General features: G+C 43.0%; 2 protein-coding genes and 1 long non-coding RNA gene across 8 annotated transcripts; 1 reads left to right on the top strand and 2 right to left on the bottom strand.

Annotated features, from left to right (window-relative positions):
- Nucleotides 1-24,612: 24,612 nt before the first annotated feature.
- On the bottom strand, nucleotides 24,613-25,170 carry LOC115206311 (uncharacterized). The gene is made up of 3 exons (XR_003880773.1): nucleotides 24,922-25,170; nucleotides 24,735-24,823; nucleotides 24,613-24,642 (listed from the first exon to the last, which is right to left on the bottom strand). It is a non-coding gene; the product is annotated as an uncharacterized LOC115206311 (long non-coding RNA).
- Nucleotides 25,171-31,584: 6,414 nt separating this feature from the next.
- On the top strand, nucleotides 31,585-43,531 carry LOC115206310 (polypeptide N-acetylgalactosaminyltransferase 17). 5 transcript variants are annotated; one of them, XM_029773102.1, is made up of 12 exons: nucleotides 31,585-32,926; nucleotides 33,276-33,459; nucleotides 35,691-35,857; nucleotides 37,897-38,092; nucleotides 38,589-38,786; nucleotides 38,963-39,080; nucleotides 39,440-39,625; nucleotides 41,453-41,590; nucleotides 41,788-41,883; nucleotides 42,632-42,793; nucleotides 42,916-42,997; nucleotides 43,244-43,362. In XM_029773102.1, coding segments are annotated over exons 1-12 (1,767 nt in total). In that variant the 5' UTR covers nucleotides 31,585-32,688; the 3' UTR covers nucleotides 43,246-43,362. The 5 variants fall into 5 exon arrangements, with proteins under 5 accessions (XP_029628962.1, XP_029628961.1, XP_029628959.1 ...); XM_029773099.1 differs by lacking the exon at nucleotides 42,916-42,997 and having other exon boundaries at nucleotides 31,587-31,740; nucleotides 32,517-32,926; nucleotides 43,244-43,531; XM_029773098.1 differs by lacking the exon at nucleotides 42,916-42,997 and having other exon boundaries at nucleotides 31,587-32,319; nucleotides 32,517-32,926; nucleotides 43,244-43,531.
- Nucleotides 43,532-51,920: 8,389 nt separating this feature from the next.
- Nucleotides 51,921-110,336, bottom strand: LOC115206309 (calcium-binding protein 8). 2 transcript variants are annotated; one of them, XM_029773097.1, is made up of 6 exons: nucleotides 109,656-110,336; nucleotides 95,185-95,309; nucleotides 90,996-91,139; nucleotides 86,556-86,668; nucleotides 54,641-54,797; nucleotides 51,921-52,381 (listed from the first exon to the last, which is right to left on the bottom strand). In XM_029773097.1, exons 2-6 carry the CDS (start codon nucleotides 95,300-95,302, stop codon nucleotides 52,254-52,256), a joined length of 660 nt encoding a protein of 219 aa, XP_029628957.1. In that variant the 5' UTR covers nucleotides 95,303-95,309; nucleotides 109,656-110,336; the 3' UTR covers nucleotides 51,921-52,253. The 2 variants fall into 2 exon arrangements, with proteins under 2 accessions (XP_029628957.1, XP_029628956.1); XM_029773096.1 differs by lacking the exon at nucleotides 109,656-110,336 and adding an exon at nucleotides 108,212-108,786.
- Nucleotides 110,337-144,179: the final 33,843 nt, after the last annotated feature.

Below are 144,179 nucleotides of genomic sequence, written 5' to 3'. Positions count from 1 at the left end.
TACATTACCATTCAAAAGTTTGGGGTCACTTAGAAATGTCCTTGTTTTTGAAAGAAAATGAAAAAATGTGTCCATTAAAATAACATCAAATTGATCTGAAATATAGTGTAGACATTGTTAATGTTGTAACTTACTTTTGTAGCTGGAAACGGCAGATTTTTTATGGAATATCTACATAAGCGTACAGAGGCCCATTATCAGCAACCATCACTCCTGTGTTCCAATGGCATGTTGTGTTAGCTAATCCAAGTTTATCATTTTAAAAGGCTAATCGATCATTAGAAAACCCTTTCGCAATTATGTTAGCACAGCTGAAAACTGTTGTTCTGATAAAAGAAGCAATAAAACTGGCCTTCTTTAGACTAGTTGAGTATCTGGAGCATCAGCATTTGTGGGTTCGATTACAGGCTCAAAATGAAGAACTTTCTTCTGAAACTCGTCAGTCTATTCTTGTTCTGAGAAATGAAGGCTATTCCATGCGAGAAATTGCCAAGAAACTGAAGATCTCGTACAACACTGTATACTACTCCCTTCACAGAACAGCGCAAACTGGCTCTATCCAGAATAGAAAGAGGAGTGGGAGGCCCCGGTGCACAACTGAGCAAGAGGACAAGTACATTAGAGTGTCTAGTTTGAGAAACAGACGCCTCACAAGTCCTTAACTTGCAGCTTCATTAAATAGTACCCGCAAAACACCAGTTTCAACGTCAACAATGAAGTGGCGACTCAGGGATGCTGGCCTTCTATGCAGAGATGCAAAGACAAAGCCATATCTCAGACTGGCCAATACAAATAAAATATTAAGATGGGAAAAGAACACAGACACTGGAAAGAGGAACTCTGCCTAGAAGGCCAGCATCCCGGAGTCGCCTCTTCACTGTTGACGTTGAGACTGATGTTTTGAGGGTACTATTTAATGCCAGTAGATTGTCAACTTGATTAATGATGATGACTGCTAGCTTGCTAGCTAAGATTTTGAAAGTATGATGTTGACATGACCAGTCCAATCAAAGCTACTGTAGATACAACCTGATTTAACATAATTTTATCTGTGGCCAATGACCTTGAGCCTTTTTGGATGGGCACTTCTAATGAAACTCTATGGCAGCAACCAAGGGGCTTGAATTTTTCAAGCTCTACCTGTAGATTTTTAACATAGTGTCCCCATGAGTGACAGAACACTGAGCCAACCACGGCACAACTAGAGAACATTACCAACCCTTATGCTCAACATTTTATGATGGCTGCCTCAATACCACAGATAGTTCTGAGCTAGGCTGAAACACCTGCATTTTGGAGCTGCATTACTCAAGAAAGCGAAAAAGCGACCAAGTTTGTATGCGGCTTTATTAACTCAATTATTTAAAAAAAATGTTTTTTTACATTGTTTGCAAAATGATATGTGACACGTATTAATGCTAACATAACATGAAAAACAGGCAATAAATTATACCAGTCAAAAGTTTAGACACACCTACTCATTCAAGCTTTTTTCTTTATTTTTACTATTTTCTACATTGTAGAATAATCGTGAAGGCATCAAAAATATGAAATAACACATATGGAGTCATGTAGTAACCAAAAAAAAAGTGTTAAACAAATTCTACAAAGTAGCCACTTTGCCTTGATGACAGCTTTGCACACTCTTGGCATTCTCTCAACCAGCTTCACCTGGAATGCTTTTCCAACAGTCTTGAAGGAGTTCCCACATATAAGCACCCCTTATCGCTCTGCTGTCCATCTCATCCCAAACCATCTCAACTTGGTTGAGGTCAGGTGATTGTGGAGGCCAGGTCATCTGATGCAGCACTCCATCACTCCCCTTCTTGATCAAATAGCCCTTAGACAGCCTGGAGGTGTGTTGGGTCATTGTCCTGTTGAAAAACAAATGATAGTCCCACAAAACGCAAACCAGATTGGATGGCGTATCCCTGCAGAATGCTGTGGTAGCCATGCTGGTTAAGTGTACCTTGAATTCTAAATAAATCACCAACAGTGTCACCAGCAAAGCACCCCCACACCATCACACCTCCTCCTTCATGCTTCACGGTGGGAACCACACGTTATCCGTTCCGGAGATCATCCGTTCACCTACTCTGCGTCTCACAAAGCGACAGCGGTTGGAACCAAACATTTCAAAGACAGATTTCCGGTCTAATGTCCATTGCTTGTGTTTCTTGGCCCAAGCAAGTCTCTTCTTCTTATTAGTGTCCTTTAGTAGTGTTTTCTTTGCAGCAATTCGACCATGAAGGCCTGATTCACGCAGTGTCCTCTGAACAGTTGATGTTGAGATGTGTCTGTTACTTGAACTCTGTGAAGCATTTATTTGGGCTGCAATTTCTGAGGCTGGTAACTCTAATGAACGTATCCTCTGCAGCAGAGGTAACTCTGGTTCTTCCTTTCCTGTGGCGGTCCTCATGAGAGCCTGTTTCATCATAGCGCTTGATGGGCCCCCCCTCTCCTTCTCCGTGGCCGAAATGAGTAGGACATTTAAACGAGTTAACCCTTGCAAGGCTGCCGGCTCAGACGACATTCCTAGCCACGTCCTCAGAGCATGCGCAGACCAGCTGGCTGGTGTATTTACAGACATATTCAATCTCTCCCTCAATCTCTCCCTACATATTCAATCTCTCCCACCGCCTCTAGGTGGTGAATGTAGGAAACAACATCTCCACTTCGCTGATCCTCAACACTGGGGACCCACAAGGGTGCGTGCTCAACCCCCACCTGTACTCCCTGTTCACCCATGACTGAGTGGCCATGCACGCCTCCAACTCGATCATCAAGTTGGCAGACAACACAACAATAGTAGGCTTGATCACCAACAATGATGAGACAGCCTATAGGTAGGAGGTGAGGGCACTTGGAGTGTGGTGTCAGGAAAATAACCTCTCACTCAACGTCAACAAAACAAAGAAAATGATCGTGGACTTCAGGAAACAGCAAAGGGAGCACCCCCCTATCCACATCGATGGGACAGCAGTGGAGAAGCTGAAAAGTTTCAAGTTCCTCAGCGTACACATGACGGACAAACTGAAATGGACCACCCACACAGACAGTGTGATGAAGAAGGCGCAACAGTGCCTCTTCAACCTCAGGAGGCTAAAGAAATGTGTGTTGTCACCTTAAACCCTCACAAACTTCTCCAGATGCACAATTGAGAGCATCCTGTCGGGCTGTATCACCGCCTTGTACGGGAACTGCACCACCCACAACCTCAGGGCTCTCCAGAGGGGGTGCGGTCTGCACAACGCATCACCAGGGGCAAACTACCTGCCCTCCAGGACACCTACAGCACCCGATGTCACAGGAAGGCCAAAAGGATCATCAAGGACAACAACCACCCGAGCCACTGCCTGTTCACCCTGTTACCATCCAGAAGGCAAGGTCAGTACAGGTGCATCAAAGCTGGGACCTAGAGACTTAAAAATAGTTTCTATCTCAAGGCCATCAGACTGTTAAACAGCCATCACTAACACAGAGAGGCTGCTGTCTACATACAGACTTGAAATCATTGGCAACTCTAACAAATGGATCACTAGTCACTTTATTAATGCTACTTTAATAATGATGTTTACAAATCTTGCACTATCCCAGATGTATATAATGTATTTTATGCCATCTATTGCATCTTGTCTATGCTGGTCAGTCATGGCCCATCCATATACAGTTGAAGTCGGAAGTTTACATACACCTTAGCCAAATACATTTAAACCCAGTTTTTCACAATTCCTGACATTTAATCCTAGTAAAAATTCCCAGTTTTAGGACAGTTAGGATCACCACTTTATTTTATGAATGTGAAATGTCAGAATAATAGTATAATTCTCTCGAATGATTTATTTCAGCTTTTATTTCTTTCATCACATTCCCAGTGGGTCAGAAATTTACATACACTCAATTAGTATTTGGTAGCATTGCCTTTAAATTGTTTAACTTGGGTCAAACGTTTCGGGTAGCCTTCCATAAGCTTCCCACAATAAGTTGTGTGAATTTTGGCCCATTCCTCCTGACAGAGCTGGTGTAACTGAGTCAGGTTTGTAGGCCTCCTTGCTCGCACACACTTTTTCAGTTCTGCCCACAAATATTCTATAGGATTGAAGTCAGGGCTTTGTGATGGCCACTCCAATACCTTGACTTTGCCACAACTTTGGAAGTATGCTTGGGGCCATTGTCCATTTGGAAGACCCATTTGCGACCAAGCTTTAACTTCCTGACTGATGTCTTGAGATGTTGCTTCAATATATCCACACAATTTTCCATCCTCATGATGCCATCTATTTTGTGAAGTGCACCAGTCCCTCCTGCAGCAAAGCACCCCCACAACATGATGCTGCCACCCCCGTGCTTCACGGTTTGGATGGTGTTCTTTGGCTTGCAAGCCTCCTCATTTTTACTCCAAACATAACGATGGTCATTATGGCAAAACAGTTCTATTTTTGTTTCTTCAGACCTGAGGACATTTCTCCAAAAAGTCTGATTTTTGTCCCCATGTGCAGTTGCAAACCATAGTCTGGCTTTTTTATGGCGGTTTGGAGCAGTGGCTTCTTCCTTGCTGAGTGGCCTTTCAAGTTATGTCAATATAGGACTCATTTTACTGTGGATATAGATACTTTTGTACCTGTTTCATCCAGCATCTTCACAAGGTCCTTTGCTGTTGTTCTGGGATTGATTTGCACTTTTCGGACCAAAGTACATTCATCTCTAGGAGACAGAACGCGTCTCCTTCCTGAGCGGTATGATGGCTGCGTGGTCCCATGGTGTTTATACTTGCATACTATTGTTTCTACAGATTATTGTGGTACCTTCAGGTGTTTGGAATTGCTCCCAAGGATGAACCAGACTTGTGGAGGTCTACAATGTTTTTTCTGAGGTCTTGGCTGATTTCTTTTGATTTTCCCATGATGTCAAGCAAAGAGGCACTGAGTTTGAAGGTAGGCCTTGAAATGCATCAACAGGTACACCTCCAATTGACTCAAATAATGTCAATTAGCCTATCAGAAGCTTCTAAAGCCATGACATCATTTTCTGGAATTTTCCAAGCTGTTTAAAGACACAGTCAACTTAGTGTATGTAAACTTCTGAACCACTGGAATTGTGATACAGTGAACTATAAGTGAAATAATCTGTTTGGAAACAATTACTTGTGTCATGCACAAAGTAGATGTCCTAACCGACTTGGAAAACTATAGTTTGTTAACAAGAAATTTGTGGAGTGGTTGAAAAATGTGTTTTAATGACTCCAACCTAAGTGTATGTAAACTTCTGACTTCAACCTTATTTCTATGTACATATTCTTATTCCAACCCTTTGCTTAGATTTTTGTGTATTAGGTAGTTGTTGAGGACCTGTTAGATTATTTGTTAGATATCGCTGCACTGTCAAAACTAGAAGCAAAAGCATTTTGCTACACTCGCAATAACATCTGCTAACCATGTGTATGTGACCAATAAAATTTGATTTGATTTGCTTTGTTTTTTTGCGACTGCACTTGAAGAAACTTTCAACGTTTTTGAAATGTTCTGGATTGACTGACCTTTATGTCTTGAAGTGATGATGGACTGTCGTTTCTCTTTGCTTATTTGAGCTGTTCTTGCCATAATATGGACTTGGTCTTTTACCAAATAGGGCTATCTTCTGTATACCAACCCTACCTTGTCACAACACAATTGGTTGGCTCAAACGCAGTAAGACGGAAAGACATTCCAAAAATCTACTTTTAACAAGGCACACCTGTTAATTGAAATACTTTCCAGGTGTCTACCTCATAAAGCTGGTTGAGAGAATGCCAAGATTGTGCAAAGCTGTCATCAAGGCAAAGGGTGGCTACTTTTAAGAATCTTGAATTCAAAATTTTTGGTTAATACATGATTCCATATTTGTTACATATATACACACCTGTCTAGATAAGGTCCCACAGTTGACAGGATTGTGTCAAAGCACAGATCTGGGGAAGGGTACCAAAACATTTCTGCAGCATTAAAGGTCCCCAAGAACACAGTGGCCTCCATCATTCTTAAATGGAGGAAATTTGAACAACCAAGACTCTTCGTAGAGCTGGCCGCCTGGCCAAACTGAGCAATCGGGGATATATATAGTGCCTTCAGAAAGTATTCAGACCCCTTGACTTTTTCACAAAAAATGTATGTTACAGCCTTATTCTAAAATGGATTGAATAAAAAAAACATTAAGCAATCTACACACAATACCCCATAATGACAAAGTGAAAACAGTGTTTTTGTCACAGGGGTCGTGAAATGGTGACCAAGACGCAGCGTGGATAGTGCTCATTTTCAATGCTTTTAATCACGACACTTGACAAAACAAGAAAACGACCAACAACAGTCCCGTCAGGTACTAAGACTAAAACGGAAAACAACTACCCTCAACCCCAAAGGAAAAACAGGCTGCCAAAGTATGGCTTCCAATCAGAGACAACAAAAGACACCTGCCTCTAATTGGAAACCATACCCGGCCAAAACATGGAAAACAAAACATTGAAATAGTATACTAGAAAAACCCCACATATAAACAGAAAACCCAAAACCACCCAACACAACCACATGTCACGCCCTGACCACTCTACTATGGCAAATGACCTCTTACAAGGGTCAGGACGTGACAGTTTTAGACAGTTTTGCTAATTTATTAAAACTAAAAACAGAAATACCTTATTTACAATTATTCAGACCCTTTGCTATGAGTCTTGAAATTGAGCTCAGTTGCATCCTGTTTCCATTTATTATCCTTGAGATATTTCAACAACTTGATTGGAGTCAACCTGTGGTAAATTCAATTGATTGGACATGATTTGGAAAGGCAAACACCTGTCTATATAAGGTCCCACAGTTGACAGGATTGTTTCGAAGCACAGATCTGGGGAAGGGTACCAAAACATTTCTGCAGCATTAAAGGTCCCCAAGAACACAGTGGCCTCCATCATTCTTAAATGGAGGAAATTTGAACCACCAAGACTCTTCCTAGAGGTGGCCGCCTGGCCAAACTGAGCAATCGGGGGAGAAGGGCCTTGGTCAGGGAGGTGACCAAGAACCCGATGATCACTCTGACAGAGCTCTAAAGTTCCTCTGTCGAGATGGGAGAACCTTCCAGAAGGCCAACCATCTCTGCAGCACTCCATCAATCAGACCTTTATGGTAGAATTTCCTGACGGAAGCCATTCCTCAGCACATGACAGCCCAGTAGGAGTTTGCCAAATGGCACCTAAAGACTCAGACCATGAGAAACAAGATTCTCTGATCTGATGAAACCAATATTGAACTATTTGGCCTGAATGCCAAGCGTCACGTCTGGAGGAAACCTTGTACCTTGGCAGAATCATGCTGTAGGGATGTTTTTCAGCGGCAGGGACTGGGAAACTAGTCAGGATCGAGGCAAAGATGAACGGAGCAAAGAATAGAGAGATCCTTGATGAAAACCTTCTCCAGAGCTCTCAGGACCTCAGACTGGGGCGAAGGTTCACCTTACAACAGGACAACGACCCAAAGCACACAGCCAAGACAACGTAGGAGTGGCTTCGGGATAAGTCTCTGAATGTCCTTGAGTGGCCCAGCCAGAGCCCAGACTTAAACCTGATCGAACATCTCCGGAGAGACCTGAAATAACTGTGCAGCAATGCTCCCCATCCAACCTCACAGAGCTTGAGTGGATCTGCAGAGAAGAATGGGAGAAACTCCCCAAATACAGGTGTGCTAATCTTGTAGCATCATACCCATGAAGACTCGAGGCTGTAATCTCTGCCAAAGTACTGCAATAAAGTACTGAGTAAAGGGTCTGAATTTTATTTTTCAGGTATTTATTTAACCTTTATTTAACTAGGCAAAAAGGCCTCCTTCGGGGACGGGGGCTGGGATTAAAAATACAAATAAATGAAATAAAAATATAGGACTAAGCACACATCACGACAAGAGAGACAACACTACATAAAGAGAGACCTAAGACAACAACATAGCATAGCAGCAACACAACATAACAGCAACATGATAGCAACACAACATGGCAGCAGCACAACATGGTAGCAGCACAAAACATGGTACAAACATTATTGGGTCAGAGACAACAGCACAAAGTGCAAGAAAGTAGAGGCAATACATCACGCAAAGCAGCCACAACTGTCAGTAAGAGTGTCCATGATTGAGTCTTTGAATGAAGAGATAAACTGTCCAGTTTGGGTGTTTGGTGCAGCTCGTTCCAATCGCTAGCTGCAGCGAACTGAAAAGACGAGCAACCCAGGGATTTGTGTGCTTTGGGGACCTTTAACAGAATGTGACTGGCAGAGCGGGTGTTGTATGTGGAGGATGAAGGCTGCACTAGATATCTCAGATTGGGGGGAGTGAGGCCTTAACACTTACCTTAACCATTCTGAGTTAATACCTAACCTTAAGAATTCCCTAACCTGAATCCTAACCTGAATACTTATGACCTGAATGACTGGTTGCCACTGTGTGTGTATGTAATCCACTTTCACTGCGATTCAGTTCCCTGACCAATAATGTAACTTCCTGTTATATCATTTAGAAGCTTGTTGTTCAGGCAGGTCACCCATAATACAAGTCAGTATTCGACGTCCATCCATGTCTGAGGACGTCGGGAGATTACACGGAAAACCGGCCACTAGGGGCAACAGTGAGCGCTGTTACCTTCAATTAGGTTTCAGTTTTGCTAGGGAGTTGTGGATTTTTGTTTTTAGCCTATCCTAAACGTTAACACTTACCTTAACCATTCTGAGTTAGTAGCTAACCTTATGAATTCGGAGTTAATGCCTAAACTTAATCTTAAACATCACGAAATTTGACGTTTGGAACAACTTCGAAATTTGAAGTTTGAGAAACACGAATGATCGTCTAATTCTGATGTGAGACTGTGAGCGCTTGTCGCATTGTTTGGCTTTTGGGCGTTGGTGATAGAAAAATCATCCTGTTCTCAGATCCTGCCTGTGAGATCATTGTGTATTGTAAAGGTGGTCAATTTGTTTTCCATCTAAGCTAAAGTAAACCAGTTAGCCTTTTATACCCTTGACAAAGGCTTCAGGCTAAGTCGTTGGGTTACTAATGCATGAAGTGTGAAAATATAATAATATTTCATGTGTAAATATGTACAAGTATTCCCATACGTTTAGACATATTTACTGTACACAATCCTTTGTGTGTCTTCATACAACATTGACTGTTTGGATTTCGCATCAATAATCTTTTAGTGGATGTTCTATAATGGTCAACAAATCTGTCATCAGAGGATACGTAGTACCTTTAGATGTCTAACAACCGACAAAACATTATCTCTTGCTGAAAGATGCTGTAGAATAGATTATCATCAAGCACTAAAATAACCTCAGCCTGAATTGTAACGACCAGCAAAGGGCCTGAAGTCAGGAAGAACTAAGATAAATTAGATTGTGTCCAGAGGATAAGAGAATAAGATGCCTTTAAGATGAACAAGTCATTGTGATCAATTCGTTTTTCTCCAGTATCTTGGGTTGACAGGGTGTGACAAGAGTGCTTGAGATTAGGTTACGTCAACCCACTCAGTAAATATCGAGTAGCCTCTCATTCGCCCTTTCTCCCTCAATCTATGCTGTCCCTTTCTTTCGGTCGCGTAGTTCTCTGTGCTTCAGGATCTCTTCTCTCTCTCAGACCCTTCTCTCTGCATCTCCTCTCTTATGTCCTTTCTCTGCCTTTATGAATTTCTTTCTATCCTCTCTTTTCATTCTCCCATTCTCCTACCACTATCCCTGACTCTCTGCCCCTCCCTCTCTCTCCCTTCCCCATCTCCCCTCGTCTCTCCTTCTTCTCTCTCTCCTACCTCTATCCCCCCCTCTCTCCCTTTCTCCCTCTCATTCCTTCTTCGCTGAGTGCCTGTGTAGATAGAGATGGCATGTTTCCGTTAGCTGGTCAGTTACTAGACTCCTTGATTCTTCCAGCTATCTCAGTGACCTATGTCTGTTCATACTCATGGATTGTAATACCTTGATATTAAGTAAAGCATATTTCAACAGTAACTCAACCATCCACAGTCTAGAGGGGGATAATAGCTCCCACACTATCTTTAAAGTCTTGTCTTTCAGTCAAGTTGCTGTCTTTTTATGGAGTGGCTGCGGATCCGACTTTTCTGGACCCCTCTTCCCGACAGGTCCCGAAGGTTCTGTTCATGGAGGATTCTCTTCTCTACTTCATCCACGGTGTTTGCTCTACTCATAGAGAACAGGCTACTCTGGTGAATGGTGCTCATTTAATAAAGTTACATCAAAGCTGAATCAATGTCTGCAAAAACACATAGTGATAGTTTTCTACATAACATAACTGAATATAATAGCATAGTATAACGTTACTGTAAGACAAAAAATACCACCTCATTTCTTCTGAGATTTTAGGATGATTGTGTGAATAGTCAATTTTTTTCTCTCACTTCTGACGAATATAACATGAATCCTGTTCGATCACCATGCACTGCAAAATCATTCTGGCTATGGATGTAACGATCGTCGTGCAGGAAGGAAGAAGTGGACCAAGGCGCAGCTGGGAGCGAACACATGTTATTTATTACAGACTGAAATAACACGGTCAAAACAGAGAATAAACATATCGTTACTGCTCCAACAAAAAGAGACAACACCCCACAAACATCGTGGGGGAAAAAGGAACTTAAATGTGATTCCCCAATCAGAGGCAACTAGCGACAGCTGTCTCTGATTGGGAATCGACAGAACCCAACATAGAAATAAGCCCCAAAGCAAGGCTATACCAAAAACATAGAAAATAAACTATAGAAATGCCACACCCTGACCAAAATAGAAGAGTTCACCTGGTCAGGGCGTGACAATGGATACGGAGAACATCAACATGCCAGAGGATATATCCATTAAACTTGGGGCTCTGCTGGGAGTTTACTTCATATTTCAATTTTTTTATTCTGCTTTGCCACTAAAATCATAGTAAACACTGACAACTAAAATATGGTGTTATTGTTATTGTTATGCTTATTAATAATAATGATGATAATAAGAGGGGAAGGGTAGGGGGGAAGTTCAAAAATTAACCAAAGGAGTTTGAAAGGGGTTCTTGAAAGGGGTTCTTAAAAGGGGTTCTTTGAATAACTCCTAAAGGATACTCCAGGAACCTTTTCTTTTTAGAGTGCATGTCAGAACATATTAATAATTATAAATAAATAAATAATAAATAAATAAACTAGACACTCTAATGTACTTGTCCTCTTGCTCAGTTGTGCACCTGGGCCTCCCACTCCTCTTTCTATTCTGGTTAGAGCCAGTTTGCGCTGTTCTGTGAAGGGAGTAGTACACAGCGTTGTACAAGATCTTCAGTTTCTTGGCAATTTCTTGCATGGACTCGCCTTCATTTCTCAGAACAAGAATAGACTGATGAGTTTCAGAAGAAAGTACTTTGTTTCTGGCCATTTTGAGCCTGTAATCGAACCCACAAATGCTGAAGCTCCAGATACTCAACTAGTATATAGAAGGCCAGTTTTATTGCTCCTTTAATCACAAACCAACACAAAACTGCGGCCCTTCAATTTGTATTATATATAGTTATTAAAAAATACATTTTAGCAAACAATTATTGTGATTCATTCTATATTGTTCATAACATCTTTACTCCCTAGCAACAGTTGTGGGATACATACACACAGACACAGACACACACAAACACTCATACACACTCAACCCCTTTCCCCAACAAACAACCATACTCTCAGATGCTCAACAGCTGTTTCATCCCAGAGCCTAACTCAAGAAATGCCTTGATTTACGAATGCATGTACAGTTGCAGCTGTATGAGAAGGCATGCAAAATTGAGCAAAAATTGGCAAAAATGGGGAGATTTGATTAACCATTGTCATGTCCTAGGTGATAGAGATCAGATATACAGTTGAAGTCGGAAGTTTACATACACCTTAGCCAAATACATTTAAACCCAGTTTTTCACAATTCCTGACATTTAATCGTAGAAAAAAATCCCTGTCTTAGGGCAATTAGGATCACCACTTTATTTTAAGAATGTGAAATGTCAGAATAATAGTAGAGAGAATGATGTATTTCAGCTTTTATTTCTTTCATCACATTCCCAGTGGGTCAGAAGTTTACATACACTCAATTAGTATTTGGTAGCATTGCCTTTAAATTGTTTAACTTGGGTCAAACATTTCGGGTAGCCTTCCATATGCTTCCCACAATAAGTTGTGTGAATTTTGGCCCATTCCTCCTGACAGAGCTGGTGTAACTGAGTCAGGTTTGTAGGCCTCCTTGCTCGCACACACTTTTTCAGTTCTGCCCACAAATATTCTATAGGATTGAAGTCAGGGCTTTGTGATGGCCACTCCAATACCTTGACTTTGCCACAACTTTGGAAGTATGCTTGGGGTTATTGTCCATTTGGAAGACCCATTTGCGACCAAGCTCTAACTTCCTGACTGATGTCTTGAGATGTTGCTTCAATATATCCACACAATTTTCCATCCTCATGATGCCATCTATTTTGTGAAGTGCACCAGTCCCTCCTGCAGCAAAGCACCCCCACAACATGATGCTGCCACCCCCGTGCTTCACGGTTTCGATGGTGTTCTTTGGCTTGCAAGCCTCCCCATTTTTACTCCAAACATAACGATGGTCATTATGGCCAAACAGTTCTATTTTTGTTTCATCAGACCAGAGGACATTTCTCCAAAAAGTCCAATCTTTGTCCCCATGTGAAGTTGCAAACCGTAGTCTGGCTTTTTTATGGCAGTTTGGAGCAGTGGCTTCTTCCTTGCTGAGCAGCCTTTCAGGTTATGTCAATATAGGACTCGTTTTACTGTGGATACTTTTGTACCTGTTTCATCCAGCATCTTCACAAGGTCCTTTGCTGTTGTTCTGGGATTGATTTGCACTTTTCGGACCAAAGTACATTCATCTCTAGGAGACAGAACGCGTCTCCTTCATGAGCGGTATGATGGCTGCGTGGTCCCATGGTGTTTATACTTGCATACTATTGTTTGTACAGATGAACGTGGTACCTTCAGGTGTTTGGAATTGCTCCCAAGGATGAATCAGACTTGTGGAGGTCTAAAATGTTTTTTCTGAGGTCTTGGATGATTTCTTTTGATTTTCCCATGATGTCAAGCAAAGAGGCACTGAGTGAAGGTAGACCTTGAAATACATCCACAGGTACACCGCCAATTGACTCAAATCATGTCAATTAGCCCATAAGAAGCTTCTAAAGCCATGACATAATTTTCTGGAATTTTCCAAGCTGTTTCAAGGCAAAGTCAACTTAGTGTATGTAAACTTCTGACCCACTGGAATTGTGATGCAGTGAATTATAAGTGAAATAATCTGTCTGTAAACAATTTTTGGAAAAATTACTTGTATCATGCACAAAGTAGATGTCCTAACCGACTTGCCAAAACTTTAGTTTGTTAACAATACATTTGTGGAGTGGTTGAAAAACGAATTTTAATGACTCCAGCATAAGTGTATTTAAACTTCCAACTTCAACTGTACTTCCTTCCCCTGAAACACCCACACATTGTGATCATATTCCCAAGCATCTCTGTGCAGTCAGACCTTTGATGATTTTGTGCAACCAGGGCCACAATAATATGACCCCTCTCTGAATGTCCGAGTGTGACCCCTTCTGCATGGGTTACTGCAGCTAGTGTTGCCAGCAATGCCACTGCCAGGGTGGGGGCATCCCACCGGAATCCCCACCAGTTAGTTACAAGGTTGACAAGGTTCTCATTAGCAGCTTTGAGAATTTCCTTGTATATTTTGCTCTCCCATCAAGATGCTTTGGCTTTGTAGGACCAACCCTGCCAGGCAGGCTCAGAATCTTGAGGGGGCGGTGCTGCTTTAGTAGGTCTCTGACCACATTCACATTTCTGATTTGGCTGTGTATAGGCTGCTTACAGTAGGCCTATACAACAGATAAGGACTTCTCCTTAGTGTATGGGTCTCTCAGGTGGGTATAGGGTTGGGGTCCATTCTATCATGATAGGACAGTAAATAAATACATATTAATAATTTATTTTAAAATGTATATCCCATATCTGCACAAAATTGAAAGCTCTCTCTCATAACCCTTGCTCATAAACACACATGGGCTCTGGGATTTGCAACCTGTATCCTTTTTCACTCACTTAACTCCACACTTTTCCAAATACAAAAACAAACTCCCCACCTTCCATCACAATACATGCACACACACCCACATACTGTGCCTTCTATGTCCTCTGTGTTTTACCATGTTGATTGAATACTTTTGAGTTCCAGTTCCTTATATTTTAAGATGTATTATTTTGCTAATTATCATTTCTTCTAATGCTGTCTTAACAATTTATGAAAGTCTAAAACGAATTATTTTTCCAACATTCCCCATCTAGAATGTTATAGTGTAGTTGTAGTTTATTTCTTTAACAATTGTTGTATTTTATTGCTTTTCTACATATTTGTCACGCCCTGACCATAGAGAGCCTTTTTTATTCTCTATTTTGGTTAGGTCGGTGTCACATCCTGACCAGCAGAGGGAGTAGTTGTGTAGTATTTTGGTCAGGACGTGGCAGAAGAAGTCTGTATGTGTTTTCTAGTATGTCTGTTTCTGTGTTAGTCTTGTGACTCCTGATCAGGAACAGCTGGGTATCGTTGTTCCTGATTGGGAGTCAAATATTAGGAGTGTGTTTTTCACCTGGGGTTTGTGGGTTGTTGGTTTAGCACTGCTTTATGTTAGCCTGCTAACTGTTCCTGGCGGTCTATTGTTTCTTGTTTTTTGTGTTCATTTATTCTAATTAAAAGGAAAGATGAGCATTCACATCCCGTCTGCGTTTTGGTCATCCATTCACCACGACAGCCGTTACAGTCGGGGTGTGACTAGGGGGGGTGTTCCTATCTAGGTTGGCCTGGTATGGTTCCCAATCAGAGGCAACTGTTTATCGTTGTCTCTGATTGGGGATCATATTTAGGCAGCCATTTCCCCACTGGTTTTTGTGGGATCTTGTTTATGTGTAGTGGCCTGTGAGCACTCCATAGCTTCACGTGTTCGTTGCTCTTTATTGTTTTTGTGAGTTTCATTTAATAAAGATGTGGAACTCTACGTACGCTGCGCCTTGGTCTGAGTATGATTACAACGACGTTCGTGACAATATTTTTTTTATTACAATCCCTGCCATGTCTAGTATTGTGTGTTCCATTATTTGATTCCTCTATGGGAACTTTGTAATATTTAGAATAGCCATGGAGTAGTCTTTGTATCTCTGAACATTTGGTTATCAATATACAGTTTATCGACTACGCAAGCTTCACGTTTCCCTTCAATCTATTTTCCTTGAAGATTGGATACAGAACTTTGCGCCGTTCTGCAATTTCCTTCGGAACTGGTTATTCATGCCTATTTTTGCCAGCAAGTCTTTTACCCAGGCTTTTAACCATTAATTTATCTTTAAAAAAAACAAATTTGGTAACAATTGGGCATTCATGTCTCTGCCCTCTCTGTCCATAACGGTGTACACATTCGAGTTGGATTTTGTCGACAGCTTTGCATGGGATCTGAAAAGCTGTAAGGAGGAACTCCCTAACTACACCCTCAGGAATCTCTCCTTCTTTCTCTTGGATACCATTAAGTACCAGATTTTCTCTCATGAATCTAGTCAGTATGTCAAGTAAGGCTTCTCTCAGAAAGATGTTCTCCATTTTAAGTTCATTAACATCGGTTTCAATTTTATTGACTGTCCCCTTTAGCTTGTTTGTATCTTTCTCCAATGTCACAGCTTTTTCGTTACTTGCCTTCAACTCCTTTATATCCTTGCTGACTAATTCAAGTATGCCCAGTTTGTAATTTATTGATTTTAACAGATCGGTTTCCACCTCTACCATTTCCGGTGGTGAAAAGATTAAATCATCTGTGTCTGTCGAAGAGTCACGTTTTCTTTTCGGGATTAGTTCCCCTGTTTTACTCTCCATCATGTTTGGCTGTTGCTTGTTTTTGTAATATTTGTCGATACATTTCTCTAGTCTTAAGGAAAAGATGGCTCCGAAGAACATGGCTGACGTTTTACATTCTCCCAACCAATTGTGCTATTTTGTTAGTTTTTTTGCATTTTGTGTAACTTATTTTTAAACTTATTGTGTGCATAACGTTTCTGCTACCATCTCTTATGACCGAAAATAACTTCTGGACATCAGAACAGCGATTACTCACCGCAGACTGGAAGAAGCTTTTTCCTTTAACAAGTCTGAAGAGAAGGATATTCTGCTTTCACTGGAACAGGCCCAGATCCCCACCTTTTGCGTGATGCAGGAAAAGGGGCCGCAGATCGGGAAGCCTTCTGAGAATCCGTAGGCGAGTGAATAAATGCCCACTGCCATCCGTTCTTCTTGTTAACGTGCAATCATTGGATAAGAAATTTGATGACCTACGATTAAGATTATCCTACCAATGAGACATCAAAAACTGTAACATCTTATGTTTCACCGAGATGTGGCTGAACGACGAAACGGACAATATAGAGCTAGCAGGATTTTCCATGCACCGGCTGAACAGAGACGCTACCTCTGGTAAGATGAGGGGTGGGGGTGTGTGTCTATTTGTCATTAACAGCTGTTGCGCGGTCTAATATTAAAGAAGGCTCGAAGTATTGCTTGCCTGAGGTAGAGTACCTTATGACAAGCTGTAGACCACACTATCTACCAAGAGATTTCTCATCTATATTATTCGTAACTGTCATTTTTGTTGTATGAAGGAGCGGACCAAAGCACAGCGTGTGTATCGTTCCACATCTTTATTTATCTGTGAAACTATGCAATACATACAATAAACTAATAAACAACAAACCGTGACGAAGAGGTGCAACATACACTAACTCAAAATAATCTCCCACAAAACCTAGTGGGAAAAACAACAACTTAAATATGATCCCCAATTAGAGACAACGATAACCAGCTGCCTCTAATTGGGAATCATAGAAAAAAGAAACTAGAACCAACATAGAAATACATAAACTAGACAAAACCCCCTCTCACGCCCTGACCTACTCTACCATGGAAAATAAAAGCTTTCTATGGTCAGGGCGTGACAGTACCTCCCCCCCAAAGGTGCGGACTCCGAACGCAAAACCTGAAACAAAAAAAAAAAACAGGGAGGGTGTCAGGGGAATTTTCAATCCCAATGATAATAACTAACAATCAATAAGCTTTGACTAATCCCCAAGGTTTGTAAGACACTGGGTTAAGAATAATTAGGCAAAGACTCAGCTTCTGCAAAAGGTTCGTACAGTTTATTCAGAGAACGTTCTGAAGTCCATTATACAAAGACATTCATTTTATAACTCACTCCCTACTTACGCACATACCTCCACACAAACAGTAGATATCCTACACACATACATACACACGAACAGTAGGTGAGTTGTATCCCTCCCCGGAGTTCTCACCACTGCTAATCACTACCCAGCGTTGTCCGTTCCATTCCCCCAAGATTAGAGGAACCTTGAGAAGTACTCTCTGTCCTATCATCTAGCCAGGTCAAGCCAAACACAGTCTTCATTGTTCTCGGTATTATCTTAGGCACACACATACACACATACATTTCTCTTCATCACAGGTCTCTACTAAACCTTATGGGACTTACATTTAGTACTTTAATCATTCATTATACATGCTACATAACTAATAATCACTATTAGTTAAGTTTCAGGGTAGAATTATTTAATCATTACATTTAAACATATAAATCCCTTATCAGAGGGTTAGGGTGGGTGTCTAATGTCGGTGGCGGCTCTCATGCAGGACAAAAAACCTTCTCATCCTGCAGATCCTCCTGCATCGGAGGCGGTTCTGGTGCGGGACGAAGAACCCTCTCATCCTGCTTATCCGCCAGCATAGGAGGCGGCTCCGGTTTGGGGCATAGCCCCCGCTCCACCAGCTGTTCCCTCCGCTTTTGTGTCACCGGACCGCGGATCATTGCCGGAGGCTCTGGACTACAGATCATCGCCGGAGGCTCTGGACTGCAGACCGGCGCCGGAGACTCCGAACTGCGGACCGCCGCCGGAGACTCCGGACTGTGGGCCGTCTCCGGAGGTTCCTGACTGTGTGCCGTCTCAGGAGGTTCCGGACTGTAAAACGTCACCGGAAGCTCTGGACTGGGAACTGTCGCCGGAAGCTCATGACTGGGAACTGTCGCCGGAAGTTCTGGACTGGGAAGGGGCACTGGAGGCCTGATGCGTGGGGCTGGCACAGGTTGCGTCAGACTGGTAACACGCACCTCAGGGCGAGTGCGGAGAGCAGGTGCAGGATATACTGGGCCGTGGAGGCACACTGGAGGCCTGATGCATGGGGCTGGCACAAGTGGCGTCAGACTGGTAACACGCACCTCAGGGCAAGTGTGAGGAGCAGGCACAGGGCGTACCAGGCTGGATAGACTCACTGGAAGCCGGGTGCGTGGGGCAGGTACAGGATACACTGGGCCGTGGAGGCGTACCGGAGGTCTTGAGCGTAGAGCTGGCACAACCGGTCCTGGCTGGATGCTTACTTACGCCCGGGAAATGCGGGGCGCTGGCACAGGACGCACTGGGCTGTGAATGCACACTGGCGACACAGTGCGAGGAGCCGGCGCAGGATATCCTGGACCGAGGAGGCGTACTGGAGACCAGGAGCACTGAGCTGGCACCACCCTTCCTGGCTGAATGCTCACTCTAGCCCGGCAAATGCAGGGCACTGGCAACGAGCGCACTGGGCTGTGAATGCGCACTGGAGATACAGTGCGCATCACCGCATAACACGGTGCCCAACTGGTCACATGCTCCCCACGGTAAGCAAGGGGAGTTGGCTCAACCCTGACTCTGCCAATCTCCCCATGTGCCCCCGCAAAAAAAGTTTTTTGGGGCTGCCTCTCGTGCTTGCCTTGATGGTATAATGCCTCGTAATATCGCTGTTCTGCTCTCGCTGCTTCAATCTCCTCCTTCGGACGGCGATACTCCCTGGGCCTTGTCCAGGGTCCTGCCCCATCCAGGATTTCCTCCCAGGTCCAGTCCTCCTGACCATGCTGCTTGGTCCGTTGTTGGTGGGAGATTCTGTCACGTTTGTCGTATGATGAAGGAGACCAAGGCGCAGCGTGTGTATCGTTCCACATCTTTATTTATCTGTGAAACTATGCAATACATACAATAAACTAATAAACAACAAACCGTGACGAAGAGGTGCAACATACACTAACTCAAAATAATCTCCCACAAATCCTAGTGGGAAAAACAACAACTTAAATATGATCCCCAATTAGAGACAATGATAACCAGCTGCATCTAATTGGGAATCATACAAAAACCCCAACATAGAAAAAAGAAACTAGAACCAACATAGAAATACATAAACTAGACAAAACCCCCAACATAGAAAAAATAAACTAGAATCAACATAGAAATAAATAAGCTAGACAAAACCCCCTGACCTACTCTACCATAGAAATAAAAGCTTTCTATGGTCAGGACGTGACAGTAGCCATCTATTTACCACCACAGAACGAAGCTGGCACAAAGGCCGCTCTCAACCAACTCTATAAGGCTATAAGCACAGAAGAAAATGCTCACCCAGAAGTGGCACTCCTAGTGGCCGTGGACTTTAATGCAGGCAAACTTAAATCAGTTTTACCAAATTTTTACCAGCATGTCACGTGCAACCAGAGAATAAAAAAATCCTAGACCACCATTACTCCACACATAGAGATGCATACAAAGCTCTCCCCCGCCCTCCATTTGGTAAATCTGACCATAATTATATCCTCTTGATTCCTGCTAACAAGCAAAAACTAAAGCAGGATGTACCAGTGACTCGCTCAATACGGAAGTGGTCAGATGACGCAGATGCTACACTACAGGACTATTTTGCTAGCACAGACTGGAATATGTTCCGGGATTCATCCAATGGCAATGAGGAGTACACCACCTCAGTCATTGGCTTCATCAATAAGTGCATCGACGACGTCGTCCCCACAGTGACTGTACGTACATATCCCAACCAGAAGCCATGGATTAAGGCAACATCCGCATCGAGCTAAAGGCTAGAGCTGCCGCTTTCAAGGAGCGGGAGACTAATCCAGACACTTATAAGAAATCCCGCTTTCCCCTCAGACGAAGCATCAAACAAGCAAAGCGTCAGTACAGGATTAAGATTGAATCATACTACACCGTCTCTGACGCTCATCGGATGTGGCACGGCTTGAAAACTATTACAGACCACAAAGGGAAACCCAGACGCAAGCTGCCCAGTGACGCGAGCCTACCAGATGAGCTAAATGCCTTTTATGCTCACTTCGAGGCAAGCATGCACGAGAGCACCAGCTGTTCTGTATGACTGTGTGATAACGCTCTCGGTTGCCGATGTGAACAAAACCTTTAAACAGGTCAACATTCACAAAGCCGCTGGGCCAGACGGATTACCAGGACGTGTACTCAAAGCTGCGCAGACCAACTGTCAAGTGTCTTCACTGACATTTTCAACCTCTCCCTGACCGAGTCTGTAATACCTACATGTTTCAAGCAGACCACCATAGTCACTGTGCCCAAGAAAGCGAAGGTAAGCTGCCTAAATGATTACCACTCCATGGCACTCACATCGGTAGCCATGAAGTGTTTTGAAAGGCTGATCATGGCTCACATCAATAGCATCCTCCTGGACACCCTAGACCCACTTCAATTCGCATACCACCCCAACAGATCCACAGATGACACAATCTCAATCGCACTCTACACTGCCCTTTCTCACCTGGACAAAAGGAACACCTATGTGAGAATACTGTAACGACCCTGGGTTTATAAGCGCGGAAATCGACTCTGCCGGACGAGCATGCTTTTGCGGCACAGTCGATAGCGCGCCGGACTTCGGGCTTGAAGGTCGAGGGTTCGAGACCTGCTCCCTGCTGTTTCATTACATTGGTGTCGGAAGTGATCGGACCTTGCATCCATGACAGTGCGTGTGCTTGGCGGGTGAGCGCGTTCCTGTAAGACGTAGAGTCGCAAGCTAGCGCGAGGACGCGCTCTTTGAAAGGAGGGAGTAGTGTAACGACCCTGGGTTTATAAGAGCGGAAATCGACTCTGCCGGACGAGCATGCTTTTGCGGCACAGTCGATAGCGCGCCGGACTTCGGGCTTGAAGGTCGAGGGTTCGAGACCTGCTCCCTGCTGTTTGATTACAATACTGTTGAATGACTACAGCTCAGTGTTCAACACCATGGTGCCCACAAAGCTCATCACTCAGCTAAGAACTCTGGGACTAAACACCTCCCTCTGCAACTGGATCCTGGACTTCCTGAAGGGCCGACCCCAGGTGGTAAGAGTAGGCAACAACACATCTGCCGCGCTGATCCTTAACACTGGGGCTCCTCAGGGGTGTGTACTTAGTCCCCTCCTGTATTCCCTGTTCACCCACGACTGCATGGCCAAACGCGACTCCGACACCATCATTAAGTTTCCTGACAACGCAACAGTGGTAGGCCTAATCACCAACAACGATGAGACGGCCTATAGGGAGGATGTCAGAGAACTGGCAGTGTGGTGCCAGGACAACAACCTCTCCCTCAATGTGAGCAAGACAAAGGAGCTGATCGTGGACTACAGGAAAGGGCGGGCCGAACAGGCCCCCATTAACATCGGCGGGGCTCTAGTGGAGCGGGTCGAGAGTTTCAAGTTCCTTGGTGTCCACATCACCAACAAACTATCATGGTCCAAACATACCAAGACAGTCGTGAAGAGGGCACGACAAAACATTTTCCCCCTCAGGAGACTGAAAAGATTTGGCATGGGTTCCCAGATCCTCAAAAGGTTCTACAGCTGCACCATCGAGAGCATCCTGACCGGTTGCATCACCGCCTGGTATGGCAACTTCTCGGCATCTGACCATAAGGCGCTACAGAGAGTAGTGCGAATGGCCCAGTACATCACTGGGCCAAGCTTCCTGCCATCCAGGACCTATATCATAGGCGGTGTCAGAGGAAAGCCCATAAAATTGTCAGAGACTCCAGTCTCTCCAGTGATAGACTGTTTTCTCTGCTACCGCACGGCAAGCGGTAACGGAGCTCCAAGCCTAGGACCAAAAGGCTCCTCAACAGCTTCTACCCCCAAGCCATAAGACTGCTAAACAATTGGTGGCAATTTTATCTTGAGGTGATCTACACTGCTGTGTTCAGTCCACCATCCGTAACTTAAGAACATAAGTATTTTTCTGACAGTTTTGGGACATTTTTACTGAAAATAAAAAATACAGTACTAGCAGAGCCCCAAGTCCCATGGAGATGTCCTTAACGGCGTGGATGTTCTCCCCATCAAAGGCCAGCTTGATTATTAGAATTTTGCACCTCGCCTTGCGCAGTTCTTAAATTATATTTTGATCTATATTCATTCCATGGACTTGATTCATTTCTGAGAAGATCTGAAAAGATACTTTGCACACATTGTATTTCTGGAGGTTTATCTTGATTCACATAGACTTTAAAAAATAGTAAATGTGTGACCTAACACACAATGCTGAAGTGACACAGTGCAGGAAACTCATTAAGGCTCTTTGTGGTGGGTGCCGATAAAATGGTCTGTCTCCACCAAGATCCTCTTCATTTTGTCCTGCAGGAGGCTAAGGTCAGGATGGTTTCTTTTGCATTCTGCCTTCATTCTTTCGATGTGCTTTGTCACACTGAAGGTGTTTTCTGCACTCTGTATCAGTGTCTAGTAGAGGTTAGTACAATACCAGCCAATTTTGTCAGAATAATGAGCATATGTTGACAATTATGACTGTTATCTTCTCTGGGCTAGGTGGGACGCTAGCATCCCACCTGCGGGACACAATATTCAACAGCCAGTGAAATAGCATGGCGTGAAATAGAAAACAGCAAAAATCTCATAATTTCATTTTCTCAAACAATCAACTATTTTACACCATTTTAAAGATAAACTTCTCGTTAATCTAACCACATTGTCCGATTTAAAAAAGGCGTTATGGCGAAAGCATAAAATTAGATTATGTTAGGACATAAACTTCACAAGAAAAACCACACAGCCATTTTCCAAGCAAGGACATGCATCACAAATAACAAAAATACAGCTAAAATATTCACTAAACTTTGATGATCTTCATCAGATGGCACTCATAGGACTTCATGTTACACAATACATGTATGTTTTGCTCGATAAAGTTCATATTTATATCCAAAAACCCCATTTTACATTGGCGCGTGAGGTTCAGAAAATGTATTCCCACCAAAACTTCCGGTGAATGAGCACATCAACTTACAAAAATACTCATCATAAACGTTGATAAAATTTACAACAGTTATTGAAAGAATTATAGATATACTTCTCCTTAATGCAACCGCTGTGTCAGATTTTAAAATAGCTTTACGAAGAAAGCACATTTTTCAATATTCTGAGTACATAGCTCAGCCATCAAAGCAAGCTATACAGATACCCACCAAGTTCTGGGGTCAACTAAACTCAGAATTAGTATTATAAATATTCTCTAACGTTTGCTGATCTTCGTCAGAATGCACTCCCAGGACTCCTACTTCCACAATATATTTTTTGTTCGAAATACTCCATATTTATGTCCAAATACCTCCTTTTGTTCGTGTGTTCAGATCATTATCCAAAGGCATAATGCGCGAGCGTAAATCCAGACACGAAAAGTCAAAATGTTCCATTACCGTTCGTAGAAACATGTCAAACATTGTTTACAATCAATCCTTAGGGTCTATTAAACATAAAAATGTGATAATATTCCAACCAGACAATAGCGTATTCATTCAAGAAGAAAAAGAAGGAACGGCGCGCTCGCGGGCTCATGCATAACCAAGTCCTTTGTCCTCCTCAGGCAGTCCACTCATTGACTGAGCTCCTATTCTCTGCCCAGTAACAGGAGAAGGATGAAACACATTTCTAAAGGCTGTTGACAGCCAATGGAAGCCTTATGAAGTGCAACATGACCCCACAGACACTGTAGTTTTGATAGGGATTCAAAAGAAGAACTACAATTCTCAGATTTCCCACTTCCTGGTTTGATTCTTCTCAGGTTTTTGCCTGCCATATGAGTTCTGTTATACACACAGACATCATTCAAACAGTTGTAGAAACGTCAGAGTGTTTTCTATCCAAATCTACTAATAATATGCATATCCTACGTTCTGAGCCCGAGTAATAGGCAGTTTAATTTGGGCACGTCATTCATCCGAATTTCCGAATACTGCCCCGTCACTAAAAAGTTATTTACTTGGTTTAAAAGTGGTGTAGCAGACAGGCCCCCAAGTAGCTCCACATCATGCGTGCCATTAATCACCTATGACACAAACACACATATGCACAGGTAAAGTCCTTGATTTTTAAAGAATGTTCACACTTCATCGGAGAGTCACATGTATGGTCCATATATTCTCAAAGTATACTCACAAACTATTAACTGCAACTTTGTTGACAAGCAAACACTTGCTGAAACTAAGGTTAGGTTTAGGTTTATGGACAGGGGTAAGGTTAGCCACAAACCTTGGCTGTCTTGGATGCTGGGCCTGCAATATCCATCAGAACTCCTTTTCTGTGTGAATTTAGCTCTGATAATTGTTTTTCAGACAAGAGGTTGCCTTAATGTATTTTTTATCATCCCATGCCATGATTCCTTAGTAAAGGAGAATGGAGATTTAGTTATTAGTAATGACCACACGTTACTGTGAAATGTGTAAAAAAAAATGTTATAAAAATATTACTCACGTATCCTTGTCCTGTACGGTCCCTTAGAAATGGGAGCTTGGAAAACCAATGATGTCCAGACGTTGGTATATTGTCTGCTTGTAGGGTATCTTTGAAGAGTAAATCAATGTAGTGTTCCATTATAGCATAACACATCACATGACTACACACACACAAACTCACATGATGTGCCAATAAAAAAAGTTACCAGGTATATGTGCACATGGTATCAAATAAAACTTAGATGATTTGGCTCCTCCACTTGGACCGATGAGTGGGAGAGTGGAAATCTTCACTCTGTTGGTTAGGTTTATACTGCAGAACTGTGGGGAACTCAGGGAGGGCGAATATTGTGGACCACAGTTTTGTGTTGGTTGGTGGATGGTGGTTGTTGGTTGTTGGCTGGTAGTTGGGGCTGGTAGCAAACTGTAGTGGGTTGGTCTTGTTGGAGAGATCTGAGTCATAGAAGCATATACGTTTACATGTTTAGTTCTGTCGTCACAAACACAAAGCAGGTTGTAAAATCTATACAGCAAGAAACAAGGTATGAATTATTGTTATGGTATTACAAGTTCAATAGCTTTGTCATACAAGGAACAATTATGTAGAGATAATTATATTGAAAAATAGCTGATAATTACCTCATAGTTACATCCTTTTTAAAATGTCCAATTAATTTAGCAAATCAAACTTGAGTTTTCATGACAGGAAGCAGCTGTTTGATCATACTATTGTTTAAGCCCATGAGTGTCTCACCATCGATGAGGTGGTCTGTTGAGTAAAGTTGAGAAAGTTGTATTAGATATGAGATATTCATATTTTACAGGACTATATATTGCATGGTAGTCAAGACTGGAGCCAAGTCTACAGACCAAAACCCATCCTCTTAAAACCAAGAACTAGGGTATCAAAAGCTATGATGCGATCACAACCAGTTTAATAGGCTGAAACACAAGATGCAAGACTCCATCAAAATCACCTGCAAATCCAGTGCCGGACAGGGATTGTGAGTCTACCCTCGGGATCAAGGTAGCTGTCCAGACCATGGGATGCCAGTTCCTCCCCAGGCACCACAGATGCCCACTGGAGATTGTCCTCAACCACATAGGCATGTGCATGGCTTTTGAAACTGGAGGGAGTCATGAGCTTTCCACACAAATACCAGCTGCCCAATATGCCGTATATGTGGTTTACTTTGAAGAACACTGGAATCTCCTCAGTGTGCGCCATCCCAATCATGAGACAATCACCAATCTTGTATGACACGCTGTCTACAGTGAGGCACTTCGTTTTGCTGACATGGTCTTGATTCAGATCCTCCCCAAATCTAGCCTGCAGAGCAAAAGTGACAATGGCACAAATTGGGATGTCTCTTGTGTCTGCGCAGAGTGGTACTGTGCTTCCTAAGCATGTGTTCTTTGACTGCTCCCAGCATTGCATCATCCAGTGTCTTTTGGCCAGTGTCTTTGCAATGTTTTTGTAGTTGCAGATGACATGCAATTATCTTGAAGTACTGATGTTTGGCTTCAAAGCGCATACACGACAGATGGATAAGTGGTCCATATGCCATCAGCAGTCGGGGGTAACGGATCTGAAAGTGCATCTTGGGTGTTTGATTGTTTGGGAAGACTTCTTGAAGAAGAGCATGACATTCCATTATTTCCTCTTGAAGGTATGATACCCAATACCTTTTGATGGTAGGTGCCATGATTATGTCCCCAATTTCTCTCAGTAACAGGTACACTTTCCATGCATCATAGCTGGATATTTGGGATGCAATCATTTGGGGAAGCAATCTAAAGACAGTGAATTTCTTAGATGCACTACCAGCCAGATACCCAGATATTCCTCAGGACATGCTCAGATAGTGGTGATGGTCTGGATGATCTGTCATAGTTGCCATAGGGGAAGTCATCAATCTCGTAATTTAGCTGGGCCACAGTGATCTGTTTTCTCTTCACAAGCTCCTGTAACACAAACCTCAATACAGCAGGTATGATGCCCTCAAGGATGTCATGAATCACATCAGGGGGAAATAAATACATAATGGCTAAATACATAAATACATATGTCATCTCAGAGAAGCAGCATGGACTGCCTGCAGGTGGTAGCTGTAATTTGTTGAGTCACGTATAGTGAACTCCCCTCTGTAAACTTAGAAGAAAAGTGACAGATCCTTCCTGAACTTAAGTTTTTTGATAAACCAGCAGCATCATTGGAAGAGAGGTTGTCGGCGGAGATTGTGGAAATGGTGGCATGAAATACCTTGCTTTCTCCGTTGCACTCCAAAGAAACACCTTGTGTCTCCAGTAGTATCATCAAGCAGAGGCTGGAAGAATTCATCCTAACTTGCTACTCCTTTCTGAATTAGCTTGTGTTGTATCAGGGTGGAGAGGTAAATGTTTTGCAGCTGAGATGTGTGTTTCTTGTCAAGATTGCCAATTTTGAAATACACAGCTGAAAGCTTGTTTTCCTTTTTTTGATCCAAGTGGATTGACAACCTCAAATTTCTCTATATAAAAATGAAGCTGCAGTTTGTTTTTGCGTGAGCAAGGGATTGTTCTTGAAAAAAATCCCCATCTGTGAAATCGCTCAAGATTTCATTGTTGGCAGTTTCTTCTTCTCTATTTAAGTTTGCCCAAACATCCCATACCTGACCTTCTTCCAAAGGTCAGGTATGGGATTTATGGAAAACTGCCCCTATCCTGTTCTTCACCACTCAGATGTCTCTCGTACTAACTATTCCCATTTCTTCACAGCAGTATTGCTCCAGCATCCACTCTGTGTTGATGCTTCTCATGCACTCTTCAAAAACCTTTGTCTGGTTTAAAAGCTCACACAAGTCATCGTCCTCATCTACATTGAAGTGAATGTTTCGAAGATGGAATTTCAAGGCAACGCTGTACATGAATCAAAAAAATAATGAAGATCCTCCACTATACTGTTCTGCACAGTCGCAGGAACACAATGCTTCTCTCTCTGATCTTCAACATAAAAAGGCAGAGGTTTCTCTTATGACTACTAACCAGGTCTTAAATTTTGAAGTTCACGGACTCCATAACATTAGTTGCAGGCGCCCACGCGAGATCAGAGTCATCATCGTTCACATTTTCCTCAATGTTGTCAGGCACAGGGATTACAGAACCATTATGCCTATCTGTCAGCAAATCTTTATGTTTTCTGTATATATGTGTCTTATATGATGCAAAGCATTTACCTGTTTTCATGCAATCTCCAATATGTTTACAGGAACCCTGGTTCACTCTGGTGATACAGACCAATGTGGCGAATCTGTTTTTATGAGCGGACAAAAATGCTTATTGCATATTGGGCAGTTATACAGTGCATTTGGAAAGTATTCAGACCCCTTGACTTTTTCCACATTTTGTTACATTGCAGCCTTATTCTAAAATTGATAAAAAAATATATTCTCATCAATCTACATACAAAACCCCATAACGAGAATGCAAAAACAGGTTTTTAAAAATGTTTACAAATATCGCATTTACATAAGTATTCAGACCATTCACTATGTACTTTGTTGAAGCACCTTTGGCAGCGATTACAGCCTCGAGTCTTCTTGGGTATGAGTTTTGGGGAGTTTCTCCAATTCTTCTCTGCAGATAGATCCTCTCAAACTTTTTCAGCTTGGATGGGGAGTGTGGCTGCACAGCTATTTTCAGGTCTCTCCAGAGATGTTTGATTGGGTTCAAGTCCGGGCTCTGGCTGGGCCACTCAAGGACATTCAGAGACTTATCCCAAAGCCAGTCCTGCGTTGTCTTGGCTGTGTGCGTAGGGTCGTCCTGTTGGAAGGTGAACCTTCGCCCCAGTATAAGGTCCTGAGCGCTCTGGAGCAGTTTTTCATCAAGGATCTCCTTGTACTTTGCTCCGTTCATCGTCTCCCAGTCCCTGCCACTGAAAAACATCCCCACAGCATGATGCTGCCACCACCATGCTTTACTGTAGGGATGGTGCCAGGTTTCCTTGGAGCTCTACGGACAATTCCTTCAACCTCATGGCTTGTTTTTTGCTCTGATATGCACTGTCAACTGTGGGAACCTTATATAGACAGGTGTGTGCATTTCCAAATCAAGGTCCAATCAATTGAATGTACCACAGGTGGACTCCAATCAAGTTGCAGAAACATCTCACGGATGATCAATGGAAACAGGATGCACCTCAGCTCAATTTTTAGTCTCATAGCAAAGGGTCTGACTACTTATGTAAATATGGTTTTCTCTTTTTTACTTTTTATAAATTAGCCAAAAAAATGTAAAACCTGTTTTCACTTAGTCATTCTGGGGTATTGTGTGTAGATTGATGAGGATTTGTATTTATTTAATACATTTTAGAATAAGGCTGTAATGTAACAAAATGTGGAAAAGGGTAAGGTGGTCTGAATACTTTCTGAATGCGCTGTACAAAGCAGGCATTTTGACTGGTGTTGACTGGCAGGTAGCCTAGCAGTTAAAGCTTTAGAATCGTCCAGCTGACAAGGTGAAAAAATCTGTTGTTTTGTCCTTGTGCAAGTCATTTATAACACCCCCACAACAAGAGCTACCCGGTAGTTGGGTTAAAAGCGGAAGTCGAGTTTTGGTTGGACCTTGCATGCAATTGACGGTAAAAAATGTATTTAAATTAAAAACCTTGGAAAGGAGGGGTGTAGTCCTCCAACTGACTTTGCTGAAGTCACTGGCAGACATTCTCCACTGACCATCCAGATACTTTAGAATTTCTGAAAAGAAACAACAGAATCAGGTTTCATGCCGAAGTCCAGTTAGGCTATGCAAATGCACCACATATCCTGTCCCTACGAGGAATAACCATGAAATTACCAAAACCAACTCACCAAAAACATTTGAAATCCATTTGTATGCTCATAGATTTCAGTTTGTATTGACTGCTATGTAGGTTAAATGTACACTTCAAGTGCAGCTGTCTTACAACGTAGCCATACCTTCTTCTTGATCCCAATTGCATTGTGTCCATGTTCTGTCCTAGGAAGAATTTTAAAGGCAGGGAAAATGTGTCAAATAATAGTCTTACAAGCATTTAAAAAAAATTGTATTGTAATAAATATTGAAAGAAAAATGCTATCGACATACAATTGAATGCAAAATAGACTAACATATTGGAGAAAGAACTCGTTAATACAGTACTGATATACAGTAAAAGCACTGCCATACAGGCCTAATATCAAATTTCAAGCTATCTTTGTACACAAAGTGTTCAATATTTTATCAGGCTTACTTGAAAGACTATAAACAACATTTTTCTGCTTGGCAATACTGTGTTTGGATTCTGAAGGGCATGCATATATAGAAAAGAGGTAGTCTAGTCACTGTATTAATAACATTATGCATTTGAATCCCATCTAGCTAGCTACCATCTTAAGCTATTAATTTCCCTCCACAAGGGGGGATACATGTAACGTTTCCAAAAGGGGATGGTATTTAACATGTAATATTATGCCCCCTTCTGAGTTCCTGATGGTATTGCATGCTGTAGCAGGCTATATAAAGAGGAAGCCCCCCATTGACAGATTTAGTTCATCGCAGTATTGCCAACTTAGCGACTTTGTCGCTATATTGAGCGAGTATTCACTCTAGCGACACATTTTCTAAACAGCATGTATATGTGCTTTCTTGAGCAGGGGGACCTTGCGGGCGCTGCAGGATTTCAGTCCTTCACGGCGTAGTGTGTTACCAATTGTTTTCTTGGTGACTATGGTCCCAGCTGCCTTAAGATCATTGACAAAATCCTCCCGTGTAGTTCTGGGCTGATTCCTCACCGTTCTCATGATCATTGCAACTCCACGAGGGGAGATCTTGCATGGAGCCCCAGGCCGAGGGAGATTGACAGTTCTTTTGTGTTTCTTCCATTTGCGAATAATTGCACCAACTGTTGTCACCTTCTCACCAAGCTGCATGGCGATGGTCTTGTAGTCCATTCCAGCCTTGTGTAGGTCTACAATCTTGTCCCTGACATCCTTGGAGAGCTCTTTGGTCTTGGCCATGGTGGAGAGTTTGGAATCTGATTGATTGATTGCTTCTGTGGACAGCTGTCTTTTATACAGGTAACAAGCTGAGATTAGGAGCACTCCCTTTAAGAGTGTGCTCCTAATCTCAGCTCGTTACCTGTATAAAAGACACCTGGGAGCCAGAAATCTTTCTGATTAAGAGGGGGTCAAATACTTTTTTCCCTCATTAAAATGCAAATCAATTTATAACATTTTTGACATGGGTTTTTCTGGATTTTTATGTTGTTATTCTGTCTCTCACTGTTCAAATAAACCTACCATTAAAATTATAGACCGATCATTTCTTTGTCAGTGGGCAAACGTACAAAATCAGCGGGGGATCAAATACTTTTTTCCCTCGCTGTAGCTATCTAACGTTTATGTTCATTCTTCTGAACAACAATTAGCTAGCTAACGTGACAGCTAACATTATGGAAGCTATTCATAGAAGATCACATGCACAGAAGCTTTGGGACCTTTAGCTGTCAGGAAGAGGGGTCCAGAAAAGTCAGATCCACAGCCTCTGCTCTTTTTTTAAGCTTGCAATAATTACATTTAAATAGCAGAATAAAAACGATTTCAGTATTCTGATAAGTTTTGTAATTCTTAAATAGGTAGGCCTATGTGTTCTTTGGAAGTTTTGGGAAGATAGAAGAAATGTTGTTCATTATATCATAGTTTTATGTTATTTCAAATGCATTATTTCGCTTGGGACATAGGCTTACAGTAGCTTACAATAATCATGGGAGGAAAGTTTCAGACAAAATATGATTTGAATGCACCATAATTGCAGATAATTGGTGCGAGTCAACTCAGCCCATCAGTCTGCATCAACGAACTGCTTTCTTCACTGTGTGACTGGCTGGCACACTAACCAGGCACGCTCAAAACAAATCTCTTCCTAGGAACTCCATTCCCTGTTTTCCTGCGTGCCGTTATTAAGCGCTATCTTGCTAGCACATTGGAATAATTCGGCAAAATTAGACAACACGACAAAATAAGAAAACGGTGAGAATACGGGTATAGGGGAAAAACGTTTTGCATTACTTTGAATAGACCGAATGTGAGACGACACCTCGTTTGGAATTATTTCATCCGCATTTATGTTCTGCATTTGAGGTGTCTTTCATCGGCGCTGCTGCATTCTGCGGACGGTTATATCTTAGGCTGGCTGGCTGGCTGTGTAGCAGTCTATTCGTGCAATGCACCGCTCAAAACGTCTCACAATTATTTTTCCTATACGTGGAGGATCAAAGCTGCACAGAGAATGCTTAAACATGGGATAGGCGTTTTATGTGGTCAGTATTTATCTGCTATGATTTTGAGGATCCGAGGTCAGAGTCATAGCCCACTTCTGCTGGATGCAAAGAAAGAAAGACAGACTTGAGATAGCCTTCTGACTCTTTAAATATTTAAGAAACAGGACTCTTCAAAACTGAAGATATGCTAGTCTCTGTCTAACATCTTCTACGCTCGATCTTCTAACAATACATTTTAAACAGAGAAGTCACGTATGAGAGCCCATGACCAGGCTCCAAAATTCCTCCGAACGAGGACGCAGCCTAAAAATTGATCCAATGCGAAATGGTAGGTGGTTAACGCTTGTTATTGAAACGTTGTAATTAGCCTAAATTATGTTAGAATATGAGCAATCGAAATCTGAAATAGAGCCTATGTTTCAGCTTTGTTTATCTGTTAAACGTCCGGCAGATAGTAGCCTAGCCTATCAATGCGCACACAGTTCAATTTGATCACTGTAGCAATTATCTACTGTTGATTTGCAGCACCAGCTTCTCCAGTTGCAATGTCGCCTACGGTATATACATACAAAAAATGCCTTCATCAACACAAATTTACATTGAACCTTATTGCACATCGCAACGAGGAGGACTCCTGAATTTGTCCTGAATCGCCCCCAAAATACTGCAATTTGGATACCGGACATCAACAACTTTAATGGCTTTTGTGTTAAGAAGATGGAGAGTGTTATTGGTGCTGAACGTGGTTGCGGTTGCGGGGTTCATGACACTTTGGACCAAGTGCACCCACACCCGAGTAGCAAAAACCATCGGTCAGGACGATGTGAAAAGACAATCACGATCTAACGGCACTGCTCAAGGTTTGAGCATCAGTCATGAAGTATTGCTAAAGAGACTCGGGTCGTTGGAGGACGTGGTTTACAGACAGCTTAATGGTAGGCTATGACTCTTTAGCACTCTAGGCTACCCACTTAAAAACAATGACTATGGCTCATTGGTTACTTTGTATGTCACTCAAAACCAACCATGATTGCTGTTATTTACATTGGCTGATGCTAAGGATCCTCCCAAATGGATCCTCCCAAATGGCATTCTATAATTAGTGTACTACTACTTTTGACCAGGGCCCACAGGTTAGTGCACTATATAGGGAATATGGTGCCATTTGGGACATATATAGTATACAGCTACTGTACCTCCTTTTGTTAAAAGTCAATGATTCTCAAAACAACGAGGCAAATGTGTTATAGCATAGTGAGCATTTCTTGACTGTGTGAACTTCAGGTCTGTCCAAGTCCCTGGGGCTGATCGAAGGTTTTGGGGGGCGAGGTAAAGGGGGTTTCCCTGCCACCCTAGCCTCAAAAGAAGAGGCTGACGCCAAAGTACTGAGGGAGAAATATGGATACAATGCTTACCTCAGCCAAAAGATATCACTGGACCGGTCCATACCAGACTTCCGGCCTAGCAAGTAAGTTTTCGGCACCCTATATTGCACTCTTTTTGGCCCATAACGGCACTCTATTCCTTATATAGTGCAGCATTACTTTTGACCAGGGCCACTCTTACTATAGCTCAGCTGACAACTGTGTTTCAGTACGATAGACCCGCTACAATTTTCATGTGCTTTTATGTTTTTCCAAAGACCAATCCAGGCTTTGACATAGGATTGTGTCAAAACACTATCTTTGGGTTTGTAAGCTGCAAGTTGCAAGCATTAGTCTGTGTGTGTGTGCACTTTGTTTTATTTGATACCCATCTCTGGATCTCAGCCATATCTTGGGCTCATGATCTAATCAGAAGTGATAAACATGGTAGTGTATACCTTGGTCTGTTAGTTGTTTCGCTGCTACTGGATTGTTGCCATGGTCAGAGAGTCATGATTAAAGCTATGACAGCAGATGTTATTGTTTTGGCACCACTTAGCTTTGTGGTTAAAAATACAATATTCTTAAAACCATCTAGTATTATCTCTGTAGCCTAATCCCTCTTTCTTTGTTGTTTTTTGCGGTCTTATTTGTGATGGAAGTTGCAGTCTAATGCGGCAATTGACACTTGGACGCACGTCGGAAGTGCGCGCACGCACACACACATTATGTTTGTGCGTGTACACAACCCATCAGCACACAGAAACAAATGTATGTTTGAACATTAGCAGTGCAGCTCTTTTAGACACTTTTCTAAAGAGACATTTCTATCTGTCCCCAATGCTGTGCTGGTTAGCAGGCAGACCCCATTTGAAAGCCCCTGATGAGAACTCCCTCGCCCCAGCTCTGCTCACCCACCAGCTGTGATACACACCCGCCGGCAGCCGCAGGGAATGGGAACACACCCACACTCACATCTACTAGCACACAGACACACGCATTTGGAATTTAGTTTCTCTATTTCGAGCTCTAAGAGGACCATGATGCATGTAGAGTGTGATTTCTCTTTGTATGGTAACACATTAGAATGGGAGCCTTCTCTTTCTGGTATATCTTTGCTTGGTAACAGAACAGTATCGTCTAGCAACCTCCTACAATGGAAGCCTTCTCTCTATTGGGTATCTCTCTCTATGCCCTGCAGCAGAAAGAGCTAGGAGTTAGAGCCATGAAATTGACTAACATCATCCAATCCTTTCCTTACTTACTTGGATGTACTGTATCGCAATTCTTCGGATGTATCTCAGCAGTCGAAAGTGACTGCTGACTTGCTCTCAACTGTCCAATTCTTTAAGACCGGCACAGTTGAGGGAAAGGCGATAAGAGGAAGGATAGATACCGACACATAGTCGAAGAGTAAAAACTTCAAAACAAAAGCCACTTTGAACTATTAGGACATAGCCAGCCACAGATTCCTCACTTCCTCTCATTAGGGCTGGCTCTCGTTATAACAAATGCTACAGTAAAAATAGACTTCCTATCGCTCACTCCCACAGTGTACTTGCTGTGAGGCTAGGGAGAGGGTGTGTGTTGAGACTTGTGAAAAACGTGATTGTGGGGAACAGGAAGAGGCACATGGTTCTCATTTTCAATTGCAAACCAAAATGTGTCAGCTCATCATCAACATGTACAGAAGAGACTTGGAGAAGAAGCAGCTTGCATGGTGGTGATAAACTTGGAAACCTACACTGGAATGTTGGGTAGTACTTTACATGAGCCCTCCACCATAAGGGCGGGCTACACTATATTTTAAACTGGGTGGTTAGAGCCCTGAATGCTGATTGGCTAACATCCATGGTATATCAGACCGTATACCACGGGTATGACAAAACATTTATTTCTACTGCTCTAATTACGTTGATAACCACTTTATAATAGCAATAAGGCACTTTGGGGGTTTGTGGTATATGGCCAATATACCACAACTAAGGGCTGTGTCCAGGCACTCTGCGATGCGTCGTGTATAAGAACAGCTCTTACCCGTGGTATATTGGCCATATACCACACCCCCCCATGCCTTATTGCTTAACTATACACATATTATTATTATATAGGGCTACTTAAGACATTAGCTTTACATAGGAGTGTTAAAGTACCATGTTCCTGAATATTGAATGATGGACTCACCGTTTGCCTTTATCTATAATATATAAGGATGTATTAATGTTTGATGTCATTAATGACAATAGCTAATGATGTGTGCGTGTATGTCTCTCTCTGTGTGTGTGCATGTGTGTCTGCATATGTCTTTGTGTGTGTGTGTGTGTGTGGTCTCCAGGTGTAAAAAGGCCAGCTTCCCCAGGGATCTTCCAAACATCTCCCTTATCTTCATCTTTGTCAATGAGGCGTTGTCAGTAATCCTCCGCTCCGTCCACTCAGCTGTCAATCACACACCGGCTCACCTCCTCAAAGAGATCATCTTGGTGGACGACTACAGCGATGACGGTGAGGAGAAATACACATGCACACACGCACGCATGCAGACACACACACACACTGCCATACGCACACACACACAGACACACACACACACACACACACACACACACACACACACACACACACACACACACACACACACACACACACACACACACACACACTCATACCTGAAAGTGCATGTTGGTGAAGAAATGGTATGAGAACACATACACACACATCCAATATACATTGATTCATATTCATACAATATATATTTGGTTTATGCATTTAATGAAATTATATTCTATGCTTTATAAAGACATCCTTGTCCAACATGCTGTTTTGCTGCACGGACAGGACAGTCAGATCAAGGCAAGAGAAGATGTCTGTTTGACAAAATCCATCCAAGGAGAGGGACAGTTGTGAAGAGAGTAAGCAGTGAGCAGAGAGAGAGGTGGTTAGAGAGAGGAAGAGAGACAATTATAGGCGCAGAAAGGTGGATATAGAACGGAAGAGGGAGAGATGTGGGTAGAGGGAGAGAGTGTAAGGATGGAGGAGTTTAGTAGAAAGTGAGGGACAGAGAGGGAAAGAGAAAAAGTAGAGAAAAATGGTTCAATTTCCCCTACGTTCCTGGCACGGCAGGGTGGCAGCAATCCATCATGGAGGGGGGGAAATAAGATATTGCAGTGGTTGAGATGGAGAGGCATGCAAACAAATAACACACACCCTCTTACTGTCTGCATAAGTCTTCTCTCAGCCACACATGCACTGCACATCCGCCAGCACATCGAGAAGGGCATTCCTGCATGTGGGTATACCTGCATCTGCAGGAATGTCTTTTTATACTATTTGTAAATGTTTAAGCTAGGACAGGCTGGAGGCAGGGGTGCTCCAGTATAGTAGGTAGCATTAATGCACAATAACGTTGGATCCCAGCCGCCGATAAACCCCACAGAAGGGGCAGGGGCGACAATGGTAGCTAGCTACCCGTACACCGGTAGACAGTGACCTTCAGCCCCGCCTGTCGGGCACTGTTTTTCCACAGTTCAGGTAACGACGGCGAGGGCAGGTGTTCGGCAGGCGGGAGCGAAGGACACTGTGTTGCTAGCTTAGCCAGCTAGTCCGGTACACGGGAGGCGGGGGCAACACCGTGTGCTAGCTAACTAGCAAGATAGCACACGGTGTCACTAACTAGCAAGCTAGCTAGTTAGCTACCACACAGTGTCAATCCATCCTCCCACCTGCTGTGCTAGCAGAAGGCGGGGGCGACTCTGATAGACAGTGTCCTTCGCCCCCCCCTGTCAGGCACGGTTTTCTCTGGCACACAGCAGGAGGGAGGTGGGGGCCACACCGTTTTCTTGCTAACTGGCAAGCTAGCACACGGTGTCGCTAACAAGCGAGCTAGTTAGCTCGCACATGGTGTTGCCCCAGCCTCCGGCCTGCTGGGGAGGCGGGGTCAATCGGTAGACAGTGTCCATCGGGCACTATTTCCTCGCAGTTCTGTTAATGACGGTGAGGGCATGTGTTCGGCAGGCGAGAGTGAATGACACTGTCTAAACTCGGATAATACTTTTATTTCCCTTTTGACCCACATTTAAAAATATCACAAGCATGAAGATGTCGTGCTCGTTCATGTAGGAGCCAATGGACTCCATTTGCATACTATTGAGCAGATCTGCCAGTGTGTGTTTGAGTGAGGGCTGTGGGGGTTCTGAGAGTGTGTCCAGGGGGAAAAAGCTCATAGCGCAGAAGCCATAGCTCAGGAAGCACCCAACTCCCCCTGGTGTTGTTGTGAGACTGTTAGAAAGCACTGCAACGCTGGGGCCCATGAAAACAGATACATCTCTTCTCTCTCTCTGTGTGTGTGTGTGTGTGTGTGTGTGTGTGTGTGTGTGTGTGTGTGTGTGTGTGTGTGTGTGTGTGTGTGTGTGTGTGTGTGTGTGTGTGTGTGTGTGTGTGTGTGTGTGTGTGTGCACATGCGCCTAAGTGTTTTTCTGAAAGTGTTTGTGGGTGTGCTTCTGTGTGTGTCTGCTTGCTTATGTTTGTCTGTGTGTGTTGCTTAGTTATATTTGGTTGTGTCCCAGAACAACTGAAAGGGCCGTTGGAGGATTATGTAAACAAGCGTTACCCAGGTATGGTGAAAATCGTGAGGAACCAGAAGCGAGAGGGACTGATCCGTGCTCGCATCGAGGGCTGGAAGGCAGCCAGTAGCGAGGTGACGGGTTTCTTCGATGCCCACGTTGAGTTCACACCCTCCTGGTGAGTGTATGTGTGGGTTTCAACTTGAACTTTCAGTTGTTGGGATCGATGGTTTAATAAACTTTGACTTAAAGGGGGGATCAGAAGGAATACTTCAGCAGTTGGTCAAGCAGCAATGTGAGATTTTCCAGATGAAAGAATTGCATACTACTTCTGTCCATCTAGAATATCTGCATGACCATATTTGTAATTATAGTCTAAAGAACTGAATTGCCGTAAACTTTTATCAACTGACAGTATTAAAAGTAGGCCTAGTATTCAAGTACAGTCACGGTGTTGGTATGTTCCTTATGTATACACTAGAGTTGGCCAGGGCCCACAAATACACAGAAAAACTACTCACTACACAGGGAGCTGCTTCTGACTCAACTCAACTTGACTCAACTCAGAAGAACTAGGGGGACTGACTTGGAGGCTTAGGGAGGCAGAGAGGGAGAGAAGGAGACAGTAAATCTTAAGAAACCTCCGGCCCCATCTTTCTGTCTCTCTATGTCAGGGCTGAGCCGGTTCTGACCAGAATCAAAGAAGACCACAAGAGGATCATCCTGCCCTCCATCGATAACATCAAGCACGAGACTTTTGAGCTGGAGCGCTACGAGAACTCTGGCCATGGCTACAATTGGGAGCTGTGGTGCATGTACATCAACCCCCCCAAACAGTGGTGGGATGACGGGGACACCTCCGCACCCATTAGGTAGGCTACACACACCGGTACGCATATACACACACGCACGGGCACGCGTACGCACGAGTACACACACACACATACACAGGGGCACGCAAACGCATACACACAACTAAATAAACACTTGAATTTAGAGAACCCAATTGCCAAAATAAGGGAAACAGAATCCCCACTTCCCCCCTCAGAACTCCTGCAATGATTGGTTGCTCCTTTGTGGTGAACCGGGACTACTTTGGGCACCTGGGGCTGCTGGACTCTGGCATGGACGTCTACGGAGGAGAGAACATCGAACTGGGGATCAAGGTTTGTGTGGCACCCATTTCTCTGTGAAGGCTGAGCATAATTGGGCTCTGGTCAAAAGTAGTGCACCATAAAGGGAACAGGGTGCCATTTTGGATGCAGTTATTGTATGTTACGGTGGCGAGAGGCAGGGTGACTAGTGTGTGAATAGTGCATTCTGTATCTTGTATTTGTTGTGTTTTGTCCTATTTCAGCAAGTATGTAATTGTGGTTCTTTGAGTAGAGCTAAGCATTGGGTTGTTTGTTCGTGTGTTTGTCTACTTGCTTTCTTAATTATTTGTGTTAGTCCTGCAGAACATTTGTTTTGTGTGAAGGTATGTGCTCTGTTCTCATACTATTTCTCCACCAACATGCACTACCAGGTGTGGCTGTGTGGGGGCAGTATGGAGGTGCTGCCCTGCTCCAGAGTGGCTCACATCGCCAGGATGAAGAAGCCTTACCACAGCAACATAGCCTCCAGCACGCGGCGTAATGCCCTGCGCGTGGCCGAGGTCTGGATGGACCAGTTTAAGTCCCATGTCTACCTGGCCTGGAACATCCCAATGGAGGTTAGTTGCTCCTACATACTGATTTGAGGTCGTTTTTGGGGGGGCATATGAACATGTATGTTCAGATAGAACTCCAGATCAGGGAGTCAGGTGAAGTTGAACCCTATACACTGATCTATGATCAGTTTTGCGGACATACATTACCATTCAAAAGATTTGGGTGACTTAGAAATGTCCTTGTTTTTTAAAGAAAAGCAACAAAAAAAAATTCCATTTAAATAACATTGAATTGGTGAAAAATACAGTGGAGACATTGTTAATGTTGTAAATGACTATTGTAGCTGGAAACGGCTGATTTTAATGGAATATCTATATAGGCATACAGAGGCCCATTGTCAGCAACCATCACTCCTGTGTTCCAATGGCACATTGTGTTAGCTAATCGAAGTTGATCATTTTAAAAGGCTAATTGATCATAAGAAAACCCTTTTGCAATTCTGTTAGTACAGCTGAAAACTGTTGTTCTGATTAAATAAGCCATAAACTGGTGTTCTTTAGACTAGTTGAGTATCTGGAGCATCAGCATTTGTGGGTTCGATTACAGACGCCTCACAAGTCCTCAACTGGCAGCTTCATTAAATAGTACCCGCAAAACACCAGTCTCAGCGTCAACAGTGAAGAGGCGATTCCGGGATGCTGGCCTTTTAGGCAGAGTTCCTCTGTCCAGTGTCTGTGTTCTTTTGCCCATCTTAATATTTTTTTTTTATTGGCCAGTCTGAGATATGGATTTTTCTTTGCAACTCTGCCTAGAAGGCCGGCATCCCGGAGTCGCCTCTTCACTGTTGACGTTGAGACTGGTGTTTTGTGTGTACTATTTAATGAAGTTGCCAGTTGAGGACTTGTGAGGCGTCTGTTTCTCAAAATAGACACTCTAATGTACTTGTCTTCTTGCTCAGTTGTGCACCGGGGCCTCCCACTCCTCTTTCTATTCTGGTTAGAGCCAGTTTGCGTTGTTCTGTGAAGGGAGTAATACACAGCGTTGTACGAGATCTTCAGTTTCTTGGCAATTCCTCGCATGGGATAGCCTTCATTTCTCAGAACAAGAATAGACTGACGAGTTTCAGAAGAAAGGTCGTTGTTTCTGGCCATTTTGAGCCTGTAATCGAACCCACAAATGCTGATGCTCCAGATACTCAACTAGTCTATAGAAGGCCAGTTTTATTGCTTCTTTAATTAGAACAACAGTTTTCAGCCGTGCTAACATAATTGCAAAAGGGTTTTCTAATGATCAATTAAAATTATAAACTTGGATTAGCTAACACAACATGCCATTGGAACACAGGACTGATGGTTGCTGATAATGGGCCTCCGTACGCATATGTAGATATTCCATAAAAAAATCTGCCGTTTCCAGCTACAATAGTCATTTAGAACATTAACAATGTCTACACTGTATTTCTGACCGATTTTGTTATCTTAATGGACAAAAAATGTACTTTTCTTTCAAAAACAAGGACATTTTTAATTGACACCAAACTTTTGAACGGTAGTGTATGTTCAGATAAAACGCCTATTCCCCTACCTAGATTTTCAGTAGTCTATTTCAATTCATCTCTTCATTATCCTACTACATTATGCAGTATATGTACACCATCCATTTCATTGCTAATGTTACATATTTGTAATTGTGTGTGCGTCTCAAATGGCACCCCATTCCCCATATAGTGCACTACTTTTGACCAGAGCCCTATGGTGTTAGCCTCGCGAGCCACCTGGAATTCCGTACAGCGAAACATTATTGTAAGCTTGCGAGATCAGGATGGCTCACTAGGCTACTTTGGGGTGCCATTTGGGACACATTCTGTAATCAACCACTCTCTGTTCCAGAACCATGGGATAGACTATGGGGACATTTCTCAGAGGGTAGCCTTGAGGAAGTCACTGCATTGTAAGAACTTTGAGTGGTACCTGGACAACGTCTATCCAGAGATGAGGAGGTACAACAACACTCTCTTTTATGGGGAGGTGAGTTTTACTGGCGACAGGGCCTATACACAAAATTTTACTAAACACTCATCAAACACTCATAAGATGCTTTTAGCAGCCAAGTAGCTTTTTCCCCTCATAAAAAGTTTCCCACCCTTTCTCTCTTTGTCTTTTTCTCTTTCTCTCTACCCCCTCCATCCCCCCCTCTCTCTCTCTTTCTCTCTCCCTCCCTGTAGATTCGTAGTAGCAAAGCGACCCATCTGTGTATGGACCAGGGAGAGAAGGTAAACCACACGGCCACCCTGCACCCCTGTCACGGAATGGGACCTCAGGTAACTGATTAAACTGGCACCTTATTCCCTACTTAGTGCACTACCTTTGACCAAAAGTATTGCACTATATTGGAAATAGGGTGCTATTTGGGACACATTCTAGGTTCACTAGAGAGGCACTGTGCCTGCAAGCTGTGAGAGAAAAATCTGCAGGGGAACTTTTTTATTTAACCAGAATGTAGTCCTTTGCCCCTGTGACATACAAATGTAGCGGATATCATGACAGGTTCTACAGTCAAAATAAAATATGCGGACAAAATGTCTCAATCATATCATGTTAATGCATTTTTTTAAGACCCACTTTGAATGAGAGCGGATATAATATCATATCACAAATCATTTCAATTGATTTAAAAAAATAGAAACAACTTGCTCTGCCGGAAACGCAATACAACAACTGCAGTCGAAACAATCTACCAGACTTCAGTGTCAGAAAATAATTTGTTAGCGTTTGTGAAATAAAAATATTTCATTACTTTTGACTTTTTAGCCATATACTACTGTAACTTGTCTCTCTGTGTGTTCCTCCCAGTTGAGTTGAGGAGGACACAGCTAGTTGTTGTTGATAGCCCTTTACCATTCACCACTTCATTTGGTCTCCCTGTGTCTCTCTCCTACCAGTTGTGTCAGTACATCAAAGAGGGACAGTTCTTCCTGGGTGCTCTGGCCAGTACAGGGGAGAACACATATAGTGTTGTTGATAACCCTTGACCAGCCAATCACAGTAGTGTATCCCTGTTCCTCCCAGTTGGGTCGGTACACCAAGGAGGGCCATTTTTTCCTCGGCGCTCTGGGCAGTACAGGGGACGAAACACGCTGTCTGATGGACGACCAGGTCTCCAATTTCCCTCAGCTCCTCAACTGTGACAAAGTCTCCAACACCAGGCTGACCACATGGCACTTCTCTCAGGTCAGACTCACTTTTACATAGTTTTTAATTGTTTTATTTTTTAATTCCTTTCATTTAAGTTTATCTTATACCGTGTTACTTACTTACTTACTTACTTATTTACTCCTCTTCGTTCCCTGTAGAGCATAGGGCCGCAGCGAGCCCCTGCCCTGCCAGACCTGCGCAGGTTAACCCTGTGTTGTAACACTGTAATAACACCACATTGTAAGGACCTGTGAAGTCGGAAATAAAAAATGATAGAAGCTGCCTGGAGGTGACTGTTGATCATAAAGCATCTAAGAGTAGGAGTGCTAATCTAGAATCAGATCCCCCACTGTCCATTCATTATAATGTAAAAGGCTAAACTGATCTTAGATCAGCACTTTTAATCTGAGAAGCTTTATGAATACTCTGAGGTCCCATGAAGGTAGCCTACTCAATTGAGAAAATTCTATTTCCTCTGTCCTTCAGAACGAGTCGATCATCAACAGAGCCACGGGTCGCTGTCTGGAGGTGATACAGGCTAACGTTTACTTCGGACACTCGCTGGTGCTTCAGACCTGCTCCGGACAGAGGTGGAACATCAAAAACACAATGAAGCAGTAGCCACAGCATGATGCAGAATTCTTCTTTGGCCAAGATAGTGTTATTGTACTGAATTGTATCAGATGTCATACTGTATTATTACAATTATTCACTTGGTGTTATCAGTTGGACTTTTCCAAGATTGTCTTCCAATAAACTGCTGGTCTGATGGTATTTTTTTAAAGTTGTGTATTGAAATACCATATGGGGTGATTAAGTTGACACAATATTAACCCATCACAGCCTACAACAGATTTATTCAACTTCAATGTTTGCATTTCTTGAAAGGGTTTTAGCCCTTCCTTTTCAGCAACCTATTAAGATATTTCCAAATTGAAAAGAAACAAATATCAAAAGTGCATTAAGACCAAACTGTTTTGTGACTGATTCAGGATTAAGCACAACTATCTCTGACACCATGCTTTATGTTCTTCATTTGTTTTTTTATTTCACCTTTATTTAACCAGGTAGGACCAGTTGAGAACAAGTTCTCATTTACAACTGTGACCTTTGTTAGTCCTCTATTTATTTACTGTTGTTAAAAAATATATATTTTCACTGTCAATGAGAGCATCCAAAATCATTTTTAATTGATTTCAAAAGAGACTGTCCCATTTTCCCATTCAGCTTTATCCCAGCTGGCTAGCATCAGCGGAGGATACTGCTAGCAGAGCCATTAGAATGCGGCTAAGGTATGAATAGAACAAACACATTCACTATGTAGTGTGTCTGTGGGAGTAAAGGAGGAGGCGAGGCCCGTATTCATCATTCTCAGAATCAGTTTAGTCTTATTTAGATCATAACGAAGAAGATTGCATGGACAGAGGGACTTGATCCCAGATCAGCACTTCTATTTTGAAACGCGTTATGAATACAGACCCAGGGCCTGTATTCATAAGGCCTCAGATTAGAAATGCTGATCTAGGATCAGTTCTAACTTTTAGATCATAAATAAAAATGAGGGAGCTAGCGAGCTGAAGGAAAGTGCTCTCGACTGCCTATTTTATTTTGTACATTTCGTTTGAAATGCCATGTTGTTTTTGTGTTATTTATTTCACACCAATTTAAACATCAACGACCCGCTTGTGCTGGCCTGACCACGGAGTCACGCCAGAGCTATCCCCGGTAAGCAAGCCCGCTGCCCTCCGGTACACACACATACTTCCATGTTAATGCACACACCTATTGAGGTTACAGAACAATTAGGCTTGCGCCTAGGGACCCTAGACTCCGCGAGTATAGTGCCACAGTAGGCTGTGTAATCAGTTTCATAACAGTTGTCTGACCTTGTAACTAGGATCAGTTTAGCCTTTTAGATTACATGGACAGGGATCGGAACATGGCTTCTAGATCGGCACTCCTACTCTGAGATACTTTGTAAATATGGGCGCTGATCTATAATTTACAACCAGGGTTACAGCATACTGATGTACTGGTTTATACCTCCATTTTGTGGTCTTCTAAACAACACTAGTCCTATCTGATGGAAGACAATGAGATACAGCAACATTTACCAAAAAAGAGATGCTTTATTGCATAAATGCTTTCCATTTACTTTTGTACCGATTTCAGTATTTACAGATATAATATTCAGGCTATTATTAATAATACAACTTAAATCTGGACTAAAAAGCACTATAAATGGAGATTTTCCATTGATCTTGCTATTTAGTCCAGCACAAGGCTTAATGTGTGTCCGGGAAACTGCCCCTACATGTTTTAATGGTGTGCATGCACAGTTTACATGTGTATGTGCATGTGTATATGTATGTACTGTATTCCAGTGCTACATTTGTAAATCGGGAGGTGCCGGAACAAAAAGTGAGCGTGAGAGGGGGTGACCTGGGGAGTTCTGAGGTACCGGAACGCATGAGAAAAGAAATCACCTTTATAATAAAGCATTACATGCATATCATCGCATTTGCGTAGTAGCATAGAGCAGTAGAGTAGAGGCACTTACAGAAGTTGCACACATGGGGAGCATTTTTAGGGTCCATGACTGGAGACCTTGCAGAATCCTTTTTAATACAGCACAAATGATCGAAATGGCAGGCTACTGACAAACTGAGAATCTGAGATCAATAAAAACGACATTGTCTTGAATCCATCAATAGCCTAGGCCTAGGTGTGTAGATGCATATTGTAGGCTACAATATGAGGAAGAAATTATAGTCCTAAAAATGCTTTCCAGTTTAACTGGCCTCTCTGCCTCCCGCTCTCTTTTGTAGAACAATATTTGGAAATCGATAAAATATTGTTGTAACCTACAGCATAGAGTCTTATCTTTTCTGTAGGAGCCATTTGCTTCCCAACCTGTGTTTTACCTCGATTGTATTTGACATATTACGAAAGGCCTGTTTGGTCTGCGTACTGTTTTTGTCACTGACATATTGGCGCGCGTTCCCGACTGTAGGCTGCTGCAGTTCCTTCAGAACCCTTCCCGCGGCTATGATTCAATAACGAAATACATGAAGTGCAACGGAGAGATGAGAGTTGCAGGCTCATGTCTATCAGAGCAGAGAGGGAGAGAGATCATACAAAGTGAATCTCATTCCAGTTATGTGAGAGATAATGGCGCGCTTTTCACACAGCCACCGCCAGGCGTTGGGCTCAAACATAGGTTACAATGTTGCGCAAACCATAAACCCGGGCCGGCCCAACCCAAATCAACACTTACAATATTAGGCCAGGGCTGAAAATCTACTTTTTCACATTACGTTTTTTTGCGAGGGTAGGAGAATTAAGGAAGAAGCAACTCAAATGAACTTTCATTCGAATTTTTACGTTGTACTTCTTGTACATTTTCATGCCACAAGAGGTACCGGATCGGGACAAATAGTTTCCTGAACAAAACAGTCCAAAATGGAGAGGTGTTCCGGCAGGATCCGGCTCAAATTAAGCACTGTGTATATCTATGTATTTTATGTAGTGTCCATACAGCACATACATGTGCAATTCAAACACCATGCTACTGAAGTGAGACTGTTAGTTTTCCAGTCTCATTCACCATCAGTTTTAATGATCAAGACATGCACTGATTCTGTGAGGGCAAGTACAGCTCCATCCCCTGTAACAGTATAGTATACCCAGGCCAGAGCCTTTTATGTGGGCTAACATGTATTTATTTATTCATCAACACAAGGTTCAGACTATACCCTGGTATTACAGTGTATTGTGGGGTTAGGGCAGGGTAGTGTCCCAAATGACACACTATTCCCTCTATAGTGCACTACTTTGACTAGAACCCCATGGACCCTGGTCAATAGGAGTGCACTACATATGTATTAGGGTGCCGTTAATGAAGCAGACAAGGGTGGCAGCTCAAAACAGCTAAATAAGGAACAAACTCCAGTTTGACAGAATACATTATATAATGAATGAGGTGAGAATTTGCACCTATTAAGCTTAAATTGGTGGTCTCCACAATATTAAATCCCGTGTAGCCTACTGTATTTGCAAGATGATATTGCACACAAATCAGTGCTTTTACTTTGACATCATAAAACAAACTTGGAAACCTCACAGAGGAGCTATCCGTCCAAACATGATGTTAAAATTAATGGGGACGTTCATTGATCATACTTTAATGCAAACCTCTTCAAGGTGATAAGAAAGGAGATTTTCTGCCATGGGCAAGACATACAGAATTCCAATAAAATACTACTATCTATGTCCCACAAACAGTGCAGTTAATCGAACCAACAATTATTTAGATAGAACATTCATAATTTCATAAAACCTTCAATACAGATAGAATAGAGAAGAATCATAATATTATATTTCAACATTTCATGTTCTGATGGTTAGGCATCTCAATACAAGGCATTGATTATTCTCCTGACATTTCCAAATACCTTTCATGTACTATAGCTTAATTCAACCATATCCCATTTACTGTAATATTGTCTGGGCCAGTACATACAGTGCATTTGGAAAGTATTCAGACCCCTTGACTTTTTCCACATTCGGTACGTTACAGCCTTTTCCTCATCAGTCTACACACAATACCCCATAATGACAAAGCGACAACAGGTTTTAATTTTTTGTGCAAAAAAAAACAAAAAAACAACAGAAATACCTTATTTACATAAGTATTCAGACCCTTTGCTATGAGACTCGAAACTGAGCTCAGGTGCATCCTGTTTCCATTGATCATCCTTGAGATGTTTCTACAACTTGATTGGATTCCACCTGTGGTAAATTCAATTGACTGGACATGATTTGGAACACAAGGTCCCACAGTTGACAGTGCATGTCAGAGCAAAAATCAAGCAATGAGCTAAAAGCAATTATCTGTTGAGCGCCAAGACAGGATTGTGTTGAAGCACAGATCTGGGGAAGGGTACCAAAACATTTCTGTAGCATTAATGGTCCCAAGAACACATTGGCCTCCATCATTCTTAAATGGAAGAAGTTTGGAACAACCAAGACTCTTCCTAGAGTTGGCCGCTTGGCTAAAAGGAGCAATCAGGGGAGAAGGGCCTTGGTCAGGAAGGTGACCAAGAACCCGATGGTGACTCTGACAGAGCTCCAGAGTTCCAGCTTAGAGTTTGCCAAAAGGCACCTAAAGGACTCTCAGACAATGAGAAACTGTCACAGCGGTCGATGAAAGGGGACCAAGGCGCAGCGTGTATAGTGCTCATTCTTCCTTTTAATGAAAACACTTCAATAACAAAATAACAAACGACCAACAGTTCCGTCAGGTAACAACAACTAAACGGAAAACAACCACCCACAAAACCCAAAGGAAAACAGGCTGCCTAAGTATGGCTTCCAATCAGAGACAACGAAAGACACCTGCCTCTGATTGGAAACCATACTTGGCCAAACCTGGAAAACGAAACATAGAAAATGAAAACTAGAACACATTCCCCTAGAAACCAACAAACCCCAAAACACACAAAACAACCCCCCTGCCACGCCCTGACCATTCTACTATGGCAAATGACCCTTTTACCTGGTCAGGACGTGACAGTACCCCCGCTGGAGGCTCTGGGCTGCAGACCGTTACCGGAGGCTCTGGGCTGCAGACCGTTACCGAAGGCTCTGGGCTGCAGACCGTTGCCGAAGGCTCTGGGCTGCAGACCGTCGCCGAAGACTCAGGACGTGACAGTACCCCCTGCTGGAGGCTCTGGGCTGCAGACCGTTACCGGAGGCTCTGGGCTGCAGACCGTTACCGGAGGCTCATCACTGGAGGCTCCGGGCCATGGGTTATCACTGGAGGCTTCGTGCCATGGATCATCCCTACAGGCTCCGGGCCATGGATCATCACTGGAGGCTTCGTGCCATGGATCATCCCTACAGGCTCCGGGCCATGGATCATCACTGGAGGCTTCATGCCCTGGATTATCGCTGGAGGCTTCGGACCATTGATCATTGCTGGAGGCTTCCTACGGGGAGCTGGAACCGGTCTCACCAGACTGGGGAGACGCACAGGAGACTGGATGCGCAGAGCAGGCACAGGGCATACTGGGCTGTGGAGGCGCACCGGAGGTCTGGAGCTCAGGGCTGGCACACTCCGTCCTGGCTGGATGGTCACTGTAGCCCGGCACGGGCAGAGCGCTGGCACAGGACGAACTGGGCTGTGCTGGGGAATGAGGGCTGCCGTGCGTAGAGCAGGCGCAGGATAAACTGGTCCGAGGAGACGCACTGGCGGCCAGATGCGCTGAGCAGGCACACTCCTTCCTGGCTGAGTGCCAACTCTAGCACGGCAACGCTGCGGAGCCCGTACCGACCACACTGGACTGTGTGTGCAGATGGGCGAGATAGTGCGCACTACCCCATAATGCATTTCTCGCCCCTCTGCACGCCCGCTCTGCAGTGCCCTTTCCGCCAGCACCATTTCCCGGAATCTTGCGTCGAACTCAGCGCTTGACTCCTTTCTTGGCTCCGGTTTGCTCCACGGCTCTCTCCTGTACGCCCGGGAAGTTAGGTCAGGGCTCCCCCTGACCTAGCCAAACTACCCGTATGCCCCCCCCAAAGTTTTTTTGGGGGGGCTGCCTCTCAGCCTCCTCCTGCCGTTCCAGCCGTTCCTCCCAGTAACACCGTTCCGCCTTCGCTGCCTCTATCTCCTCCGGCGGGCGGTGATACTCTCCCGGCCCTGTCCACGGTCCTGCCCCATCCACCTTCCAACAGGACAATGACCCTAAGAACACAGCCAAGACAACGCAGGAGTGGCTTGGGGACGAGTCATTGAATGTCTTTGAGTGGCCCAGCCAGAGCCCGGACTTGAACCCGATCGAACATCTCTGGAGAGACCTGAAAATAGCTGTGCAGCGACATTCCCCATCCAACCTGACAGAGCTTGAGAGGATCTGCAGAGAAGAATGGGAGAAACTCTCCAAATACGGGTGTGCCAAGCTTTTAGCGTCAAACCCAAGAAGACTCGTGGCTGTAATCGCTGCTAAAGGTGCTTCAACAAAGTACTAATTAAAGGGTCTGAATACTTATGTAAATGTTTTTAATACATTTGCAAAAATAAAAAAATACATGTTTTTGCTTTGTCATTATGGGGTCTTGTGTGTATATTGATGAGGAAAAAACTAAACAATTTAATCCATTTTAGAATAAGGCTGTAACGTAACAAAATGTGAAAAAAGTCAAAGGGTCTGAATACTTTCCGAATGCACTGTATGCCTCCTACCTACACAAATTACTCATTATACAAATAGATTTTGTAAGACTAGCCACATCCTCTAAATATCTGGCTCCATCTGCACCTTTGTTTAAGAAACTCAATATCTTGTCTATTTATAACATTAATGTATTCCAATTATGCACTTTCATCTACAAATACTTATACCGCCCAGAAAGTTTACCTAAACCCTTCAATGGATTCTTCCAGGTAATTCTGAAATCCATCTATTTAACACAAGCCACTGCAATAACCTTCACCCTCCCCACTGCCGCACCTCATAGTCAATTCTCTATCAGATACAGAGGTACCATACTCTGGAATTCTTATCTTCACATTGCCAAAACCTCATCAACTTCAAGCGAAGACTGGGGGTCAGCCGGATGAACCAAACTACCCAAACACACACACACACACACACACACACACACACACACACACACACACACACACACACACACACACACACACACACACACACACACACACAATCAAACATGGCTTTTCTTGTATACTGAGTTGATCATGTACAATTCTAATTAATATGCTTTGTTAACTAATTGAACAAACTTATATTTTTGTACTTATATTTGTGGTGTTGTTTTCATATAAGCCCTTTTGGGCTTCCAACCTCACCTGCACACTGTTTTTACCAAGGTTTGCAGGCTGCATTTGGACCAGAGCCAGGAGAGCACATTGTGTTACAAAAAATATCAGCATTTTTGAGCCAACCTCTAGATGGGGCTCTTACACCAGTCTGTAATTCTACTCTCCGTTCTGCTCATGGGGATAGATGGAAATGATTGTACAGCGCAAAAGGGTGGGTGAAGGAACCCAACAGCATGCACAAAGGATGGACTGTTCCTACTGAAAATACACATTTGTAACGGAAAACAACAACAACCATGTAGTGTTCTTCAGTCAGTACATCTCTATTGAGTTCTATGGCTTTGGCCAGAGGGTGAGGGGAACATAGAGAGCTTTGTGTCTGTCTGTCTGCCCGCCTGCCTGCCTGTGTATTGTGATTTGGAAGGCAGCAGCCTCTAGTTTCACAGTACTCTCTCCTTCCCTCCACCTCTAAATCTGCAGGAGTAGAGTCTACCAACAATCATGCACATACAGAGTAGAACACCGTCACCCTATACACGTAGACAACAACAACATGGGTTACATACATATTTACATATCGACGTAGACTTGATCACATGCAGTACTGTAGCTATTACAAGCAGTCTTCAGCAAAACTGTAGGTGGTTTAAATATTACCATGAGAGTCAATACAATACAGGAGTTCAGACCTACCTACCTCAAGAGGAATTAGATCATAGGTACAGTACAGCCCAGACTTTTCACAGCTATGGTCTTTCAAACACTGTTCTGTTTAGCACTGGGAATGTACACAGATACAGTAACAGTGAGGAATTTGGGCACAGGAATACCCACCGATTTCACTCCGGAACTCTGGATGAAAGCTTCTAGAAGAGCTTAAACAACAGCCTTACAGCAGACGGCACCATCATGCCTGTCGCATCCAGAGCCTTACTGTATGCTCCAGTGGTGAGCTGGCTTCCACCCGCCCTCAGGAAACTAGAATAACAGGCCAATTATTGTGTGTGTGTGTGTTTGTGTGTGTGGAAGTACATGCGTAGATGCGTGCGTAAGAGCGTGTGTGCGTAGCCAGACTGCAGCGGTGCGTCCTGTAGCTAATCAGGCTCTCTGCACTGCAGGAGGCACAGCTCAATTCTCTCTCACACAGATCCAATTGAGGGTATGTCTCAATCCCCAAGGATGCTGCCTTGTACAAATACACTGAGGGCATGTCTCAATCCACCATGATTCTGCGTTCTGAGGCAAGAAGTTCAAATTGAATTCCAAGGTACCTTCATATGAAGACTCTGGGTAGGGAAGAGAGGAAGAGTACTGAACTCCTGTACTTGTGTCTTTATTGCATTAGGGAACAGAGACAGCAGAGTAAGCGAAAGTCAGCCCTTGAATGTCCCTGCCAGAGTAATGGGGTAATGAGGGGTCTCGCTGGACTCCTCATGCTGGCTTCTCAGTGTCGATGGACGTCGGACTGTCATCCACTCAGAAAAATCTGATGGTTTATCAGTCAGTGTTTTTTGTTTTTTTTGTCACCATCAGTGAGGCATTTTTGAAGTCGTTTTTTTTTCTTTCTAAAGAAACAGGAAATGACCTCACCCACTTTCATCATGCACATGCAGGTTAGTTTTTCCCGCTCACAGTGGGCGTGGCTGGGTGTGGCTACTCCAGGCCGTTCCGCAGCATCTGATTGGCCGCGATGAGCATGACGCTGATGATGAAGGCCATGGCGAAGGCGCAGATCAGACTCTTCCTCACACACGTCTGCCGGTTCTTATTTTTAGAATGGACTAATAGAAGAGAGAAAAGGGGGAAGGGAGAAAGAAAGATAAAGGTGCATAGAGGTTTATTACCAAAATCCATTTCAAGCTGGCACATCACATTCTTGCCATTTGCCGTTCACTGTTGTAAGAAAAGAAAAAAGAGAAAGCCTAATACTAAGTCATTTTCTGCAGTGTTGATGGGGAGAAATTACTATTAAACAAATTGCACCAGCCTCTCTTCTGAATCACCTGATTTAGGTGGGATCTGATTTAGGTTGGCGAAATTAGTTATTTGTATTGGAAAGTGAATGAGGGAGGGATGGAAGAAAGGAAAGGAGGGAGTGAGTGGTAGGGGGAGTGTGACTCTGGCAGAGAGAATGCAGAGGTGAGATTAATCCTATGCAGCAGCTGAGGCTCTGCTCTTTGTCACATGATGTGTTTGTGTTTGTATCCGAAGCGCAGTGGGACCCGAGATGAAAATAGAACTGACACAAATATATAGTACATATGGACAGATATGCACGCACACACACTTGAAAGCCAAGCCAACTTTAGGCTGTGATATCATTATCCGGTTCAGTTTCCCACCGGCATAGAATGGTAAGTCAGCAAGTTTCCCTCCCCCTGGCCAATCAGTGACCTGGTAACAGCGGAGCTGGGTTATGGGGCCGTGGTAACCGTGGTAATTAGGTGGGCTGGGCCAATGACCTGCAGGTACAGAGTCCTGTGTAGCCCGTCCCCGACTCCTTTACATCTCACTCTCTCACTCTCACAAGCTATTTATAACTCTGATGTCATAAAGCACTGAAATCATCACTACTGACACAAAAGTAAACTTGGGTAATCTAAATGAGCTAAAATGTATAGATTTGCACCTAATAAAGCTCCTTACAAACCATATCCAGCCCTGCTATCTGTTGCCACTCCTACAGCAGTAAATCTACCATGAGAGGCCATTTTGTTTCTGCAGCATCACACAGTCTTTCCAGTTTCACAAGGAGCAGTGTGTCTCAGACTGCCACAGAAGGAGATTAAAAAGAGAATGACCTCAGAGTGGCTCTAACCTGAAAGGCTACAGAACCAACAGCTTACTGGGGAAGGTGTGAGTAGTTATACTCAAAGAACATCAGGGGAAATGCTTAAATGTTTGTTTTGTTACTCATCTGAACTCTGGTCTCCTGCTCCTGACATTCAACTGTTGTATTATCTTCACTACAGACATAATAGGGTCGTTCCACGGTGCCTTTTGAAAAGGGTCGTTCCAGGGTTGTTCTACAGTGCCTTTTGAAAAGTGTAACTTAGTCCAAAAATACTTTTGATTTCACCTAATTTTAACATTCTGTCAAAAAGAGCACATGTTCGACTTCATAAAAAACATGTTTTCCCCTCAAGAGATTAAATTTAAAACTAGACTTTACAAGCATTTCGCTACACCACAAGTATTTTGCTACACCCACAATAACATCTGCTAAATATGTGTACGTGACCAATAAAATGTTATTTGATTATAGTAAGTGCCTATTAAATGCCAAATAAAGTCACAAAGTTGACCGTAACAGGTTGACGATTGCATCCTAAATCAGCCATAAATCCCATTGTGATTGGGGGAATGGAAGTTTGTGTGCAACAGGGAGTGGTAATTGAATGCAAGCTGAACCAAAACAATTAAATTGCTAAAACATTTCCAGCTTGTCTATCTATGGGTAACAGGGTTGATGTGTTTTGCTCTTCCTAGAAGATTTTGGCACTTTAGCAAGCCTTTATTCATATAGAAAATCTGATTTATTGAATATTCCATGTTGTCTATATTAAATGGCACTTCAATTAATATAGCAGGCTTTTAAAATTCAATATTGGTACAAAATGTCTACTTAAAATATCAAAGGGACACAAAAGTCACTCTTTTTGTGGAACAACATAATAACAAACAAAAAATAAAGATTCATATCAACCTAAACACCCTTCTCTGCTGCTGCGGTATTCATAACTTCCTGAAGACACATTTTTGCAGAGCCAGGCTATGCATATTTAATCACTGCTAGCCATAGCCCAGGGGACCACATGACTTCCTACACCATAAACACCTTCAATCAATAAATCAGCAGGTGGAGTCTATGACAGTAATGGAGTCAGATCCGTCCTGACAGGAGGATGGGTGTGCAGCACGCTCTGCTCCGCCAATGACAGCTAGCATTTCTCTCTCTCTCTCTCTTTCTCTCTCTCTCTAACAGACACACCACCCTCCCTCCTTCTTTCTCCATAGACTACAGAATCTACTCTACTCACTTCCTTCAAAGTCTGCCTGACAGTGTCCCGAGTTCTCATTGAGGCTCTCCTCCTCGTTGATGATGATGTTCTCGATGTCCTTCATGGTCAGATGGTCTCTGAAGGCATGGAACAGGATGTGTTTCAGCTCCTCAAGGGTGATGCGCTGCATGTCAAACTGTAGGGGGGAGGAAAGGGGAGGAAAGGGCAGGAAAAGAGTAGTGAGGTAAATGTTTTGAAGAGAGGGAAAGCTAACAACAAACTTTCCTTTGCTACATAGACACTGGGGTACTGGAATGTAGGTTCCCAAATCAATTGTACATTTGTTATTATTATTTTCAGTTTTACAAAAGGTATAAAACAGTATTGATTACTCTACAGGGATACCTTTTGTCTGATGGATGCAAATCATGCAACTATTTCTGTAACCATTTTCATACTTCAATACAGTGCCGTTTAAGATGATGGAGGATGGAGGATGATTCTTTTTTTTTATGAGCATGGCCTTATTTCTATTAAAGCATATTGAATGACTGTCATTCATAGGTTTAGGCTACTACATGATACTCTAATTTCCCCTATATCCATAATGAGGTTGCTACAACCTAGACTATGAATAAAAGTTTACAACGTAAGTGCACACAGGTCGATAGAAAAATTTGAGGCGAAAGACAGTGACATATGGACAGACAGTGACACATTCAATACTGCCTTGCACACTCTTGCCTGCATCTAGCTGAAATCATTAGTCCAACAGTTGCAAACAAGAGTTTCTATTGCACAAATTCAGGTATGTTTATCCCCGTTTCGTTCTGTTTGCTTCCGTTTAAGAAACGTTTTTCAACAGTGTTGGCGGAATGAACATACCCCTGATCACACGTAAACACTGTTCACTTTCATAGCAACCACGTTGTATTCTTTCTCACATCTATACGCATTCCTCCTCTCACCTTTTCTCTTCGCTTGTGGACTTCAATGCACAATACATCTTCTGTCTGTGACCAGGCAAAAAAATCTTTCCAAGCCAAACCATATCATAATCTCTGACCGCTACACACGGCCTATATCGTTGTCACTATATTAGCTAAAGTAACGTCATAGTTAATATAGCTAATAGAACTAAGGCATCAGTAAACCCTTGTCATGACTGGCCTGTCAGGGTCAGATTACCATGGACCACACCCCTACAAGAGACATCTCTCACACCCGCCAGAGGGAGAGAGATCGAGAGGTATGGAGGTGGGGGGTTTTATGACACCTCACGCCCATTGTAAATCTTAAAGCAGCAGACAAAATCCCTTTGTCCTCTCACTGTGGAGGAATGGAATGTATGATGGGCCTATGGAGATCCTACCTCAGAACAGTAAAATGCAATAAATGGACTTTGGGACAATATGTTTTGTCAGCCAAAATGGTAGTAATGACGATAGACGGAATATGAAAATGAATTTCATTTTTGTTATGTTATTAAAAGTTAAATGATGACGTTATAACGAAAATGTTGTAACTTGAAGAGTTTTCATAATATGTACCTGTTGTTTGCATACTGTACTGTACATTGTGTGGAAAACGTCCAGATCAAAGCTAAGGTTTTTGTAAAGATGAAATGTGAAGTTAGTTGTCTAAATTGGATCTGAGTAAAATCCAGAACTTGCCTTGTAACTAGTTACACCCAGAGAACTTGTCCTAAAGGCAGAAACGCCCATTTCTGACCCAAGAATTAACATCAAGGTCTGAGTAGTCAGCAACCCCAAAATGCAACACGAGGTTGAAGAAGACAAAGGAACCTTTTAGCAATCTATGCTACGGATAAGTAGCTGTGTCTAAGAGGGTGAATTCAAGCTGGACCACCCGGTTATTCTCTCCAAGAAATCGTGTGTCTACACTGCTTTCATTCCCACGCTGGAACCACCTACAGTTGAAGTCTGAAGTTTACATACACTTAGGTGGGATCATTAAAGCTTGTTTTTCAACCACTCCAAAATTTCTTGTTAACAAACTATAGTTTTGGCAAGTCGGTTAGGACATCTACTCTGTGCATGACACAAGTAATTTTTCCAACAATTGTTTACAGACAGATTATTTCACTTATAATTCACTATCACAATTCCAGTGGGTCAGAAGTTTACATACACTAAGTTGACTGTGCCTTTAAACAGCTTAGAAAATTCCAGAAAATGATGTCATGGCTTTAGAAGCTTCTGATACAGGTAACGAGCTGAGATTAGGAGCACACTCTTAAAGGGAGTGCTCCTAACCGCAGCTTGTTACCTGTAAAAAAGACACCTGTCCACAGAAGCAATCAATCAATCAGATTCCAAACTCTCCACCATGGCCAAGACCAAAGAGCTCTCCAAGGATGTCAGGGACAAGATTGTCGACCTACACAAGGCTGGAATGGGCTACAAGACCATCGCCAAGCAGCTTGGTGAGGTGGTGACAACATTTGGTGCGATTATTCGCAAATGGAAGAAACACAAAAGAACTGTCAATCTCCCTCGGCCTGGGGCTCCATGCAAGATCTCACCTCGTGGAGTTGCAATGATCATGAGAACGGTGAGGAATCAGCCCAGAACTACACGAGAGAATCTTGTCAATGATCTCAAGGCAGCTGGGACCATAGTCACCAAGAAAACAATTGGTAACACACTACGCCGTGAAGGACTGAAATCCTGCAGCGCCCGCAAGGTCCTCCTGCTCAAGAATGCATATACATGCCCGTCTGAAGTTTGCCAATGAACATCTGAATGACTCAGAGGACAACTGGTGAAAGTGTTGTGGTCAGATGAGACCAAAATGGAGCTCTTTGACATCAACTCAACTTGCCATGTTTGGAGGAGGAGGAATGCTGCCTATGATCCCAAGAACACCATCTCCACCGTCAAACATGGAGGTGGAAACATTATGCTTTGGGGGTGTTTTTCTGCTAAGGGGACAGGACAACTTCACCGCATCAAAGGGACGATGGATGGGGCCATGTACCGTCAAATCTTGGGTGAGAACCTCCTTCCCTCAGCCAGGGCATTGAAAATGGGTCGTGGATGGGTATTCCAGCATGACAATGACCCTAAACACACGGCCAAGGCAACAAAGGAGTGGCTCAAGAAGAAGCACATTAAGGTCCTGGAGTGGCCAAGCCAGTCTCCAGACCTTAATCCCATAGAAAATCTGTGGAGGGAGCTGAAGGTTCAAGTTGCCAAACGTCAGCCTCGAAACCTTAATGACTTGGAGAAGATCTGCAAAGAGGAGTGGGACAAAATCCCTCCTGAGATGTGTGCAAACCTGGTGGCCAACTACAAGAAACGTCTGACCTCTGTGATTGCCAACAAGAGTTTTGCCACCAAGTACTGAGTCATGTTTTGCAGAGGGGTCAAATACTTATTTCCCTCATTAAAATGCAAATCATTTTATAACATTTTTGACATGCGTTTTTCTGGATTTTTTGTTGTTATTCTGTCTCTCACTGTTCAAATAAACCTACTATTAAAATTATAGACTGATCATTTCTTTGTAAGTGGGCAAACATACAAAATCAGCAGGGGATCAAATACTTTTTTCCCCCACTGTATGTTATGTATTGTCATAAAGAGTTTCATTTTAAAGATAACATATTCACTTAGACACTCACTTGGTGAAGGCTACAGTACTGAAAACCATTGAATACAACAACCATGTCTTTGTCGCTAACAAATAGTAATGGGTGGTAACTATGGTAACTATAATTCCCACCAAAGGCAAGGCATTCTGGGAAATATGTAAATAAGGTAGAATAAATTATCAAGTTGACAATGATGCAGTATATTGTAGTCTCTGTCCCAATATCCACACTTGAATCGTACTACTTATAATTTAATCATTCAATCTTAGACTGATTCAATGTATTGGGCTTGCATTTCTAAGTGTGTGCTAGTACTGTATATAAAGTGAATTGATGACATTGCTGAAGTATTGGTAATATATTAGTATGAGGAGCATGCAACAGAATGAGGAGGGGGACAACGACACCTTTATAAGGAAAGTGGAGCTCCCCAACCTTTAAACCACTTGACAGAAAGAGCTTGACATGTTCAAATACCTTGTTTCACATTACCGATCAGGTATGTCACACAACACGGGCAGTATTCCAATCCACCTGGTCCAAGATACTGCATTTGGACAACATGAGTTGTATTGTAAGTCCATATTACCATTCATGAGCAGCACCAGTCTCTATCTCTCTCTCTCTCTCTCTCTGTATTTATTTGCTGCCTGGCAGAGTGAGTGACCTTTAAGAGTGAGTGGTTACGAGGAAGGAAGAAGCAGAGGGGAGGGAAGGAGACCTAGGTGTCTGGCTAGACTGTAAACTCTCCTTCCAGACTGTCACAAATATCTTCGTCTTCTGATGATAATGCGAAATCGTCATCGGAAAAGGTAGACCAATACGCAGCAGGTGTGCAGTTGTTCATTTTGAACATTTAATTAAATCAACACAAATACAAAACAACAAAAAAGAAAACGAACGATAAACTGACAGTCCTGTTAGGCTTACTTACGCTAAACACGGAACAATCACCCACACCTAACAAACACACCCTAATATATGGGACTCTCAATCAAAGGCAGATAGACAACACCTGCCTTCAACTGAGAGTCCCAACCCCAATTAACCAAACATAGAACACACTCACCAGACTACACATAGAAATACATAAACATAGACCATCAACCAAAAACCCGGAAATACTAAATCAAACACCCTTTAACCAAACACACCACCCTGAACCACATAAAACAAATACCCTCTGCCACGTCCTGACCAAACTACAATACTAATTAACCCTTATACTGGCCAGGACGTGACACAGACTCATAGTAAACATCTCCAATCTAAAATCAAATCTAGAATCGGCTTTCTATTTCGCAACAAAGCCTCCTTCACTCATGCCGCCAAACTTACCCTAGTAAAACTGACTATCCTGCCGATCCTCAACTTCGGCGATGTCATCTACAAAATAGCTTCCAATACTCTACTCAGAAACCTGGATGCAGTCTATCACAGTGCCATCCGTTTTGTTACCAAATCACCTTATACCACCCACCACTGCGACCTGCATGCTCTAGTCGGCTGGCCCTCTCTACATATTCATCGCCAGACCCACTGGCTCCAGGTCATCTATAAGCCTATGCTAGGTAAAGCTCCGCCTTATCTCAGTTCACTGGTCACGATAACAACACCCACCCGTAGTACACGTTCCAGCAGGTATATCTCACTGATCATCCCCAAAGCCAACACCTCATTTGGCCGCCTTTCCTTCCAGTTCTCTGCTGCCAGTGACTGGAACGAATTGCAAAAATCGCTGAAGCTGGAGACTTTTATTTCCCTCACCAACTTTAAACATCAGCTATCTGAGCTGTACATAATCCCTCTGTAAATAGCCCACCCAATCTACCTACCTCATCCCCATACTGTTTTTATTTACTTTTCTGCTCTTTTGCACACCAGTATCTCTACTTGCACATCATCATCTGCTCATTTATCACTCCAGTGTTAATCTGCTAAATTGTTTACTATTTATTGCCTACCTCGTCATGCCTGTTGCACACACTGTATATAGACTTTCTTTTTTTTCTACTGTGTCATTGACTTGTTTATTGTGTTATTGGCTTGTTTATTGTTTATTCCATGTGTAACTCTGTGTTGTTTGTGTCACACTGCTTTGCTTTATCTTGGCCAGGTCGCAGTTGTAAATGAGAACTTGTTCTCAACTAGCCTACCTGGTTAAATAAAGGACTTGTTCTCAACTGGCCTACCTGGTTAAATAAAGGTGAAATAAAAGTTAATTAAAAAAAGACCGGAGTAAATTCCCAAAAGATAGGCTCTGTCGGATGTATATGACAGGCTAAAGACTGAACCCATTTCAACGAGTCACAGAAGTCAGACAGTCGACCATGGTGTGCTAATGACAATCCATGTCTGCTGTAGCATCCATAGTAAATCAAATGGCATTTAATTGAGATGGTGGGAGATAAAGAAAGACAAAGAAAAAAAATATATAGAGAGAGAGGCAGAGACAAAGAGAGACAGAGACAGAGTGTGAGAGGGATGGGGATGGGGTTCTACGCACTGTGACCAGTGAAAAGAAATTGGCACTCTCCGACTGAATCCACTGTCTGGAGCAGACTAACTATGTCGATGTATTCTGACCACTTTGCACATCAATCCACTTAAAGGCAATTTGTGACACATTAACCTGATTCCTCCTGCTGGTCTGAACACCACGGGTCCAATACAGCCAGACTAGACAGAGTGAAGTTCACCCCGCACCCCCATGTGTACTGCTTCTACTTTATGCAAGGCACAGGAAGAAGCATCAATGAAGCACCAGCATATAATAGGGAATATTCTCCCATTTTTTCACCAAACACAACTATATTTTCCATATTCTTCCGTCAAAATGTTTTCTCTACCTGTCTCCTCTTTTCCCTCCATTGCAATGTTATCTCTAATGAAGCTGATATGGAAGCTGTGCATTTGAATTCCTCAGCCCCTGAGTTTTTCTGTTTCTTTATTCTGTACTATCCCCAATGACGTGACCTACTGAATGTCTGAGATAATGTCATTGTAAGTGAGTCTCCGCAGCTAGTGGTGCTTGGCGAGGCTACGTGTTTAATTGTCTTCTTGCCGGTCCCTGTGTCCCTGTGTTCTCATGTAGCAGCAATAGCTGTATCACAGTGACTGTTCTTGTACTCCCTGCATTACCCTGGTGATGGTCTCTCTCTGCTGTATATTTCTGCTGGGACACAGACACTGACAGGAATGCAAAGCAGTTACAGCTTAAATATGAGCACCTGAGGAGAGTTGGCTGTCACAACAAAGTGCATTCTCATCATCACAGTCAGCAGGATAGTGCGGCTTGGGACCCTAAGTAGGCCAACAGGGGTTTGGCAGTAGTTTAGTTGAGAAAACAAACAAACATTGAATCTGTCGGCTGCGTAAATGTGTATTGTCAAATCAAATCAAACTGTATTTGTCACATGCACCGAATACAACAAGTGTAGACCTTACCGTAAAATGCTTACTTACAAGCCCTTAACCAACAATGCAGTTCAAGAAGAGTTAAGAAAATATTTACCGAGTAAACTAAAGTAAAAAATTACATTTATAAAAAGTAACACAATAAAATAACAATAGCGAGGCTATATACAGGAGGTACTGGTACCGGGTCAGTGTGTGGGGATACAGGTTAGAGGTAATCTGTACATGTAGGTAGGGATGAAGTGACTATGCATAGATAATAAACAGCGAGTAGCAGCAGTGTACAAAACAAATGGGGGGAGAGGGGGGGGGGGGGGTCAATATAACAGTCCGGTGGCCATTTGATTAATTGTTCAGCAGTCTTATGGCTTGAGGGTAGAAGCTGTTAAGGAGCCTTTTGGTCCTAGACTTGGTGCTCCGGTACCGCTTGCCGTGGGGTAGAAGAGAAAACAGTCTATGACTTGGGTGACTGGAGTCTCTGACAATTTTATGGGCTTTCCTCTGACACTGCCTATTATATAGGTCCTGGATTGCAGGAATCTTGGCCCCTATGATGTACTGGGCCGTACACACTACCCTCTGTAACGCCTTACGGTCAGATGCCGAGCAGTTGCCATACCAGGCGGGGATGCAACCGGTCAGGATGCTCTAGATGGTGAGCAAAGGAAGGGATGTAAACAAAGGTTGGTGGAAACTACATATAATCTTAAATAAGTTTGTCTTACATGTTAAAACAAAGTCTAGGCAAGACTCAGCATCATAATGGGTTACACCTGAAGGCTTTAAGTAAAGTATTACCATTTAACAAGCCACTAGAAAGGCTTCCAATCCTCAGGGATCAGACTGTTTCTTATCTCATTTCCAGAACCCATTAAGCAGGGGGACACTGCATCACTGTTCCATTATCACCATGGTTACCCAACCATCTCTGTGCCATTATTACCACGGTTACCCAACCATCAGTTTGCCATTATCACCACAGTTACCCAAATATAGGAACCCTGTAAGCTGCTAATTTTCCAAAGGGTTATGACAACACCTATTACAAAAATAACATTGTTTTACAGCTCAGTAATACATTATTTTAACATGGCCGTCGGAAGTAGTAGTATTATTTTAGTAGTATTTTTGTATTTTATTAGGATTCCCAATTAGCCGCTGCCAAGGCAACGCCTTCTCGTCCTGGGCTCCAAACAGAAAATAAAACAACAAATAAAACACACAATATACACTACCGTTCAATAGTTTGGGTTCACTTAGTAATGGCCTTTTTTTTGAAAGAAAAGCAAATTTTTCTGTCCATTAAAATAACATAAAATTGATCTGAAATATAGTGTAGGCATTGTTAATGTTGTAAATGACTATTGTAGCTGGAAATGGCTGATTTTTAATGGAATATCTACATAGGCGTACGGAGGCACATTATCAGCAACCATCACTCCTGTGTTCCAATGGCACGTTGTGTTAACTAATCCAAGTTTATCATTTAAAAAGGCTAACTGATAATTAGAAAACCCTTTTGCAATTACGTTAGCACAGCTGAAAACTGTTGTCCTGATAAAAGACGCAATAAAACTGGCCTTCTTTAGACTAATTGAGTATCTGGAGCATCAGCATTTGTGGGTTCGATTACATGCTCATAAAGGCTAAAAACAAAGAACTTTCTTCTGAAACTAGTCAGTCTATTCTTGTTCTGAGAAATGAAGGTTATTCCATGTGAGAAACTGCCAAGAAAGTGAAGATCTCGAACAACGCTGTGTACTACTCCCTTCACAGAACAGCGCAAACTGGCTCTAACCAGAATAGAAAGAGGAGTGGGAGGCCCCTGTGCACAACTGAGCAAGAGGACAATTACATTAGAGTGTCTAGTTTGAGAAAGAAAAAGCGATAACTCAGACTGGCCAATAAAAATAAAAGATTAAGATGGGCAAAAGAAAACAGACACTGGACAGAGACATGGCTTTCACTTTGCAACTCTGTCTAGAAGGCCAACATCCCGGAGTCGCCTCTTCACTGTTGACGTTGAGGCTGGTGTTTTGTGGGTACTATTTAATGAAGCTGCCAGTTGAGGACTTGTGAGGCATCTGTTTCTCAAACTAGACACTCTAATGTACTTGTCCTCTTGCTCAGTTGTGCACCGGGGCCTCCCACTCCTCTTTCTATTCTGGTTAGAGACAGTTTGCACTTTTCTGTGAAGGGAGTAGTACACAGCGTTGTACGATATCTTCAGTTTCTTGGCAATTTCTCGCATGGAATAGCCTTCATTTCTCAAAACAAGAATAGACTGACGAGTTTCAGAAGAAAGTTGTAAGGACCGACGCCGGAGATGAGAAGCAGGTACGGAGAGTTGACATTTAATTAGGAAAAGACAAAGAGCAAGACAGAAACAGCGTCAGCCCACGGATACACAATGACAAACGACAATCAATGCAGCAGCGGGAAACAGAGCTGGGGAACTGACAAATATTGCGGAGGTAATAAACAGGTGATTGAGTCCAGGTGAGACCAATAAATGCTGATGCGCGTGACAGGGGAAGGCAGATGTGCGTAATGATGGTGGCAGGAGTGCGCAATGCTGGGGAGCCTGGTGCCCTCGAGCACCAGGGGGGAAGAGCGGGAGCAGGCGTGACAGTACTCCCCCCTCTAGGGGCGCCACCCGGCGTCCCACCTGGGCGAGCCTGACGGCCGGCCGAGGCACGGGCGCTGGACAAGCCGGCTTGGCGTGAAACCCCAACGAACCGGTAGAGGCATGAGAGCCTGGCGAGCTGGCTGAGGCGTGGGAGCCTTGATGATCCGGTGGAGGCGTAGCAGCCTGACGAGCCGACTGGGTGTAAAAACCTGACGATCCGGCTGAGGCCTGACGTGGGACGGGCCCCTTCCGAGCCAACCGGGGCACAGAAACTTCTCGAGCCAGCTAGGGCGTGACTGCCCAACGAGCTGGCTTAGGCACCCCCAATTCCATCGGTTGTCGGGCCCCGGACCCGACGTCACGACCAACTGGAACGTTAGCACTCCCCGATGCTTCGCATGATAGCTGCTGCATTCTGTAAGGACTGACGCCGGAGACGAGAAGCAGGTACAGGGAGTTGACATTTAATTAGGAACAGACAAAGAGCAAGACAGAACAAGACAGAAACATGATGGTGGCAGGAGTGTGCAATACTGGGGAGCCTGGTGCCCTCGAGCTCCAGGGGGGAAGAGCAGGAGTTGGCGTGACAAAAGTTATTTGTTTCAAGCCATTTAGAGCCTGTAATCGAACCCACAAATGCTGATGCTAGTCTAAAGAACTAGTCTAAAGAAGGCCAGTTTTATTGCTTCTTTAATCAGGACAACAGTTTTCAGCTGTGCTAACATCATTGCAAAATGTTTTCTAATGATCAATTAGCCTTTTAAAATGATAAACTTGGATTAGCTAACACAACGTGCCATTGGAACACAGGAGTGATGGTTGCTGATAATGGGCCTCTGTACGCCTATGTAGATATTCCATTAAAAATCAGCCTTTTCCAGCTACATTATTCATTTACAACATTAACAATGTCTACACTGTATTTCTGATCAATTTGATGTTATTTTAAGGGACTATTTTTTTTTCTTTCAAAAACAAGGCCATTTCTAAGTGACCCCAAACTTTTGAATGTACATCACGCTTCAGAAACAAGAGATGTCTCCTGCCCTATGATCCGTTCCGGCTCGCACAAGCCAAGGCTTGAACAAGGCCACCCACCTACATAATACAATAGATAATACAGTGCAAATTACAATAAAAATATATTAAAATGGCTGTGTCTCTTCACAGTCCCTATGCGCCAACAGTCCAAGTCTGTTTTTATTTATAGCTTAATTTACTTGGGGTGGCAGAAAGTTCCATGTAGTCATGGCTCTATTTAATACTGTGCGTTTCCCAGCCTCTGTTCTGGACCAGGGAACTGTGAAGAGACCTTTGGTTGCATGTCTTGTGTTGTACTGATGAGTGTCCGAACTGTGTACCAACTGCTTCAACAGACAGTTCGGTACCTTCAACACATCAAAACCTTGCACTCAATCTCTCCTCAACTTTGAGCCAGGAGAGATTGACATGCATGTTGCTGACATTAGCCATCCGTGTACATCTAAGTGCAATATGTGCTGCTATGTTCTAGCCCAACTGCAATTTACCTATGTCCCTCTTTGCCGCAGATGACCACACAACTGGGCAGTAGTCCAGGTGCGACAAAACTAGGGCCTGTAGGACCTGTCTGGTCTACTGAGATGTCAATAAAGTAGAGCAGCGCCTTATAATGGACAGACCTCTACCCATTTTAGCAACCATTGAGTCTATGTTTTAACCATGACAGCTTGCTATCTAGGGTTAAACCCAACAGTTTAGTCTAATCAAATTGCTAAATTGCCACATTATTCAATAATAGATCTAGATTAAATGTTGGGTTTATCAAGTGATTTGTCCCAAAAACAATGCCTTTAGTTTTTGAGATATTTAGCACGAGCCCCTTGCCAGTCCCCCATTCTAAAACTCACTGGACTGGAGCTCTATGTTAAGGGTGTCAGTTATTTGTTTTACTGTCATAGCCGATGTGTATACTGTTGAGTCGTCAGCGTACATAGACACACAGGCTTTATTCAAGGTCAGTGGAAGGTCATTAGTAAAAACAGAAAACAATAATTGCCAACAATTTCATTTAAGGTACTCCAGAGCTTTTAACTATCATTCTTTATATAATTTATCTTTGTTCCATAGTATAGTTTCTTGTTCTTTTTGTTTAGTTTAGTTATGTGAATTCTGAATTTACTGTATGTTTTCCAGTCTGCTGTGTCAGACTTCTTTGCTCTTGCCTAACAGCTTGCGATGGACTGAGGATGCTGATAGGAAAAGGCCTTGACAGCTTTTAGTCTGTTCATGTTAAAGAAGAGGCCTAACGAGCACTGACAGACTGTACTAGAATAGAAGTCATGATGTAACTCCACAAGCCTTACAATACTGTATGTAGCCTAACTATACAGGTTTCTGATCTATCAAACCAATCTTTTCATTCATTATGCAAGATTATAATCTCAACTGAATTTCTACGCTCCAACCTGAAGAAGACTCATGTTAATTAATTCTGTTCTGACAGTTTGCTATTTCTAGTCATGGGTTTATGTCCTAAACGTTGACGTGGTAGTTGCAGCTCAGCAATGGCAGCTCAGCAACAGTATCGATCTCAACCTCTAAACAGCATATCCCCCGTAAGAACCTGTGCCATCAGACGATATTTATGTCTTTATTATCACAGCTCACCGACCTGTCAATGGACAACAAAATGTAACATTAGCGTGAGCTTACAACGACAACGGCGCACAAGAAAATGAATTGTGACAGCTATGTCTCAACCAATCATTAGACTAAAGCAGAGGGTGTTGACAGTGTGTGTGTGCATGTCTGGTGTGTGTCCCTAAATGTGTTGACAGCGCCTAATTGGGCCATTGGCCAGATTCCATACAGGGTGTGAAACAGACATTGGGTCCATGATCCACCAGGGGCACAGAGTGTACGATGACAAGCCGATACAACATTGGACACTATTGACGGTCCAGAATGATCCATAATAGGGCTATTAGGGCAACAACTCCAAAATGTCAGGAAGCCTTGCTGGTCCTAGGGGTGAAGTGAGGTTCCTGTAGTGTTGTAAAGAAAAGCTCATCGGTGTGCATCAGACCCAAGTTTGAACCCAGTCGGTTACATCAGGAGGTTTGGAAATGGACAGGAATGACAGATGGCATTAGGTGATGAAGACAGCAGGCTGTCACATTACAAAGTGTCCAGATGTATTAATAACCAGGTTGAGCCATCGCAGGCCTCCCCTCTGTGCAGATCTCCCTTTCTCTCTCTCTCTGAATATGTCAAGAAAGTTCAAGCCAGTCATGTGATTTCTCTCTAAAATATTATGGATAAGACTCCTCTGATGTTGACCAGACAGCTGACAGACAAGACCTTTATACTGTCCTATTCCCTCTGATAAACAAGTGTTTTTGTCATTCTACAACTCTCATAAAATATCCTGTTTTTGTCATCCTACGACTCTTTTGTAATATTCTGTTTTTGTCATCCTATATGGGCCTCCCGAGTGGCGCAGTGGTCTAAGGCACTGCATTGCAGTGCTAGAGGCGTCATTACAGACCTCGGTTCGATCCCAGGCTGTATCACAACCGGCCATGATCGGGAGTCCCATAGGGCGGTGCACAATTGGCCCAGCGTCGTCCGGGTTAGGGAGGGTTTGGCCGGGGGTGCTTTACTTGGCTCATCGTGCTCTAGCGACTCCTTGTGGCGGGCTGGGCGCCTGCAGGCTGACCTCAGTTGTCAATTGAACAGTGTTTCCTCTGACACATTGGTGCAGCTGGCTTCCAGGTTAAGCGAGCGGGTGTTAAGAAGCACGGTTTGGTGGGTCATGTTTTGGAGGACGCATGACTCAACCTTCTCCTCCTGAGCCCGTTGGGGAGTTGCAGCGATAATACAAGATCGAAAAAGGGGGTAAAATACTAAAAAAATAAACAATTGCCACAGTAGTTACAGTAGAATTTATTTCCTAGCTGAAAGCACTAAAGTGTAATCTAGAGTTCATTCTCAGCTGCCTTGGCTAGCATGTGCAGTGTGGCACCCCATTTCATTCATTACAGAAGAACACTAGTGAACATTTTATTAATACCATCATACCTCACTACTTGAGCCTTTAATTTACAGTACACATAAAAAGCATCTGTAATTTATCACTCTGTTGTCATGTAGCGTCTCATCTCTTTCTATGACCACTTCAACCTGTCAACTCTGTTTTTTTCCCATCAATTAGCAGCTTTGTAAACAAAACAACACTGAGATCCAGGAGTTTCAATTAGCCGGGCCAATAAATCTTTATGACGCATGATGATAACATTTTAAGCATGATTATTAGATTACCCTGAGTCTTGTTTTGGGCTCCCGAGTGGCACAGCGGTCTAAGGCACTGCATTTCAGTGCTAGAGGCGTCACTGCAGACCCTAGCTCAATCCTGGGCTGTATCACAACCGACCGTGATCAGGAGTCCGATAGGGCAGCGCACAATTGGCCTAGCGTTGTTCGGGTTAGGGAGGGTTTGGCCAGGGCAGGCCGTCATTGTAAAATAAGAATTTGTTCTTAACTGACTTGCCTAGTTAAATAAAGGTTCAATAAAATAAAATAAAAGTCTGTGAGATAACAAAATGTTCATGATTTTAAGCTGTAATTTATGTAATGAGAGAGAGCGAGAGAGAGAGAGAGAGAGAGAAAGAGAGAGGGAGAAAGAGCGAGAGAGACAGAACGCACTGTGGTTTCCTTCTCTCCCCTTGTCAGAAAAAGTTTAAGAAAAATAAATATTACATCTCAAGCTGAGTGCTTTTGAGTATGTGATAGTACTGCTTCTCAGCAGGAGGCGGAAGTTCTATCAAACATTGGAACCTCTGATCTGAGCAATGAGAGAAGGAACATACAAAATACAGTACAATACAACACACCATGTTTCCACTTCTTCAGCCTGTACTCTTTCTTCACAGAAAACTGTTTTCATGTTAACTTTATAAAATATTTTTTTCTGGGTGTACGCCAGCTCATGTGTTTTTATTGAACTTTATATATAATAACAACAGAACTAAGTCATCTCTGGTCAAAAAGTCAACTTTAATGAGGCAATCAGAAGGTAAATGTTGAAAGACAATGGCATCTTTTATGGCACATGTTGAGGAGTTTCTTGTGTCTGTCTCAAAGGATCATTAGTTAAATGATACTCAGAGTATCAGACTCACCGTTTCACACACAGTTACACTGCTACATATCAACCTCTTGCAGAGCTCACACAAAGTGACTATGATTATTCAGCATCTGACTGTGTGAAATTTACTCTTCCATCAGCAGTAGCTAAAGACTTCCCACACATTCTCTACCTCATGCTAATATCTTCTTTCATTAATGAATATTACAGTCTGTTCCCTATGGTTGTCGGTGTTTCAAAAAGTTAACTGTTTAAGTTCATACAGAGGTTATTATCTGTACAATGTGCTCCAAAAAAGTGTGGGAAAATGACAAGAGGGAATCTAGATTGCCACTTTGCCACAACCAGGGACTGTTGTAATGTCTCAGATGTGTATGTGTGTTGGTGTGTGTGTGTCTGCCTCTCTTTTCTCAGATGAACCGTAATGATGACAGTTAGCAAGGTGTGAAGTGATAAAGACAAATTGAGTCATTTTCACAGCAATAAGAAGCCTGTAATCCAGACCCTCGACCTTTAACTGTAAGGTCAGCTACACCCAGAACGGGTGTAGCTGGTGCAGAGGAGTCAGGCGCAGGACAGCAGAGATGAGTAACACAATGAACTTTACTCAAAATTTCCAAATACATGAAGTAATACCAAGCCCACAAACATCGGACCGAACTTACAATAAAACAATCACTCACAAAAACCATGGGGAAAACAGAGGGTTAAATAATGAACATGTAATTGGGGAATTGAAACCAGGTGTGTAAAACAAAGACAAAACAAATGGAAAATGAAAAATGGATCGGCGATGGCTAGAAGGCCAGTGACGTCGACCGCCGAACGCAGCCCGAACAAGAAGAGGGACTAACTTCGGCGGAAGTCGTGACATTAACACTAGCTGGAACCAAGGGATGAGAGGAGCACATTACACCACCGTTACTGAAAGTGGATCAGACTAATTTAAAGGAGGGTGATTATGGATATGGAAATAATGAGGGGTTGTGTGTGTGTGTGTGCATGTATACAGTGGGGAGAACAAGTATTTGATACACTGCCGATTTTGCAGGTTTTCCTACTTACAAAGCATGTAGAGGTCTGTAATTTTTATCATAGGCACACTTCAACTGTGAGAGACGGAATCTAAAACAAAAATCCAGAAAATCACATTGTATGATTTTTAAGAAATTAATTAACATTTTCTTGCATGACATAAGTATTTGATACATCAGAAAAGCAAAACTTAATATTTGGTACAGAAACCTTTGTTTGCAATTACAGAGATCATACGTTTCCTGTAGTTCTAGACCAGGTTTGCACACACTGCAGCAGAGATTTTGGCCCACTCCTCCATACAGACCTTCTCCAGATCCTTCAGGTTTCGGGGCTGTCGCTGGGCAAAACGGACTTTCAGCTCCCTCCAAAGATTTTCTATTGGGTTCAGGTCTGAAGACTGACTAGGACACTCCAGGACCTTGAGATGCTTCTTACGGAGCCAGTCCTTAGTTGCCCTGGCTGTGTGTTTCTGTCACGTCCTGGCCAGTATAAGGGTTAATTGTTATTATAGTTTGGTCAGGACGTGGCAGAGGGTATTCGTTTTATGTGGTTCGCGGTGGTGTGTTTGTTGAAGGGGCATTTGATTTAAGTATTCCGGGGTGTTTGGGCACTGTTTGATTTTCATGTATTCTATGTTTAGTCTAGTGTGCCTGTTTCTATGTTTGGCTAATTGGGGTTGGGACTCTCAATTGAAGGCAGATGTGTATATTTGCCTTTGATTGAGAGTCCCATATATTAGGGTGCGTTTGTGTTTGTCATTTGTGGGAGATTGTTCCGTGTATAGCGTCAAGCCTTACAGGACTGTTTATTGTCGGTGTGTTTCTTTTTGTATACGTGTTTATTGTGGGTTTACCTTCTTCCCTTATAATAAAGAAGATGAGTATACACATACCTGCTGCATTTTGGTCTCATCACTACGACAAACGTGACAGTTTCGGGTCGTTGTCATGCTGGAAGACCCAGCCACGACCCATCTTCAATGCTCTTACTGAGGGAAGGAGGTTGTTGGCCAAGATCTCGCGATACATGGCCCCATCCATCCTCCCCTCAATACGGTGCAGTCGTCCTGTCCCCTTTGCAGAAAAGCATCCCCAAAGAATGATGTTTCCACCTCCATGCTTCACGTTTGGGATGGTGTTCTTGGGGTTGTACTCATCCTTCTTCTTCCTCCAAACACGGCGAGTGGAGTTTAGACCAAAAAGCTCAATTTTTGTCTCATCAGACCACATGACCTTCTCCCATTCCTCCACTGGATCATCCAGATGGTCATTGGCAAACTTCAGACGGGCCTGGACATGCGCTGGCTTGAGCCGGGGACCTTGCATGCGCTGCAGGATTTTAATCCATGACGGCATAGTGTGTTACTAATGGTTTTCTTTGAGACTATGGTCCCAGCTCTCTTCAGGTCATTGACCATGTCCTGCCGTGTAGTTCTGGGCTGATCCCTCACCTTCCTCACCCACGAGGTGAGATCTTGCATGGAGCCCCAGACCGAGGGTGATTGACCGTCATCTTGAACTTCTTCCATTTTCTAATAATTGCGCAAACAGTTGTTGCCTTCTCACCAAGCTGCTTGCTTATTGTCCTGTAGCCCATCCCAGCCTTGTGCAGGTCTACAATTTTATCCCTGATGTCCTCACACAGCTCTCTGGTCTTGCCATTGTGGAGAGGTTGGAGTCTGTTTGATTGAGTGTGTGGACAGGTGTCTTATATACAGGTAACGAGTTCAAACGGGTGCAGTTAATACAGGTAATGAGTGGAGAACAGGAGGGCTTCTTAAAGAAAAACTAACAGGTCTGTGAGAGCCGGAATTCTTACTGGTTGGTAGGTGATCAAATACTTATGTCATGCAATAACATGAAAATTAATGACTTAAAAATCATACAATGTGATTTTCTGGATTTTTGTTTTAGATTCCGTCTCTCACAGTTGAAGTGTACCTATGATAAAAATTACAGACCTCTACATGCTTTGTAAGTAGGAAAACAAAATCGGCAGTGTATCAAATACTTGTTCTCCCCACTGTATACAGTATGTGTGTGTGCGTGTGTGTGTGTGTGTGTGTGTGTGTGTGTGTGTGTGTGTGTGTGTGTGTGTGTGTGTGTGTGTGTGTGTGTGTGTGTGTGTGTGTGTGTGTGTGTGTGTGTGTGTGTCGTCGATTAGCTGGCTGTGTCTGCTGTGACGCTGTGTCTCTTCCTTCATTGGTATGCAGAGACACGTCGTTTGACACGGAGGAATATTACTAATATTTTTCTCTCCTCTCTTTTTTCTCTCTCCTTAGGCAGAGCATGTGGGAGGACGCCCCCACAGTGCAGTAACATCCCAGGCGCGGCACCGGCCGTGTCATTAACTGTCACAGTGTGTTAGGCAGTACTGGAGAGAGAGTTAGAGAGAGGGGGGACTGTGGGGACATCAGGGACTGAATTAACAAATAGGCTTTGTTCCACATGGCACCCTGTTCTCTGGTCAAAAGTAGTACACTATAGGGAATATGGTGCCATTAGGGACACAACCATAGTCTTGGAGTAGGAGTGTTGATATACTGTAGGATCAGTTTGGACTGTAGATCAGCACTGTCCACTGTCTCGCTCTTTATACCCAAAATCCTATATACTCTCTCTCTTTATACCCAGCATAATTTATACTCTCTCTCGTTATACCCAGCATCCTTTAAACTCTCTCTCTTTATACCCAGCATCCTTTATACTCTCTCTCTTTATACCCAGCATCCTTTATACTCTCTCTCTTTATACCCAAAATCCTATATACTCTCTCTCGTTATACCCAGCATAATTTATACTCTCTCTCTTTATACCCAGCATCCTTTATACTCTCTCTCTTTATACCCAGCATCCTTTATACTCTCTCTCTTTATACCCAGCATCATTTATACTCTCTCTCTTTATACTCAGCATCCTTTATACTCTCTCTCTTTATACCCAGCATCCTTTATACTCTCTCTCTTTATACCCAGCATCCTTTATACTCTCTCTCTTTATACCCAGCATCCTTTATACTCTCTCTCTTTATACCCAGCATCCTTTATACTCTCTCTCGTTATACCCAGCATCCTTTATACTCTCTCTCTTTATACCCAGCATCCTTTATACTCTCTCTCTTTATACCCAGCATAATTTATACTCTCTCTCTTTATACCCAGCATCCTTTATACTCTCTCTCGTTATACCCAGCATCCTTTATACTCTCTCTCTTTATACCCAGCATAATTTATACTCTCTCTCTTTATACTCAGCATCCTTTATACTCTCTCTCTTTATACCCAGCATCCTTTATACTCTCTCTCTTTATACCCAGCATCCTTTATACTCTCTCTCTTTATACCCAGCATCCTTTATACTCTCTCTCTTTATACCCAGCATCCTTTATACTCTCTCTCTTTATACCCAGCATCCTTTATACTCTCTCTCTTTATACCCAGCATCCTTTATACTCTCTCTCTTTATACCCAGCATCCTTTATACTCTCTCTCTTTATACCCAGCATCCTTTATACTCTCTCTCTTTATACCCAGCATCCTTTATACTCTCTCTCTTTATACCCAGCATCCTTTATACTCTCTCTCTTTATACCCAGCATCCTTTATACTCTCTCTCTTTATACCCAGCATCCTTTATACTCTCTCTCGTTATACCCAGCATCCTTTATACTCTCTCTCTTTATACCCAGCATAATTTATACTCTCTCTCGTTATACCCAGCATCCTTTATACTCTCTCTCTTTATACCCAGCATAATTTATACTCTCTCTCGTTATACCCAGCATCCTTTATACTCTCTCTCTTTATACCCAGCATCCTTTATACTCTCTCTCTTTATACACATAATCCTTTATACTCTCTCTCTTTATACCCAGCATCATTTCACAGATGTATGGTCAGAGATGGTCTAAGGTTGAGATATTGATTTGCTTTGCTCTGACTGTGTTTGACCTAAAGGGAGCCATCTACTCGGATATTGTGCTTATTAACTAACTAGTGTTGGATCCTAAAGGGTCATAGTTTACTGTTGGCTAACAAACTTTTTTTGAACTTCAAAACCCAAGCTGTATACTTTCCCCGACCTGTACCTCAGAGACTATCTGTACCTCAGAGACTATCTGTACCTCAGAGACTATATGCACCTTACAGACTACTTGGACTGAGTCACCACACATCCAACACACACACACACACACACACACACACACACACACACACACACACACACACACACACACACACACACACACACACACACACACACACACACACAGTCAACTGTCACGTGTACTTCCGCTACCCCGCTCCGGCGCTCGACGTCACCGGTTTACTAACCACCAGTCTTGGCAACCCATCATTACGCACACCTGGCTACCCTCATTACACACACCTGCTCCCCATCATGAGGTACACCTGGACTCCATCACTACCCTGATTACTCCCCCTTTATCTAGCATCACTCTTCAGCCAGTATTGGTTCTGTGTTCCTGTCCAGAAGCTCTCTTGTTTTGTATAGCGCTATGTTCGTTATTATTAAACTCACCACCTGCACCTGCTTCCTGACTCCCAGCATCATCGTTACATCAATGCTGCTGTTCTATTATACACAGATCTACTGTAATTTGATCACTCTGTCGTCGCGGAGAATTTTCTGCGTAGCAGGAAATGCAAATTGTAGCGCATTCAAGGTTTTACGTTTGTAATTTCCACTTTAAAAATGTCAGATTTGATTTGCCCTAACAAAAAATGGATCAACCCTTTCAAAAATGTCCATTAATTATAATCCACATAATAATTCACATTTCCTGTTGGTGCAGGATTATTTGCCTGCTGTGAGAAGCATGGTCAAATTAAGATAATGCATCTGTACTATTTATTCAAGTGCTCGACCAAAACACTTATTGATATCGATTATTGTACTGCAATGTTGAAGGAGCTAGCACGTAAGCATTTCACTGCACCTTTTATACCTGCTGTAAACTGTGTATGTGACAAAAACAATTCTCTACAGAAACTTTCAATAGGAAATGATATACTTTACAGTATTTTTTAGAGGATGTGTTTACTGATGCACAATATCAGAGCATGTTTTGTAACTTTATCTTCATCTTAGTTGCCCCGAGCAAATAGTTTTATGAGTCTGTCTTTCTTCCCAAAGGTTGCAGGCTACATTTAGTACCCTTCTTCATGTGAAGAAATAGGGAATAAATTCATGTAATATCGAAAAGGAAAACTCTGAGCTACTGATGTTCAGGTTTTCAAATTATAGTCCAACTGTCACCAGAGAGAATATGGCAGACATGCAGACTAACAAAGAATACCTGAGGGCACTTGTGGAGTTCTTCTCATAACATGGAAATGAGAAGTCAGAAATATGTATACCATTACTGCCATTCAATTTCCTGTCCATTAGTACATCACTATCAGCGCTGTGAGAGAAGCCCGTTAAATAATGTTCCTTATGTCCTATAACAAATCATAACCCAGAGAAGCAATTATTATTAGTTAATAATTAACTCACCCAGTTAAAATGTCCACTGTGTAACTGATGAGGCCCGGGATATAAAAAAAATATTTCCGTCTCTCTTGGTTTCCCTGTCTCCCTACCTGTCTGTCTGACTCCCTCCCTGCCTATCTCCCTGCCTATCTCCCTGCCTATCTCCCTGCCTATCTCCCTGCCTATCTCCCTGCCTATCTCCCTGCCTATCTCCCTGCCTCCCTCCTCCCTCCCTCCCTCCCTCCCTCCCTCCCTGCCTGTCTGTCTGTCTGTCTGTCTGTCTGTCTGTCTGTCTGTCTGTCTGTCTGTCTGTCTGTCTGTCTGTCTGTCTGTCTGTCTGTCTGTCTGTCTGTCTGTCTGTCTGTCTGTCTGTCTGTCTGTCTGTCTGTCTGCCTGCCTGCCTGCCTGCCCCTCTCTCTCCTCTCTCCTCTCTCCTCTTTCTCTCTTCAGAAAAATGATTGTGGTCTATGTATAATTCATCATATTTGATTTGCTTAAAAAAGAGATGCCCCTGCACAAAGGGAAGGAAAATGAAAGATTAACGGAAGTGATTTATTGATGAGAGTAAAATGTATTAGGCTTCAGACAGAGTGCCAGCTAATGCACAACATATTGCACAACACATCTTAAAGTGTCTGAATATGGCTGGGATCAGAATAAGAAAACCTGGCTATAGGCCTAGATTAGATACAGCCCAAGATTCTTATTTCAAGGGAAAACAGTTTGTGTCAAAACATCAGCAAATCTAAAAACAATGTATAGTTTCAGAATGTGTTAAAAACCATAATGGATTGTCAGTCCTTGCATCCATAGTTCAATCATAGCTCAATTAATTGGAAAGTGGTACATTTCCCCAGTCTCATCCCTCAGCTTTATAGACATTTGGCTGCAACACAATTCACAATGGCTGAGGGAAAACAGTTGGTCTACATATCTGTGCGATAGTGAAACTCACTACACATGAGCACAGTTTACATGATTTGCACAGTTTACAAATCATGTAAACTGTGCTCATGTGTAGTGAGTTTCACTTACTGCCTAGTACACAAGGGTGCAAAACTGTAAACCTCAATGATAAAAACAAAACTGTAAATAAACAACATTAAATAGATTCTACTAATTAGATTTGACATTTCTTATTTAGATGATGTGAAAAGAACTAGTTGATGAGGTTCTGAATTTGGAATTGATAGAATCGTAGGATGAATCATCACAGCCAGAGACAATTAAATCAGCAGCTTGAATCTGCTGCTGAGTTCCAAAAAGCTACAGAGAATAATCTCACAACTCCCAAAGTCACATAAAAAAGGGGCATTTTGGTAATTGTTTGTGCGTTTCAGAGATTCGTATCATACAAGGGAAAAAGGAAATGCATTTACTTAGTAAGAGTTTTTAAACTTTCTGAATGTAATAATAAGCATTGTTACAGACTGGTGTGGAAGACGACAAAGAAGAAGAAGTATGTGAGGTTGTGTGAATAATTAGAAAGGTTCAACCTCTCAATAATGGTCTCACCCCATGCTGTGCTCTGTCAATCCTTCTCTAGGCAGGTCCTAATCAGTCATCTCACCTGGCTGTCAATTATCCCAGCTACAGGGTATTGTTATGTTAGGCACAAGCCAGCCAAAACTTACATTAGTCTTTGCTCAACTTGCCTTCGGAAGAATGTAAAAAAATACAAAATATACTTTACTTCACAGTATCTGGATGTGCAGGACACAGACATTCTGTTTAACATTCAGCAGGTTAGTAAGAGTACTGCTGGCTACCCCTGAGCCCATTTATTAACATCGGATAGATCAGTTAATTTCACCTGTCCCACTGGGCACAGAAAACAATTCAATGTCTATTCACGTTGGTTTAAAATAATTTAATTGAAATTACATGGAAACAACGTTTATTCAACCAGTGTGTGCCTGTAGGGTGCTCGAAATTATTCAAAACAGGTAGGAGTTTCCAGAATAACGGAAAACTGAAGTCAAGGGCCCACATTTGTAAAGTATCTCAGAGTAGGAGTGCTGTACCCCCTTGTCCATGTAATCTTACTCATTATGACCTAATAGACAAAACAAATCCTAGATCAGCACTCATACTCTGAGAATATTGTTTTAGATGGGCCCTGGAGGTGAGATGATCTGACACGAGAAGTGTTAAGGTGACATTGTAGGGTAGGCTAATGTAAAATTAACTGTTCCAGGGGTAATACATGTATCTCTTTAAGATTTAAGCATTATTGAAACTTTATGATGCCAAGGTCCGTGAGTTCCTATCTAATCAGAATCTGGCTTGATCTTTATTCAAGGATTATTACCTTTTCAGAACAGCCAAAACTCTGGTGCAAGAGAAAGAGCAACCTTTTACATTTTTAAAAGTAATGAAATGAACTTGTGTATTCCTCTCAAACATGCTGACTCTCTCTCTCTCTCTCTCTCTCTCTCTCTCTCTCTCTCTCTCTCTCTCTCTCTCTCTCTCTCTCAGAATTCAATTGACTAACATAAATGCCTGAAGTTACCCATTAAACATTGATTTAATATTTTAGGATGTATAACAGTCCAGCAAAATGTCATGCCTAAATAATAAGCATATTTTGAGAGAGAGAGAGAGAGGGAGGGAGAGAGACATTGACTGACTGAGTGTGGGCTGTGAGAATAATGCAATGGTAATGTCTCTTACACAGATTCAGTTCACTGAGGCTGTATGAAAGCAGCTTTTATATACAGCTTTTATAAAGCAGTAGCTCATACAAAGGTTTGGTGATAATGAGTAGAATGGTCTCTAGAGTTAATTAAGGTCTCACATGATATAAAGCCCAGAGAGAAAGGCCAGAATTTGAGATCATTAAAGAGACTGCATATTGTGCATATGTAGCAGATGGGGATATGTAAAGGTCCAGAGTTTGATTGTCAGAAGGAGGTGGATTGGGGGGAAAGAGATACAGCTAAGCAAGCACAGTGACGTCCTTTAAAATGGTCAGCTCAACCACTGGGGTTGTAGTGGAGTACGCTTGGGGAGTAAATGTCGTAGATGGGGATCTGTGAAACTTACAGCATGAAAATGCTGTTATAGAGGCCATTTCCTTAGTTAGTGACAAATATAAACAAATAATTTGTCATTTCTTTGGCATGGTCAGAATAAACTGCCAAGGGCTGGTTGAATGCAGAGGGGAGATGCTGTTGTAGTTTATTTGCGTTTCTGTCTTGCTTCGGTGTACTGGGGTGATGTCGATGTAAATGTGTCAACATATGAGGTGTTGGCAGCTGCATAGGCTATTCTCGTTGAGCGTGGCACCATACTGTTAACATTTTATCCACAACTCTCAGTCCATCGCCGTTGTAATCTACTGGGAAGCCAAAATGTTACCAAACTGTAGATTTAAACAATGATGGAGGATCCTCCAATTCTGGTTTATTGACCCCACCACTTGCCATCGCAGGGCCTACAGAACTAGTTCCCAGCTGCACCTCACAAAGGGACAGTTTAAAATGTGCCAATTAGGATTATAATTTTGATTACATCATGCGCATAGGCTGTAGTTGTTTTAACGGAATAGCCTGAAATGTTTTTCAGTTCAGATTTACAACGCAATGTAGGCATAGAAAGAAGGTTGGCACTGCATCCCTTCAGAGAATAGATTTCTCCAATAACAGAGTATGAGAGACCAGAGGTTGCTGTGTTGAATCACAATCATTTCCTGTCATGAACTCCACAAACTCCTGTCACGAACTCCACAAACTCCTGTCACGAACTCCACAAACTCCTGTCACGAACTCCACAAACTCCTGTCACGAACTCCACAAACTCCTGTCACGAACTCCACAAACTCCTGTCACGAACTCAAATACCTCACATCAAATCAAATCAAATTGTATTTGTCACAATACACATGTTTAGCAGATGTTATTGCGGGTGTAGAGAAATGCTTGTGTTTCTAGCTCCAACATTGCAGTAATATCTAACAATTCATACACACAGTACACACAACCTAAAAGTAAAGATTGGAATTAAGGAATATATAAATATTAGGATGAGCAATGTCGAAGTGGCATAGACTAAATACAGTAGAATAGAATATATACATATGAGATGAGTAAAGCAAAAATATGTAAACATTATTAAAGTGACTAGTGTTCCATTATTAAAGTGGCCAGTGATTTCAAGTCTATGTGTATGGGGCAGCACCCTCTAAGGTGCAGGGTTACGCAACCGGGTGGAAGCCTTCTGCGCCTCCACCTGTTATTTCGGCCTATTGTTTATGAAGTTTTTATTTTATTTTAATTTTGTTTATAAGTGTTTGTGTCAACACCTGTTTTGTCGCACCTGGACTACTGTTCAGTCGTGTGGTCAGGTGCCACAAAGAGGGACATCGGAATGTAAATGTATACTGAGAGCTAACATTAATAATATGCATGTAAATCTCTCATGTCTCAAAGTGGAGGACAGATTGACTTCATCACTACTTGTTTTTGTAAGAAGTGTTGACAAGCTGAATGCACAGAGGTGTCTGTTTAAAATACTAGCACACAGCTCGGACACCCATGCATACCCCACAAGACATGCCACCAGAGGTCTCTTCACAATCCCAAAGTCAAGAACAGACTATGGGAGGCACACAGTACTACATAGAGCCATGGCTACATGGAACTCTATTCCACATCAGGTAACTGATGCAAGCAGTAGAATCAGATTTAAAAAAACAGATAACAACACACCTTATCCGAATAGCAAGAACTGTGAAGAGACACACAGGCACATACACACATACACATGATAAGAAACGCACTCTACACACGTACACATGAATGTTGTATTGTAAATATGTGATAGTGGAGTAGTGGCCTGAGGGAACACACTGTATTGGGTAGTGTTATGAAATGTAATGTCATGTAAAATGTTCAATTGTATATAACTGCCTTAATGTTCCTGGACCCCAGGAAGAGTAGGAAGAGTAGTAATGGGGATCCTTAATAAATACAAATACAAAATAGCCTATATTTTATTTTATTTTAATGTAACTGTACACACGTGAAATAGACTACACGCCAATCGCCAAATACAGAGGTAAAAAGGAGAATGCTTAATTAGTTAATATTAAGGCTGTATGAGAGGTTCTAGACCTACAGTCAGTGTCCAGATTTCAGTTTCTATTTAACCCATCTGAACAGTTGGCTACAGTTCCCTTTACTTGTCATAGGACTATTTGAAGTCCCTGTCTTGTGACTGTTGAATTTATATAGTGCCTCACAATCACTGCACATAACATAACTGCTAGCATCCTCTTTTACCATTTCAACAAATCTTCCACAAACATTACTTTTCTGTCCCTCCCTTCTCTTTATTTTCAACTCTCCAATTCACAGCTTTTCTCTTATTGCATCAAACTCCGACATTGTCCTTTTTGCCTCTGTGGATCAACCTAAACTTTTCTGTTGTTCCCAAAAGCATTTGGCGATTGGCATGTAAGCTTTTTAGCGTGGGTACAGTTAGGCCCTAAAGCTTACGCACTAATGCCAGTTAGCCTAAAATAATTAAAGAAAAACTTCAATGTAGCCTATGTGCACAAAATGTATACATTTATGGATTTTTTAAGGTATTGTTTTCTCTTTATTCAGCCTGCCCTCCACCCACCTGCCCTTCGTCTACACAATATTTAATGACACTAAACCCGCCTGCAGGGACAGCGTGTTATGAAGAAACAGAGTAAAGGACTGATACATAAAGCTCTCATAACGCAAGTTTACTTTGTATCTTTGCTATATTTGTGTGCTGGTCAGAGGCAGGGAGATGAAGAGGGAGAGGAAGATGGAGAGGGAAAGGAAGATGGAGAGTAATGCCTTTTATGCTCTCAGGAATACTTAAAAGATGGAGACTCTTACTTAAATTAGAGAATATCAAAGTAATGACACTCAAGCCCCAAACCACATGAAAAGCTGATGAGGCGTGACTGTAATTGTGGTATCATTAGAGAAACCCTGTGAATGCGAGAGACAGATGATTAACATCAACACGCACGTGAGACGTTTGCTGTTGTCTAATTACATGCACATATTCACCCCAATGGGATAATTCGGTACATTAAGAACTTCTACAAGAGCAGACATGAGTGAGTAGGTAGGTGAGAGCCATGACAGAATGTTAAATAATTTCTTACTGAACCAACCAACCTCTACAACTGGGAAGGATGTGAGTGTGACATCACCACCCTAACATTAGTAGATTGACTTGTTCTACACAGCAAATCCTAAACTTGAACTTACTCCATTGACCTTAATGTATGACTAAGTTCAAATTCGACTTGAGGAAGTTAGCATTCACTTAGATTGGATGACACAGTATGTCATAGGGTTTTGTAGTCAACTGCAAAAAATTAAGTTGACTGTTTAGCTTTCAGATAACAGAAAAACAGGACACTGGGCTTAAGAACTCCTCTGCTGAGGCACCAGTTGCAGAACCCCTGAAGACCTCTGAAGTCTGAAGTGTCTTAAATAAGTTAGCTGCCTTGTGCCTTCTTCAGCCTGCTTCTTAGAGTGACTGAGCTGAAGAGCCTTGTGCTTGGTGACACACGCACACACACACACACACACACACACACACACACACACACACACACACACACACACACACACACACACACACACACACACACACAAACACCAGCCTTGTGTCTCTCAGAGAGACTGAGCCGAGAAGCCCTGCGCCTGCTTGGTGACACACATAGCCCCTGATGGAGAAAGACCCTGAAGCAACATGCCACAGAGAATAAATACTTAAAAGCACCGTCCTCATCCTCCATCCTCCCCTCTGAAGCATCAGAGATTTATGAAACGCCAGCAGAAGCATTGACAGCCAGGAACTTTCATAAGGTTACTCTCCTCGTCTCCCGGCTAATGCTTTCAGTGTCACAGAATTGTTGTGCGTCTGCCCCGTCATCCTGATTCATGTTTTATGGAACAGGTTGGCTATTCAAATGTATTCAGATTTCACCTCGGATGTGTTCTGCCAAGAGGCACAGTCATAACGCTGTGATGTGCAAGCTTTGCCGGTCTTGTTTGCTGATGGCGTTTATATTACATTGTTACTTTATTCTTGTTTATCATAGCTGCTGTCTAGTTTTCTTTCCATCAATCAATCAAATAAATGTATTTTATAAAGCTATTTTTACATCAACAAAGTGCTTAACAGATATACTAAATACCCACTCTGCACAAACTGGTTGAATCAACGTTGTTTCCAAGTAATTTCAACAACAAAAAATGTATATGATTACGTTGAATGAACATGGAAAACAGATTGGATTTGCAAAAAGTCAACAACATAAAGGACTTTTGGGAATGTATGTATTTTTTTCACCCAACTTTTAACCTAAATCCAATAACATGTTTCAAATATTTGTTGATTTCATGTTGAATTCACATTAGTTATAAAAATAAAGAGTCGCACACTCTCTATGTAAACTCCCAGTAATTTATTGGGTAAATCACCAATGTTTCGGCATCACTGGCACTGTATATACTGTATATATATATATATATATATACATATATAAAGAGAGTCGCATACTCTCTCTCTCTCTCTCTCTCTCTCTCTCTATATATATATATATATAATGCTATATATATATATATATATATATATAGAGAGAGAGAGAGAGAGAGAGAGAGAGAGAGAGAGAGAGAGAGAGAGAGAGAGAGAGAGAGAGAGAGAGAGAGAGTATGCGACTCTCTTTATTTTTATAGCTTATTGTTTATTCGCCTTTAGTCAGCACCTCTACATAAAATAATTTTCTCTGGGTGTGCGTCAGCTCATGCTTTTTATTCAAATTCACATAGGTTGACAACTCAATCAAATATAAATCAAAACTGGATGTTGAAATAACGTCTGTGTCCAGCGGGTATAGAGTACTATGTTCATTAAGGTTAAGTGTTTGCACTTTATTTACTATAACTGAAACACATCAATATGGAATGGAAGTTGGGCTAGTGCCCATATGGTTATTGTTTGCATTTACCAAGAACGATAAGCTGCACTTTTACTCTTTGATTGGCAAAGAACAACAATGCCAGTTGTTTTTTATGCAGTCTTAACTTAGCTTAGGTACCAGTCTCTTCAGCTAAGCCACTCCCTGTACTCCGTGTCATGTGCCAAAGAGACTGGCCTTTCTGCCATTTTCAAATATGAACGTTCTATCATTAATGAGCTTGAGAAGAGCAGAGGATTTTAATTTGTTACTAATGCTATTTGAGGCGCCACATGTTTTCATGCCATGGAAAATATGAATGTTATTTGAAGCAATGAGCAACTCCGTCATAAATTCAGCGCATATTGAACATTGAGTTTGGATCATGTTTAGAAAGGTACAAAGTTTTTGTCAAATTAACGTAAGAAGTTGACATTTTTAGCATTTTAGCTAACCCTAACCCTCTTCCTATCCTTAACCTAATTATCCTAACTTGATACATTATTATCCTAACCTGCTACGTAAGTTCTCCTAACCTGCCACTAAAAGTCAATTATGACGTTAATTTGACAAAGGCTGGATCCCATCTAGCCAAGACCTTTGGCAATGACAGTGGGAAGGAGAGGAATGTTAGCTACAGAGACTGGTAGTCAGACTCGTTTTAACTACAGGACATGCTGGTTCAGTGTTATTCTCTCTAACACTCTCTTCTCTCGAACTACTTAATTGGATGATTCCTCTGAAGAGGACTTTTTTAGAGCCTTGTTGCTTCTCTATAATATCTGCTTAGTGGTCTGGTTAGGAAAACACTTGGGTGAAAATACAGAGTGTTGCAAGTTCAAATCCCAAAGAGTTCCAAAGGGACTTCTGTTTTTACACCTGCCAACAAACCCCATAATGTCAATGATAAAGATGTAGATGAACTGAATTAAATTAACCATTTCAATCGCTGTGAAGCAAAGAAAATAGAAACGTCCGTTTTTTTGTTAGACTTGCATGCAGAGATATTGAAGTAGAAAAATTGAAAATGTATTCTGTCAAACTCATTCAGAGTGCAGGGAGCTCAATTCAGAAAGAGAACAACTACTACACAGAAAAGGTTTCTGACTCAGAGAGACAAGGTATTGTACTGTAAACAGGAAATTCGGAGGGGAAACCATTGAGCAACAAAAACAGGTGTTACACACACACACGTTCATGCCAGTTACCTCAGGAAACTGGACATTAAAATGTAAAATTGTAGGCTACAATACATCGACCATGGAGAATGAGGCGGGATTATCAGGATGGAATCACATTAAGATATTCTTTTCTGAATAGTAAACAGAGATACTGTATACTGTGTATCATCACAAACAAGATTAAATTATCAAACAATTAAAAATGTGAGTATGAATATGAGGGAACCAATTCCTCGAAAGACACAAGACCAACTCCAACCCTCCTATTTGGAAATTATAGACACAGGAGTAGCTATAAATCATCTGAGCAACTCCAATTCCCTGATTTCCCCCCACTTCGCAGAAAGATACAACAATTCCAGACAGCCACCCGCTCTGGTCTCCATCCTCCTGCCTCATATCAGCAAGCCAAGGTCAGAGCAGCTCATCTCAGCAAAACAGGGTTGGCACGGAGACCACAGTGTCTGCACCTGCAGCACCAGAGAGCATGTCCTCACAGTGAAAACCAAGAGCTCCTGCTCCCCAGAGACAGACTGGGTCACAGCCATGATAGCATCAGAGAGAGAACCCTGCCAAGTGTGCTCCACAGAGCCAAATGTCCCTCTCTTTCTCTCTCTCTCTCTCCCTCCTGGACTGTTCTCGCTCTCCCCCCTCTCTCTCTCTCCCTGAGTGTGGTTCTCCCTCTCTCTCTCTCTAAGTGTTGTTCTTTCTCTCGCTCTCGTTGTCTTTCTCTCCCTTACACTCTTTCACTCTTTCATTCATTCGCTTTCACCCCCTACTTCTGTTACTCGCTCGAAACTTCTCACCCTGTCACTTCCACTCACTACTCTGACTCTGACTCCCTCGCTAGCTATCATCCTCTCCCCCTCCATTTCAGTGCAATAACATCTGGCCAAACGGCGCATGGATTATGTCCTGCCACCATCTCCAAGGCAGGAGGCACTGCCACCAGACAAGACAACATCTGGCCATCAGGAACTACACTCTGCCTCTACACACTGACACACTACACTCTGCCTCTACACTCTACACACTGACAAACTACACTCTGCCTCTACACACTACACACTGACACACTACACTCTGCCTCTACACACTACACACTGACACACTACACTCTGCCTCTACACACTACACACTGACACACTACACTTTGTCGCTACACACTACACATTACACTCTGCCTCTACACACTACACACTGACACACTACACTCTGCCTCTACACACTACACACTGACATACTACACTTTGTCGCTACACACTACACACTACACTCTGTCTCTACACACTGACACACTACACTCTGTCTCTACACACTACACACTGACACAGTACACTCTGCCTCCACACACTACACACTGAAACACTACACTCTGCCTCTTTGATTTCATTGCCAGCTATTGCACAGCCTGGCCATGACTGCAGCTATTGCAGGCCAGTGCTTGGTAAAGGAAAGGTGATAGAAGATAGAGGTTAAAAGAGAGAAGTCCTTACCTGCCAGAATATACTGTCTATTGTGCTCCCCAGGAAGCCCTCCCTGGTTTCAGACGACAGGAGCTTGGGTCCCAGGATCGTCATGAACTCATCGAAGTCTACCTGCCCGTCTCCTAGACACACAGTATGACATGTCTTATTCACAAAGTTTGATTGCAAATCAGTAAGAAGGACAAGAACTATATGTTAATTTGAGTCTGTGTTCTTTCCATTCATACCTCTACTCTCTCCTCCCTCTTCTTCCTCATTTCCCTGCAGACGAGGTTATGTGCTGCCCATGCAGGGTAACTCAATCTGCCCCTTCACTCTTCCTCTCCTCCCTCTCCCCTGACAGGGGTGACCTCCTTAAGGCACGCTGACACTGTCACATTTGATGCCATCGATTGTCCCTCTCTGTGCCCATGCATATGCAGAGTGGCATCCTGCCTCATAACTGGGGACAGTCAGCCAGTGTAGCCAGTGCAGTCAGGGCCCTTGAGCTATCGTGATGGATGGATGAATGGATGGATAGACGGATGGATGTGATTTAAACCATAAACACTTCCTAACAAAAGTAGCTGATGACAGGCATCATGTATTACAAACATTACACCACTATAAAAAGCAAATGGAGCAATTGCAATGCTGAGATCTCGAACAAAGACCACAAGCTCCTAAGCAATGCACCAAGCGCATTCTGCTGAGCTGGATAACAATCTGAGGGATCGTTCTGAAAGTAGAACAGATTATCAGATCAACTCAATGAGTCAATCCATATTTTATAGTGATCAGCTGGACTTTTGCAGCTGCTGCTCAGAGCGAAAGAATCAATGGCCATCCGTGAATGTGTCACGTGTCTCTAATTCACACAGCTGCTAGCTTGGCAAAGACATAATAAACACCCTCAAATCCCATTTATCTGGTAATGTTCTTGGCTATGGATGCCTCCTCTGTTTGATCACCCTGGTCTTTTGTGTTGTGTCTACAGACATGAAAATGAGATGAGATTGAAGCAAATTGCTTTGAACAGAACACAAATGTATGTTTTTAAACATCTTAACAGCAACAACAGCAACAACAACAGACTTAACAGCAACAACAATCCAGCCAACCCTTCTTATCTTGGCTAGTGAGTTCATCTCCTTCTGAAGGAACATCTTCACTCAGTCACAGCGAGTGAAATCAACTGACGATTTCAAAGGCATCGCAGATGAGAAATGGTCCTCCAGTTCTCCCCCTCTACCAAACCAAAAGGGACTCATACACTGATTGCTGTCACACCTCAGAATGTACAAGCAATATCTATAACAAATATGACAGATAGGTGCTCCTAGATGTTCTAACTTGCCATAGCAGGAGACGAAAGCAGTATTTCAAACAAACCTTTAATTTGATAGCAGGAGGAGAAATTGTTTTGCTATTCATTTTTATCTCAAGTGGAGAGGCAAAAGGCAGCAGTCCACATCTTTGAGCATTCAGTTATCACCTTTCTATCCTTCCCTGCACCATTCCAACACACTACAGTTCTTATTGCAATTCTGCCAAACAAAACAAAACAAACAAACAACAAACATTTGAGTGGAGAATGCAAGGTAAAAAAAGACTAATGGGTGAAAAACTTGAATATTTTTCAATTATGTAGTGTTTGAAACATAAGGCCAGCAAATGCCATATGTTACATAATGTGTATTGCTATTACAGTGGACACATCTAATGTTTCCACAGAAGGTGATGGCTTCCAATTGAAGAGTTTATTTCCAAAATGCTATAACCACCAATTCCTTACGTGTTTTTTTATCAGAAGTGATTGCTTATGGGTACCTTCATGTATACCCATGTGTAAAAATGAAAATGTGTTTTTTGCAAAACCTAGCTTATTTCCATTGTTTAGCTGGAATGGAATGGTCGTATCCTGTATATTTGACTGTGATATGTGGTTGTCTCACCCAGCTATCTTAAGATGAATGCACTAATACTGTAAGTCACTCTGGATAAGAGCATCTGCTAAATGACAAAAATGTCAAATGTAAATGTTTTACTTACAGATCTCGTATTACTGTATTGAAAACATTTGTAAAATGTTTTGTTAAATATGAATGTCCCAAATATAGCATTTGTACAGTTCTTTATAAAAAGTAGTTATTTGTTACATTTGACTGTGTACATCTTAGAAGTAGTACTTATTTCTCTGAGACTGAGGCAGATATGTAGCATTTAGCAAAAAACATGATTATTTGTCTCTCTGAAATGAAACCATCAAGTGATAGATAAAAAAACCCACATGTATGTCATTGAACAACCCCATGCCATGATTAGATAGTGAAAAAGCACACCAATCTTTTTCATAAGATCTTTAAACAATTAAAGCCTGTACCCCAAAAAATTTAAATGTAGAGTGCCTTTCGGAAAGTATTCAGACCCCTTGACTTTTTCCACATTTTGTTATGTTACAGCCTTGTTTTTTTCACCTCATCAATCTACACGCAATAGCCCATAATGGAGAAAAAAAATAGAAATATCACATTTACATAAGTATTGAGACCCTTTGCTCAGTACTTTGTTGAAGCACCTTGTCAGCGATTATTCTTCTTGGGTATGAAACGCTACAAACTTGGCACACCTGTATCAGGGGAGTTTCTCCCATTCTTCTCTGCAGATCCTCTCAAGCTCTTTCAGGTTGGATGGGGAGTGTTGCTGCACAGTTGTTTTCAGTTCTCTCCAGAGATATTGGATCGGGTTCAAGTCCAGGCTCTGGCTGACCCACTCAAGGACATTCAGTGATGCTGCCACCACCATGCTTCGCCGTAGGGATGGTGCCAGGTTTCCTCCAGACATGACACTTGGCATCCAGGCCAAAGAGTTCAATCTTGGTTACATCAGACCAGAGAATCTTGTTTCTCATGGTCTGAGAGGCTTTAGGTGCCTTTTGAAAACTCCAAGTGGACTGTCAAGGGCCTTTTACTGAGGAGTGGCTTCCGTCTGGCCACTCTACCATAAAGGCCTGATAGGTGAAGTGCTGCAGAGATGGTTGTCCTTCTGGAAGGTTCTCCCATCTCCACAGAGGAACTCTGGAGCTCTGTCAGAGTGACCATCGGGTTCTTGGTCACCTCCCTGACCAAGGCCCTTTCCCCCCGATTTCTCAGTTTGGCCAGGCGGCCAGCTCTAGGAAGAGTCTTGGTGGTTCCAAACTTCTTCGATATAAGAATAATGCAGGCCACTGTGTTCTTGGGGACCTTCAATGCTGCAAAAATGCTTTGGTACCCTTCCCCAGATCTGTGTCACGACACAATCCTGTCTCGAAGCTCTACGGACAATTCTTTTGACCTCATGGCTTGGATTTTGCTCTGACATGCACTGTCAACTGTGGGATCTTATATAGACAGGTGTGTGCCTTTCCAAATCCAATCAATTGAATTTACCACAGGTGGACTCGAATCAAGTTGTAGAAACATCTCAAGGATGATAAATGGATACAGGATGCACCTGAGCTCAATTTTGAGTTTTATAGCAAAGGGTCTGAAACCTTATATAAATAAGGTATTTATGTTTTTTGTTTTTAATAAATTTGCAAAAAATGTCTAAAAACCTGTTTTTGCTTTGTCATTATGCGGTATTGTGTGTGGACTGCTGAGGATTTTTTTTATTTAATCCATTTTAGAATAAGGCTGTAACGTAACAAAATGTGGATAAAGTCAATGGGTCTGAATACTTTCTGAAGGCACTGTAGACCTTCTCTGTCAGGTAGGGACTGGCTTCAGTACAGAAACCACCTGTGTGACCTACTGTAATCACATGTGTTGTGTGTGTGCGTGCATGGTGCGTGCGTGTTTGTGCGTGAATGTGTTAGCGTAAATATGTGCAATACGGTGTATTAAGATGAAATGGAGCAAGGGACCACAGCCAACATGTTACACATCTACAGCTTCGAGATAGATATTGCTACAGTGGGACTATAGGATGTGTTAAGTGCTCTTCCGGTGTGTGTTTGGATAGTAGGATCCTTCATGCTTATTTAAAGTGTAAAAGTCATGATTTGAATGTATGGTGCGAATGAGTGCACATTTCTGTGTGCATATAATGTACTGCATGTACATGAAAATGTGTGTGCATAATGGTGAATGAGTACTCATGTAAATGTATTGATTATGCTTGTGATTATGTAGTCATAGGTAGGCCCATGTGTATGAATGTGTAAAAAAGGAAGAACGGGATCTATTTATGTATATGTGTGTGTCTGATAGTGTGTCTATGACCCTGTCCCTGTCTTTGTGTGTGCGTGATCATGGTGTGAAAACAGGAAGGAAGGGATCTGTTTATGTTTAAATATGTGTGTGTGCGAGTAACAGAGTAGGTCCCGTTCCTGTCTCTAACTGGACTCGAACATGGGACCTTCTGTTACACGTGCAACTGCATGTGTCTGTGTACTGTAAATGTGTGAAATGTGTACTGAAGGTGACTCACCATCCATGTCTAGTCTCTGCATGATGATGGCCAGCTCCACCTCACTGGGCATGTATCCCAGAGACCTCATGGCCATGCCCAGCTCCTGCTTGGAGATGAACCCGTTCCCATCCCGGTCCAACACTCTGAATGCCTCCCGGATCTCTGTCAACACAAACACACACAAGGAGAAGGGAGAGGAGAGGGAGCATCCACCATGGTTAGGGATTCTTTTAGCTCTGTGCCTTAGCTCAAGAACAAGGCAAATGACATCTGCAATAACCGGTAGGCAACTTTTATGGTGGTGTCAAATAAGCTTTCCCTGTGTGTACGACAAGCCGCTGTACTGTGTCTGTGTTACTCCTTCCCTTCCGTTTTTAACATACCCGTCAGCGCTGAGCCTAAAAGTCAGCAGGCTCCACTGTGCTTTTAAGAATTCATATTTTATTAGTGTGTCTACAGAGAGGAGAGGTCTTATGACTGGGAGGCAGTAAGCAGGAAGAATGAGACAGAGAGAGAGAGAACTAGAGAGAGAGACAGAGAGAGAAAGAGGGATAGAGAGAAAGAGAGAGCGGGGAAAGAGAGAGATGCAGAGAGATTGAAAGAGAGAAAGGCAGCCATGGGTATTTTTAATTAAAGGTAGAATTTCAGATCTCTAAAGAACACTATGTTTGCATGGTATGCTTCAGCACACTACTGAATACTGAATAATTTGAAGATGGGTACTACTGGAATACATGGCTTTAACTCACCAGGACCAGGGAGAGAAAAAGGAAGTTACCCAAGATCCAGTCTAACTCAAACATGAATGAAGTCCAAACGTGTTCCAGATATGGGATGCAATGTCATACACTTTTTGAGAACACAGGTGCTAACAAGAACATGGATATTACGGGTCCAGTCTTGAAAAGACCATGCGATAAACAAAGCATAGTGGTGGTAGAGTTCTTGGCTGAAACCATGAGAAAGAGCAAACAGGTTAACTTACACTTATTGTAGTCCAAAGATAACCCAAGCATGAAGTAAAGTTTCATCCTAGAGGTAACCTGCCCATGCTGCCAATCTTTAGCCTATCCTTGGTCAATCATCTGTCAATCATCTACTGAGAAGCTATCATTCCTTCATAGCCAGTCAGGGGAGTAGAAATGATTTGGTGCTCTGAGGTGCAAGGAGGACAATGGTGTGTAAATGTAATGGTTTTTCTCTGTATTTAAATCACCTCGTAAAATGAGAAACTATATTTCGGGTCATTAAAAGCACTCAGATGTTACTGAGGGCTCAGGTTAGTCATTCTACCAGCCTCTGAACAGTCTTTTGATATTCCCTGCTTCCCAAAACATCTGGCCTGAGCAAACACACTTAGCCATTATCATTCATAACGCAGTACAAAAGCTATTTCCAACCAGACGCTTGCTTTAGAGAACACACACACACACACACACACACACACACACACACAGAGAGACACACACAGCATAACACAACAAACAGAGAACAACACAAGCACAATAAAGGTGTATGGATTTATTTTGGTACTGAAATGAGCGTCTCATGAATAAACCCATCAGGAGGAGCAGATCAGAACAGAGCAGTGAGTGAGCCTTTGTGAGCCTTTGTAGAATAGGTTCCTGTGTCTGAGGACTTGGGCCCATTTGAACACAATAACAACATTCAGACCACGTGTCATATATTCATACAGATCTCTTCCGCTATTTTGCTATTTCACGCACCACTGCTCCCATATCCATTAGGGCCATCTTCTGATGCTCTGAAAACCAAAGCTTTACCGCGGAGAACGATGCCAAGGAATGGATGACAAAGTACTACCAAAGGAACAAGAATACCTAAGGAAAATTTCAGACAGAGAAATAAATCAGAGTAAAAAAATACTTTAGAGCCACTTCAACAGCACCGTGCTTTGCAATCTAGGCCGAGTGCATCAGCACACTCATGTTCAGCAGGGCACACCGTAGTAAAACTTTTTACAATGTAAAACTTAAATATTTGTTCTAATTGGACATCTTCAAGTAGTAGCTCCTGGTTTGAAAACATTTTCTCCCTACTAAACACGACTTATCCCTACTTTTCCAGTGTTTATAATGAGTGATATTTGCTATGTGATATAAAGTAAGTGCTGTCGGTGCTGTATGTCTCTGTAAAATATAATCTCATATCCACATCTTGCCTGACCTTTCAGACACAGCAGCAGAAGCAGTAGCAGCACAGATCGACAGAGGCAAGACTACCTGGTACACAAAGATCTCTAGCCAGACCAACATCTATTCTACACGCTGCAGCGTTCAGAGCACTACACACACACACATACCAACCACATACAAATCAGACAGTCCACATCACACTAGCAGAACAAGACACAAAGGGAAACTACATCCCCTCTCCAACAGGCTGAGAGGTTAACAATGTGTATCTGTGCTAAAGCTGTCTGACGACAACGTGCTGTATGTGGTGAGTCAGATAGTGCAGTTACACTGTATCACTTTAATGGCCATAGATAAAGACACTTACAGGTAGGAACACCAAATTGCCTCAGTAAATATCCCCATGGTGGAAATGGTGAACATGCTAAATGGTAGCTTTGTGTAAGCTACTATGGATAAACTAATAAGCCAAGGAGATGATTGCTAATCATTACTGTAGTGTAGTGTGTATATATGATCAATAACTTTGTCTTTATTTCTGCTGACAGAGGTGCAGTATATGCGTATTTGTCTATTGCATTGATTGACCTTACAAGGACCTCCCAATAAGAACTATATACATTACCCAATTCATTACATTTATCCAATACATTACCGCTGTCCCAAAACAACTTAACAAATCAAACTAGAGAAAGCCATGCAGTGCAAACTGCCAATATTGCTGTAGCATAATAACATCACTCCGACTTTGACAGAGTAGGTGGCTAATAGCTATTTACGGTGCACTCTGCATCCAATTTTCCATAGACACCTTAAAGGAAAACTTTCAAAATACAGAAATCGTCGCTGTATGATACATTTTGCATCATGCAAAATGTATCATAAGGTGACGATTTCTGTATTTTGAAAGTTACATATCTTGAAAACCTGATTATTGACAAGCAAATCATTTTGGGACTATGTCAACAATGGACTACTGAAAGAAATGCCAAAAGATAGTTTTAGGGTGGAAGTTTCCTTTAATGTGACATCATTGGATTAATACAGTATTTGTGGTTGAAGCATCTGGTGTAGTTCACTATGAGCACTGTGATGATGTTGTTCATTCCAGAAGAGGATAGGATAATATCGAACAGGCCTGGGCTGGGCTCCACCTCCGGCCTGGCCAGTAGGGTGATTAGTCTCAGAACGACGTACAGAACACACACAAGACAAGACAAACACAGACTCATAAACACAGACTCAGCTACTGCCTCTAATTCATGTCAAAAACAGAGAGAGCAAAAGCCCATGAATCGAATTCTACTGGTGTGATAAGTGATGTTAAGAAAATGTAGTCATAGTTAAGAAGGTTCATAGTTTATAAAGACAACAGTTTGTTGGCTCCAGCGACAGGAGCAACTGTTGTTTGTCAATAATTATTTTGACTGGTCCAACCTCACTGATTCATGTCAAAACTGTGTTTAGGCTCAGAATACTGTCTTACTACTTATCCCATTACTATCTCTAGCCTACTGTTTATCCTGCCCATATCAAACACCCAAATCCCAGCCTTCCTCAAAGTCCCTCTATGCCTCTCACCAGCCAAATCCACAGTCCCAGTCCTAATCTCTATCCCCTCTCACCCAAACCAACCAAGCCCGACCCAACCCAACGTTACCCAACCAAGCCCGACCCAACCCAACGTAACCCAAACAAGCCCGAACCAACCCAAAGTAACCCAACCAAGCCCAATCCAACCCAACGTAACCCAACCAAGCCCAAACCAACCCAACGTAACCCAACCAAGCCCAAACCAACCCAACGTAACCCAACCAAGCCCAACCCAACCCAACGTAACCCATCCAAGCCCGACCCAACCCAACGTAACCCATCCAAGCCCAAACCAACCCAACGTAACCCAACCAAGCCCAACCCAACCCAACGTAACCCATCCAAGCCCAAACCAACCCAACGTAACCCAACCAAGCCCAATCCAGCCCAACGTAACCCATCCAAGCCCGACCCAACCTAGCCCCAGTAGTACCAGCCCAAGCCCTGAGGGGACTCACCATTTAGCTCCTCCACAGAGATGCTGGCCAGCTGGTCACAGTCGTTGTCCTCAGACAGAGAGTGACTCAGATAGTTCCCCTTGTACAGCAGCCCTGCCGTCACATGGTGGAACGGCATCTTGTCCCTGAGAGAGAGAAAAAGGGTGGGGGGGATTAGTTTAGGAACAGTTAGATCAGAACACGAGAGAGAGAGAGAGAGAGAGAGAGAGAGCGAGAGAGAGCGAGAGAAATCTAATGTTATGTGTCACATGCTTCATTAAACAACAGGTGTAGACTAACAGTGAAATGCTTACTTACGGGCCACTCCCAACAATTTCAGAGAGAAAAATAGATAATAGACAAATAATAACACGAAGACTAAATACAGAATGAGTAACGGTAACTTGGGTAATTGAGATAGATATGTACATATAGGTAGGGATAAAGTGACTAGGCAACAGGATAGATAATAAACAGAAGCATGCGATGAGTCAAAAGAGTTAGTGCAAAAAAAGGTCAATGCAGATTTCAAAGATTTTATTGAGTTACAGTTCATAAGGAAATCAGTCAATTGAAATAAATTCACTAGGCCCTAATCTATGGATTTCACGACTGTGAATACAGATATGCATCTGTTGGTCACAGACACCTTAAAAAAAAGTAGGGGTTGGGATCAGAAAACCAGTCAGTATCTGGTGTGACTACCATTTGCCTCATGCAGCGCGACACATCTCCTTCGCATATAGTTTATCAGGCTGTTGATTGTGGCCTGTGGAATGTTGTCCCACTTTTCTTCAATGGCTGGGCGAAGTTGCTGGATATTGGTGGGAACTGGAACACGCTGTCATACACGTCGATCCAGAGCATACCAAACATGCTCAACGGGTGACATGTCTGGTGAGTATGCAGGCCATGGAAGAACTGGGACATTTTCAGCTTCCATTAATTGTGTACAGATCCTTGTGACATAGGGATGTGCACTATCATGCTGAAATGTGAGGTGATGGCGACGGAAGAATGGCACGACAATGTGCTTCAGGATCTTGTCACATTTCTCTGTGCATTCAAATTGCCATAGATAAAATGCAGTTGTATTCGTAGTCCGTAGCTTACGCCTGCTCATACCATAATCCCAATGCCACGATGGAGCACTCTGTTCACAATGTTGACATCAGCAAACCACTCGCCCATACAATGCCCTATACATGGTCTGAGGTTGTGAGGCCGGTTGGACGTACTGACAATTGAACGCTCCCTCAAAACTTGAGACATCTGTGGCATTGTGTTGTGTGACAAAACTGCACATTTTAAAGTGGCCTTTTATTGTCCCCAGCAAAAGGTGCACCTGTGTAATGATCATGCTGTTTAATCAGCTTCTTGATACGCTACAACTGTCAGGTGGATGGATTATCTTGTCAAAGGAGAAATGCTCACTAACAGGGATGTAAACAAATTTGTGCACAACATTTTAGAGAAATAAGCTTTTTGTGCGTATGAAAACTTTCTGGGATCTTTTATTTCAGCTCATGAAACATGGACCCAACACTTTACATGTGCGTTTATAGTTTTGTTCAGAATATTTAACTAACTATTTAGAAGTTTTATGGCTTGAGGTATAAGCTGTTCAGGGTCATGTTGGTTTCAGGGCCTTCCTCTGACACCGCCTGGCATAGAGTTCTTGGATGGCAGGGAGCTTGGCCCCTGTGATGTACTGGGTTGTACGCACTACCCTCTGTAACGCTTTGCAGTCTGATGCCAAGCAGTTGCCATACCAAGCGGTGATGCAGCCAGTCAAGATCTTCTCAATGGTGCAGCTGTGTTGGTATGTGTGGACTTTGATAATTCCTTAGTAATGTGGTCACCTAGGAACTGAGCTCTCGATCCGCTCCACTACAGCACCATCGATATGGATGGGGGCGTGCTCGGGCCTCCATTTCCTGTAGTTCACGATAAGCTCCTTTATCTTGCTGAAGTAAGTATGTGGGCACGTCTTCAAATGAGTGGATTTGGCTATTTCAGCCACACCCATTGCTGACAGGTGTAAAAAAATCAAGCACACAGCCATGCAATCTCCATAGACAAGCATTTGCAATAGAATGGCCCGTACTAAAAAGCTCAGTGACTTTCAACATGGCACCATCATAGGATGCCACCTTTCCAAAAAGTCAGTTCGTCAAATTTCTGCCTTGCTAGAGCTGCCCCGGTACACTGTAAGTGCTGCTATTGTGAAGTGGAAACGTCTAGGAGCAACAATGGCTCAGCCGTGAAGTGGTAGGCTACACAATCTCTCAGAACGGGAACGAATGGTGTTGAAGCACGTTGCGCGTAAAAATCGTCTGTCCTCGGTTGCAACACTCACTTCTGAGTTCCAAACTGCCTCTGGAAGCATTGTCAGCACAATGGGTTTCCATGGTCGAGCAGTCGCATACAAGCCTAAGATCACCATATGCAATGCCAAGTGTCGAATGGAGTGGTGTAAAGCTCACCACCATTGGACTCGCCACCATTGGAGCAGTGGAAACACATTCTCTGGAGTGATGAATCACGCTTTACCATCTGGCAGTCCGACGGACTAATCTGGGTTTGGCGGATGCCAGGAGAACGCTACAGCATACAATGACATTCTAGACAATTCTGTGGCAACAGTTTGGGGAAGACCCTTTTCTGTTTCAACATGACAATGCCATTGTGCACAAAGTGAGGTGCATACAGAAACAGTTTGTCGAGATCTGTGTGGAAGAACTTGACTGGCCTGCACAGAGCCCTGACCTCAACCCCATCAAAAACCTTTGAGATGAATTGGAACGCCGACTATGAGCCAGACCTAATCGCCCAACATCGGTGCCTGACCTCACTAATGCTCTTGTGGCTGAATGGAAGCAAGTCCCTGCAGCAATGTTCCAACATCTAGTGTAAAACCTTCCCAGAAGAGTGGGGGCTGTTATACTGTAGCAGCAAAGGGGGGACCAAGTCCATATTAATGCCCATACATTTTTATGAGATGTTTGACTACAAGGTGTCCACATACTTGGTCATGTAGTGTGTATGGCAATTACAAATCAAAACTGGAGGATTTTCACAGATAAAAATGTATATACTGTAGTATGTATAAGCTGGAAGTGGAAGCCTAAGTGTCATTGTCCATTAGTTTACTCCAATTAGGGGAGGGGTGGTAGGGTTAGGGGAAAATAATAAATAAGGAAAATATATTTAATAATACAAATATATATTAAAAATAATATATATTTACAAAAATATATTTACAGTGCATTCGGAAAGTATTCAGACCTCTTCCCTTTTCCCCATTTTGTAACGTTACAGCCTTATTAAAAAATGTATTAAATTATAGTTTTCCCTCATCAATCTATACACAATACCCCGCAATGACAAAGTGTAAAACAGGTTTTTAGAAATTTTCGAAAGGTTTAGAAACCTTATTCACATAAGTATTCAGACCCTTTGCTATTAGACTCGAAATTAGGCTCAGGTGCATCGTGTTTCCATTGTTCATCCTTGAGATGTTTCTACAACTTGATTGGAGTCCACCTGTGGTAGATTCAATTGATTGGACATGATTTGGAAAGGCACACACCTGTCTATATAAGGTCCCACAGTTGACAGTGCATGTCAGAGCAAAAACCAAGCCATGAGGTTTAAGGAATTGTCCGTAGAGCTCAGAGACAGGATTGTGTCAATGCACAGATCTGGGGAATGGATACCAAAACATTTCAGCAGCATTGAAGGTCCCCAAAAACACAGTGGCCTCCATCATTCTTAAATCAAAGAAGCTTGGAACCACCAAGACTCTTCCTAGAGCTGGCTGTCTATCCAAAATGAGCAATTGGGAGAGAAGGGCCTTGGTCAAGGAGGTGACCAAGAACCCGATGGTCACTATGGCAGAGCTCCAGAGTTCCTCTGTGGAGATGGGAGATCCACCCAAAATGACAACCATCTCTGCAGCACTCCACCAATCAGGCCTTTATGGTAGAGTGGCCAGGCGGAAGCTACTCCTCAGTAAAAAGCACATGATAGCCTGCTTGGCATTTGCCAAAAGGCACTTAAAGGACTCTCAGACCATTAGAAACAAGATTCTCTGGTCTGATGAAACCAAGATTGAACTATTTTACCTGAATGCCAAGTCACGCCTGGAGGAAATCTGGCTAATCCCTAAGGTATAGCATGGTAGTGGCAGCATCATGCTGTGGGGATGTTATTCAGCGGCAGGGACTGGGAGACTGGTCAGCTTCGAGAGAAAGATGAACGGAGCCAAGTACAGAGAGATCCTTGATGAAAACCTGCTCCAGAGCGCTCAGGACCTCCGACTGGGGCAAAGGTTCACCTTCCAACAGGACAATGACCCTAAGCACACAGCCAAGACAACGCAGGAGTGGCTTCAGGACAAGGCTCTGAATGTCCTTGAGTGACTCAGCCAGAGCCCGGACCCAATCGATCGTCTCTTGAGAGACCTGAAAATAGCTGTGCAGAGACACTCCAAATCCAACCTTACAGAGCTTGAGAGGATCTGCAAGGAAGAATGGGAGAAACTCCCCAAATACAGGTGTGACAAGCTTGTAGTGTCATGCCCAAGAAGACTCGAGGCTGTAATCGCTGCCAATGGAAATTGAAATTGAATTGATTTATTTTTTTCACCTTTATTTAATCAAGTAGGCCAGTTGAGAACAAGTTCTCATTTACAACTGCGACCTGGCAAAGATAAAGCAAAGCAGTGCGACACAAACAACAACACAGAGTTACACATGGAATAAACAAACATACAGTCAATAACACAATAGGAAAACATCTATATACAGTGTTTGCAAATTAGGTAAGATTAGAGAGGTAAGGCAATAAATAGGTCGTAGCGGCGAAGTAATTATAATTTAGCAATTAAACACTGGAGTGATAGATGTGCAGAAGATGAATGTGCAAGTAGAGATACTGGGGTGCAAAGGACCATAAAAAACAAAAAAAGAACAATATGGGGATGAGGTATTTGGATGGGCTATTTACAGATGGGCTATGTACAGGTGCAGTGATCTGTGAGCTGCTCTGACAGCTGATGCTTAAAGTTAGTGAGGGAGATATGAGTCTCCAGCTTCAGTGATTTTTGCAATTCGTTCGAATGAGGAGTTGAAAGAAAGACGCTATGTGTGATATATACATTTTTAAATCTCATAGGCCAACGGGTAAGGTAGTGTACACACTCAAATGAACACTCCCCCAACCACCACTCTCAATAGAGGGATATTTGTCATGCTTTGACTTGCAACCACTCTCCAACCTTTGGGGAACTAATTTCAGGATTCAGAGATGCATCACAAAAACGAATTGGTGAAGGAAGTCGCGCAGCACATCATTAACCAGGGCCTGGAAAACGGCTGGAACATTCGTAAGTCCAAACGGCATGACCCGGTACTCATAATGTCCATTAGGAGGGTTGAACGGTGTCTTCCACTCATCTCCCTGTCTGATGCGCACCAGATTGTACGCGTTCCGTAAATCCAATTTAGAGAAAACCGTAGCTCCCTGGAGTCTCTCTAAAGCTGATGACATAAGAGGAAGGGAGAAACGGTTCTTGACGGTCATGTTATTTCAACCCTGGTAATCGATACAGGGACGTAATCCCCCATCCTTCTTCCCAACAAAGAAAAAACCCGCTCCTGCAGGTGAAGTGGACGGCCGAATAACATCAGCCGTCTGCGCCTCCTCAATGTAACTGTTCATGGCTGCAGTATCTGGACCTAAGAGAGAACACAGCCCTCCTCTCAGTGGAGTGGTACCAGACAGGAGGCCGATGGCACAATCGTAGGGCCTGTGAGGAGGTAGTTTGCTGGCCCTTTGTTTGCTGACCCAAATCCCAGTAATCCTGAGGTACTCGGGAAAGATCACGCTTGTCAAACCCAGCCAGAGGAACAGGAGGATCATAAGTCTCCAGACGAGCAGGACCGGAAAGGTGTGGAGAGAGTTGCTGGCAGGTGAACTGGCATGAAGGATTCCATCCCAGAACTCTTGCCAAAGGCCAGTCAATTTGAGGATTATGGGTGGAAAGCCACGGATGTCCAAGAACCAGGGGAAGTTCAGGAGAGTTCACCAGATGTAACTGGATAAGCTCCACATGGTCATCCAGAACTCATAGCTGAATAGGCATGGTGAGTTTCTTCACCTTCCTAGACCCTAGGTGTTGACCATCCAGCGCAGTGACTGACAACGGAGTGTCCAGCTCAGTGAGTGGCAGCCTCTGTTGGTGAGCTAATGTGCGATCCAGAAAAAAGCCAGTAGCCCCAGAGTCTATGAAAGCAGGAATGTCCAACTGTCCATTGTCCCAACGCAGGTTGGCCGGAAGCAAGGTGCGTACCGTATCGGCCGCAGGAGACTGTATCTGACTCTCCGGAGCGGCAAGTCTGGTGCCTCCCAATTGCATCGGCTCCTCTGAAGGATATGAAGGAGAACCATAGCCGAATTGAGAACCCTGACAGGGTACAGGACAAGCAGGCCCAGCATACGGCATTGGAACAAATAAAGAATCGACTCCCTCAGCGGGGCCCGAAACACTGGATCCAACTCGGAACCCCTCCGTCCTCTCCTGACGACGTTCCCGAAAACGGTTGTCAATCCGGATGGCCAGAACGATAAGCTCCTCCAGAGTGTCAGGGTTGTCCCGGGAAGCCAGTTCGTCCTTGAGAACCTCGCTGAGTCCGTTCAGAAAGACTGAGTGAAGTGCCTCTATATTCCAACTGCTCTCAGCGGCGAGCGTCCGAAAGTCAATGGCGTAATCAGCTCTGCTCCGGCTGCCCTGCCGAAGCGCAATGCGTCTTTGAGCAACATTCCTACCACTGATGGGGTGATCAAAAACACTCCTCATCTCCTGAGTGAAGCTTTGCCAATTGAAACAAATGTCTGATTGCTGCTCCCAGATGGCTATGGCCGAGGCCAGAGCCTGTCCTGAGAGCAAGGAGATGACATATGCCACTCTGGAAGGCTCGGTGGGAAACGTTAATGCCTACAGCTCGAAGGACAGCAAACATTGGAGCAGGAACCCACGACACCTCCCAGGATGCCCCTCATAGAGCTCCGGTGCTGGGAGATGAGGCTCCCGAGGGGAGGAAGACGATGAGCTGGTAGGAAGTGGAGGGTTAGAAACCGCAACAGGTGCAGCAACAGTTGCTCCTGTCTGTCCCGTCTGCAGATTGAACACAAGAGTTCCTAAATCCTCCGACAATGTCTTCAGCCGCGCCTCATGGCGACCAATCACTGTTCCATGGTGAGTGAGAGCCGACCGTAAGTGGTGGAGCTCGGAATGTCCTTCGGACGACAGTGAAATCTCTGCTGGGTCCATTTTGAGGCTCAGGTCTACTGTGACATTAGTGCTAGTATGAACTCGGACCAAGGTGCAGAGAAACACAGCAGGCAGAGGTAAGGGTAAATCCAGAATATTTACTTAAGGTCTTCATAGCAAAACAACAAAGCAAGGGCACACGAGAACACTGAACAAACATGAGACCTGAGAAACTGGCCCAGTCCACAGAGGAACCTAAATAGTCATCCAGCAGGTGATCCCAATAAGCCCAATCAGGGTCACCTGGATACTGGAAGTAACCCAAGGGTACACTCCAGTGGCAACCTCAAGTAGTACACTCAAGGGAGAAAACCTGACCTGTGACAGTTTGTCAGTAAACGGGAAAGTGTGTGTACCATTGATTGCTACTATCCAAAAGATCGCTTTTTGTGAGATTTTAAGATTGATTAATTAAGAAACAAAGACGGCGAATTGGAACAATCAAAGAATAAAAAACTGTACTCTGTCACTGCTAATACAGTCTTGTCTATTTTCCTGTAATTCTATAACTAGGCTAACTCATCTGTCTTGTGGCATTATTTCTCTGTGTAACATACTACTGCGCTCTGATCTCTGAAATACTGATGCACCCCATACGAACAGTATTGATAAAATTATTGAAATGTTTTACTTATCGCAGGGCCACATTGTGTGCTAGTTTTAATTTATCTTGGGTATTTAATATCAATCAATGGCATCCCCTTGTGCAAAGAAATATAATTAGCTCACTTTGGTGTTTATGTACAGTATATTGTAACTCTATGGTCCTACTATACATTAGGATTTGTCTCACGTTTCTCACACTTTAAGAGCTAATCTGTTTAAAAGGCTTGTGGAACCCAGAGCTTTGCAGCAGACATGGAGTAGAATACAGAGCAGGGAGAGGATAACCAGAGAGGTCATTCCTACTTTTGGGGTCTCCTCCAGACCCAGGGGTAGGTTAGTGATTCTCTTCCCACAGCCCCTATATCTCTGCGGGTGTAGCACTGTGAGTCTGGCAAGTGAGAGTATAGGTTAGTAAATCTATGACCATGGATAAAATGACCATGGATAAAACAGAACTACATGCAACTGAAACAAGATGTGTGTATGAGTCCAGAGAGACAGCACAGAGTTGAGCCAACTAAACCATCCGCTACTGTATTGTATGCATTGTTCTAACAGCAGGACAGTGTTGAACAAACATAAGTGGGAAACAGTGTACTCGCTCGCTCGCACGCGCACACAAACACAGAGAGTTGTGCTGCAGACACTGCAGTAGATCGACCAGAAGTGGCAACAAAACCCACTACTTATTTTATTTGCTTATGATTCAAATGCATAATGTTACACCCTTTAGTTACTATATGGGCGTACAATAGAGAAAGCAGAGGTGGTCTGGCTTTCACTTTAAGATTTACAGCCTAATAAACCAGGCAGCAGAAATGCCTCATATTTAGATATAATTATTAGATCAAGCATCAATATTTCAGAGTGTTGTAGGCTAGATTTCAGTATGCAAACCTTTGTCTCTAACGCTGGAAGAAAGCCTGCATATTCTCTATGGCAGTGGTCTTTTTTACAGATGTCTTCAAAAGATGTATCATATTTAAGTTGCATTAGTAATAGACCGTAAAACAAAGACTCTGGCAGACAGTCTGTAATGTAAACCAATGCATCATAGCCCAAACAGAGATCTAGATTTGTATTTAGCTAGACTGTTAAATTGGGAGAGAAATCAGGACAGTGTACAGCACTAGCTGTGGTCAACAGTGTATAGCGACAATTCCTTTAACAGCAGCCAAAACAAGACCTAATTGAAATGGTTCTGTGAGACTGAACACAGTGTACTGTATAACGATTTGTTATTTGTCATATACCCATTACTAATGGCAAACTCATTACTAATGGTGTGCTTTGAAACCAACCTGTTAGAGACAGAGAGAGCGAGAAGCTACATTCCTCCAGCTTGGAATATTATGCATCAGGGACCACAGATTCACTAGACCACAAATGATACTGTATATTCTGGCTTGCCCTCAAGGAGTGGGTCAGAAGGCTATGCATATGCATATGTCCTGGAGGAGAGAGGGGGAGTAAAAGTATGATCACTAGCCTGCCACCTAAAGGGGGACCTAACCTCAGTCCTAAGGGAGTCACTGGAAAGCATAACTAATCAGCCTGTTGTCTCATTTAGGATTGTGCCTGTGTCCAGAGGCTATTCATGACTAATCAGCCTGTTGTCTCATTTAGGATTGTGCCTGTGTCCAGAGGCTATTCATGACTAATCAACCTGTTACTTCTCCCAAAACCGCACTAATGTATTGAGGCATATAGAGGGGAGCAAGGCATGACCAATCAACCTGCTGTGTCAGTGAAGACCCCAACTGTGTTTGTGTGTGTGAGAATACTCTGAATTGGATCAGACCAACACAAAATGATCATAGGGTCACACTAAACTAAATTCCCAACAAACCTCTGAAAGATGCATTTCATGTGTAAAATATGATCGAACTTAAGTTGATTCTCACATACTGTACTGTAAGTTACAGTGTAGCAGCAGCTGTACAGCACAATGCAAGAGAGCCTATAGCCAAGGTTGTAACTGTTATATAGTTAAAGACGTATGGTGCTGAATATTCAGGCAGCAGCAGTGTTATGCATTAGCCTTCTGTGTGATGCCCGGGGATACCTGATGGCCATTCCTCACTCCCAAATCCACAGCACGCACATACACACACAAAGTCAACTGTATGATGGAGGTGGACATAGTATGGTATGATGTTGAGAATACTCTGAATTGGATCAGACCAACACAAAATTATCATAGGGTCACACTAAACTAAATTCCCAACAAACCTCTGAAAGATGCATTTCATGTGTAAAATATGATCGAACTTAAGTTGATTCTCACATACTGTACTGTAAGTTACAGTGTAGCAGCAGCTGTACAGCACAATGCAAGAGAGCCTATAGCCAAGGTTGTAACTGTTATATAGTTAAAGACGTATGGTGCTGAATATTCATCATGTAGTTTATACTGATAGTTCCTTCTGCTCATGAGAGGTCAAAAGACAAACCCTCAACACACTGCTTTAAAACATCTCTAGTTATGACAACCCTTGACCGGTGTGTATACAGTATATATAGCCCCCAAAAAGTATGTTTTTGTTGATCAATCCTACACATACTGTACAGTAAGCAATGATAGATCAGCTATCAATGAAAGCTGAAGCTTTAAATGAAGGTTGTGGCTTGACACTGGCCAATGTGGCCATGCCTGATAGTTAACCTAAGGTCTTAAACCTGTCCATACTTGACAACACAATTTAGTCCTTCAGCAGTCTCTATTGACGAGCCATGTCAACACATAACTAAAGTTTCAAGTTTTAATGTCATGTGCACAAGTACAGTGAAATGTCTTTCTTGCAAGCTCCAAACCCAACAATGCGGTAATTAATATCAATGTAGCACTAAAAATAACATAAAGTAGAACAGAAACACACGAGAAATAAAAATAAGAACATTAGAAAGTAAGAAGCTATATATAGGGTCAGTTCCAATACAATATTTACAATGTGCAAGGATACTGGAGTGATAGAGGTGGTTATGTATAGGGGTATGATGACTAGACATCAGGATATATGATTAACAGAGTAACTAAACCCAAAGCCAACATGATGCCTCCTTCACCATGACTAGTCTGGTGTAAATAAATACAGTATACAGTAGAAAGCCTTTAGCCAACTACTGAAGGTAAAGTACAGCGGGGTGACAACAGTAGTACCTCTGCTGCATTTCCTCCAGTGGAGAAGTCTAAATGGCACAATGACATGATACATTTCCTCATGACACCTTATGTGAAGTGTAGTCTGGTTGGGTCGTTCCACCTCAAAAAGCAGTAGAAAATAGGATTTCAACCGTCACCACATCAAATTGTTCTGAAATCGTATCTATTGTTAGAAATAGATAAGATTAACATTCCTGCAACATTATTTTGTTGAAAAATAATTGGATCTCTGACACATTAAGCTAATTGATTGCAGTCACACTGCCCATTTTAATTTATAAGATTTATATAATATTCAATAAATATAGTACCTAACATCGGATTTGGACCACCCTTTTTTCTAACAATGAGTTAGACATGAGGATCCAAAGAAATGGTCTGTAGTGACGCCTCTGTCACTGAGATGCAGTGCCTTAGACTGCTGAACCAGGGTCTGTAGTGACGCCTCTATCACTGAGATGCAGTGCCTTAGACCGCTGCACCACTCGGGGGCCCAGAGTGAGATGGTTTGGGATGAGTTGGACCACAGAGTGAAGGAAAAGCAGCCACAAAGGGATCACCATATGTGGGAACTCCTTCAAGACTGTTAGAAAAGCATTCCAGGTGAAGCTGGTTGAGAGAATGCTAAGTGTGCAAAGCTGACATCAAGGCAAAGGGTGGCTACTTTGAAGAATCTCTAATATAAAATATATTTTGATTTGTTTAACACTTTTTTGGTTACTACATGATTCCATATGTGTTATTTCATAGGTTTGATGTCTTAACTATTATTCTACAGTGTAGAAAATAGTAAAAAAGAAAGAAAAACCCTGGAATGAGAAGGTGTGTCCAAACTTTTGACTGGTACTGTGGGTACCATTGACTTGCATTGGATTTGTACCACAAATGCTAAAAAGTTTACATTTGAAACAGTGGCCAGGTAAACTAAACCAAAGCATGGGTTGCTGTCATACCTGGTCCATAGATGGCTTACAGGGTAAGAAAAGCAATATGTCCATTTGTCATTTGGATGAACAATCTCTTTAACATCCTTAAAAAATAATCACTTAATAGCAGAAACAGCACCATCTAGTGGTCTGAAATTGGTAATATCAGGATGATGGATGGGACATAAACCCAACAACTTCAATGACTAATTTCTCTGAACAGGGCAAAAAACAATCACCAAATTCACTGAGAATACATTAAATAGGATGAGAAAACAATACTCAGAGCCGCAGCTCCATACTACTTGTCAGACAGAGATGTGATACTATATAATGGGGTGGGATTGGAGTGGGTGGCTTTTGACCATTTCTTTGGATCCTCATGTCTTACTCATTGTTAGAAAAAAGTTTGGTCCAAATCTGATGTTAGGTACTATAACTGTTGAATATTATATGAATACTATAAATAAAAATGGCCAATTTGGGTGCAATCAATTAGCTTAATTTCTCAGAGATCAAATTATATTTCAACAAAATAATGTTTCCGGAATACTTATGTTATCATTTTTTATCTACAGAATTTTTTTTAGAACAATATGAGATGGTGGGTGTCATGGCTTGCTGAAATGGAACGAACTCTTTGAGTAATCGTCTGCTATGAGCTCTACAGTTTTAATCTGAACTCTAAAAACCCATCAATAATGCCATTAAACACTAGCCACAGAAGGTCAGACACTAAACTATGATTGAAGACAACTGATGTTAAAGTATGCCACCAATATTGATTACAACTCTGTTACAGTCAAGTGACAAAGGAAAGTAAAAAAGAGTGAAGATAACAAAACATATATTCTGGTACCACATGGCAAGGGAAGTAATACTTCCTAAAATGAGAGGAATACACATCCCACAGCCATCCTAACTGCCAGCCCAGTCCACTACACAGGTTATACGTGTATATGAGCAGAAGATGGTTAGAGATCCCAGTCTCCCAGTCCCTGCTGTTCTGTTGCTTACCCATACTGATCCCCATACTCTGTGGTGGGGTACAGATGCATCACAACAGGCTCCTTCACCGGGCTCTCCATCATGTCTCTGGGGGTAGGGGTTCCTGAACCCGGTAACTCTCCCTCTCCTTCTCCTCCTACCTCAGGTACAGGTTCCTCTGTCCGACTCTGAGGCTCCTGCTCCGTCACCTCCATCAGACGTCTCTGCAGGCAGACTCCTAGTCCTAAACACAGCTGCAGCAGCAGGCTGCCTGTCCCCGGACAACTGAGCCCGACTGCTGCCTCACGAATTTGGGCTTCTCCCAAAGCAGCAGCATCAGTATCCGGAAATCCGTTGATAATATTTGAGCCGTGGAAGAGGCAGTATATTGGCTCACTCACTCACTCACTCACTGACTCTCTCTCCCTCTCTCTCTTTTACTCACTCACTCAAACACTCAGGCAAACATTCCTCCACATGTGGAAACAAGGTTGAAGACTCATTAGTGAGTCCTGACTCCCAATGACCGCAAGAACCTTTAGTCTGCGGCTGCGCTCCCGCTCATACCTAGCAGAGTGTATTCACAGTGCGTCGCGGCATCCTGCGCGACAACAAATGCCGCAAAAGCCTACCTGGTGCGCGACATGTGTAAAAAAAAAGTGACATACAATGATAAGCACGCGTAAAAAGCGGGCGTCACGGAAGACTCAGCGGTGACACAGGCAGAGGAGCACCCATAGAAATTCACACCTCCAGATCAACACAGCTATCCAGAAGAATTTCTGGTAAATTGTTAATCACACACTCATCATCAGTATGATAGAGGGTCAGTGTTGACATGGAATGATCTGATAATCATAATGCATTGGGATCAACTATCCATCTCCATCAGTCACTGAAATGTCATGGCATTTTACTGGGTCTTTTCGTATTTACATTGAAATGTGAGGTGTCTTGTGAAAATAACTCGCCAATTCATGCCATGGTAGGCCTGCCCTACAAGATCGAAATGATTATGCAGTTCTGTGATTAGTCTACAGTTTTTTCTTTATCTACTCCACAATATCAAAATAAATGTTTTATTTATCGATTTTAGAATCAAACCTATTCTCTATCATAATAACACCAATAGAAAAATGTAATTATGATGGTCTGATGAAGACTGTTCTATTAAGCCTACTCTGAAATCAAGTCAGAGGATAAATTCGATTACATTTGAAAGATATAGCACACATTTAAGCGATTTGAAAATTCAAACATCATACTGAAACTGTCAATCCATTCAAAATGATCTTCACTCCATCAAATAATGGTCAATCATGCTAGACAGAGGAACGTAGGCTATTAAATAACAACAGGTGTATAAGAACCACTAAACACTAAGGCAGTCAGAAATAGGCTATTTCCAATGGGTACAGATAAGTTCAAATGTTACTGAAAATGATTCAAATGTATTTTTTAATTCCAGATTTACCTTTCAGGGGAGCAGTGGGTTGTCTTTGAAAGCGATTAATCAAATCCGTAGTCGATAGGATGCCCGAATTAGACGAACTGGGATCCAGTTTAAATACCTCGCCTGAATGCTCATAAATGATGGTTGTTTTTGCCAGAAGCTACAATGTGGAACAATTTTTCCACCACAACAAAAGGATGCGTTGGTTGATCGTCTTTCTATTGACAAGTCCATGCGTAGCTTACTGGGAACATTCACTGACCCAGTTCCAGCCGGCGCAATCAAACAGTTGCACTTTTGGACCAAGTCCCATCAATTTTAACAGCCCCTATCCGTCCACACCATATCCATATGCTACAGTGATATAGGTGCTCACCGCTCATAAAAGGTTGTCTAAGTAACCCAAGCCGTTTGTTTCGTGTAACTGTCCTATAGCTGGCAGATTTATTGGTGCCAAACGCCTGGAGAGATTGATGATAGAGCCTTCAGCGGCGTTCAAGGCGAAGCTCCTACACAATCAATTTCTCAGGACGCTTCAGAGTTCGGTGTTTAACGGTTGTTTGCCTCTCCAATCCACCTTTCGGTGTCAATTCTAGGTTTTTCTACGGATAACAGGTCTTATCCTTGCGAAAACGGTTCAGTCATAATTTCTTCTTCCACAGGCTGTTGTTAACCAATGTGCCGCCTGCGCTCAACAAGGACCGACTGACCAGCGGAGAGTCATTGCTCTGGTTTAGCACTGCTTACTTACTATCCGTTAGGTCTGCGCGCCTTATTGAAATGTGGGCTCATTTGCATCCCAATCTGTAACCATTAGGGAACTTAACAATTCATTTTTTTTTTTTAAATTATGCATAGCCTACGCCCTTTTGAGGTTACAAAGGGCTAACATAGCCTATCAATTCTCATCCATACATTTGAGTCAATTTATATGATATGGTCATTGGTCACCTAAATCCAGCTCATTCATGTTCTTCAATACTTCGTTTTATCTTCCCTTTGGCTGTTTTAGACTTTCAGGTTATTCATTTTCAGAAGATTAACGGTTTAATTAACATTCCGGAGACTCCTGTTGCAACATTATAGCCTGCATGAATAAAGACTGCTATGGATTTCACAGTCACCAACAGAATCATTTCCATCTTCTCCACTAAACTGAACAGCATCTCCAGAAATTCTCTAGGCAGCCACTACTCCCTGGTTAACAGGGGCAGACTGGGACCAAAAATTGTCTCTGGCATTTCTGACACACCAGGCAATTATTTTCCTTTAGGCCCCACACTGCAATTTTTTTCCTAGAGGGCCCCACAGAGGCCCATTTTTCTTGCCAGATAATGATAATTTTGTGCTAAAAACCCATGTTAGACAGGCCCCCTGAGCAAAAAATATATACCCAGTTAACATCACATTCCCTATGGCTCTATAGCTGACTGGTCCCACAATCAGTAATAAGTTGGTTTCTATTAATATTTAAAAAAATATATCCCAGGGATTCGTGTAGCTTCATAATAAAGATTACATGAAATGTGCGGCTAAATCCCATGTGTCTGGATTGGGAGAGAAAAGTTGCTTATGTCATAGTAAAAGTCAGTTTTGAGGCCTGTAGCATAGAGGCAGCCAGCTTTAAGTTTGACATACTTCTCACATTTTTAATTTCATGGTAATTTAGATGGTTAAATTAGAAAGCATCTCTATCCTCTTCAAGTTCCACATAATTGTTCACTCCTGTGACTGAGAAAGACTCTTCATGAGTCTGCTGTGGAAATTGCAATGTTAAGCTACAGTTGGGAATTGTAAAACTAATTTTTAACACCCACAAAGTTGTTGTATCCACACTCATTAGTTTCATGAATATGTAACCGATGTGAAATGGCTAGCTAGTTAGCGGTGGTCACTCGCTCTGAGACCTTGAAGTAGGTGTTTCCCCTTGCTTTTCAAGGGCCTCGGCTTTTGTGGAGTGATGGGTAACAATGATTCAAGGGTGGCTGTTGTCGATGTGTGCAGAGGGTCCCTGGTTCGAGCCCAGGTAGGGGTGAGGAGAGGGACGGAAGCTATACTGTTACAAATACCTTTACTTACAGTCTTTCATCACTGTAGGTGTTACAGAGACAATGTGGATCCAGGCAAAATGTGGCAAAATACCAGATACAATTGTGAATCCTTTCTGGCTGCTGTGTTGTCTGTGCTGTGGGAATATTTGCAGTAAGCAACTGAACCACTTGATAGCTCATTATTCAAGCAAATTAAGCATACAGCAAAAGCTAATTAAGTATAATATTCAAGTACAGTGGAGATTGTTTTCCTTTTCAAGATTTTGTTAATTCACTCCTCATTATAACCTTTTCCTCTCTCTCTCTCTCTCTCTCTCTCTCTCTCTCTCTCTCTCTCTCTCTCTCTCTCGCACGCACGCACGCACGCACGCACGCACGCTCGCACGCACGCACACACACACACGCGCGTAAATGAGAATCCCCCACACTTCTCACACCTTCCATTAGCTCTCAGCTCAATCTCTCCACCAGCTGCCTCAGAAGGCTCATCTCGTGTGTGTGTGTGTGTGTGTGTGAGTGTGTGTGAATAATGTTTATATCTACGGAAACAATTTTAGAACAATCTGAGATGGTTGGCGTCATGGCTTGCTGAAATAACAGTGACCCCTGTGTGTGCATAATAATTATTATAGAATTTGGTAGGTACTTATATGTGTCCTGTTTCATACATACAAGTGTGTATTATACACATGTGTGATTTGGAAATATGTTTTTTGGATATCCCGACTCCCACTGAGACAGCCAAGGTTAGCCAATATCATGTGAAGGAGGCTGGATCTGGAGCGAAGGAAGCTGTAGATTAGCTGACTTGAAATATCAAATCTGGCCCAAAACACCTGACAACAGCTGAGGAGATGTGTTGGCATCTCTAAACCATATCTGTAACAACATAGGATCTTCCTGCCAATCCAACGGCATCATGAGACATTGGCCATTGGACATGGTGCCAGGCAGGCTGCATCATCAGGTCTGCTGCTAACCCTGTTGAAATAGGTCGTTCGGCCAATCAGTGAAAGCCAAGATTACCTGCAACGACATTTCAATTGGGTTTAGTCATAGCATCAAGGGACAGACTAAATGTATGGATTCTGAGAGGGAAGCTATAGTGTCAAGGGACAGAGTAAATGTATGGATTATGTCCTGAGAAATCCTCCATACAGTTTAGGAGTTAAGAAAATGGTCCCCTTTAGGATTTACATTATTGTGGTGCAGATGTGAAGGTTGACTATAAACCGAGTTGACATGCTATGGGTGTTTTTAAAGTGAGGGAGCATCCCTGTAGGTGTTTAGTGCATTACCACTCCCACTCTAATCAACCCATGTCTGGGCGTTTGGAGATAGGCCTCCTGTCCCTCAAAGCTCCCAATACCCCAGGAACTTCCAACACAGACACATTCATCAACATTTGTGTCATGTTCCATGCACTGATGTAATAGCCTTCCTCAATTTTCACTCTGTGGAAGAAAGTCAAAAACATTTTATTTTAAAATTATGCCAGGTTAATGTAGGCGTTATTGGGAGCTTGTGTGTGCTGCACTGTTTATGTTTGCAGGATTACTATATTGAAGGTACAGCAAATTATACAGTCTTATACTCAGCTGGCCCTTCCCCGGATTTTGTGTTACATGCTCTACAACAAAGCTTTCTTAGTGTCCAACAAGCCTTCCTCTACCCTTAACCTTGTTCTGAACACCTCCAAAACATAGGTCATGTGGTTTGGTAAGAAGAATGCCCCTCTTCCCACAGGTGTTATTACTACCTCTGAGGGTTTAGAGCTTGAGGTAGTCACCTCATACAAGTACTTGGGAGTATGGCTAGAAGGACACTGTCCTTCTCTCAGCACATATCAAAGCTGCAGGCTAAAGTTAAATCTAGACTTAGTTTCCTCTATCGTAATCACGCCTCTTTCACCCCAGCTGCCAAACTAACCCTGATTCAGATGACCATCCTACCCATGCTAGATTACGGAGATGTCATTTATAGATCATGGGTGCTCTCGAGCAGCTAGATGTTCTTTACCATTCGGCCATCAGATTTGCCACCAATGCTCCTTATAGGACACATAACTGCACTCTATACTCCTCTGTAAACTGGTCATCTCTGTATACCCGTCGCAAGACCCACTGGTTGATGCTTATTTATAAAACCCTCTTAGGCCTCACTCCCCCCTATCTAGATATCTACTGCGGCCCTCATCCTCTACATACAACACCTGTTCTGCCAGTCACATTATGTTAAAGGTCCCCAAAGCCCACACATCCCTGGGTCGCTCCTCCTTTCAGTTTTCTGCAGCTAGCGACTGGAACGAGCACAACAAACACTCAAACTGGACAGTTTTATCTCAATCTCTTCATTCAAAGACTCAATCGTAGACACTCTTACTGACAGTTGTGTCTGCTTTGTGTGATGTATTGTTGTTTCTACCTTCTTGACCTTTGTGCTGTTGACTGTGCCCAATAATGTTTGTACCATGTTTTGTGCTGCTACTGTGTTGTGTTGATACCACGTTGTTGTTATGTTATGTTGCTACCATGCTGTGTTGTCATGTGTTGCTGCCTTGCTATGTTGTTGTCTTAGGTCTCTCTTTATGTAGTGTTGTGTTGTCTCTCTTGTTGTGATGTGTGTTTTGTCCTATATTTATATTTTTTTAATCCCATGCCCCCTTCCCCGCAGGAGGCCATTTGCCTTTTGGTAGGCCGTCATTGTAAATAAGAATTTGTTCTTAACTGACTTGCCTAGTTAAATAAAATAAATAAAATAAAAATAAAAATATCAAGCACTGCTCATGGTCAATATAACCATGGCTAGATAGGGCTGATGGTTCTGATAGCTACCTAATAGCTCAAATTGAAAGCACATAAATGGATTGTTTCACTTTCGTAGTGGCAACATTTTTACACTCACGGTTACAGTTATAGCCTCAAATATCCACCATACCTAAAATGACTGGTGTCTAAAAATACCTGCATTTCTGAGGTTTGTGTCAGTTTCAGTGACTGAAAAATAGGAAAATTATTTCCATTAGCTGGGCAGAGGAAGGTAACTGAGTGGAAATGTAAAATGACCATGGCTTTTGCACAGCTAGAGATGCTTCTGAGAGGAGGATTTGAGGTAAGGAGAAGGCAAAGTGGCATACAATGCAACTACCACCAACATCTAGTTTTTAAACCAGGGAGCTATCACAATAATTTGACTCCGAAATGAACAAAGCAATTGTAAAAAATGTAAAATTAAAACGTGTCAAAACATTTGTCAAAAAGAAAGATGAAAACATCTCAACAGTCTCTCTTATCTCTATTATCTCAACAGATGAAAGTAGCCGTGATGTTGTCACTTGACACACTTTGCTAGAGCAGTATCTTACATCACACCATTGTCATCAATTAGCTTGGTTTTGTGACCAGAACCTAGCTGTTGCTGCAACAGCTGATGACCCACCTGACTGCATTGCACTTTAACCCACCCAATTAGCCAACAGATGAGACAACTAGATAAAATAGAAGTACATCCAACAATACATTCAGGCTGAATTGTTAGATTAACAACTTGGTGCACCAAGGTGGAAAGAATGTGATGTTCTGTACAGCTCACACAGGTTGACAACAAAAACATCTCACAGGCTGATTGGCACAGCAGCAACAGAGTTGACGTAGGGAACCAGTCCTTGGCCACTCAGACTGACTGTTACTGTAGATACGGTAGACACAGCAGCGAAAATTGCCAACAAATAGGTGCCGTTAAAAATGACTCGTGCTCCTTTGTGTGTGAGTCTTAACCATTCTGATCATTAAAAGTACATACAACCAGTGTTCTCCTCACCCTGCCGTCTCGGGAGGTTCCCTGATAGCTGCTGTAGGAGCTGTGTTTCAACACATTAACAAGAGGCTGTATCTTTGTTAAAGCAGGAGGCATCTCAGGCCAGTCTTACTGCCCTGATGATGTGTTGTTAGTGGCCTCAGGAACTGGAATAGAACTATTTACATTGACAGTTTAGTCATTTAGCAGACAGTCTTATCCAGCTTCTCCTCTATTTCCTCGCCTTCATTTTATTATACTGCTCAAAAAAATTAAGGGAACACTTAAACAACACATCCTAGATCTGAATGAAAGAAATAATCTTATTAAATACTTTTTTCTTTACATAGTTGAATGTGCTGACAACAAAATCACACAAAAAGAATCAATGGAAATCCAATTTATCAACCCATGGAGGTCTGGATTTGGAGTCACACTCAAAATTAAAGTGGAAAACCACACTACAGGCTGATCCAACTTGCACAAAGGCGGAGGTAGCGGTCCTGCTGCTGGGTTGTTGCCCTCCTACAGCCTCCTCCACGTCTCCTGATGTACTGGCTTGTCTCCTGGTAGCGCCTCCATGCTCTGGACACTACGCTGACAGACACAGCAAACCTTCTTGCCACAGCTCGCATTGATGTGCCATCCTGGATGAGCTGCACTACCTGAGCCACTTGTGTGGGTTGTAGACTCTGTCTCATGCTACCACTAGAGTGAAAGCACCGCCAGCATTCAAAAGTGACCAAAACATCAGCCAGGAAGCATAGGAACAAGTGGTCTGTGGTCCCCACCTGCAGAACCACTCCTTTATTGGGGGTGTCTTGCTAATTGCCTATAATTTCCACCTGTTGTCTATTCCATTTGCACAACAGCATGTGAAATTTATTGTCAATCAGTGTTGCTTCCTAAGTGGACAGTTTGATTTCACAGAAGTGTGATTGACTTGGAGTTACATTGTGTTGTTTAAGTGTTCCCTTTATTTTTTGGAGCAGTGTATAATTGAGATATGTTAACATTTTATTGTAAAGATACACTGTATGTAAATCTGCCAGCTTACGAGATGCCACAGGTGTGCCTTGACCATGTCTAAGGAGGAGAAGGAAATCGATGACATGTTATTCATATGACAGACATAACCAATGCCCAAAGAACATTTTCTCATAACCCCTCAATAGAGTCCACGTATGCAATAAAATCCATTCATGGCAGAGCATAGTTCAACCCGCTCTGAGTGAAAGGTCATGAAGTGTGACTGAGACTAGAGGCAGTTAAGCATTTAACGTACAAAGCACCCAATTCCCACCTTCACATCCCCATCACCCACCATGTCTTACTAGACACTCAAATGCATACCAATTCTGCAACCTTGTGTAACTTGTAATTGTGATGCTTCTTATGCAATAGTAGCTCAGTGTGAAAACTCCTGCGCTTCTACTGTTGAGAGCCTATTTGCTTAGATCACTGTGACCTGGACACTGACAGGTCTGTTGGTTCTGGAAGCTGAGAACATTGTGACCTGGACATTGACAGTTCTGTTGGTTCTGGAAGCTGAGAACAACATGGGGATGCAAAGTTGACTCCCAAACCCACCTCTCACTGTGGCATCAGAAACCCACCTCTCACTGTAGCATCAGAAACCCATCTCTCACTGTGGCATCAGAAACCCATCTCTCACTGTAGCATCAGAAACCCATCTCTCACTGTGGCATCAGAAACCCATCTCTCACTGTAGCATCGGAAACCCATCTCTCACTGTGGCATCAGAAACCCATCTCTCACTGTGGCATCAGAAACCCACCTGTCACGTGTGCTCCCTCTCTGGCCTCTAGGTCACCAGGCTGCTCGTTATGGTGCACACCTGTTACCAGCATTACGCATATCTGCGCATAATGACACTCACATGGACTCCATCACCTCCTTGATTACCTGCCCTTTATATGTCACTCCCTTTGGTTTCTTCCCCAGTCGTCATTGTTCCTGTTTCGGTGACCTGTTCATGTTCTTGTTTTGTTCATTAATTTATTAAATGTATTCACTCCCTGAACTTGCTTCCCGACTCTCAGTGCACATTGTTACACCACCTCTCACTGTGGCATCAGAAACCCACCTCTCACTGTGGCATCAGAAACCCACCTCTCACTGTGGCATCAGAAACCCACCTCTCACTGTGGCATCAGAAACCCACCTCTCACTGTAGCATCAGAAACCCATCTCTCACTGTGGCATCAGAAACCCACCTCTCACTGTAGCATCAGAAACCCATCTCTCACTGTAGCATCAGAAACCCATCTCTCACTGTGGCATCAGAAACCCACCTCTCACTGTAGCAATGAAACCCACCTCTCACTGTGGCATCAGAAACCCACCTCTCACTGTGGCATCAGAAACCCACCTCTCACTGTAGCATCAGAAACCCATCTCTCACTGTGGCATCAGAAACCCATCTCTCACTGTGGCATCAGAAACCCACCTCTCACTGTGGCATCAGAAACCCATCTCTCACTGTGGCATCAGAAACCCACCTCTCACTGTAGCATCAGAAACCCACCTCTCACTGTGGCATCAGAAACCCACCTCTCACTGTGGCATCAGAAACCCATCTCTCACTGTAGCATCAGAAACCAGACCTTTATTTTTACGTTAGTGTGATGTGTCTTAATCAGTGGTGTGATTCAGCCTAGAAAGCTGCTGGCTCCTTGCCTGAAAACACATCTGTAGGAAACATAATACCATAACACATACTAAATCTGCACACTCACAAACATGTGTACCAGAGGAGGCTGGTGGGAGGAGCTATAGGAGGACAGGCTCATTGTAAGGCCTTGAATGGAATAAATGAAACAGAGTGGTTTCCATATGTTTGATGTGTTTGATAGCGTTCCATTTATTCCATTCCAGCTATTACAATTAGCCCGTCCTCCTATAGCTCCTCCCACCACTCTCCACTGATCAAATCAAATCAAATTGTATTGGTTGCATACACATGTTTAGCAGATGTTACTGATTGTGTTTGTCCTAGCTCCAACAGTACAGTAATATCTAACAATACACACAAATCTAAAAGTAAACTAATAATATTAAGAAATGTAGAAATATTAGGACGAGTAATATCGGAGTCCTGAGTATAAATACACTATATATACAAAAGTATAGAAACCAGATGTGTACGTAATTGTTGCAAACGGATTGTCCTTTGGGGACAATAAACATTTATAGATCACACACATGCAACCATCATGCATTAAAAGACAGAACATGGGTCACCCCTGACTGGTTCACACTCCCACATGTGACTGACAGAAATCAAGAACACACAACACACAATTATCACATCTGTACTAAGGAGTATGGCATCCCGCATTCCTCTGCTTACTATTGAGATGGATTATATATTTATCAGTGATTCATTGTGATTCACTGCAAGTCATTAGTCTGTTGAGTTAATTATGCTGCTAAAATGCAATTACTCTGTTCAGAAAAACATTGATATGCCACAGAGACAAAGATGTTTGACGCCTTGTTCAAACGGCGGTCATTTGGTTAATTGACTCCTCTCAGTTAACAAAAAGGATTAGCCTTAAGGCCAATCAAGGCCGTCCCCTGAGTGTGTGCCATGCCACCATGTGAAGCCTGTGATCCCAGTCAAAACACTACACTGCTCGCTGAACACTCAGGGTCAAAACTGAGCCAACAGCCTGCCAGATGCTTAGTGTCAACAATGGATGAGCAGAGTCGAAGAACTAGGCTCTCAATACAGGTCTCGAAGTATCTTAAACCTCTTTGGGCTAGACGTGCCTCAAGCGACCCACCTCGACAACATCCGGTGAAATTGCAGAACGCCAAATTCAAATGACAGAAATCGTAATATTAAACACTCATGAAAATACAAGTGTCATACATTATTTAAAAGCTTTAACTTATTGTTAATCCAGCCGCGTTGTCAGATTTCAAAAAGGCTTTACGGTGAAAGCACACCATGCGATTATCTGAGGACAGCGCCCCGCATACAAAAGCATTAAAAACATTTTCCAACCAAGCAGATGCATGGCGAAAGTCAGAAATAGCGAAAAAAATAAATTGCTTACCTTTGAAGATCTTCATCTTTTTTCAATCCCAAAGGTCCCAGTTACACAATGAATGGTCGTTTTGTTTGATAAAGTCCTTCTTTATATCCCAAAAAAGTATGTTTATTTGGCATTTATTCAGAAATACACCTGTTCCAACTCGCCCAACATGCCTACAAAGGAATCTAAAACGTTACCTGTAAACTTGGTCCAAACATGTCAAACAACGTTTCTAATCCAAACTCAGGTACCCTAATATGTAAATAATCTATCAAATTTAAGACGGAATAAACTGTTTTCAATACCGGAGAAAAACAACGAGGAGCGCACACTCATTCACGCGCACGGAAAGACTAGAGTCCTTCTGAGTGACACTTAGAAAGAATACGAATACTTCTTCATTTAAAAAAAAAAAAATCAAAAAATTTCTAAGACTGTTGACATCTAGTGGAAGCCATAGGAACTGCAATCTGGGTCCTAATAATTAGTCTTCCCCATAGAAAAGCATTGAAAAGTCCAATGACCTCAACAACAACAAAAAATTCCTGGATGGATTGTCCTCTGGGTTTCGCCTGCCAAATCAGTTCTGTTATACTCACAGACATTATTTTAACAGTTTTAGAAACTTTAGAGTGTTTTCTATGCAATACCACCATGCATATGCATATCCTAGCTTCTGGGCCTGAGTAACAGGCAGTTTACTTTGGGCACCTCAGTCATCCAAACTTCCGAATACTGCCACCTAGCCTTAAAAAGTTAATCTTCCGGATCGGTGGGTCCCCTGCGGGACGGTTGAGCTAACGTAGGCTAATGCGATTAGCATGAGGTTGCAAGTAACAAGAACATTTCCCAGGACAGAGACATATCTGATATTGGCAGAAAGCTTAAAATCTTGTTAATCTAACTGCACTGTCTGATTTACAGTAGCTATTACAGTGAAATAATACCATGCTATTGTTTGAGGAGAGTGCACAGTTTTGAACATGAAAAGTTATTAATAAACAAATGAGGCATATTTGGGCAGTCTTGATACAAAATGTTGAACAGAAATGCAATGGTTCATTGGATCGGTCTAAACACATTGCACATACACTGCTGCCATCTAGTGGCCAAAATCTAAATTGCACCTGAGCTGGAAAAATACATAATGGCCTTTATCTTGCATTTCAAAGAGCAATCAAATGTATTTATAAAGCCCATCTTACATCAGCTGATGTCACAAAGTGCTGTACAGAAACCCAGCCTTAAACCGTGCTTCTACACCAGCAAGCAATGCTTGTAGCCACCTGTAGAGGGTACAACAGGTGGCTAGGAAAAACGCCCTAGAAAGACCGGAACCTAGGAAGAAACCTAGAGAGGAACCAGGCTATAAGGGCTGGCCAGTCCTCTTCTGGCTGTGGAGATTATAACAGAACATGGCCAAGATGTTCAAATGTTCATAGATGACCAGCAGGGTCAGATAATAATAAATCACAGTGGTTGTAGAGGGTACAACAGGTCAGCACCTCAGGAGTAAATGTCAGTTGGCTTTTCATAGCCGATCATTCAGAGTATCTCTACCGTACCTGCTGTCTCTAGAGAGTTGAAAAAAGCAGGTCTGGGACAAGGTAGCACGTCCGGTGAACAGGTCAAAGTTCCATAGCCGCAGGCAGAACAGTTGAAACTGGAGCAGCAGCACGACCAGGTGGACTGGGGACAGCAAGGAGTCATCAGGCCAGATAGTCTAAAGGCCTAGTCCTAGGGCTCAGGTCCTCCGAGAGAGAGAGAGAGAGAGAGAGAGAGAGAGAGAGAGAGAGAGAGAGAGAGAGAGAGAGATAGAGAAAGAGAGAGAGAGAGAGAGAGAGAGAGAGAGAGAGAGAGAGAGCAAAAGAGAGAGAGAGAGCAAAAGAGAGAGAGAGAGAGAGAGAGCAAAAGAGAAAGAGAGAGAGAGAGAGCAAAAGAGAAAGAGAGAGAGAGAGCAAAAGAGAAAGAGAGAGAGAGAGCAAAAGAGAAAGAGAGAAAGAGAGAATTAGAGAGAATTAGAGAGAGCATACTTAAATTAACACAGGACACTGGATAAGACAGGAGAAATACTCCAGATATAACAGACTGACCCTAGAGGATCAGGAGGGGTCAGGAGACACTGTGGCCCCGTCCAACAATACCTCCGGACAGGGCCTAACAGGCAGGATATAACCCCACCCACTTTGCCAAAGCACAGCCCCCACACCACTAGAGGGATATCTTCAACCACCAACTTACTACGCTGAGACAAGGCCAGGTATAGGCCAAGAAGATCTCCCCCACGGCACGAACCCGAGGGGGGGCGCCAACCCGGACAGGAAGATCATGTCAGTGACTCAACCCACTCAAGTGTCGCACCCCTCCTAGGCATGGAAGAGCACCAGTAAGCCAGTGACTCAGCCCCTGTAATATGGTTTGAGGCAGAGAATCCCAGTGGAGAGAGGGGAACCGGCCAAGCAGAGACAGCAAGGGCGGTTCGTTGCTCCAGTGCCTTTCCGTTCACCTTCACACTCCTGGGCCAGACTACACTCAATCATAGGACCTACTGAAGAGATGAGTTTTCGATAAAGACCTAAAGGTCGAGACCGAGTCTACATCTCTCACATGGATAGGCAGACCATTCCATAAAAATTGAGCTCTGTAGGAGAAAGCCCTGCCTCCAGCTGTTTGCTTAGAAATTCTAGGGACAGTAAGGAGGACTGTGTCTTGTGACCGTAGCGTACGTGTAGGTATGTACGGCAGGACCAAATAGGAAAGATAGGTTGGAGCAAGCCAATGTAAAGATGGCACCATCCCTTTTTTTTCTTCTTTGTATTATCTTTTACCAGATATATTGTGTTACATTCACCTACATTCCTTTCACATTTCCACAAACTTCAAAGTATTTCCTTTCAAATGGTACCAAGAATATGCATATCCTTGCTTCAGGGCCGGAGCTACAGGCAGTTAGATTTGGATATGTCATTTTAAGCAAAAATTGAAAAAATGGGTCCGATCCTTAAGCGTTTTGAAGGATCTTGTTGTACTTTGTTCTGTTCATCTTTGCCTCGATCCTGACTAGTCTCCCAGTCCCTGCCGCTGAAAAACATCCCCACAGCATGATGCTGCCACCACCATGCTTCAGCGTAGGGATGGTGCCAGGTTTCCTCTTGATGTGACGCTTGGCATTCAGACCAAAGAGTCTTATCTTGGTTTCATCAAACCAGAGGATCTTGCTTCTCATGGTCTGAGAGTCTTTAGATGCCTTTTGGCAAACTCCAAGTGGGCTGTCATGTGCCGTCTGGCCACTCTACCATAAAGGCCTGATTGGTGGAGTGCTGCAGAGATGGTTGTCCTTCTGGAAGGTTCTCCCATCTCCACAGAGAAACTAGAGCTCTGTCAGAGTGACCATCAGGTTCTTGGTCACCTCCCTGACCAAGGCCCTTCTCCCCCGATTGCTCAGTTTGGCCAGGGGTGCTAGCTCTAGGAAAAGTCTTGGTGGTTCCAAACTTCTTCCATTTAGGAATGATGGAGGCCACTGTGTTCTTGGGGACCTTCAATGCTGCAGACATTATTTTGGTACCCTTCTCCAGATCTGTGCATCGACACAGTCTTGTCTCGGAGTTCCAGGGACTATTCCTTCGACCTCATGGCTTGGTTTTTGCTCTGAAATGCACTGTCAACTGTGGGACCTTATATAGACAGGGGTTTGCCTTTCCAAATCAGGTACAATGAATTGAATTTATCACAGGTGGACTCCAATCAAGTTGTAGAAACATCTGAAGGATGATCAATGGAAACAGGCTGCACCTGAGCTCAATTTTGAGTCTCATTGCAAAGGGTCTGAATACTTATGTAAATAAGGTCATTCTGTTTTATTTTTTATTTTTTTGCCACCATTTCTAAAAACCTGTTTTCGCTTAGTCATTTTGGGGTATGGTGCGTAGATTGCTGAGTATTTTTTGTTATTTAATCCATTTTAGTTTAAGGCTGTAACGTAACAAAATGTGGATAAGGTCAAGGGGTCTGAATACTTTCCGAAGGCACTGTATGTACAGTATGTATATTTTTACTGCTCTAGGGATATAATTATTGTTTGGATAACCTTATTTATTATAGATTATTATTATAAGAATAATTATTTATTTTTTCACTCTTTATGTGATGAGCACCACAGAGAACACCGGAAGAAAAATTATCAAAATGAATTATTGTAATGTTTGTTTATGTGTCAATTAATCCCATAGAGGATGGGTTGCCAACTGCCGATTTGACACGAAAATAAAATGTTATTCATTCAGTTACCTGCTGTCAAATAATGAATGTTCCCAGATGGCAGCTCTGATTGCAAAATGCAGCAGAGTGCAGTGCAAGGTGGACCGTGTGATCCTAAATAATTTTGCAGTTCACCCGAGGTCATTATTAGAGCATCAGATTATCATTTGAGTGTTAGTTGATGTGATTTTTAAGCTTTGGGTTCAGAAAGAAAATGAATAAAAGATTGACTGACAAAGTCAAATGTCCCCAACTCCACCACTCCCACACACAGACACCAAGTGGCACTGCATTCTGTTAGGGTCTCCATTGGTGTCAGTGTTCTAATGCGTTTTGGGCTGTTGCTGTCATTTCCAGCAATTTCCTCTTTGGCAGAGGGCAGCTTTCAATTTGGCTCCCTTTCCCTCAAATCTGTTTGCTTGACTGAGAGCCCAGAGTTCTTCCCCTCTGATTCAAATTCACACACACACACACACACACACACACACACACACACACACACACACACACACACACACACACACACACACACACACACACACACACACACACACACACACACACACACACACACACACACACACACACACACATATGTATATTGTGCACACACACTCATGCACAAGCATGAACTCGCACAAGCTATTCTATTGAAAGACAAGACTGGTGTTTTTTGCAATGAGAGGGTAAAAAAACTAATTTGCTAATCAGCCCCTCTGTTGACAAAGTAAAAAGGGGTTAGTGTATCCTCTTATCAAATGTAATTGACACAAGCATCAAAGACCTGGCTTCAGAACAGGTTGCTGAGCCCACACGCATTAGACATTGTGTCATAACACACATACGCAAGCATGCATGCGTGCGTGCACACACAGGCATTAGACAGTGTGTTGTCAGCACAGGACCGATGGAGGGGTGCAGAATGGGGTGTGCCTCATGGCTCTGGTACTGTCTCAACACCCCTCTCCCAATGAGTCTGCTCAGAAACAGGACACACACACACACACACACACACACACACACACACACACACACACACACACACACACACACACACACACACACACACACACACACACACACACACACACACACACTAGTAGTAGTCCCTCCATCTCAGGCTGAGTATTCACTTGTGTGCCACAATGGCAGCCTGAAAATGTATGAGGATTTCACCATGCCAAATGCAGGTTATGCAGTTATACAGTAACTATGAATCTGCTGAGTAACAAAATCAACCCATGGGAATAATACATGAACTGGTTCCCATATTTTGAATTCCAAAAATACCTTATTCATAAAAGAGACAGCATTATGTCTACAAATTTAGATCTCCACTCCAAACTCCAAACTCTCCTTAATCGTCCCCCAAATGGGAACTAGGCTACAAAACGGTTTGAACAAACCCAAGCACATTTACTTTCCATCTGTCCTTATGAGGTCCTGGCCAAGCGGCCATTCTGATCGTCCCCCATATGTTTTGTGTTGTTGGATAATAAAGGAAGAGAAGGGTGTTCTGTGATGAGGGTACAAAACATTCTGAGGATGGGTTCTGATTTTGAAGCCAGGGCAGGAATGGATGTAACAATGTTGGCATCACAAGGCTCAGTCTGCCATCCTGCCTGCTGTCCTATCCTGTCTTATCCAGTCCTGTATCTCTCTATGCCTGGTTGGCTGAAGTCACAGAGACACACAATGTCCACACTAGCATTCTACCTAGAATAAAGCAATGTATTTGGCATGTATTCAAAGTTGTATACGTGTATGGATATTGGAGAGTAGCCTAGCTAGCCTAAGGATATACTTGATTACAATACATTTTTTCGGGAACCAAACCTAAGCCTGCCTAGAGTGGACCATATGTTTTCTCAAAGTTGGGTGGGTTTCCAAATCACACTATTGTTGTTGACTAAATTAAATATAAACTGTGGCGCAGCAGGTTTTCTAAAGGCAGTGTGTGGGAGGGTGCCAGTTTAAAGCTAAATCTGTCTTTAAAAATGTATGGTAAACAAAATACACAACTCAGAGGAGAGTGGGACTGCATTTTAATCAGAGATAAACACATGACTAGTGTGTGTGTACCATAACACACAGAAACATTAACTAACTGAGGATTCTGGTCTCTCTCTGGTCATACCCTCTCCTTGAACTCTATGGGCTAACTTTAGAATCTACAAATTGCTTCTGAGGACTTAAGGATGGTGACGAAGCTGGCTATAGGCTCCACATTACTATGGAGACAACTTAGATGAATGAACACGCGCACACAAACACACTGTTATCGGTTGTTAAAGGCCTGAGTAACCTTTATTAAAAACAATATACAAACAGATACCAACTCACTGAGGTTTTCTTCATAAACCATGATAGTGCTAGTCCATCATAATTATTATTATTATTATCAGTTTCAAAAAATTGTTCCATATGCTAAAATGTGCTCATTGCTAAAATGAGTTCAGGGATGACACATCACATACTTCACTTAGAGAAATTAAGTGAACCAACCACAACACCATTCCAATCTCACCAGTGTTGATGCGTGCCTCTGGTAATCTGAGTAGAAGTAACTATTAATCCTAGCCCACCCTCTCCATCTCGCTAAGAGATGCACACCCACGCACACGCTAACGAACATGCACACACACACGTATACACACACGCACACACGGATTAACAAACATGCTCACAAGCATGTGCACACACAAAACAACCAAAGAAATCATCTACCTTAATGCACACTTTTGTAGATATTCTAAACTGAATTGCTCTTGCTCAAACCTTGTGGGTGGTCCCTGTGAAATTTCAGTACGCCATTGTTTGTGAGTGCTTGCTCAAAAGCTGCCTACAGTAATTAGTAATGGCTGGATTCAGAACAGTTTTGTCTGGCTGATAAAGGGTAAACAATAAAAAAAGGCTGTTTCTATCCTGTGGAGGACATTATGTCTAAGCCTCCACATCTCTCTACACCGCATCCTCTAAGAAAACACACACACACCCCTTCTCTTTAGAGCAATTCTCCTTCTTCTCCGCTCCACTTCAGGGCATTGGTTAACAGTAGCAGTAGTATCGTATTTCCTTGAGGAGGCCTAATATAACGACACACAGTGGCCGGTGTATCTGTAAGGCTTACAGTAACACATTCACTCTAATGGTTTCATTTATCCAGGGGGCCTGAGGGGGCTAACACCTCCACCAGCCCACATACACTGTATATACACACAGCTGAAAGATACCATCACTCAGGGACATATTACTACAGTACACATTACACACACAAGAACACACATGCAGAAACACACACACGACTGGACTAGTGTTCAAATCAAATTAGATTGTATTTGTCACATGCGCCAAACACAACAGGTGTAGTATCACGTCCTGACCAATATTTAGGTATTATTTGTATTATATTTGGTCAGGACGTGGCAGAGGTATATTTGTTGTGTATTGTGGGGTGTGTTAGTTTTGGTATAGGTTCTAGGTTTGTTTTTCTATGTGTAGTTTTGGGTGCTGGCCTCTCAATTGGAGGCAGGTGTTTCTAGTTGATTGGGAGTCCTATAAGTAGGTGTGTGTTTGTTTGGTAGGTTGTGGGTAGTTGTATTTGCACTGCTGTTTGTCTAGCCTGCAAATCTGTTTGCTGTCGTTTTTGTGCATTTTGGTAGTGTTCTCTTGTTTTTTAATTAAAACCTTTTATGATGAACACTAACTCCGCTGCACCTTGGTCCACTCTCTTCATCGACAGTTGTTACATGTAGACCTTACAGTGAAATGCTTACTTACAAGCCCTTAACCAACAACGCAGTTTTAAGAAAATAGAGTTAAAAGAATATTTACTAAATAAACTAAAGTAAAAACTGAGTCAATGTGCAGGGGTCCAGGTTAGTCAAGGTAATTTGTACATGTAGGTAGGGGAAAGTGACTATGCATAGATAATAAACTGCAAGTAGCATCAGTGTAATAACAAATAGGGGGGGGGGGGGTCAATGCAAATAGTCCAGGTGGCCATTTGATTAATTGTTCAGCAGTCTTATGGCTTGGGGGTAGAAGCTGCTAAGGAGCCTTTTGGACTTAGACTTGTGCTCTGATACCGCTTACCATGCAGTAGCAGAGAGAACAGTCTATGACTTGGGTGACTGGAGTCTTTGACAATTTTTTGGGCCTTCCCCTGACACTGCTTAGTATATAGGTCCTGGGTGGCAGGAAGCTTGGCCCCAGTGATGTACTGGGCTGTACGCACTACCCTCTGTAGTGCCTTACGCAGTTGCCATACCATGCGCTCGATGGTGCAGATGTAAAACTTTCTGAGGATCTGAAGACCCAATCTTTTCAGTCTCCTGAGGGGGAAAAGGTGTTGTCGTCCCCTCTTCACAACTTTCTTGGTGTGTTTGGACCATGATAGTTTGTTGGTGATGTGGACACCAAGGAACTTGAAACTCAGGACCCGCTCCACTACAGCCCCGTCGATGTGAATGGGGGCGTGCTCGGCCCTCCCTTTCCTGTAGTCCATGATCAGCTCCTTTTTCTTGCTGACGTTAAGGGAGAGTGCCAGGTCTCTGACCTCCTCCCTATAGGCTGTCTCATTGTTTTCGGTGATCAGGCCTACCACTGTTGTGTCGTTAGCAAACTTAATGATGGTGTTAGAGCCGTGCTTGGCCATGCAGTCGTTGGTGAACAGGGAGTACAGGAGAGGGACTAAGCACGCACCCCTGAGGGGCCCCCATGTTGAGGATCAGCGTGGCAGCTGTATTGTTGCCTACCTTTACCACCTGGGGGTGGCCCATCAGGAAGTCCAGGATCCAGTTGCAGAGGGAGGTGTTCAGTCCCAGGGTCCTTAGCTAGTGATGAGCTTCGTGGGCATCAATGAACAGCATTTTCACATAGGTGTTCCTTTTGTCTACGTGGGAAAGGACCAGCAAAACAGTCCTGTAGCATAGCATCCGCTTCATCTGTCCACTTCTGTATTGAGCGAGTCACTGGTACTTCCTGCTTTAGTTTTTGCTTGTAAGCAGGAATCAGGAGGATAGAATTATGGTCAGATTTTCCAAATGGTGGGTGAGCTTTGTACGCGTCTCTGTGTGTGGCGTAAAGGTGGTCTAGATTTAAGTAAAACAGATTTAAGTTCGCCTGCATTAAAGTCCCCGGCCACTAGGATGCCGCTTCTGGATGAGCATTTTTTTTGTTTGCTCATGGCCTTATAAAGCTTATTGACTGCGGTCTTAGTGCGGGCGTCGGTTTGTGTGTGCCAGCGTTGGTTTGACACACGGAGTTAAGTACAGTATGGATTGATAGAACCAGAGGTTACTTTGTGGTCAAGTGTATTTAATCTGTCCCAATCCCATTCACTACAGAAAAATCTGTTCTGACATTTCGTTCTAACATTTCTTTATTTTAGTTTTTTTTATTATTTGTGTACTTAATCAATATTTTACTGCACTGTTAGGAGCTTGTAGCACAAGCATTTTGCTGCACCCGCTATAACATCTGCTAAACTGTGTTTGCGACCAGTAAACTTTGATACGAATCAGTAGTTTACATGCTAAATTTAAGAGGTGCAGGCAGGCCTGATTGTGAATGCATGCACTTGCCTTCACTACAGACTTGAAGATTGGAAGATAAGAGTAAGTGTTAGAGGTTAATGCTGGACTTGAGGCCACAGACAGTAGGTGTAAGGGCAGAGATTAATACTGGACTTGAGTCCAGGGAAAGTAGGAGTAAGGGCTAGAGGTTAATGCTGGGCTTGCATTGTATGTATCACCGGTTCAGTCCCAAATGGCACCCTATTCCCTATATAGTGCACTACTTTTATGGGCTCTGGTCAAAAGAAGTACAGTATACAGAGAATAGGGCACAGGAGACTGCTAAGGGGAGGACGGCTCATAATAATGGAATGGCATGAAACACATGGAAACCATGCATTTGATGTATTTGATACCATTCCACCTACTCCACTCCAGCCATTACCGGTGGAGTCCACAAAACATATGGCATGTAACAAACAGCATGGTCAAGCAAGTTAATGTTTACGACATTTTCGGACCACTAAACAACTATCGATTCAGAACCACGGAGAGTTACCACAAGTCACAAAGAAAACAGGTGCTGCCTCCACTATTCCAGTGCCATTTCAACTTCATCATCATCTAACCACCTATGCTTAGCCTAAAACAGCGACAACAAAAAGATACCAAAAATGATTTACTCCAATTAACGTAAGGTAAATATGATATGGCTGTCCCTTGTAATGATGTCTCTGTGTGTGTGTTTAGAAAAAAACATGTTGACTCACCCTACTTGTAGAGAAATGCCAATGCCATCCTCCCCTTTTATGTTGCTGACAGTCTATGGCTCTGTCATGATACAGTACATGCTTTTAGTTTTTTTTGTCCTAGGCTACCTGGCTAAAATGCCAGGCCAGCTAGCTAACATTAGCTAGCTAACATACATTTAGCTACATGTTGAACTTCCATCGTTTCGGGCCAGGAGAACAATGTATAAATGTATAGTTGGTTCAGAATCGCCATTATAATCATTGGCCAGTACAGAGAATTAGTCCGAGTCCAAATCCCTCTCTTCATCCATGGCTAATTTAAGAAAGGGACAATTTTAGCCAGCTAGCCACCGGAAGACAACAACACAATGAGATGCAACAATACAAGTTTTTTTCTGTGAATGACGGCTTTGGGGGTGATGTGATTGGTCTGAAGCCAAATCGGCTTCCATTTACACTTTGTTTTGGTGTACCAGGCCAATTCATAGTTAAGCTCACTCAGTTTAGCTCAACGCTGATTGGCAATTATTTTTTATTATCAAGGGAGGCCAAATGCTCACTGGCTTCCTTTGTATTCAATGCTACGGGCGGCAACAATATCAAATTATTTTTGACCAGACAGCATCAGATAGATGGGCATCGCATACAGAGACAAAGGGGGCGCTGTTTCACTCGCTCGGATGCTTTCTCCGCTCTTGCGAATTGAATGAAAATGATGAAGCACAGAGACAAAAGATAAATTATATGTTTTTTGTCCATTTTTGGGGGAAGCCTGGCTTCCCTTGGCCTCCATGAAAGCAGCCAGAGTCCCCTGGGATAGACCTGTAGCCCTCCTGGCTTACACTCAGAACACGTTCCAGTTCCGCTGGCTAGTACAGTCAGTATGATCAGCAATCCAGAGGACAGAACATAGAACATTAAGCTGTTAGGAAGGAGACAAGGAACTGATGTCTCAATTTAAATACTGCAATCCTCCATAATCACTGCCAGCATAGCTATAAAATCAAATGAGTGACATTTCTAATAATGACCATATAAAAACGAGGAAAATATTGAATATCTATACATACAAGTGTAGAGAGGGGGTAGTAAAGGAAAAGGTGGAGGAGGGAAGAATGTGAGTAAGAAGTCGAGGAATTGATCCTCGCTGGTTTGAGCTGCTCTTTTGAGGTTAAGCCAATAAGCTATAAACAGGATAAAGTCTGAGGGAGTTCATTGCAAAAAAGTCCCAAAAGAAGGCGCAAAACATCAACGAATTAAAATGGATTGTGAAGGTAAATGTAAAAGTTCATGTGCAAGACAGGCCCCAGCCTTTTGGGGGCCATTGGCATAGACAAAATGCTGCAGTTACAAAGGAACTTTGTTTTTTGTGACCAACTTTGATTTAGTTTTGTCTTTTATTTTATTTTGGGGGGGTACAAAAAAAGGTACAGGTACAAAAAAACTATCAAAAAAATGCATACAAAGATAACCCCAACCCATTCCCCCCTCAGTCCCCATCCATCCACCCGCCCACATCCTCTCTCCCCGACCTGAAGAAAGCATGCCTCCCACCCCTTCCCATCCCGTCCATCAGTCCCCCTCCTACCCATCCGCCCCCGAGTCTCCCCCCACCTCCCCGCCCTCCCACACAACAACCAGAGACCCACCATACCACCCCTTCCCCGTAGGCCTGAAAGCAAAGAAAGTAACAAAATCAATATATGTAATTGGTTTGTATGTGTGGGGCTTTAGCTGAGATTGTTTTTTACAGAGTCAAGTATATTTGTCCAGGCCTAATTGTTCCTTGACTAGCACTCTTCATTCTCGCTGTCAATAATTAAAATGTTATAACTTCTAATAATAACTGTATCCACTGGTTAAATGGGAGAGACTGAGGTGGTAGCCATCTTAGTGCTAATTTTTTTTTTGCAGCAGTGCTGCCTGCCAGCAGAAATCTTCTCTGATTGATTGAGAGATTCAAGGGGCTATCGTCGTTAAATATAGTCTGTGAACAAACTGAAAATGTATAAATTGATGCTTCGGATTACGGGATGCCAAGGTAATATTTTCCCATATTCTGTTCCAGTTAAAGGGTTGTTCTGATTCAATTAGATCTGTGGACCATCATTTTTATGAGCTTTCCAAAAGTTGTTTATATATTATGGAAATCAGTCCTTTAGGGAACCGGGATCATTGATTACAACATCACTGGATGGTTTGGTAGTTGGGTTTCCCAATGGACTCCCCAGGCCAGCATAGCTGACCTAAGTTGTATATATAGAAAAAATGAGTTACCTGGTAAAGTGTATGTATCGTTAAAATCTTGGAATGTTCTTAAACCATTACTGTCCATGATATGTGTCTGGTTTCAGGAAACTAGGCATATATCACAGGTCACTACTTTACAGGAAAGCCATTTGAATGTACACTTTTTAAATCAAATGCGTTTATTGGCAGAAATGCCTTCTGGAACATGTGAACTTTCATGTGCCTTAATAACAAACTTGTATGCCATCTGTAAATATGAATAAAACTGTTAAATTACGAGCCTAGTTGGTTTAGCCACAGAAAAAGTAAGGAACCTTACTGCTAGCCATGATTGGCTGAGATAATGAGTGGACTGGACATGCCGAGAGATGAGTTCGAATTGGTCTGCCATATAGCACGCTTCTGTCTGTTTGAACTGGTCAGTATGTGTAGGTAATCCTGTCTAACGCAGCTTTTTTATATATTGCGTAGTAGAACTGCATAAGTGTTGCTCTCCACTTTCTGGAGGACAGAGTTTTGAAGTCAGTGGAATTACAGTATGATAGCTAAGGAGATGGAGAAAAAAGCTGTCTCTGGATTACATCTCCAAACTAAGGGCAACCATGGCATCTGTGACAGGGAGAAGCGTCCATCCATGACGTATATGGGTAAGATAGTCTAGCAAGCTACATTTTCAGATATTACACATTTCTAAAGTTTCTTTCATTTCAAGTTAAAGTGTACTGTTAGCTAGCAAGCTAACATTAGCTGGCTGGCTTGCTAGCTAAAGTTACATGTATGATCTTATTATTCGTATCTCCAGAGCCATTAGCTTTGCTAGTTATAGCCTAATGTTAGCTAGCTAACATTGGACGTGGTTGGTTAGCTACCTGCAGATTCATGCAGGGTAGTAATGTCATGAGTTGGGATTATGGTTGATTGTTTACCTAGCTAGTTAGCTACATGTCGTAACAAAAGACTCCACTATACAAGTAACCATTTCAATAGAATGCCACTGCGACAATTGTTGATAGACGCAGCTGGTAAATTCACTCTGGCTATCTACTCCATTTACAAAGCACTCAGAATAACTGACGAATTTACGAACGCTCAACACCCGTTGAATACGGCCGGTGTCCGTAAACATTTTCAAAAAAGTGTAAATTGTTGCCAGCAGCACAGTTGCAGTCACCAATGCTCTGGATAACATAAAGCAGCCTAACCAGCTTTTCAAGGGTGAGTAAAATGCTCAGTGAGCTATTCTCTCATTTTTATCTGGAAGTAGCTAGCAAGCTAGCAAACATTAGCCAGTTATCTTGGGTACTTGACTGCTGCTGTTAGGATAGAATGCTCAGAACAACCCTTAAAGAGATTGGAGGGGCTATAGCTTAAGAGGGTGTGAACGATGTTGAATGGGTGTAGACAAAGAAGAGCTCTCCAGTAGGTACCAAAACATTCAAATGCCATTTTCTCAAAAGTAAAGTTACAATTTGATCAACTTTCAAAGCAGAAGTACTTTCCCATTGTTCCTCAAATGCAGTGTATCATATAGCATTTTGTAGCTGTTTGTCTCTGCTTTTATCCAATGTCAAAAACAAAATTTCAAATTTTACTACATAAGACCGAATCAAGGCGGTCGGTTACATATCGGTAAGGGTACAGATCAGATTCCACATTTGGACCATTGGGAGGATGCAAAAGGACACCCTCCAGATCACAAGGCATTATTGTGAAATATGGGCATGACATTTTTTTGGGGGGGGGTGAGAAACATTTGCAGTTATACAGCTAATTACCAGAAATGACCACACACATCCGCCACACTGACCCTCAACACAGGCATGGCCGCGCACGACTCCAGCATCATCATTAAGTTTGCTGACTATACGACGGTGGTAGGCCTGATCACCGATGACGATGAGACAGCCTATAGAGAGGAGGTCAGAGACCTGGCAGTGTGGTGGACAACAACCTCTCCCTCAACGTGAGCAAGAAAAAGGAGCTGATCGTGGACTACAGGAAAGGGACAGCCGAGCATTCACATCGACAGGGTTGTAGTGGAGCGGGTCGAGAGCTTGAAGTTCCTCGGTGTCCACATCATTAAGGATCTATCATGGTCTACACACACCAAAACAATCGTGAAGAGGACATGTTAACGTCTCTTCCCCCTCAGGAGGCTGAAAATGTTTGGCATAGGCCTCTCAGGTCCTCAGAGGGTAGTGCGTACGGCCCAGTACATCACTGGGGCCGAGCCCCTGCCATCCAAGACCTCTATACTTGGTGGTTTCAGAGGAAGGCCCTAAAAACTGTCAAAGACTCTAGCCACCCAAGTCATAGACTGTTCTCTCTGCTACTGCATGGCAAGCGGTACCAATGCACTAAGTCTGGAACCAACAGGACTCTGAACAGCTTCTAGCCCCAAGCCATAAGACTGCTAAATAGTTTGTTGAATAGTTAACCAAATAGCTATCCGAACTATCTGCATTGACCCTGTTTGCACTAACTTTTTTTACTCATATGCTGTTGCTACTGTCTATCATCTATCCTGTTGCCTAGTCACTTTATTCCTAGTTATATGTACAGTCGGAAGTTTACATACACTTAGGTTGGAGTCATTAAAACAAATTTTTCAACCACTCCACAGATTTCTTGTTAACAAACTATAGTTTTGGCAAGTCGGTTAGGACATCTACTTTGTGCATTACACAAGTAATTTTTCCAACAATTGTTTACAGACAGATTATTTCACTTATCACAATTCCAGTGGGTCAGAAGTTTACATACACTAAGTTGACTGTGCCTTTAAACAGCTTAGAAAATTCCAGAAAATGCTGTCATGGCTTTAGAAGCTTCTGATAGGCTAATTGACATAATTTGAGTCAATTGGCGGTGTACCTGTGGATGTATTCAAGGCCTATCTTCAAACTCAGTGCCTCTTTGCTTGACATAATGGGAAAATCAAAAGAAATCAGCCAAGAACTCAGAAAAAATATTGTAGACCTCCACAAGTCTAGTTCATCCTTGGGAGCAATTTCTAAACGCCTGAAGGTACTACGTTCATTGGTACAAACAATAGTATGCAAGTACAAACACCATGGGACCACGCAGCCATCAAACCACTCAGGAAGGAGATGCATTCTGTCTCCTAGAGATGAACATACTTTGGTGCGAAAAGTGCAAATCAATCCCAGAACAACAGCAAAGGACCTTGTGAAGATGCTGGAGGAAACAGGTACAAAAGTATCTATATCCACAGTAAAACAAGTTCTATATCAACATAACCTGAAAGGCCACTCAGCAAGGAAGAAGCCAGTGCTCCAAACCGCCATTAAAAAGCCAGACTACGATTTGCAACTGCACATGGGGACAAAGATCTCACTTTTTGGAAAAATGTCCTCTGGTCTGATGAAACAAAAATAGAACTGTTTGGCCATAATGACCATTGTTATGTTTGAAGGGAAAAGGGGGACGCTTGAAAGACGAAGAACACCATCCCAACTGTGAAGCACGGGGGTGGCAGCATCATGTTGTGGGGGTGCTTTGCTGCAGTAGGGACTGGTGCACTTCACAAAATAGATGACATCATGAGGATGGAAAATGATGTGGATATATTGAAGCAACATCTCAAGACATCAGTTAGGAAGTTAAAGCTTAGTTGCAAATGGGTCTTCGAAATGGACAATGATCCCAAGCATACTCCCAAAGTTGTGTCAACATGGCTTAAGGACAACAAAGTCAAGGTATTGGAGTGGAAAAGAACTGAAAAAGCATGTGCGAGCAAGGAGGCCTACAAATCTGACTCAGTTACACCAGCTCTGTCAGGAGGAATGGGCCAAAATTCACCTAACTTATTGTGGGAAGCTTGTGGAAGGCTACCTGAAATGTTTGACCCAAGTTAAACAATTTAAAGGCAATGCTACCAAATACTAATTAAGTGTATGTAAACTTCTGACCCACTGGGAATGTGATGAAGGAAGTAAAAGCTGAAATAAATCATTCTCTTTACTATTATTCTGACATTTCACATTCTTAAAATAAAATCGTGATCCTTTCTGACCTAAGACAGGGAATTTTTAATTGGATTAAATGTCAGGAATTGTGAAAAACTGAGTTTAAATGCATTTGGCTGAGGTGTATGTAAACATCCGACTTCAACTGTAGATATGAGATGATTAATGCAAAATATGTAAACATTATTAAAGGGACCAGCATTCCATTATTAAAGTGGCCAGGGATTTCAAGTCTATGTTTGTAGGGCAGCAGCCTCTAATGTGCTAGTGATGGCTATTTAACAGTCTGATGGCCTTTTTCAGTTTCTCGGTCTCAGCTTTGATGCACCTGTACTGACCTCGCCTTCTGGATGATAGCAGAGTGAACAGGCAGTGGCTCGGGTGGTGGTTGTCCTTGATGATCTTTTTGGACTTCCTGTGACGTCGGGTGCTGTAGTTGTCCTAGAGGGCAGGTAGTTTGCCCCGGTGATGCGTTGGGCAGACCGCACCACCCTTTGGAAAGCCCTGCGGTTGTGGGAGGTGCAGTTGCCATACCAGGCAGTGATACAGCCCGACAGGATGTTCTCAATTGTGCAATTATTTTTAAAGTGTGCTTGGTTCTTAGCTATTACTGTTAATTTAGGTGCATAAACAATATATAAATAAGCAGGAAGTAAACACTGGGAACACCCTGCTGTTAGCAGAGGAGTTTTAGTGCTAACTATTAGCGTGTTAGCCATTAGCTGTGCTGTCATTGTCTAAAGCAATAGAGGAGAGCTAACCTCTAACTACAGTACTTATTAGCATGTCAGCCATTAGCTGTAATATTTTGCTTTCACCGTTTAGTGGCTGTCTATAGGACAGCTAGCCGCTTTGTTGCTACGCTAATGAAGCCTTTAAGATAAATGGGAAAATAACTGACTGTGCGCTAATGTTTGTGCTAATGAGGAGTGAGACCATTTGTAGGGCCGAAGCACCAGAGCAAGAAACATAGAGAAATAGAGATAGAGGAAGAGAAAAAATATGTCAATTGTAGAAGTATGCACCATTATGCACTCTCTAACCGTTCTGTCCAGGAGCTGTTTCTGGGGAGACTGTCCGTAAACATGCTGTTTTCATTACACACTAATCTGCTGGTGTGGATGAGAGCACTACGGCCACAAACAGAGAGACACAGAGAGTCAGGCCCTGGACTTACAACAGCCTGGTCCCCTGGGGAAACTATAGGGAACTCTCAGCTATAGGGAACTCTCATGCTCACAAGTACGCACAAACACACACACACACCCAAATCGCTTGCTCGCTCAATAGCACACACAACCACAGTGTGTGTAAGCTTACCACTCCACAATGTCAATGAACAGCACAAAATCTCCTCCACTCTGCGGTCACCAAGGACACTGCAGCGAGACTAAAAACAGGAGTGCTACACATGCTGTTGCATGAATCCCAAATAAAGATAAGAACTGAACAACTATTCAGTTCCTCTACTGTAAAAGGATGTTTCACGGCCATTACAGAAAAAGCACGGCCTCCATTGTAAAACACCACAAATACAGATACAGCATTCAGATGCTCTGTGGATCGTAATGTTTTAAGTGCCCTGATTTGATAAATTATTAAACAATTACAGATGCAGTGCCACACACAACCATTCATACTGCAATTCAATTCCTGTGGTGTTCAAACAAGTCTTAAAACAGTATAATCCTCCACAGGATTGTAACCTCTCAATCAGGTGTATTTAAAAATTCCTTCCCAATGCTCAGGCTACATAAATAACTGTTAAAACAGGAAAACTGATGACCATAAATCTTAGAGCTACAGCACAATGACCAGAATTGTCACATCTGTCGGAAGGAGCAGACCAAAACGCAGCGTATTGAGTGCTCAACTTCTTTTATTTAGATAAGGTCAACACTTAAACAAAATATAACACAACGACACACGACAGTTCCGTAAGGTACACGGACTATACGAAGAAAAAAAACACCCACAAACCCAAAGGAAAAAACAGGCTGCCTAAGTATGGCTTCCAATCAGAGACAACGAAAGACGCCTGCCTCTGATTGGAAACCATACTCGGCCACACATAGAAAATGAACATAGAAAATGAAAACTAGAACAAATCCCCATGAAACAAACCAACCCCAAAACACACCAAAACAACACCCCCTGCCACGCCCTGACCATACTACAATGACAAATGACCCCTTTTACTGGTCAGGACGTGACAAGAATACTGCTTGGTCTTGTTGAAGGTGGATAAAAAAAGCTTGTAAACAGCATCAGAGATGGGGGAGGGAGGGAGGGAATCTATGCAGTGAAATATTGACTGTGGCCTTGTGAGAAAAGGAGATGAATTAAAGGAACAATTGGCTTTTTTTGCACCTTTTGCATGTCAGTGACCGGCAAAGTGCCCACCTACTCAGTCCCGCTGGAGGAACATTGTCATCAAGGAGATGGATGTGTCACCTGCCTTCCGAGTCGAGAACTTTTCTTTATCACCATCATTATCACTCAGGGTCTCGTAAGTGAGCACTTTGACAGGCACCAGGAAGGGAGAGAGGCCAACTTGAGAAGTGAGCATCATTTGAGTGTTTGTGCGTGTGTGTGTGCTTGCGTCCGTGAATAGGTGTGCGTTAGGGAAAAACATCTCCCACTTCGTTTCCCTAGTATTTAGCATTGAGCAGTATAATTAGCAGTGTGCAATGTGTGTTTCGGCATTACTGTGTGTTAGTAAATCACCCACCTCTGTCCTTTTCCCATGGGTTTATTCTAATTACCGAGTTGGAACCACCTCAAACCACCAGAAAAGCAGGTGCCTCCAGGCAGGTGACCAACCTGCCCACTCATTGGTGGAGGTGGTTGTCAATCACAGCTCAGGATGCCTGATGCATACAGAGTGTTCAAAGAGTTAACTTTGTGACAGAGCCAATTTTACAATCACCTGTTATGAGAGAAGGCTAGAGCTGCCCATCTCTCTGTCATAGTATTATCTTTGTTATGCCTTGTTGATCATATCATCTTTGTTGTTTCTGTGGTGACTTCCTAGAAGACTCAGTGGGGAACGATATGGATCAGAAAGGCACTTTTCTCACTAACACCCCACAGTGACAAAACACAGAAACAGAGACTGAATTAGGATCAAATCAAAGGCTGTGCCCGCCCTTGTCATCTAGCTCTCCCTCTCCCTCACACAGACAGCAGGGAACCAGGAAAGGCTGACTGAGGAAAGAGAGAGGCAAACAAAGTTGATATTCAGATAATTAATAAGACAGCCAACATAAAATAAAAGTGGGTAAAGAACACTGAGATTTGGGGAGAAATAAGATGATTATAAGTCGGAGTTTGCGTGAAGACAGCACTTTTGTGCATAATAAATAGACGACAAAGAGCATAATTTTTGATGAGTAAACAACTTTCTGGGGAGGTCGAGGGGGCTGTTTCTGTGCTGTCGAGGAGAAAAGAGACCGTGATTAATCTAAATTAATTAATTATTAATGGAAAATTGGCTCTGCATCACTAGCTTGCTGTCTGTTGTAGCAGGGCCAGGACATAGCCAAAGCTCACAGGTTTTCTTCGATAGTTGACATCATTAAAGTAGAAGATAGGAAAAAGTAATGACAAAATACAACAAAGAACAACAATGAAGCCAAACGCCCTTGAAGAAGTATGCACCATTTGTAGATGTATGCACTCTCTAACGGTCATGACTTATTTCTTCCTCTCTGGCTGGAAAAGTAGTCCATGAGGAAAAGATGCATACTCTACATGTGTCTGAGACTTAACCTAATGTGTCCTGCCGTCGCGCTAATCCATTTTAAACATTGTGTGTTTGAGCTACAGACTTCTGGGTTGTACCATTGAATTCCTCTACTTCTTCTGCAACCATTAGTCTGTGTTTGTGAGACAAGGGCGGATCCCGAAGGAGCCGGGTATTTTTTACAAAATCGTCTGTAGAGTCAGAATGATTTGCTCTATGACGCTCACAAGCGACACAATAGTCATTAGAAGGTAAGGGGTTCTTCCACATCGAAGGTCATAGGAAATCCCAGGATATGATGTCTATAATACTGTAATAATTTCACATAGTTGCTGTCACAAACTCCAAACTCCACACAGTTGTCACTGGCTAGTTGGACATTCATTTCCCACTGAACAAACCAATTCTGTGTTTACAGCACTCATATAAATGCATTTTATCAGGTTTTAACTTTGTCAGACCTCATTCTTTTTATTGACATTTGTCAATAAAACTCATGAAGGCAGCTGTTTATGACAAAATAACCACTTGTAGCCCTGGTTGTCCTGAAAATAAAGTGGTAAAACACTTAATTGTGAGGCTAAATATATGGGCTAGACATGCTGTCATGCCCTGACCTGAGAGAGACGGTTTGTTTCTCTATGTGGTTAGGTCAGGGTGTGGGGTGGGCATTCTATGGTGTCTATTTCTTTGTGTTGAGCCGAGTATGGTTCCTAATCAGAGGCAGCTGTCTATCGTCGTCTCTGATTAGGAATCATACTTAGGCAGCCTTTCCCCACCTGTAGTTGTGGGATCTTATTCTTGTACTGCTTCATAAGCCTGCAAGGCGTTACGGTCGTGATCATTGTTTATTCCCTTGTTTGTAGTGTTCTGATTTAAAATTATATACAATGATGAACACTCACCACGCTGCACCTTGGTCTACTCCCTTTGACGATCGTGACAGAAGATCCCACCACCAAAGGACCAAGCAGTGTGGGCAGGATGACTGGACATGGGAGGACATCCTGGATGGCAAAGGATCCTGGACATGGGAGGAGATCCAGGCCGGAAGGGATCACCTCCCATAGGAACAGGTGGAAGCAGCGAGGGAGGTACAGCGATGAGATTGACAGGCAAGGCAACAACGGAGGCCTGAGAGGCTGCGGCAAAAACTAATTGGGGTTGGGGGGGGTACACGGGTAGATTGGATAAGGCGGTTTTAAGACCTGAGCTAACTCCCCGTGCTTACAGTGGGGAGCGAGTGACTGAACAAGCACCGTGGTATGCGGTGATGCGCACTGTGTCGCCCATGCGCACTCACAGCCCGGTGCACTCGGTACAAGCTCCTCACCGTTGCCGTGCTAGAGTTGGCCGTCAGCCAGGAAGAAGTGCGCTGGCTCAGCGTATCTGGTCTCCAGTGCGTCTCTTTGGCCCAGGTTATCCTGCGCCTGCTCTACGCACGGTACCCCCATTCACCAGCGCAGCACAGTTTGTCCTGTACCAGCGCTCCGCCCTTGCTGGGCAAAAATAACCATCCAGCCAGAAGTTCCGGACCTCCAGTGCGCCTCCATAGCCCAGTACGTCCTGTGCCTGCTCCTCGCACTTTCCCTCCAGTGCACCTCCAGAGCTCAGTACGTCCTGTGCCTGCTCCGCGCACTCTCCCTCCAGTGCGCCACCATAGCCCAGTACGGCCGGTGCCTGCTTTGAGCACTCGGTCCTCAGTGTGTCTCCCCTGTCCGGTGAGACCTGTTCCAGCTCCACGAATAAAGCCTCCAGTGATAATCTATGGTCCGAAGCCTGTAGAGATGATCCATGGCACGAAGCCTCTAGTGATGATCCATGGCCCGGAGCCTGTAGGGATAATCCATGGCACGAAGCCTGTAGGGATAATCCATGGCCCAGCACCTGTAGAGATGATCCATGGCACGAAGCCTCCAGTGATGATCCATAGCATGGAACCTGTATTGATGATTCAAGGCATGGAGCCTGCAACAACGGTCCCTAGTCTGGAGCCTCCGGCGAAGCTTCTCAGTCCGGAGTCTCCGGCGACGCTCCTCAGTCCGGAGCCTCCGGCGAAGCTCCTCAGTCCGGAGTCTCCGGCGACGCTCCTCAGTCCGGAACCTCCAGCGACGCTCCTCAGTCCGGAGTCTGCAGCCCAGAGTCTTCAACGGCGGTCTGCAGCCCAGAGTCTTCAACGGCGGTCTGCAGCCCAGAGTCTTCAGCTGCTGCCTTCAGCCCAGAGTCCTCAACGGCAGTTGGCGGTCCTAAGCCTCCGGCGATGATCCACGGTCTGGTTCCTCCGGCGACACAGAAGCGGGGGGATCAGCGGGCGGTGTGGGGGCTATGCCCGGAACCAGAGCCGCCGCCAAGTATTAGATTCCCACCCGGACCCTCCCCTATAGGTTCAGGTTTGCGGCCGGGAGTCCGCCCCTTTGGGGGGGGTACTGCCACGCCCTGACCTGAGAGAGACGGTTTGTTTCTCTATGTGGTTAGGTCAGGGTGTGGGGTGGGCATTCTATGGTGTCTATTTCTTTGTGTTGAGCCGAGTATGGTTCCTAATCAGAGGCAACTGTCTATTGTTGTCTCTGATTAGGAATCATACTTAGGCAGCCTTTCCCCACCTGTAGTTGTGGGATCTTATTTTTGTACTGCTTGTTAAGCCTGCAAGACGTTACGGTCGTTATCATTGTTTATTATTTTGTTTGTAGTGTTCTGATTTAAAATTAAATACAAAGATGAACACTCACCACGCTGCAGCTTGGTCTACTCCCTTTGACGATGCAGATAAATGAAAGTCAGATAAATGGAAAGCCGATTTTTTCTAGGGTCTCGGGGCTGATAGGGTTTAGAGGGAATTGAGGTATATATACTGCTCAAAAAAATAAAGGGAACACTTAAACAACACATCCTAGATCTGAATGAAAGAAATAATCTTATTAAATACTTTTTTCTTTACATAGTTGAATGTGCTGACAACAAAATCACACAAAAATAATCAATGGAAATCCAATTTATCAACCCATGGAGGTCTGGATTTGGGGTCACACTCAAAATTAAAGTGGAAAACCACACTACAGGCTGATCCATCTTTGATGTAATGTCCTTAAAACAAGTCAAAATGAGGCTCAGTAGTGTGTGTGGCCTCCACGTGCCTGTATGACCTCCCTACAACGCCTGGGCATGCTCCTGATGAGGTGGCGGATGGTCTCCTGAGGGATCTCCTCCCAGACCTGGACTAAAGCATCCGCCAACTCCTGGACAGTCTGTGGTGCAACGTGGCGTTGGTTGATGGAGCGAGACATGATGTCCCAGATGTGCTCAATTGGATTCAGGTCTGGGGAACGGGCGGGCCAGTCCATAGCATCAATGCCTTCCTCTTGCAGGAACTGCTGACACACTCCAGCCACATGAGGTCTAGCATTGTCTTGCATTAGGAGGAACCCAGGGCCAACCGCACCAGCATATGGTCTCACAAGGGGTCTGAGGATCTCATCTCGGTACCTAATGGTAGTCAGGCTACCTCTGGCGAGCACATGGAGGGCTGTGCGGCCCCCCAAAGAAATGTCACCCCACACCATGACTGACCCACCGCCAAACCGGTCATGCTAAAGGATGTTGCAGGCAGCAGAACGTTTTCCACGTCGTCTCCAGACTCTGTCACGTCTGTCACGTGCTCAGTGTGAACTTGCTTTCATCTGTGAAGAGCACAGGGCGCCAGTGGCGAATTTGCCAATCTTGGTGTTCTCTGGCAAATGCCAAACGTCCTGCACGGTGTTGGGCTGTAAGCACAACCCCCACCTGTGGACGTCGGGCCCTCATACCACCCTCATGGAGTCTGTTTCTGACCGTTTGAGCAGACACATGCACATTTGTGGCCTGCTGGAGGTCATTTTGCAGGGCTCTGGCAGTGCTTCTCCTGCTCCTCCTTGCACAAAGGCGGAGGTAGCGGTCCTGCTGCTGGGTTGTTGCCCTCCTATGGCCTCCTCCATGTATCCTGATGTACTGGCCTGTCTCCTGGTAGCGCCTCCATGCTCTGGACACTACGCTGACAGACACAGCAAACCTTCTTGCCACAGCTCGCATTGATGTGTCATCCTGGATGAGCTGCACTACCTGAGCCACTTGTGTGGGTTGTAGACTCCGT

The sequence above is a fragment of the Salmo trutta genome, chromosome 13 (genome assembly GCF_901001165.1).
Source record: "Salmo trutta chromosome 13, fSalTru1.1, whole genome shotgun sequence".
In the NCBI taxonomy this organism is placed as follows: Eukaryota; Metazoa; Chordata; class Actinopteri; order Salmoniformes; family Salmonidae; genus Salmo; species Salmo trutta.
The sequence above is the reverse complement of the archived record's forward strand: the minus strand, read 5'-3'. Positions and strand labels throughout refer to the sequence as shown.

Excerpts from the sequence above, each read along its gene's own strand:
- LOC115206309 (XM_029773096.1), bottom strand. The coding sequence starts at position 108,396 with ATGGAGGTGACGGAGCAGGAGCCTCAGAGTCGGACAGAGGAACCTGTA. Across the intron at positions 91,140-95,184 it reads CTCTGTGGAGGAGCTAAATG|AGATCCGGGAGGCATTCAGA; the intron begins GTGAGTCCCCTC and ends TTGTGTTGACAG. Across the intron at positions 52,382-54,640 it reads TCAGGCAGACTTTGAAGGAA|TCCATTCTAAAAATAAGAAC; the intron begins GTGAGTAGAGTA and ends CTCTTCTATTAG.
- LOC115206310 (XM_029773099.1), top strand. The coding sequence starts at position 32,689 with ATGGCTTTTGTGTTAAGAAGATGGAGAGTGTTATTGGTGCTGAACGTG. Across the intron at positions 39,081-39,439 it reads ACATCGAACTGGGGATCAAG|GTGTGGCTGTGTGGGGGCAG; the intron begins GTTTGTGTGGCA and ends ATGCACTACCAG. Across the intron at positions 39,626-41,452 it reads CCTGGAACATCCCAATGGAG|AACCATGGGATAGACTATGG; the intron begins GTTAGTTGCTCC and ends TCTCTGTTCCAG.